Source organism: Agelaius phoeniceus, chromosome Z, assembly GCF_051311805.1.
Source record: "Agelaius phoeniceus isolate bAgePho1 chromosome Z, bAgePho1.hap1, whole genome shotgun sequence".
Lineage (NCBI taxonomy): Eukaryota > Metazoa > Chordata > Aves > Passeriformes > Icteridae > Agelaius > Agelaius phoeniceus.
Window position 1 is genome coordinate 50,873,437 of NC_135303.1, and position 144,179 is coordinate 51,017,615.

The 144,179-nt window shown below is 39.8% G+C and overlaps 3 protein-coding genes across 4 annotated transcripts in view; 2 read left to right on the top strand and 1 right to left on the bottom strand.

Moving 5' to 3' along the window:
* The first annotated feature begins 30,822 nt into the window (after positions 1-30,822).
* SLC44A1 (solute carrier family 44 member 1) lies at positions 30,823-100,061 on the top strand. Of its 2 annotated transcripts, XM_054652302.2 has the most exons (16): positions 30,823-31,051; positions 48,449-48,538; positions 50,650-50,792; positions 58,301-58,437; positions 72,373-72,466; positions 77,283-77,452; positions 79,250-79,339; positions 81,472-81,599; positions 82,631-82,817; positions 84,737-84,902; positions 89,196-89,352; positions 89,839-89,922; positions 91,557-91,694; positions 93,372-93,608; positions 95,180-95,260; positions 97,468-100,061. In XM_054652302.2, exons 1-16 carry the CDS (start codon positions 31,025-31,027, stop codon positions 97,489-97,491), a joined length of 1,953 nt encoding a protein of 650 aa, XP_054508277.1. In that variant the 5' UTR covers positions 30,823-31,024; the 3' UTR covers positions 97,492-100,061. The 2 variants fall into 2 exon arrangements, with proteins under 2 accessions (XP_054508277.1, XP_077027325.1); XM_077171210.1 differs by having other exon boundaries at positions 95,180-100,061.
* Positions 100,062-112,407: 12,346 nt separating this feature from the next.
* Positions 112,408-115,757, bottom strand: LOC143692179 (uncharacterized). Its single transcript, XM_077171799.1, has 2 exons — positions 115,542-115,757; positions 112,408-113,211 (listed from the first exon to the last, which is right to left on the bottom strand). The coding sequence occupies exons 1-2, from the start codon at positions 115,715-115,717 to the stop codon at positions 113,082-113,084; spliced, it is 306 nt and encodes a 101-aa protein (XP_077027914.1). The 5' UTR covers positions 115,718-115,757; the 3' UTR covers positions 112,408-113,081.
* Positions 115,758-139,944: 24,187 nt separating this feature from the next.
* The window catches only part of SLC27A6 (solute carrier family 27 member 6), a 40,895-nt gene continuing 36,660 nt past the window's right edge, over positions 139,945-144,179 (top strand). The window contains exon 1 of the mRNA XM_054652394.2: positions 139,945-141,071. Within this exon, the coding sequence (XP_054508369.2) occupies positions 140,558-141,071 (514 nt within the window). The 5' untranslated portion in view covers positions 139,945-140,557. The remainder of the gene's footprint in view (positions 141,072-144,179) is intronic.

The window sequence follows — 144,179 nt, forward strand, 5'->3', positions numbered from 1 at the left end:
TCTGAATTCCACCATGAAGGGGCTTGATATGGCAAAGAAGCATCCACACAAAAGGAACTTTGTTCCTTCAGATGTAGCTATGTGGGCCTGATAACTAAAAACTGCATCCAGGCAACCTTGACATACCTCTTTTCCTCTGGTCTGCATTTGGCCTGTGAGATTATTGTGCCCTTGACCAACTTTCAGGTCTAGCAAGGCTTCCACACAATTTATTATCTGAAAATATAACAATGTTTCAGGCCAGAAAAGATGCTTATTTTGCTCCTCCTGTTGCCAGATTTTTTATCAAGACTTACCTACAGTTCAAGTTTTTCCATCTTGTTTTCCTAGTATGTGGTATCCAAAGAAGCAAAGAATTTATAGCTTTGGATGTTACTGGTGGAGTAAAATAGAGCTATGCCAATTTTTCTTTACTAAATCCTACTTTACTTCTCTTCACTGGTTTTGTCTATATGCAAGCTGTACCCCTTGCATATAGACAAAATCTATATCTAATCTGCTTCAGGGATCACTCACCCCACTGCCTATGAAGCAATTAGGTGAATGGAGCTTGCAGACTTACCCAGTACAGTTCTCTTCCCATTTGGCCATCATTTCTGGCATCACTAATCTCTCTTTCTAAAGTGTTTTTGTTAAATAACTTGATAAACTAGAACAATTTTTAAAAAAGCACATGATCCTCCAGCATAATAGTCTACCTACTTATGTAATTACATGCAGATTTGATATCTGCAAAAAATACTTTCTCTGAAAGTAGATGAAAACATATTTAAAACTATCTGCAGGGAGGCACTTTCTGAATGGCTGTTAGTTCAAGACTTGTGGCATTCTCAAAATATTTTTGACAGAGTTTTAGGAGCATTAAGAAAACTTGTAGGACCTATGACCTAGAGCCACAATCTGCTTTTGTACTTTCCTGCACAATTAAGCAAAAGCTAAAAGCTCCCAGGCCTAACTCAGAGCTGGTATGTTTCCTCCAGCCAGAAAGGATGGTTTGTTTCAGAACAAAACCAAGAAAAAAAGGTTTTCAGCATTTCAAATCGTCTCTTTGGCATTACTCTAGAGATTTTCCTCTCTCTCTGAGCCATATGAACTGTGTGTATCTTCCACACCTAACTGTTGCCATACAACTTTGTGTGTTGGGCTCTTGAGCAGAGCTAGTTGGACACCAGCCCCATTATACAGCTTGGCTCTAGATGAACACAAGAGAGCTCACTGAAGAGCTGGGAGGTGGAGTAATGCATGGGAGACTTTCTTTGCTTGGCTACAAATCAGCAGCAAGTTTCAAACAAGACCTGCCAGGGGGTGAGGGAAAGAGGGACATGGGCAGAGTTAATGCCAAGTACCTTCAAGCAAACTTGCAGAAGAGCTAGGCAGCTCCTGGGAGTCAAGCTAAGGACTTAGTTGAGTGAACATCCACTAAATCTGAGCTTGAAGGCAATCTAAAGTTCAGACCACAAGTACAAGTGCACTGGACCTGAAACATGCCAATATCATTGGGAGAAGAGTGGTATCATTTCAGTACTTGTTGTCATGTATGGATGACTTGACATTCTAAGAGTATCCAAGTATTCCAGCGTGAAATGTCTTTTCAAGAGTCTCAGAACTACATGTCCCAGGCTCAAGCAGCACACCTTCAGACACCCAATTTTAATTTTCAATAACCAAGCCATGCCTCTTGACTGAGACCACAGCAACAACCCACAGAGCAACAGCCATAAATCTGTACTAGTACAATGCTGATTTACCTGCAGGGTGACAAGAAGAGAAATTTAAACATTTCTGCCTTTTCTGTCTTATTGTGTGTGAAGACCATGAGCACATCTGGAAGCTGCAGCTCCCAGGAAAGGAGCTGCCCAGCAAGCTTCCAGATAACAGCTAGAGCTGCAAAGAGGGGAGCTGCAACTTAGCAAAAGAACAGACTGTCTTCAGCCGCTTTTGGAGGTTACAACATCTTGCTGTATCTACAAATACAGGAGGAAAACCTTCAACAGCTGTAAATTTGTATGGCAACAATAACTACAAAGGATCGGTGCAAGTTTCTATAAAAGGGACAGTAATTTCAGTTTTGACAGACACCCAGAAAGGTCGTACAGCAGTAAAGATCACCTTGTCCTCTCTTTGCATGAATCTAACCACAGTGGTACTGGGACCCACATGTGCCGCCTATGCTGCTAGGACAACCACTAGTAACAGTAGTAACTAAGAGTTCTCAGAAAACTTCTAGCTTTACTACTCCATTTGCACTGTAAGACCTACCCCATGTCTTACAGAGCAAGGAGTACTGGCAAAACTATTAATACTTAGCCACAAGGTGCTATCTTTGTATAGTTATTTAGATTTTATTTGCTATTAGATTTCTTCTGCTTTACATGCAAAGATGACTATGGCTTAGATGGCCTCAATCAAGATTTATGCTCTCTGGAAACCTGAGATAATTTAGAAAATGAAGAAAGATAAACCAGAGTGTCTTTTACATGTTTATAATATAGCATGTGTTCATGATCTCTTGAAATATGTGTATGTATATGTGATTTTCATACCTTTTTTCCTCAAAAAAACCCAGTCCAGATCTCTGATCTATGTAAGATCTGGTATCTTCCCAGAGAAGGGGAAAGAATCATACAATACAGAAGTCAAAATGTTTTGGGCTTTTTTTCTGGCACTGATCTAGTAGCATTTGTGATATCCTAAGCCTAAATCTCAGCATACAAGACTCTACACCATTAAAAGCACTCAAAATGCAGAAATGCTTTGCCATGTACGGCAACTTCTGATTTTTAGAACTTTTTTCTTCCCAAATAACAAAAGTATAAGTTATTTTCTTAAAAAAAAAAATCTGAAAAAAATCCTTTCTGGAATTACATGTATCTGACTAGTTTGCAGTGATCTGTTTTATCTCTGTTGTCTGGCATTACATGTTGCAGCATGGCATGGCATACCACATCAAACAGTATTTAGAGTCATAGAACCATAGACTCATAAAATGGTTTGCATTGAAAGGCACCTTACAAATCACCCACTTCTAACCCCCCCGCCATGGGGTCACCTTCCATTAGACCAGGTTGCTCTGTGCCCCATTCAACCTGGCCCTGAACACTTCCAGGGATGAGGCATCCACAGCTTCTCTGGGCACCTGTTCCAGTGCTTCACCACCTTCACAGTAGGGGATTACTTCCTCATATCCAATTCAAACGTACCATCTTGCAGTTTAAATCCATTCCTCCTTATCTTATCATAACATGCCCTTGTAAAAAGTGCCTCTCCAGTTGTCATGTAGACCAATCTAGGTATGAAAGGCTGGTCTAAAGTCTCCCTGGAGTCTTCTCCAGGCTAAACAGCCCCAACTCCCTCAGCCTGCCTTCATAGGAGAGGTACTTCAGCCCTCTAACCATCTTAGGGGCCTCCTAAGTCATGCTGTTGACCCCAGAGCTGGATGCAGTATTCAAGCAGAGTACAAGGAGAGAATCACTTCCTTAACCTTTTGGCCATGCTGCTCTGTATGCAGCACCATTGCCAGCTCATGTTGACCTTATTCTACAATATTCATAAGTCCTTCCCTCCAGGGCTGATCTCAATCTCTGCCAATCTGTACTGGGGCTTCAGATTGCCCTGACCCACGTGCAGGACCTTGCACTTGGCCTTGCTGAACTTCATGAGGTTTAAACAGGCCCATCCCTCAAGCCTGTCCAGGTCCCTCAGGAAGTCATCCCTTCCTTTCAGCTTGACTGCCCTACACAGCCTGCTGGCACTAGTGAACTTAGTGAGGATGCCCTCAATCCCACTGGCCATGTCAGCAACAAAGATATTCTAGAGTATCAGCCCCAATATTGACTCCTAAGGGACACCACTAATCACTGGTCTCCATTGGCTCATTGACTGCTGACCACAGATTTTTGGGTGTGACTATTCAGCCAATTCCTTATCCATTGAGTGGTCCATCTGTCAAATCTGCGTCTCTTCAGTTTAAAGAGTAGGGGTGTTGTGTAGGACAGTGTCAAATACTTTGCACTGTTTCAGGTAGAATAATGTCAGCTATCCACCACCTCTGTAATGCCATCATAGAAGGCCACCAAATTTCTCAGGCACGATTTGCTCTTAGTGAAGCCATGCTGGTTGTCACAAATCAGTTCTGTTTTCCATGTGCCTCAGCATAGTTTCTTGCAGAATCTGCTCCATAATCTTGCAAGGCACAGAGGTGAGATTGACCACTCTGTAGTTCCCTGTAGTTCCCCTTTTTCCCCTTTTTAAAAATGGGGGTCATGTTTCTCCTTTTCCAGTCAGTGAAACCTTCACCAGGCTGTCACAACTTCTCAAGTGAGATCTTCATCCTCCCAGTCTCTTAGTACTCACAGCTGCAACTCATCAGGTTCCCTGGACTTATGCACCTTTCCTGACATGGTCTCAAACCTGACTTTTTTCCTACAGGTGGTTCTTCATTCTTACAGTCCCTGCCTATGCCTTCTATGACTTGGGTGGTCTGTCTGGAGCACTTGCCAGTGAAGACCAAGGCAAAAAAAGTTGTTGAATATTTCAGCCTTTTCCATATCCCAGGTCTCTTGTCTCTTTCCAGAGAAGGCCCACATTTTTCATAGTTTTCCTTTTATCAGCAACATACCTATAGAAGATTTTCTTCCAGCCCTCTGACATCCCTTGCCAGATTTGGTTCTGTAAGGACTTTAGATCTCCTAACCTGATCTTTGGCTGCTTATATGGCAATTCCTCACAGTTTCCCTGTCTTTGTTTCCGTCCTCTGTAAGTCATAAAATTAAATGAAAGGTTCTTCCATCACCTAACCCCCCAAACATTTCATGTCTTTCTCCCAGTAGCATTGGTTAAATGTTTCTGGGTTTGTTGAATTGAAACAAAATTGCCAAAAAAATTCTGCTAAGAAATTTTTATTCTGCTTTGCCTTCTACTTTTACTAGCAATTCTCAATGTGTAAAGAGATGACAAGTAGGTTTGATATGCTCTCAAACTGGAATGGAAGCCTTTTATGCCCTGTTCACCCAGGTGTGAAGGACAATACAAGGTACAAGTGGAAGGACTAGTAAGCTAGGCCTTCAGTGATCTAATGTGCTTGGAAGGGACCAGGATGCAGCACAGTCCTGCTGCTAGAGTTGCTACTAATCGGCTGAAAGCTGAAATGGCACAGTGCTAGGAAATGCAAATTAGAAACCTACTCAGTTATTGGGTTTTGACTGTCTGATTGTAAGTCTGATTTAGTAAATGTTGAATGGTTTTATTATATCTGGTTAAGTTGACCATATGTTGTTAAGATAGGTATAGGAAATTATGATGCTCTGACTCTTTCTGGCTCATTTTTTAGCTAGTATTAATTCTTGTTAGCTTTTGGTATCCAAGGGCAGATTTGGGCCTAGTTCTCTTAGAAGTATTGTCAGTATTGTGGACTGGACCCATAAAAAGAAGTGAGTTCATTTTGTCATAGATTAAGCTTGCAGTATTACAGAAGACAAACTGATTAAGCAGCAGGCTTGACCTGGGATACCTTCTATGCATCCCGCTTTCCAAAACAAATGAGCAGTCCAGCCTGCAGAACTAATAATGTTCAGCTTTAATTGCATAGTGTTATAGCTTTTGCCTTATCATACACAAACATCCTCACATATTTTAGCCTTGAATTAGTTCAAGGTTTTCTCATCTGTTGATAATTCAAAGGCTTTGTTACTATAGTCACTTTCTTTCTCTTTCTCTTTCATCACCTGTCACTTCTACTCCCACTCTGTCAGTCTTTGCCCTATCTCCTAACTGCAGGAAAAAAAGCCAACAACCTTCCCCATACTAGGGAAGAACCCATTTTGAATGACCTACATATTTCCAACTTATCTTGCAATATCTGTTTCTAAGGGGACTGTAATGAATACACATACAAATCAAGCAACCTCATTTTTTTCAACCTCATTTTTTCACTTTACTTTTCTGTTTTCTGGATGTGATGAATTTTAATGCCTATGCATCCAAGAGCCCCACAATCATGTCAGGACACAGCACAGGATCAACAGAGATGAACACTACCTCAGCTGTTTTACTTATTGCAGTCCTTGTGTATCAGAAGCTGAGTCTCAGAGAATGGGAGCAGCGCTCTTTGGTATTCAGTGTCTGACTAGGATTTGGGTGTTCCCACATTCTTAAAGGTTTCAGTCCCAAACTTTTACACTAGTTTCCTCTGTTTTTATGGGAAATCACCAAATCTGTCTATGGCATTGTAATGGGATGTACCAATTCTTGCTGTCCATTGCAGGATCTTTGTGATGGCAGTTTTTATTACTAGTCTCTACAATGCCAAACAGAACAGAACACTTATAAAGATCTGCCAGAATTACTGTATTACAAACACTGTGAATAATTTGGAATAGCCAGTAATACTGTTTTGTGTCATGGCTCATCTCAAGTAGTTTCTGTTTTTTGTCACAATGAAGAATCAGGTTGGGGTTAGATGTCCAAAGCTGCAAGAACAGAGAGAAAGTAGCTTCACCTAAATTCCCAGTGAAGCTTTTCTTTTCTGAAAACTTTAAGGAGAAACAAGAGACCTGGGATATGCTAGAGAATGAGTTTATGGTTCTTCCTATGCTCTGCTGTGTTGGCATGCAGAAGACATATCTACACAATGGAAATGAAACCAGACAAGACTGGGACTCTTGAGTTACCAGACTAGTAGTTCTACTGAGGCCAGCTGTGTAAAAAACCTAAGATACTACTCTGCTACCCTTATTGAGTAAGCAGGTGAGACTTAAACAGTCACGTAGTGTGAACACTGGCTATGTAGTACAAACTGTTGAGAGAGAGAGGAAATTCCTCATTTAATCTCTTGAAGAAGCCATCTCTTCATTAACCAGCAGCTATTTACATATTTTAGCAGCTGCCTTTCATTCAGAAGTGACTAAACCACTCAATAAATTTTCACCAACAGTAGCTGCTAGAAATAGAGTCCTTTAAAAACAAATAAAAAAAAAGCCACGAAGAAAGCAGTCTAAAAGACAAAAATAGATATTTAGTACATTGCAGTTACAGTAGCAGATTATGAAAGTGCTAGTTGCATTCATAAACTGACAGCGGCCTCCTCCCACCAATGCTGCATCCCATGCAGCTAAATCTACCATCCAGATCTCTGAAAGTCCAGCAGACTTGAAAGAGCAGATGACTCATCTCGAGGAAGTCTAAGGCAGACTGCATAAGGAAGCACTTTGAATAATTCACCATTCACCATCTTCCTTCTAGGTCTGTATTATACAGGCACCATGTAGTTTGCCTCTTCCAGTGAAGCAGTGGCCTAAAACTGAGCTCAGTTTATCTATCAAATATCCAGAAACAAATGATTTGACAATCACACAATGAAGCTGATACTAAACTAACTGAATCCTTCCTCTTCCTAACTATAGTGGGGTGCTCCTACGAGATGCTCTTCCCTTTTAAAAGGCTGACAGTTTTTCTTGTTTCAGAAAGCTGTACAGGTTTTCTTGTTTCCTTACTCAAAGGATGATGATTAGCAAGAAGCCACACCCATGCTGTCAGACCTAGACTGAGCTAGACTGACCTGGCACCCTGACTGCCAAGTCTAAATATCATCAACTGTTATGCCTCAGTACAGAACAGATGCCCCTTAAAACAGTCACAGCTGGTTTTATACACAACAGACTGTCTGTTCATGCAACACAGATGGCTAAGAACAGAGCAACTCAGGGCTTTGCTCTTTTCCCTGGCTTCAGGTCAAAATAAAATGAGGGGTTTGATCTTCATATTATCAGAGACATTCTGGACTTCTCACACATGCCATCCTTATGGATGTTGCTTTATTCTTTCATGAAAAAAATGAGTGGAATGTCAAACAGGCAAAGACAGCAAAATCAAAATTATAAATCAAAACCCAGTGCTACTGAAGCCCAAAACTGCTTACTCTTTTGCCATGGAGCTTGACTAGATTTGCCCCATATAATCAAGGTCAGGGTCCAGATAAACAGGAGAATGACTAGGAAAGGAATCAGCACCAGCAAAATGAGAAGAAAAGAAAAATCATACCTGTGAATTGTAACCCAACTTTCAAGTAACACTATATAGTTGTTTTCTGTACATAGATGAAGTACAAAACACTCTTTTGTGAAATTCTCTGATCTAATGAAATTGTAATTGTAACAGTATGTTGAAAACATGGAGAAGAGTAAATGAGATCTTCAGCTGCTTTGATCTTTGCTTTGGGCCTTGAACTGCTCCTTTAAGGCAAGAACTTCTAGAACTATGATGTCATACTGTACCAGCCAGCATTACATATATTAATCTTTTCAGGTAAATCTTGTACCCGAATAGTATAAGAAATACCCGAACAGATAAACAGCTGGCTTTCAATGGCATTCTTCACTGTAGTCTAAGAATTTATTTTATGGAGAATTCCCATAATCAGGAATTGCTCTTTTTTAAAAATAAAATTGAAAGTAGGTCTAGGATGCTTTGTTTTACAAATATGGTCTGAAAAGGTTTTCCTTTGCTGTCATGTTGAGTTAACATATATTGTTTTGACTTTGGAAAATGAGTAGAGACCCTTAACATGGTACTATTAGGAAATATTATGGTTCTATGAGAAAAAGAGAAGAATGAGACGAGACTGTCAACTGAATCTCCAACTTGAGACTAAACTTTTTTTGTTCTATGGAATATTAATCCCAATATTTCTGGGTGGGACGTGCCTGGCCCCGTCTGACCCTTTCTGCTGGGCCAAAGGCAGCAGCTGTGGTGTTTCACCTCAGAGATACCTTTGGCTGGCTGGGTGCTACAGCTGGGCACCCAGAGCAAATCCAGGCATAGTAGGAACTCAGTTTACGTCTGGTGGAAAAGGTTCAGGCGACGGTGAAGAGAAAGGAGAGGATTATATCATAGAGTCTTAATCCAGAGTTTTATTTCAGGATGGTAGACCTCTGAAACAGCTTCCAATAGAACCCTGGGCCGCATGGTCTCGTCTCCTTTTAAGCCCCGGGGACAGGGGGAGGGGAAGGGACAGGTGAGGGCCAACCAAGTGTGAGGAGGGAAAGGCTCAAGGGATACAGACGTTTGGACAGGCCAATGAGCCCGGACCTGAGGGGCATCTTTTGAACTTCTGCCAACCACACGATGCCCTTGCTGGAATGTTAAGATTGATGGACAGCTCTTAGCAGGAGGGCAAAAGGGGAAAGGAGAGGTTGGCACACCTGAGGGGTTAGGATAGGTGAAACAGGAAATGGCATCACACTGAACAGTTCTATCTCAGACTAATGACCTAAACAAAAGCAATGAGATGTAATGACCCAATGCCTTTCTATTCTTCAAAGAAGAGACAGTTCCCACTGCTCATTCTCTGCTAGACCAACCTGTATGTTTGCTAGAGGAAGAGATGACAGTTGTTCCATCTGTTATGATCTTACTGTCTTATTTTTGGGTACTCTAGTCCTGAACATAGAATTAATTATATTGGGTACTCTAGTCCTGAACATAGAATTAATTTCTACTCTGTGAGTGTGTTTCTCAAAGGCTAATTCTTCCACAATTTCAGAGTACTTAATGTACTGCATTATTTGCTGTAGCTGAATCTTTAATGAAATTCCAAGGCTTTGAATAGGAAGAAAAGTTCCCATTCATTTCTAGTAAGGTGGGAAAAGAGAAAAACACTAATACATAGCATGCACAAAGTAACATTTGATTGATTTGACTGACAAGTCATCTAGGCAGAAACCCACAGACATGAACCTGGGAGGGAGGATGCAAAATTCAGGTGAACACTCACACTGCTGTGACTGGGATTGGGAAAAAATACCGGACAAACTGTAAGGCATTCAGTGGCAGATACATTTTTGCATAATAAACTGGCAACCCTCACTAAAAAGATACATTGCTTAGTTAATTTGCATAGGAACCTTCTGAGAATGACCTTCTGCTTTGCCTGCTTTCCAGTCTATAGCTGGAAAGCCAAACCTTTTTTCCCCAAATACTGCTACCATAAGTGGGATTCAGAGCAACCAACAATTCAGCTATGAATCCCACCTCAAAATACTGCAAAAGAGAAGCTATTTCCTGCAGGAGCATGTTGACTCAGTGGGCAGGTGGACAAAACTGCCACTGGCAGAAGCTTGCAAGTGTTCATCAGAGTTAGTTATGAAGTAGAGTTTTATGTCTACAGCCAGGACTGGGCATAAATTAAAGTGTAATTGTCATTTTCAGGTTTTTGAAGAGGTTAAAGTGTAGTGCTATTACATGAAAATGTATGTGTTTGGGCACCATAAGTTAAAATGATATTCATTCTTTTTCAGGTTTAAGGCCTTTTCTATATCCATTATTATATTCATGGATATTCATACTGAATTCATAATGACATACTTGGTACTGTGAAAGACTGTAGTAGAAACAGGTAGAAACAAATATGTATAGATGGAAAACAGAAACACGGACACAGCCATCCTAGGGATGAAGATCCTCTTGCGCCGTTCAGCCAGTAACTATCTCCATCAAGTAATTGGTCAGACAAGCATATGTCACTTTGGGAAAGCAACTGGAGGTGGATGATTTTAAAAATGAAATGCCTAGATGGATGCTCTAATCCACTGTAAACTACTAAAGCACTAGTAGCCGCATTCTAGATACCCATTATCTAATGTAAAACTTACTCTGGTTTCTTCACTTTCATGAAGGCACTAGGCAGAACACAGAAGGTCTTCAGCTATGTTATGCCACATTAATCTATGAAGAGATTTATGAACAAGAAGACTAAAGCCGTCAGTCATGACCCAAAGAAAAATCACTTTTATTTTTGTGGTTCTTTTCTTTCTGCTGTCCGAATTTACAAAGCTGATCAAGAGCTCTGAAGCAATTACATTTTCTCTACTGTGTGCATCTGCAATTAGCCAGTCAAATCTACCTTGCTCCCCATATTCCATCCCTTGACTTAAGTATAATAAGGGGCATAAGCAATTAATTCGCTACCTCCTCATTGCAGATGAAAAGCCAGAATTATACACCCAAAAGTAAGCCTGACTTTAGCTTTATACTACAATCCCAAGACAAGGAAAATGTCTCTTTTACCTGTCTGTGAATAGTTCACAGCTCTTCTTCTGCAGTGCAGTTCTTTCTCTATATATTCTCTTGCTTATTTCCTTCTTCAGCTCTCCACTGCCAATTTCATGTCAGATTTTCCAGTCCAAGGTTATGAATGCTTTACTGGCCTTCCTCTCTCATTGTTTTTGAAACTGTGGAGTGAACAGGACATGCTTCACTTACTATTAAGTGAATGTTCAGTCTTTGTCTAAATGACAGCAAAGTGAACAAGGGAAGAGAACAATAAGCCAAAACACCCAGAGACAATAAAGTTAAAAGTAGGCTGTCACATTCAAGTCTTTGTTGCATTCTCCTCTTCATCAAGACCTTTGACTCGGGCATCTATGGCATGGTTAGATTGAGTCTACCATTATTTTCATAGCACTGATGAATGAACTCATTCTAGGGGAAAGTAAATATTATGATGCTTGGCACTTGATCCCTACAGCTTTGATGTTATTTGAAGTTTCCTGCTGCTTCAAAGCAGAAAGAGTGGTGACTTGTGCTATTGAGATTACAAAGGCCTGCAAACAAGGCTGCAGCTCATGTACTGGTCTGTTAAGGTCCTGAGTGGCACTGTCATCTGGCACCCAACATTCCGCTTCATTCTTCCTCATGGTTAATGAAGCACTGTTGACACTTTCGGGATCTTGCTCATCCAGAGCCTGCAAAGCATTCTGCCAAAGAAAAAGGCACTCAATGTAAACAATAATCTTACTAAATTCTCAACAGTTTCACTGTTGTGGGTAATAGATCATTTTACATTGTTATTATATGCTGACAACTATCTACCATAGACTAGCTCTAAAAATACCGTCTTCCAAGAAATTACAGAGTTGGTCACAGAATAGCTATCATGACAATTAGCAGAGACATTGATATTTTGTTCTCACTCTATGGAGCTTTCCCTTGCCTATTGTGAAATGGCTTCTCCTCAGTATTTTGTTAGCTTCTTAGTTTATCAGAAAACAATGAAAACAGTTTATCAAGCCACTGTTAAAGAAGCACTTGATTTGATCTGAAATGCATTTATCCAGCTAAAGACATTGTTTGGTACTGAGCAAACCTTTCTGGAATGACACAGATTTAATTTTAGGTGAATATTATGCAAACAGTATTTCAGTGACAGGCAGGAGAGCTGTTAAGATCTTTGTCCACATTGTAGAGATGAGTTTGGATACATATAGCTGTGAAAACAGAGGAAAAAAAGCTGGACTATTTGATGACAATGATGATGATGATAATAACAGCAACGTTAACATTAATAACAATGCCAAAACCAGTGCTTCTCCATCCGAATCAAACATTTTGAGCAAATGAAACAAAATCAAACATCAAAACATTTGAATCAAACATCAAAAATATTGAGCAAAGCTCTCAATGAAGATTGTTTAGAGAAAGAGAAAACATTTACCATTAACTGAAATAACACACATGTAATTGGAAGGACAACAGTTAAATGCTAAAATCTTTCCAAACTCTACACAGTCACCTTTTGAATGAGTCAAACTGATTGATGACTCTTTGAAATCAGTGTAATAACAACAAAGTCAAACTTGACCTTGAGTTTAATCTTAGCTCTCAACTTTAATCAGTGGAGACAAGAGATTCATGCATGCAAAAAAAATCTCAATGTCAGAACCACTGACATATGTATCTTACTGCTATAACTGCCTCTGGAGACCTTGTCTGACACCTTCAGTGCCAAGCATTATGTAAAAACATTTTCTTTGATGTGGAGTTAACAGTCAAAATGGAGGAATAAATAATGAAGAGAGAGAAAAACATTTTTCAAGTCCCAATCTTCTTCACAGCCACTATGCAGTATTGTCTTCTTTGTGGATTGTTTGTGGTTAGAATCAGATTTATTGGGAGATAAAAAAATCTGGTAACAGATCATCTTCAGTCTGAACAGCAGTATATGAAAAACCAGAATGTTGGCTGAAAGAAGAATCATATACCCAGTCCTCAGCTTCCGCTGATGATATAATCTCTGACACAGCTTGCCAGAAATAACTGCATCTAATAAACTGAGAGAAAGCACAATTGAATTTATTACAATTGGGTCATCTTAGGCAATTTCAGTTGTATCATTCTATGCAAATTATCCCTGCATTCTGATCCACAAAACAAATCCCCCAAATAAGAAAAAACTAAATGCAGTGTTGTGCTGGATAAATTCCTTAGCGATGAGAAAGACCTATCACATGCTGACAGGTTGTAGGTAGGCCTCTGAGAAGCTGCAAGACTCTTCAGTTTGCAGCCAGTATTTAATCAAGAAGATGAGGAATCCTTTCCCTCTTTTGGAATCCTTCCAACACTACTTCAGAGCTGGGAGCTACCACCAAGTGCTCTCTGGCATAGGAGCTGTATCAGCTGAATACACCAGGAAAGGCCTGCACTACTGATGGACCAGTGAAAAGAGGCAGGAGAGGAATTCCCCCAAGCCTCTGTCTCAGTGACCTCAGTGACCTGTGGCCATAGTCTAACAGGAATATACAAGTGGGCATTTCTACTCTGCACAGAAGCAGTGACACTCTGAGAGGAGCATCCCGCCCACAGCATTTCCTGCAGAAGGAAATAACAAAAAGTCAAGGTATATTGGGGTTCCCCTTTTTCACGCAGTCTGTCCTCAATACCTCTGACCATTTCTGGAAGAGGTAAATATTACATGTATTGTGAAACAGTAGACTTTGGTCTAAAAAATATCTGCAAGCTCTCTACACAAATATGCCCTGACATCAGTGGAGATAGCTTATTTCCAGAGAGGCTTTGTCCCCAGTTCAAAAGCAAAACCAAGGAGAGTTTGTTGTGAATTAAGAATGTATTTCTTTATCACTCTGTTGTCTGTTGGCAATAATTTAGCCAATTTTTTATGGGTAGGATCTCATCTGTTATCGTAAAATAATTTAAGAGTATGTGTGTATAAATGGAAGAATTTAGCAAACTTATCCTTGAAAGGTTGATTTGCCTTTGAAATATGACCTTTCTTTTACATTTCACCAGCTCTTATTGCTTGAATATTATTCAGGCTTTTTCAATGTGTAAAAATTTGCTTTCAAATGGAACAACTTCCACACCAAATTATGCTTTGAGATAGAAAGACAGAGCTTACTAAAGGAAATGGGTTGCAAGTTTCAAAGTAAAGAGGTTACTCTTTCTCTATTATATTCAAAGAAACTTATTTACATCATTTATCATATAATGGGAAGCCTTCACAAATACTCAGTATTTCCAATTTCAAATAGTGAAAAATTATTTAGCTTAAAATATTATGACACTTTAAAAATGTTGGTTCTACTTGTCTGCCTTGTAGTTTTAAGTTTTTAGGTGTTTTATTTTTCTCCAATCGGGGTCAGTACTTTTACTTTCAAAACAAAGGTATTTGTTCCAGAAGGTCCTTTCTCAGCACCTACAGGGACCACATACCAGTTTGAAGAAATGTATGTGGGGGGTGTGTGTGTGTGTGTCTGTGTGTGTGTTCAATCCCAAGAGCAGTAGTCTCCTGTCTTTCCTATGACTATCTGATAGTCATAACTTCATCTTTTTCTCCTCCCTGGGAGGATGAAACAAAAACTGTAAGCTGACTCTGTCTAGCAACAGAAATAACTCAGGCCATGGAGAAAACACAGAATGGTTAAAGATCTGTAGGAGAAAAATCCCAATGGCCACATCAAGTTCTCATACCAGAATCTGGGGGAGTATTTAAAGATGCTATTATATCCTTGTTTGTTTCTAAACTTCTCCCTAAACACTGTGTTTTGGCTTATGTTGAAAGCATAAACCTAGGGTCTGACCAAATATGTCCCTTCTTCTGCTCTTACAGAATAGGGCAGGGAGGAGAGAAATGCTTTGGAAAAGGACAGATCCGTCATGGGTTTAAAATACCCACTTCTTCACTCACTTGCACACTTTAGTGTATTCATACAGTGGTATGGAGTGCTGCTTTCTCCTACTATAATGCCTTGCATGCATGTCTCCTTTCTTTAGCACTCTGTGCAAAACAGTTTACATGCTTTGTCCTGTAGCTCAGCAATGCCACCACTGCAGATAAGAAGAGTGCTTGGACAGGAGAAGATTCTCTTCATTACGAACCTCATGCAAGCTTGCCCATCAAGCATGGCTCACTTAACACATGCAAAGACTTTCTATGTGCTGACTTGTAAAAGCATTGCAAAACACAGGAAAGAAAGGAAAGGCAATGCCATTTTGCTGACTGGACAGAAGACAGAGCCATCAGTCCCATGTCTGAGAGCTACACCAATATGCATTGCTACTGAATATTTGCAGAGCAGTAAAACCACACGTACCAAACTGCTCTGAAAGTCCTGTCATTATTTTCAGATAAAATAATGGCAACTAGCAGGAAGCAGCAGTTCTGACAAAGAGTTCAGTGGTACTGCAATAGGGAACTTTCAAAGACAAATTCCCTCCTCAGAGAAGAGAGGCTTGAGTCATCTTTTTCATTGATACTCAAAATGTCCCAAAAGACATCAACACTACTTATGTATTCTGAGATTATCTATTTGGTAGGATGTTCCAAAAAAAAAACCACTGGGCTCAGAAGTCTGAAGTGAGACCTCAGGCCTTTTGGCTGTTCCTTGAAACACCAGGTTTACAGTGCACCAAGCAGAGAGTTAACATTTCACATGTGCTTGAGGTTTATCATCATTCAGCCCTGCATTCAAGCACATGGCTAAAATTAACTACCTGTGTAAAGTGCTTTGCTAGATCACAGCCTTCCATCCATCAAGGTCTGAGACTGAGTTATCCTACTAAGACAGGTCAGCAGCAATGTATAGTGGGAAGACCTTCTCCTATAGTTATTTAATTGCTTACTGAACGTAAAGATAAAATCACAACTTGTGGAGAGCAAGAAACCCAAAAAACTTGTGGGCAGTGATTTTTTACAACAACCACCTCTGAGAAGTCATCAAAAGTTCTGAAACATGGTCTTCAAAACCCATCAATCAAACAAAGTTGTGTGTCACTCTATTCTAAGCTGAAAAACCTCCTGTTCTGCAAGAACAGACATAATATTGGGATATTAAAACTTCGCCATGAAAGCTATTTTTAATAAAGTAGTTAGCAACATTTCTGCTGACATCCAAATGCTGGATACTAAAAATACTTTCTGTCTATTTCAGAGCAGAATTTTGTATGCATAAAGAAATAGCTGCTGTCTTCTTCAAACACAGAACAGGTCTGACTTCTAAGGCTAAACAGTGGAAAAAAGCAAAGTCCCAGGGCTGTGAGCTAACTCTTTTATACTAAATTAGATACGTTGTTCCTGCAGTCGTGTGGCAAATCAGGTCTTTGAATATACAAAATGGCAAGACAGCCATGCTACTGCAAATTCCAAATGAGAGTAAATAATATTTTTACAACCTATGTATATACATTGATCACAATGCTGTAAGGTACTTTTCCATCTTACTGAGAAAAAAAATCATAAAATTTGAATACTGAAATGAGACTCAAAGTATTTTCTCATATTAAGCAACAATGTTTATAAAATGCACTTATTCCCCTAGCCAGCAGAAACTGAACAACTGACCTCCTCCAGTATTTCAGTCAAATTCTCTCCAGCAGCTTCCATAATATGTCACAGCCTAAAATAAACCTTTTTCCCATCTCAGATGTAGAGGAAGATGATGTTCCTGATTCCTAATGTCAGGAACAATCACAGTGTGACTTCCTTCCTTCCTTCCTTCCTTCCTTCCTTCCTTCCTTCCTTCCTTCCTTCCTTCCTTCCTTCCTTCCTTCCTTCCTTCCTTCCTTCCTTCCTTCCTTCCTTCCTTCCTTCCTTCCTTCCTTCCTTCCTTCCTTCCTTCCTTCCTTCCTTCCTGCCTTCTCCTTCCCTCCCCTCCCCTCCCCTCCCCTCCCCTCCCCTCCCCTCCCCTCCCCTCCCCTCTCCCTCTCCCTCTCTCCCATCCTTCCCTTCCCTTCCTTCCCTTCATCCCTCCCCTCTCTTCAATAACCTAAGTGATGGCTAGGAACATAACACAGAACCTTTGCCTTGGGCTCCTTGATTAGAACAAGTGGAAGTCTGACTGTAGGGACACAATGCAAGCATCAGTCCATTGAAGCCAAGAAAAGCTGGTGTCTGATGTGACTAGAGTTTGGATTTCATCTTTTGCTATGCATGTTTTGAATTTGGGGGATGGAAAATGCCAAGTATTCATGTGAATTTTCTTGATATATATCAAAGATGACACTTCCATGAATGTTAGAAGCATTTAACTTGAAAAATTAAGTGCATGATCAGGAAGTGCTTAAGATCATGAAGTCTAACCATAAACCTAACACTTAGCACTGCTAAGTCCACCACTAAACCATATCTCTAAGAACCCCATTTGAAATGTATTTTTTAATATCTCCAGGGATGAAGACACAAGTACTTCCTGGGCAGTCTGTTCAAATGCTTCACAACAATTTCTGTAAACAAAATTTTCCTAATACCAGATCTAAACATCAGTTGATGCAACTTGATGTGATCTCCTCTCATCATATTCCTTGTCACCTGTGACTGGCTCCCAACTGGATTTACCTCCATTCACCACCATGGCTTGGCCATCCAGGCCAGAAGACAGCGCACCTGTCCAAGCCATGAGCAGACCAGGAGAATTTAGACAGTGTCAAAGGCTTTGCTAACACCAAGTAAAAAACATCCACACTCCCTTATCCACAAAATGAGTCACTCTGTTGCAGAAGATGATCAGGTGGGTCGAGCAGGACCTGACTTTCTTAAACCTCTGCTGGCTGGGCCTCATCACCTACTTGTTTTGTACATGTCACATGATGGCACAGAAGTTGATTGCCACCTTAAGATGAGTGCTGTCACTGCTCAATAATCAATGCTGGCACTGAGGTCAGACTTACAGGCCAGAAGTTCCCTAGATAGTCCTTCCTGTCCTTCTTGTAGATGAGCATGACACTGGGTAGCCTCCAGTCACCTTGGGACCTCCCAGGTTAGCCAGAACTGCTGTTAAATGATTGTAAGTGACTCGGTGAGCACTCTCCCAAGAACAAGTAATCTTACTATTAAAGACTGCAGCAATGAAGGCATTAAATACTTCAGTAATATACTTTCACATACAAGAAATGCCCTTTCTTCTTGCTATGACAAATTAGAAAAACTCAGAGAAGAATGGTAACAATACATTTGAATACAAAGACCCAAAGGAAGCAGGAAGCAAATACAAAATCACTTGTATCACTACAGCCAATCATTTTTCTTTGGGGCCTTCAATACTCTTAGCTAGGAGGAATACAGCTGATGAAGGCTAAGAGCATTGAGTTGTGCATGCAGAATTATTTTCTGTGTGCTCAAGACACTGAGTTAGAATCAAGTGTCAAGTCTGAAGACACTGAGATCTGGGAACATGGAGCAGAAAATTACGAAGACTATGTAATAAAAATTAAAAATGGTGCTAGGTAATACCGTAACTTTTTGTTGCAGTTGATTTCCCATCCAGAATTCAAAGAATTTGTTTCAAAGTCTTGAAATCTCACTCACCTTTGTGAACACTTGAAAAGAGTTTTTATACCAGAAAGCTCTGCTCAAATGCTGCTACTAATGTGACGTCTGCATATTTGGAAAAAAAATTGCAAGGGGAAACAGTCCTTCATAGATCCATATACTGGAATATTATATAGATCCAAGTATTGGAATGTTACACTTCCTTGTGGACAAGCAGAAACTTCAGTGAACAGGTGTTTCATTCCAATTGGAGAATTATGCAAGACTCTGTCTCCAAAGTATGTAGGACAACAAAATATGCCAATTACAGGATTAAAGAAAGAGGCAGGAGTGTGTTTCTCTCTATGCTGCACGAAAGCACAAAGAAGTTATTTACCCTGTCCTTCAGACATTTCAGTATTTCCAGATCTACCAAGACAAGAAACAGCAGTCTTATTCCAGAGATCTTGTTCTCACTAATTGCTCCTTCTTCTGACCAACCTGTGCTATGATCAAGTGCAGAAGATACAGCAACTTGAACATTAATTTATCAGACTAGAAACTGATTTGATCTGGAGCTGCTTCAAATTCTGCAGTTTTCTAAGTTTAAATTTTCTCTGTAAAATCACAGTCTTGTTAACGTATTCCCTGGACATTCTTCATTTATCAGAAGGGTGCTTGGAATAAGAAACATTATTCAAATATTCTTTTTCTTTGTAACCTAAAGATTCAAACCAACCTAAAGCACATTGACAGAAAGAGGTTACAGTTTTAAAAGTTCACCAAACCTGAATTTTCCAAATGTTTTGGCTTAGCTCAAAAAATATGATCCCTTGTGATGTAGTCTGAGCTTTAATTTCTACTAATGTTAACCAAAAACCCTAAAAGACATGTCTCAGAGGCAGATTCCTATTGGTAAAAAGAGTAAATATTACCCAGCAAATACAAAACCCCCCTGGAATCACGCTTGAACCTCCTTTGAGACTGGCAAATCAAAGCCCTGAAAGACTGCATTAACAGGAGAATGTGTCAAATTTGCTCATGTCTTGATTCCAGCATAAGTGCAAGTGATCCATTAGCTGCAGGGCATCATATCCCTGAGAGGGTGTCCTGCTTGTTCTTTCACACAGCTCCCTCTGTCAGGACTTATATACTGATTTACAGGAACAAAACTTAAAAAGTTTGCAAGCATTAAAAAAAACCCCAAAAAACAAAAACAAAAAACCCCAACCAAACCGAAAAACAACAAACCCGCATGGTTTGACAACGCAAATTCTGCCACCTACTGACGATGAAACCTGCAGTTACGAACAGGCTGAGAAAGGCCTGGCTCACACAGCTGCTGGTGGGTGGGCACTGCCTCAACTCCACTGGCACTCGTGGTTCACCCAGGCACTCTGCATGCTCAGAGCATCAAAGAGGATGAGTGTGTACAGCGCAGCAGTGCATGAGAAGGATGACCAAGCCAGTATGTACAAACCCAGTTCATTCATCATGCTGGAACTGCTGCTGCCTCTGGATTTCATCTTCAGAGAGCTCAATGAGCATATTTAGCTATTGGCTGCACAGAAATATGTTATGGGAAGAGGGAAAGGCAGCAGACACTGATGTTCTTTCACAGTCCTTTGGCTTACTGGAGAACAATCAGCACTCTCCATCTTTAAAGTGTGTCAGCCACATAGTGATTTAATGAGATTTTGCAATTTCCTAAAATGTCAGATGGCTCTGAACTGAGCCATACACAAAAAGGACATCATCTGAATCAGTGAAAATCATCATCCAGGGAAAATGTATGTATGCTTCTCTGCCCAAAATCTTCTCATCTTATTTTCATTGTCCTGTGTCTTGTGCACAGGTTCTAGGAAGAGACAAAGCATTTAGGGTAAAGGTTGCCTGCTGTTACAAAGGGAAACAGCAAATTGTGTGGCATTTAGAAACATGATTTCAAAGCAAAATCATATGGGTTAAAACATTAGCTTCTACATGCCCTGGAAGCATTCCTAAGCTACATAGGTATAAATTCCTGCAACATTGTTAGCTACCACATTTCTTGGTCCTTACCTACAGTGAAATTGCTCTTCAAGCTTTTGTAAAGGGGTGGAAAATGCACAGAAAACCACAGCTGAACTAACAAACAAGAAAAATCTACGCTGCTTTAAAAGATGTGTTACTAAGTAATAAAGTCTGCAATTAATCATTAAAATCTTAGCAAGGACAGACTGCAACAGAATCCAGGCTTGCCATCTTCATCCTCCTTGTTCTAATGACTTGAAAACCCTTTGTCCCTAACACAGACAATTAACTTGACCATTTGATGGCTTAACACATCAGTACCACAGTTAAAACATTTGTTGTCCCTCAAATGGCCTGAGTCACTCGGCCACAACTCAGGACTGGGTACAACTTTTCTACTCCAGAGGAGGCACACTAGAACAGACAGATACAGACATGGTAACAATAAAAAACAACCATAACCCTAATGAAATAGTGCTAATGATTGCTAGTTCATGCCCATCTAGAAACTGACAGGGAGGAATAAATGCTGCAAGAGATATTTGGTGAGATAAAAGAAAGGTAAACACAAAAACAGCAGAAGCCAGTACCTTCTCTGCTTACAGTGAGAGTAGGTCATCTGCCTCATCTTTACTGATGCGTTACACACTTTTTGCAACTTGCTTAATGACTTCCAGGATGACTTATAGATCAAATCCTCCTCACAACAGAATGGATCTGCACTATAAACAAAGCATGGTTCCTTCTGCAAGCTCAGCTCACTAGCTGAGATGGAGATTATCTATTTCTCCAAGAAATTTCACAGGAAAATCCAGTACCACAGAAGACTAGCTCTAAAAAGGATGAAATGCAGTCAGCTCTCCTAATTCTTTCATAAGTTAGCCTACGCCCCTGATAAAGGTAGATACACTCATTAGAGAGGTGGAAGAATTCCCCTCTTCCCTGTACCCTGCCACCACTTCTAAGCAGCAGGATATGTACTTTGGAGACTTTGTGGAATTGTCTCTGATGTCTCTGATGAAATAAAACTTTACAGTAGGAAGATGTTTATTTTAGGAAAATCTCTGAGGTTGAGTTGTTTGGTAAATGTGATGGGATAACCCATGAAAACAAGACAGGTCTCTCAATCTTACCTGAAGCTATTAGTTTACCATCACTTTTACTGCAGTTCAGTTCTCTTGTTGCTTTAAGAAATATTTTGATTAAGCAGTTCCTCACTGAAAAATGCAAGTTCTTTGAAACTGAAACTTCTTAGCAATGCAGAAATCTTTCCCTAAATCTGTCTGAAATTAATTTTGATATCTGAAGGACAATATCTGATCTATACCAGAGTCTCTGCCCAAGAGACTGTCCAAACAGAACTAACTGTTCCAAGAGTGAGGCATTAATTTGAAAAGCAAGTGAACAGCTGTGCACTACTTCCAACAGAATTTGCATTATCTCAGTAATTAGATGATTAACCAAAAAAGCATGGGGGTCTATTTTTTTAGAAGAAAAAATATGAAATATATTCTTTTCCTACTGCAGAACAAACAGCTACTGAAATCTGTCTTTATGGCATGGCACTGTTTATTACTGTTGAGATTTTGTTATGCAAAGTACAATTTCTAATGTAAATTTTCTGAGAACCTGTGTTTTCTCTATCTACTCATAAATCTTTCTGCCTTTCACTGTTTCCTTCATTTGCTGAAGGAAACAGCGTTTCTGTTGTGCAAGCACAGACTGGCCATACCCTCCAGCTGTCTCAAATGCACAGCACATTAGGAAGCAGTAAGGGAGGGGGGCTTGTAGCCAGGAGCCTTATTATGGCTCCTGTGAGTGAGGACTTCACTAAAAGGAGCTGAGATGCAGAAAGGCAAGTCTTAGTCAGGATCAGGGACAGAAACAGTGATCAGGTTGGACAGAGCATCTCCCAAGGGAGACAAGGGGCAGGGCCCTCACCTCTGGCCTTCTCTACAGCAGTGTTTACTAGGGAAGTAGCTGACCTTGGGCTCAGACAGCTAAGCTTAACTCACACAACTAAACTTCCAGAATGCGGATGCGTGATGGACCCTACCTACCAAGGATCTGACTCAAGAAGGGAGAGGTTTCCCCATCTACCTCTAAAATAAGAGGGTTTCTGGTAATGAGCTATTGCAAGGACCCATGTCAACAGACTTGGTTGGACTCTAAAATGTACAGTGTTCCCACAGCACTGCCAAAAAACAGTTTTCCACATTTAATTTTTTTCTGTCTTTCAGCTTGAAAACTGTCTCATGAAATCTTCTGAATTTCAAAGTGACACACTTCTCTCTCTTCCACAATCCCTCCTACCAGAAATAGCTACAAAAGTGTTGGTACCAGACACTGCATCCTGCCCCAGAATTTTTCCAGTGCCATGAAAATTGATAAAACTGCTCTTTTGTACCCAGGATCTGTCAGGGATTCTATGGTCTATGCCTAGCTAGCTGACTTGGTCAGGTTTCTGGAACCTGGTCAGTGAGATAACAGGGACAGTGACAGGAAAAATAACAAAATCCTATTCAGTCAGTTATTAGCACTCTTTCCACATTCCTCCACCTCCTGAGCCTGTTGCCTGTGTCCCTTCACCGCAATGTCTCAGTTCTGTGTCATTAATCACACGCTCATTAGTACCGCAGCCGAAATTACACTTCTGCTTGTCTGCCACGACTGAGAAGAAGCCACAGCAAAAGAGCTATTTCTCAGTGTCACCTGCTCAAGAGTGATATATCTTCAAGTGAAACAACAACATGTTTGGCTTGCCAGACTAATACCTACAAGCAGACTATTGCTGCTTTTATTTTGGAAGTATTATCCCACTCAGGAACTTACACCGTCAACAAAAGCATTAATAACAGGAAAAACAGGTGCAGGTGACAAGAGGCTGGAGTTAGAATCATGTCACATAGAAGCAAAGAGCAATAAGAACATTCTGGAATACTGTTGAATAAATATTTTTGGGAAAGGCAGGGAAATAGAATTCCTGCAGACAAATCCTACACATCACAAAACAACTTGTTACAGTATTTAGAGGGATATTTTGTCAAAGGAAAGAGATATAGCCAAAATGAAACTAAATAAACCTAAAAATAACATTGGCTGATTGTGTTCCTATAAAATACTTTCTGAGTTTGAATGAACAATCAGAAGCAACTGTACCTGTCCAGGTGAGCTATAACCTCTAGATAATCAAAGACCTGCTAATCAAAGATAAAGTGCTGACCGGAAAAAATGCTCAAAGTTATTAGAACTTGCTCTTCTCAAGAATATTGTCAGCCAATGTATTTTCTTTGGTGTTTATACTACAGTGGTTATTGCAGATGGGGAAGGATTTTTTCTCCCATCCAATTTTTTTGTGGCCTAAGACCCCAGAGCTAGTGGTATGAGACTGCACCAACTAACACATGCCTGGTTCAAAGGACATGGGCAGCCTGACAGCTGATACTGCTCAGCAGACAGAACCTTTATTCACTGGAGAAAATACATCATTCACAGTACCATACTGGTCTCCAGGACCAACAAGGATGGAAACCCTCCAACTAGGCCCACAAGGTCACACAAGCTCTACCACCTGCAGTTATTTTCTTAAACAAAAAATGCACCTTTTTTTTTTTTCCAGAAGAAACTCAATATTAACAGGACCTGATGAATATGTAGAACTTCTGAAAGTCCCCATATTTTCTGTAAGCCAGAAAAATTAACATAACACCATTTTCCAAACATTCTTTTCATCACTTACAGGTTTTCACTAAGCAAAGTACTTGTTATGAAGTTAAAGATAAGCATGTCTATATAGGGAGGAAACATGCAAGCTAACATTGTCAATTTCAAATAAATCTCAATTCCTGTTTATACACATATAATTATTTTTTGTAACTGAAGTGGTGGGGCCATTGTATTAAAAGAAACTGCTTTTCAAATTTTTATTACCCTAATTTTAAAGGTAAATATGAGTTACTGAAGAACAACCAAGCATTGAGGCTGGGACCTTTACAAGCCACCTCAGAAGGAAAAAAATATAGTGAAATTCAACATGAAGGCCCCATTATCTTCTTTTGTCAGCTGTCACTGCCAGCTGTATTGGCTGTATATATACTGTAAGCTGCAGTACGGAGCTGAATTACGCAGTCCCCTGAGAGTCCCATATCTCTATCCACATTTCTGGTTTAACTGAGCCTGAAAGTCTCAAAAGACTTCTTTCAAGGACTCACACACAGGACACACAAGAGTATTTTGAGCTCTATCAGTGTCTACTCACCTACACTGAGTATATGAATGAATGAGTGTTTGTGTCTACAGTAAAGCACTCCTTGGTCTTCAGCCTGCACCTGAGTTGAATACAACTTCTGAGCCCACTGCAAATGTTCAGCACAACCAATAGTCCAGACCTGTGCCAATCTCGCAATCATTAGCCTGGAAATTACATATAACTAAGATCATATAACTAAGATAAAAAATTCAGCCTCTGGAGAGGGATTTCTACTCCCCCTCTCATATAAAATGCAGAAAGCCAAAGTATTACACTTTGAATATATTCTCTTCTCTTTCTCCCAGAAACAGCTGAACCTTCCTTGATGAGTGATTCCTAGCACAACATTAAAGAGTGTAGAATGGAACAGTACCTCTTCTGTAGACCCTCTTCCCATCTTCCCTAAGAAAACAAATGGCAAGTCCCTTTAGCATAGTTTTTTCTAGGCAATGACTCTTCTCCAAGAGATTTACAGCAGCAGCCTTGTAAGAGATTTGTTGCAGGCAGTCCTCCATCTGTAGTCTTACATCCTCACTATGGGAGCCGTAACTCTTCTGGAGTGAAATGACAGGAGATTGTAATAGCTCATCATGTATTATGATGGTACAGTCTCTACAGGAAGGATTGTACTTGGCTTTGTATGTCTCCCTTGGGTAACACAAAACTTTCTCAATAGGCTGAAATAAATTCTACAATTTTGATTGCTACCATGCCATCATTGCACACCTGATCCACACAACACCACCATCACAGGTATTTTAAAGAACATTTTTTGAGAATTTTTGGATTTGGATTTTTGGATATTTTGGGGGCTTGGATACTGGATATGGAACATTTCAGCTGCAAATTGCTAGAATGATTCTGGCTCAGGCTGGTAATGATGTAAATGTGTGACAGGTGTCTTGCTTGCATGAAATGGTCTATTCATACTGTTCTTCATGCACAGGTGATCTGACATCAGAATGAAGTCCAACAGGTATTAAATAGGGCAAAACCTCCATGCTTTAATATAAAAAGAATATCCATTTTACTTTCATTACAGCATGAATGTACTACCACAGATACAAAGCAGTACTTAAACTAAATGTTTAAAAAGACATTTTCCTAACACATTAAAATGATAATCTTCTAATGAGTCCTGAATATTTTTGATGGCCTCCTACAGACAGGATCTCCACTGTACACCTCTATCCTCTCACCAGAAAGTTACATCTCTAAGAGTATAACGGACCAAATGTTTCAGGACTGGAGAAAGAAAATTTCACTTTCCTGATTCATTCAAAATGCCCTATGCTCTTTCTCTCTCCTTGGAGTTTCCAGTTTTAAATTGAAACAAACCTGATATGACTCATTTATGGGGCTCCAATTAGAAGTAGAATCACAATAGGTTTTCTGATTTTTTTAGAGAGTTTACTGAATTGACCTCTTCTTCTGTGGTCACACATGCAGCAAGAAGAAAATCTTAGCCTTAACTGGTAAGAACTCAGACTTACTGAGCATTGTTCGTATTTTCTTAGTCAGCAATCAAAAAGACTGCAAGAATCCTACTATTCTAATTCAAAGAAGAATGCCTTGAATGTTTTTATTTTGACTGACAAAAATTCGCAACTGACAGGATTTTCAGTATAGAAGCTGGAGTTTATAACATACAGCTTCAGTTCTCTGTTTTGTTACTGGTGTCCTGTGTGATTTGACAGAAGCCTCAATGCTGTAGTTCCACAACCCTTAAAAATGTGCAATGGCATGGTTTAACTTTTCAGAAAGATGATCAGTTTCACGTGAGTTCTGAGATATGTAGGACCACAGGAGTCTGAATAAGTCAGTGGGCTTTATCCCCTGCTCATAGAGACAGGCTGACAGCCTACTTGCCATGTGTTTGTTGCAATTCCTTCTCATGATGCACTTCCATTACAATTCTGCTGAAATCAGCAGAATCACCCCTAATCCTGCATCGATTCATGTGTATGACAGCTAAGTCCATTCACTAGGCACATTATGGAGAGAATACATGTGGTTCTGTATTTAAATACATTTTGAAAACCATAAAACCAAAACAACCAAAAAGGCCAAAATCAAATAAGAACAACCTCAGGAATATGAAAGCTAAGCACACTGGATGGGATTTTTAAAAATTCAGAGTGGTTGCCAAGCACATATAGATGCAGGTTTATTAGTAGGTGGAAGAAGTCAGCAGAATGATAATAAGCAGAGTTTGTCAATTAGAAGAAGGATGCAAACACACGGACTGCAACAACACCTTGCTGGTGCAATATTCAGTTTTTAGTCTGCACAATGCATTGCTCCCCATTTCATTAATGGCAAGGCCAAGTTTTGCCTATGTCTTGATTGAGCATTTTGTTCAAAACTGAGCCTGTTCAAAAATTCCTTCCCAAAATTCATACTTAAGAACATATCAATGTGGATAGAATTTTATCTAATACAATTTTAAAGGTATTTCTCTAATTAATATGGAACAAAAGATATAGATTATATTGTACTTTGTAAAATCCTTAGGTTTTTAAATACGGCTGAGCAAGGTCGGGATTCTGCACCTGGTGAGAAATGAAAAGGTAAATATTACCATATAATTAGTGCTTCCTTCTCAGAATAGAAGCAATTGGGACATAACTTACAATCTAGCAATGAAATGAAAATACAGGTAAAGCTCTTGGCGAGAGCAGAAAGGCAGACTCAAATCTGTTATGGAAAAATAGGTAGATTCTCATTAGCAGTAAATTGAGGCAGTCAGATTTGCTCTTTAGCAGCTTGTGATGTAACCATGCCTTAGAGCCTATTACCTTCAGATTCAGAAGGTATCAAAAAAGCCCAATTAAAAAAATGCACTTAGACATATGCTTGAAGTTCAACTTCTGTATTACTGAACTAAGATTCAGCAAGCCTCAGTTCAGTTCCTTCATGAAATGCTAATCCAAATAAATATAAAAGCTCATATAATTATGAATAAACCAGAATCTTTTAACTTTTCCTCCCCTTTGTGTGACTGACCAGACAAAGTACAGTAAAACTAGTGACAGTCAGGCAACTCCTGCTGCTGCTATTACTGCATCCCTACCAAAAACATAATTAATCTCCTTAGTCCAGAGGCAGAGATTCTGAGATTATTTCTAACACTCATATCTGTTCAAATAATTTCTACAGTTGTCATATATCTGCACTAAACCCCAGTTACCTACGCTACAGCTGGTATGTCTTTACAAGCTTTTTCATAAAGGCACCTCTAGCCAATGAAGGACTGGCATTTTTTAATCACTATAAAGTTATTATTGCTCTCTGCAGCTGCACAAAGCTCTTCATTATTGGCTAGAATGTAGGGTTTTAAGAGTCCACAAATTTAGGGGGCAGACATTTTTAGTGTCATGTGTTTTTAATGCATTACTCTCTTCTGATAATCATGCTGAATATGTTTAGTCTACATGCAAAAAAGTAGGAGGCAGAATTTAATTTCCATGACAACCTTTTGAGGTCCTAAATGAAACTATTGAAGCAAAAGTCCTAAATGAGTAGACTATTTAAAAAAAATTAATTTGGGCTGTTTAAGAGACTGACTAAATAACATCTATGGCACAGACATAATTCTTCTGATACCCAAACAAACAGAAAAGAGAAACACTGAGACAAAAGTCAATTTTATAAAAGACAAAATGGAGGAACAGAGATTCTGATGGCTCCAAAGTTACACAAGAATTGGCTACGAATTTCTTGTTATCAATTATTGTGTCAGTCGCAAAATAATCATTCCTGCTAGAGAGTGTTCCTGCAAAACATTTCTTTCATGGCCACATCTTTGAACACCAGATAAGTATCTGGATAGAATGAGGTGGAACAATGAAAATAATAGCAATATACATGCAAAAAGGTAAAGCACTATTTTAACCAGATACTACAAAATCAGAAAATTGTGATGCTACTGATGAGTCACCAAACTTGGAGGTATTTAAAGGATATGAAGATGTGGCATTAAGGGACATGGTTTAGCAGTGGACTTGGTAGTGCCAGGTTGTGGTTGGACTCAATGATCTTAGAGGTCTTTTCCAACCAATATGATGCCATGATTCTACTTGCCATTAAACTGACAAGAGCTAAAAAAACCCCAGTGTGATTCACAACTCACCCACATGTCAGTTTCTCAGTTTTCTTGCAAGCCTAACAAAACTCCTTTTCTAGTCACAAGGTCTCTTTTGCCTCATTCTGCCTGTAAAAGGATCAGTTTATATTTAAGTCATTGCAACACTATTTCTAATCATGGATATTCTACTATATTGATAGAATAGTAGATAACTCTGCTACTGAGTTAAGATTCAGAAAAAAACCCCAAACTTTATACAGAGTATTGCTTCATATGTTTAGGTTGTGCTCAAACACAACTGCTGGACCAGTAAACATACCTTAAAAGGGACTGAGGTTAGCCAATGTGACACTCAACTACAAGAAGGACAGGATGGAGGATCTGGGAAACTATAGGTCATGTCAGCCTGACCTCAGTGCCCAGGAAGATTGTGGAACAGACCACGAGTTCTGGACATTCTTGGTCACAGAATGTGCAGGACAATCAGGCCCAGCCAGCATGGGGTTAGGAAAGTCAGATACTCATTGAGCAATATGATCTCCTTCTACGACAAAGTGATCTCCTTAGTGCACAAGGGAAAGGCTGTGGGTGTTGTCTATCTGGACCACAGCAAAGCCTTTGACTCTCTCTCTCATAGTATTCTCCTAGGGAACCTGGCTGCTCATGGCTTGGATGTGTGTGTTGTTTGCTGGATAAAAAATTGTCTGGAAGGCTGAGCCCAAAGAGTGGTGGTGAATGATGCCACATTCAGCTGGCAACAGGTCACTGGCCCCCCTGGCCTCAGTACTGGGGCCTATGTAATATATTATATATCAATATACATGGACGAGGGGATCAAGTGCCCCTTTAGTCACTCTGCAGATGATACCAAATTGTGTGGGAATACTGACACACTGAGGGTAGGCTGGTTCTGCAGAAGGATCTGGACATGCTGCATTGGTGGTCCAAGGCCAGTGGTAAGAGCCTCAACAAGGTGCCAGGTCCTGCCCTTGATCACAATAATCCCAGGCAGTGCCACTGGCTGGGGTAAAAGTGGCTGAAAGCTGCATGGTGGAAGACAGCCGAGGGATGTTGAACACGAACAGAGCCTGAACAGAGCAGCATACCCAGGTGGGCATGAAGGCCAACGGCGTCCTGGCCTGTACCAGCAATGGTGTGGCCAGCAGAATCCTCATACTTGGCACTGGTGAGGCTACACCTCAAGTTCTATGTCCAACTCCAGGCCCTGCAGGACACTGAGGTGCTGGAGTGTGTCCAGAGAAGGGCAATGGAGCAGGTGAAGGGTCTGGAGCACAAGTCCTATGAGGAGTGACTGAGGAAGCTGGGATAGTTTAGCCTGGAGAAAATGAAGCTCAGGAGTGACCTTATCACTCTCTACAACTCCCTGACAGGAGGTTGCACCGTGGTGGGGGTTGGCCCCTCCTCTCAGGTAGGAAAAGCTGGCCTCAGGCTGCACCCAGGGAGGTTTATATCGGATACTACAAAAGATTCTTCCACCATAAGGCCGGTGAGGCATTGGAACAGGCTGCCCAGAAAAGTGGTTGAATCGCTATCCCTCGAAGCATTAAAAGAAGTGTAGAAATGGTGCTTTATTCTACTACAGATTCTCGTCTGCAAATGCTTATGTACTACCAGGCCATACGATCAGGTATTTTCTTCCTCTCAGCGGGCGAGCTCTCAGACTCTTGGGCAGCCCCGCTGATCAGAGCTTGGTTTCCACACGCAGCTGTCCCCACCGCGGCGCGCACCTTGCAGCGGGGCGAGTGGTGAGCGAAGGACGAGCCCTGAGCTCGACCAGTTCCTGCCGCCATCACCACACCGGAAACGGCCGCGGCGCGGGGGCGGGGCCGCCGGCCGGGCAGGTACCCCCCGCGCCGCAGTGTTCTGGCCCCGCCCCCGACAAGCCCCGCCCCCTCCAGGCTCCGCCCTCCCCCGCGCGTCTGCTCGGGGGGAGGAGGATGAGGGGGCGCCGTGCCGGCGTTTGTGGTGCAGCCGCGCTCGTCTGACCGGGCCCCGCGGTCCCCGCCGCTTCCTCCGTGCCGCCCTCCGTACGCCCCGCGCCGCGCCGCCGCCCGGGGCGGGGGAGTCGCGGAGAGTGGATGCCTAGCAGGCACCCACGGGGCAGAGACCAGCGGACGCCATGGGCTGCTGCAGCTCTGCCGCGCAGGTGAGTGGCCTGTGTCCCCCTCCCTTCTCTGACCCCGCAGCCCTCCGCTGCAGGGCCCTGCCACAACTCGCCCTGGCCACGCTGCCCGCCCCGCGGCTGTGCCTCCCCCTGGCCCCGGGTCTGCCCACGTCGCTGTCCTGTGGCCGCGCAGACGCTTGTCCCCTCCGCAGCCGCGCTCTCTGGCGGCCGTGCATCCCCTTGTGCCCCTCTCAGCACCGCTTGCCTCATGCTAAGCACCCCTTAGCTGCCTCCACGGAGCCCCGCTTTCCTGTGGCAGTGCATCCCCCTCGCTACACCTGTAGCGCCGTTCTCCCGTGGCTGCGCACTCTCCTGCGTCCCAGTCTGTAACCACACTCTTTCGTGGCTGGGAACCCATTGCTTTCCCTCCTCACTTCACGCTCCTCCACCAACAGCTCTGCCCTCCCGTGACTGCGACCACCTTGCTTTCCCCTCCCGTAGCCTTGCTGTTTCGTGGCTGGGTACCACCCCATACATCTACTCACCCAAAGCCTTCATGCACATGAACTGTGCACCTTTTTGCTCCCTCTGTAGCTGTGCTTTTCCCGCTCATGGCTGTTCACCCCCCACCATAGCCTTGCTCCTTACCATGCTATGCACTTCCACCCTCTGCGTACTGTTCTGTGTGCTGCTTCTCCTGTGGATCACTTTCACCTTGCCCCTTCTTCCGCAGCCCTTCTTTGGCCTTGCAATCTGTGGCATTCCCTGCTCCACTTCCCTGCCATGGCTGCAGCTGCACACCTCCCAGTTCTCACCTGCCATCCTTGTAGTGCCTTGCACCACTTTCCAGTGATCTCCACCCCAGCTCCCCCCGATCTCAGTACCTCTCCCTAGATAGCCCTGCATGCCCTGCCCTTCCCTGCAGCAGGTTCTTTGAGGTCCCTACTACCTCACCCGACAGAGAGAAGCTATTCCATGGGAGAAAAGTCATCAGGCCCAGGGCAGCCCTCAAGTCCACTGCCTCTGAAAAGGGAGACAGTCCTAATCCCAGCCTCCTTCCTCACTCTATGGCCGGCCAAGGCTTCAGGTGCCTCCCTACATCCATTTCCCTGTGTTTGATTGGTCCCGTGCACATCTCTTGTTTCCGAGGTCGGCTTTTCTTTCTTCCCCCTCCCCCTTCGCTCTGTTTTGCCCGTACTGACTCCTTTTTTTCCCCCAGAGTGGTGCTGCCAGGCAAGGCACAATCGGGAGCTCCACCCAATGCTCCAGTTTGCGGCTCTGCTTCCCATTTTAACTTTGCCTTTGAACAACACAGCCAAAGCTATGCTGGTTTTTTGCGTGGCTCTTTTCTGAAGGCTGTAGTACAAACGATCACGACTGATGCCTTGGCTGTGCTTTGCTCGCTTGTAAATGTTAGTTTCCTTTGGCTTTATCACTTGCAGTGGCTGAATTGTGCTTCCAGCAGACTGCTTATGTGGGAAAGTCCGTTTCTGCTGTCCCAGATGACTCATCACAGAGATGAGTTTTTGTAGCTCATCCGTTCAGGCATACTTTTATTTTTATATAAGAGCTCTGTCCTTCCAATGCAGAACACTGCGGAGAGCTGTCCAGTTGCAATAGGAAACATCCTTTCTGTATAGCAAATGTGCTGCAAAGAGGAAGGCAATCAGCCTTATGGTGCATGAACAAATGGTTTGAATTAAGAGAGTAAGATATATTCTAAATGTTTGGGGCAGATTTTGAAATTGTTCAGTCACTGCAGTAGACTGCCAGAGGATATTGTGAAGTCTGTATTGCTTGAGGTTTGCTAAAAAAAAAACCAAAGCATGTTAGATAAACATCTGTCAGGAGTGGCATATGGAAAGCTGATACAGACTTGGAGCATTGAGAGTGAAGTTGATGTTTTGAAGTAATGTTTTCAAGTCTTTTCCAACCTTATTTTCTGTGATTTCTATCCAAATTGCTTTTTTTTGGAGTGTTTTCTAGGCCCTTTCTAGCTCTTCTGTATGAATTTGAATTGCAGTTCACTGTTCTTATCTTATAGGAAAATGCAGCCTTATTTGTGGGTAATGTTAGAGGTGAATTGGTTTGCATATCTAGCCTGTTCATGGGTTTCAGCTGACTGATTTTAGGTTTTAGTTAAATTTGTGATCTGCTGCTAGGCTGTATGATGTTCAGAGTACACTTTTCATTTGCCTTCCTTATGTATGGCAAGATACAGTACAACAATTGAGCTTTGTACCCCATATACATATGACTGAAGTATAAAGAATGACAGTTTATTTAATTTCCTAACTGTAAGCAAAGGTGTGTCTCCTCAGGAAATCCAAATCAAAGGCTAGTTGCTGAATATTTTATCAGCAGTTTTGTCTGGTATATGGATTGCAGAAACCTTGCTGTATATCATACAGCACTACATTAGGTCCTAATGTCTGTCCTATCAACCCTTTTATCATGAAAAAAATGCTGTGTTCCTCATCTACCATGATCTTTGCATTTCCTTCTCTTACATTTTTCCTGGGCAGGGGTCCATCAGACATTCCTTCACATTTCCTCACCTACTTTTTGCTTCTCCCTTTGTAGTTTCATATTGGTCTTTGACATAATCTCTCCTCTTATCATGAACGCCCTCATTCCTTATGACTTTGTTTTTCAAGTAGATTTCTCATTAAGTTTATTTTTCAGCGCTCTAGCCTTTTTGATTTTCATCTGCTAATCCCCGTTTCTGTTTCTGACAGAAATTATCACTTCTGTGATAATTTTATCACAACCATCTTATCTGATTACTGCATCTCCAAGTCCCTTTCTCAAGACTACCACCTTCTCCTCTCATTTCTGATAATTCATTTACCTGTGACTGACTGTTGAACTGGATAGATTTCTTTGTTGTTTTCTTCATAGCTTTTATTTCATACTCAATTAGCCATTTTCCACCCTATATATGTTTCCCAGTTCCTTTGCTTTGCTGGCTCTCTAAAGGCCTCTATCTTAGGCCTTTTTCTATGTCTCTTCCCCGGCAGAATCTAAAGGTTTCCAGAGAAAAACTGATTAGAATTGACATGTTTACCTTTATTCAGCACTATTGATTGCTGCTTACAGAGATGTAGTCTCATGTTTGTTTTCTGCTTTTTCTGCCTTTTTAACTACCCAAAGCCCCATTCATTCAGTTTTTCTGTTTTAATTTCAAATTTCAGGTTTTTACATCCTGCTGCCATCTTATTCCCTTCCTAATTTTATTCTGAGTTGCCATTCTCCATTCTTAAAAATAACACCACTCTAGTCTATTTCCCTTCTTTTCCAAATTCCTGAACAGAGCAATGTATGTTTGTTGTCACGCACTCTTTCCTCTTCATATTAAATCAATTCCAGTCCAGATTCCGTGTTATGCTGGAATTGTCTTCAGTTTATATCTCTACAGGCTTCTTGTGCCCGAGGTGCAAGGATTCCGCATCTTTCTCAACTTCCTTGGTCTCTGTTGCTTTCAATAGCATATGTAATCCTCTACCACATGATGTGTTATTCTCCCTGGATGTCTGTAGTGCCACAGAATTTTCTGAGTTGGAAGGAACCCACAACACATGGAATCCAACTCCTAAGTGAGCGTTCCCTACAGGGATAGCACTGCCTTCTACTCTCTGATTATTGTTTATTTGCCACTACTTCTGTCTGTGGTTATCCCTCCAGCCTTTTTCCGCTTTTTCTTCTTATTTTACCAAATTTATCAGCTTTATCTATTGAGTCATGTTGAATTAAACTTAATGCGACCATACCAGACTTTATTCCAGTTGGGCTAATTCTTTCTGTTGCCCCACTGCTGTTTTGCCTGCTGAGGCAATTAGAACTGGAGTACTTCTTTGTCAGTTTCTTTCTAATTTTCATTTTGGTATTCCGTTGTTGCACAAAGTTCTTTCACTTCCCTGGGTGTAGCATCTTCTATGATCTCCGCTAATTCTTTATCTTCCCAACTAGAATTCTTGTTTACTTCTTGTTCCTTTTCAGTGTTACCGGTTGTTTCTCCTTGGTGTTAGTAGGGTTTTATCATCTTTTTTTCTTTAGGGGCTTGTGCAATCCTGTACTTATTTAGGATCACTAAGCTGTCACTTATTTGAGCTTGCTGTCTCTTTACTACCACCATCTTGAACCTTGAGCTTATAGAGGAAAGCTTGTGCAATGTCGGCTGTGTCTTAGTTTTCTTAAAGCAGTCTTGTTTACCTATTGTCAGTTATCATGACCAGATCTTCCTAAGATTTCTTTGAATTGTTGTTTAGCCAAAGTGTACTATCCTATATGAGATTAAAACCTGTAAAGGAAGGGATGAATACTGAGGTGGGATTTCTGTCTCCTGTCTGGTCTTGCTGTTACTTGTCAGTACCTTCATCTTGTTTCAGCCCACTGTGCTCTTTTGGCCATATCTTTATGGCCATCGTGAGGTGGGTGTTTTCACAAGAAGGGTGCTTCTGTCCGGATGTATCTCTTTTGTCATGGATGTGCTATGCAACAAAGCTTTAGTTTCCTCTTAACTTTTGATGGAGGTAACTCTAGTTTGAGTTTGTGGGTTTTTTTTTGTATGTTTGTGCTATTTTGGAAATGATCTTCTCTACCTAAATGTAGGGATCTTTTTAGCAAATAGTGCAGAAGTTCTGAGTTGTTAAAATAATTGCATTTCTTTCAAATCTTTAGTTTTACTGAGGAAGAAAAATGGAGTTGAGTGCTGGTATTCTCTTCCCTGGCTTTTCATTCTTCTCCTTTTCCAATGATATTTTCTTTTATGTCACAGCATCAATCCATTTTAAAACTGGATTTTAAGGAAGCAACTGTTGGAGTTCATCACTCTTCTGTTGCCACAACTGTTAGGCTGTGCTGTAAATCTGTTTGAACTAATCCATACAGGGGTTTTTTTTGTTTCTTTTTAAGCAAGAAAACTTATTTTATAGTATAACTCAAATTGCTCCACTGATGTAATTGATAGCACAGTTCTGTAAAGTTTGCCTTGTTTTATCTAAGGGGACAGAAATTCATAGATGGTGAAAGGGAATGAGGTGTGGGGAGAGACAGACCTTAAACTGCCATCTCATGGAAAAGTTGTAAGACAAAATCTCTTCTTCCCTTCCTGCTGTTCTACAGTGGTAGTAGCTGATAGTAGTTATAAGGTGTTTGCCTCGGCAACATGTTATAGGAAACAAGGCAATTTATTGAAGTCTTAGTATTTGTATTGCAATTAGAAAATACTGTGTGTGTTAAAAATAAACTTACAGCTTTTTACATTAGTGACTTAATCTACTATATGTGTGAGAGAAGCTTGAAATATTGCTGGAAACTGGAGGCATGACTGGGAAAAACAAAGCACATGTTATTCTAGGTGGTTTTTGTGGTGACCTTGGTTTTTGAAAGACTGTAAGAACTTCCCGTTTTAAGAGGAGATGAAGACAGATTATCCCTTAACTTTCCCTTGAGCATTTGCTATCAAAACAACATTTAATAAATCTGGAGTTCCTAATTTTTTGCAAAATGGAGCCGTTCTGATGAAATACCTCTTTTGACCATTATGGGCAATACAGATTACTAATTGTACATCAGCCATCAGTTGTCAGAGGTTCTTGCAGTCAAATGAGTTTAAGGGGCATCAAAACATACCTGTTTCATTCTGGACATGGATATTGTCATGGAAGAAGACCAGACAAATAATTGTGTTATGAAGGGAAGCAGAATGAATTATGAATTTTCCTTCCAGGAGATAGAAAGCTTGATTTCCCTTTCAATATATTGACAGTAGATGAGGCTTATGTTCTAGTATCTGGTAAGCAGATATGGTAAGAAGGATGAAGTGTACACGCAGGATCCAAGAACATGCTAATGATAAGGCATCTCATGGAATTGCTTCTTTATTTCTCGTCTGTAAGCTCTGTTACTTTCCTGTGAAGCATGAGATGTCCTTTTATATATGCTGTCACAAGCAACTGCACAACCTGTGCAAGTAATTCCTTTTGATCTTAACATAGAAATATTTCACCTACATAGATGCTTGTGAGTACTCTATAAAATTCATTGAGTTTTTCCTACTGAGGACTACCCTTAAGTTGTATCACTTAAAGTTTGTAGGTAGTGAGTTGTTTACTTTACTTTGTCAGGTAATTACAAAATAGACATTTTAAGAACTTCAGGAAGTGATAGTGTAATAAACAGGGTAGGAGACTTTTTCTCCTTTTAATGCCTTTATTAAAAGTGATCAGCTCAAGGTTGGGAAGCTGGACGGATCTGCAGTCTCGGTTGTTTCTCCCAGGGTGACTCAGAGGAGGAGGAATGTGCAGCTTTGCCCAGTAGGAGCAGAGCTGGGGGTCCTGTCCTCACAAGAGCAGGGGGCGTAATTCCGTCTTTTTCAGTTTTTGGGTAGCTCCATCCAGGGTCTTGGCCTCAGCTGAAGTCTTTGGTTAGGGTGAGGGGCAACAAAGGTTTTCAGCATCTCTGCAGGCTCGGTGCTCTGTTCCTCACAGACATCACTCTGATCTCTTAATTTTGTATTAATCTGTCTGTCCAGACATCACTCTGATCTCTTAATTTTGTATTGGCTCGTTGTTTTGGGGGTCTTTTCGGTAAGTTTGGTGGAGTAGCCTCCCATGGCATGCTGGTCCTGACGTTAATTTTGCATTCTCTCTGATGCCCCCCACCATGTCCCTTCCCCTCACAGTCTGGGAAGAAGGGCCATTAACTTAGCCCCAGGCACAAAAGGAGCAATTAGCTACAAGGACTGGTGATAATGATAACAAACAGGTAGAACACCACCTTGGCAACAACTGGTCCAACTGGTTTTGCAGCTCTTTTTCTTCCCAAAAAAAATTTGGCAGATTTTTTTTATTTATAACAATAGTTTGTACTGGGAACAAGCATGGGACATAGCAAAAATTACAAAATTTACAAAATTTTTGCAAAAGTTTTTTTTGATGAAGTGAGAACAGTTTTGGAGAAGACTGATTATCTTGCATTGTTAATAGTGAGTGCTAAATTCAAAACTTGTTATTGTAATCTATTTGGTATCAAGACTGCTGTCAGCCACCAGAATTTTAGGTTAATAATTGTGAGGGTAGGTTAAGTATCACCCAAGTGATGGCTTTTATTTGTCATTTTTAAAAAATAAGAGTGTTTGTTAAGTAGTGAAGTTGTCAACTTCTTTATGCTGCTTACTTTGAAGGCAAGCTTTGGCAGTAACTGCATGTCTTTTCCGTATTTGGGCTGACTAGAATTTTAGTTCTTATGAACTTCGCACTGTGATTTCTTTTGTGAAAAGTAGAACTTACAAACCAGTTTAAGAGAAACTGTGTCTGATATTTTGTATCTTTCCCCCTCTGAAGCAGCCTTTAGAAAATTGTGTAAATTCTATGCTTATCTTCTAAAAATGGTTATGCAGTGTTGTCAGGCTACTTCTACCTGTTGACTAAACTGATTACTAATTTTTACCTTTGTTTTATGAAACTGTACTGAGAGCTTGGTTATAATTTTTAGAGAAAGAGTTCGTGTTGATGGTTAAGGTTCTAATAAGGTTCTTTTAGGTCATTCTACCACTTTGACATTTCCCAGACTTATGCAGTAAATAAATGTCATTGTATTCATTGGCCTGCTTTGCTAGGTCCCTTCTTTTTTTTTTTCCTATTTTTTTTTTGTGTGTGGGGGGTTTTTTTTTGTTTGTTTGTCTGTTTTGGCTTTTTTTGTTCTGCTCTTTTAAATCTTGAAGGTAAGCAATTTTCTAATGTGCAATAGAAGTCTATAATTGTATGACAACAGCCTCAAGAGCATCTGTGTGTATATTTAAGAAGAGAGAAGCGTCAACTTCATTTTGAAGTTCAGCTTTACAGTCCAAAAATTTAGTTTTCTCTGCTTTAATATTTCAACACCCAGTATACAATGCATTATAAGAATAGGAGATGATTGCTGGTATATTGGAAAGCCGATGCCATACTGCATTTTTATATGCTAGTTTTTAGCAGCTGCTATTTTTATCAGTAGTGTTGCTAGACTATGGTGGAGAGCATGATGAGCAGAACATGGTGACTTGTATCTGATAATATATATTGTGCCTGCTCTTAATTAATGTAGTTAAAGCAGCTGTCTACAGCAGCAATGATCACTGGCCTGTTTTGGTTTGATTTTGTTTTAAATTGAAACCACTCTTGCTGCTCTCCAGATATATTATTTGACTGAGGAAGAGACCTCTGAATGTTGCATGCAGATCTACTGAAACAAAACAGGAAAACCATTTAAGTACTTTGTTCAAGGTCATGGTAACTATGTCCTGCGAATGCTTTGTCAGACTTCCCATAGTTTGCAGTGAAAAACTGCAAAATTATTGCCTAGTTATAAGGAAGTATGCTTATGCAATAAGCTAAGGGCTTGACATATTATTTCCTTTTCCATTCTCCTCCCACTTTTTCTTACATAAATCAGATAGAGCTTTCTTAGTATTAGTTCCTGTTAATCTAATATACTTTCAGTGTCCTCAAGCGCTGCCCTCTTATTATATAATCCTGAGTGTTTTTCTTTCTTGTTATGCCAGAATTTTGAACCTGTAATTCAGGAGGTGTTTAAGGTGCTTTAAATTTCACTTGGCAAATACATTTGAATATAGGATGCATTTTGGAGGAATGTGTATCAAACTGCTATGAATGTCCCTGTAAGTGGCAACACTGTTAGCTCTCACAGCAGTGTCCTGCAGGCCATGAGCTCCTAATGAGCTGTGATTTACATGAAGTCAGTGCAAAGAACAGGGGCAGTGTTTTCCATGGAATGTCCTCCACATCTCATGTGGAGACCAGTAACTGGAGAGTTCTGCCCTGGAATTCCTGGTGGGTTTTTTGGATGCATCTCAATGTCCTTCAATAAAGCTAACATTTGAAAGTAAAGTATGTTTTTAATTGCATGTTTTACTAGCCATAAGTTAGAAAATATTTTGTAATTTAGGATTTGCAGTCTGTAGAAGTCAAAAAATTTGAAATTCTGTGAAACAGGTTGATAACCAAGTAGAAAATTCAAATGTAGTGCAGTAACTTGGTATGTGCAAAATGTCTTCAGAAGTGAAGAAATGTTTTGATTTTTTGGTTTTGTGGTTTTGGTAGGGTGGGGTTGTAGGGTTTTTAGGGGTGGTTTTGTGGTTTGTTTTGGTTTTGCTGCTTTAGGTTTTTATTATTGTTATTGGTTTGGTTTTGTTTGCATGAATGATTTTTTTATTAATGATTAAGAACTGTGGAAGTACTAAAATTGCATTGAAATGGATATTTTAAGCCCCTGAAAAATATTACTGTGATATTTGTAAAATATCCTTATTTATTGCTTATTTGAAATGTATACTTAATTTATAATGAAGAAACCACAGCTAAATACTTCTGAGGCTTAAAAACAAGGCTTTGTCTGCAAATGGCCTGATCTCTAAACTTCAAAACTGCAGCAGGTGTGCTGATCATGTCAGCTTTGTTTAATCAGCTGTGTTATGTTTCAAGATAAATATTTAAATTGTTGATTGAGGTGGAGGTATGTAATCAAGGAATTTTGAAGCAATGTTTAGTATGAATTGACTAAAGATGAATGGAAGATGATCTACAACACAACATATGCTTACATTCAAGATTGAAGTCCCCATGTATGAGTTTTCAGGGTAAACATCCTTATATTACACCATTAGTAACACTGTAAGTGACACTTTGTGCTCTCAATTTTGTTTACCTTATGTTAAAAACTTATAAATACTATTGGTGCTATTAGCAAAATAGGAGATATAGAAGACATACTGAATTAATGGTATTCTTAGTATCTCATAAGAAACAAAGGATAAATTCATTACCTTTTGGTGGATAAAGCAGTAGTACACCATCAGAAAGCTTATCCTAGTATTATTTTTGTGTTCATACTTACAATGGGCAGGTGCATCTTTTCAGTGGACAGGGCATTGGAGAACAGATGGTGAATTGTGAAGCTGTTAGGAAAATAAGAATGTGGGTGCCTAGATGTAAAATACAATAAAATACAATAAAAATACAATAAAATAAAATATGGCTCTAGGTCCAAAGTGTGACTAGTGTCTGCTTTGTAGTAAATTGAAAAATACACTGGTTTGTTGCTGTGGTGCTGGATTTCTTCAGCCTGACCAGCTCCCGACACCAACAGCGAAAGGGGGCTGCCCCCAGAAAGCTGTCGAATCTGAGGTGCAGCTGTAGGTCACAGCTGCTGTAACACACAGGTGGACTGCATTGGGGATAGGACTGCACCAAGGGCAGGGACAAGGAACGGGGAGAGGTCCTCTGTGTGTTTTCCAAAGGAGATTATTCCCTGCAGGGTCTGGGACAGAAAGACACTGACTCAAAGGCATACATCAATTTATAAGTGAGGGGAGGTCCCAGGGGAGGATACAATCTTTAACCAACCGGGAGAAACTAGGGGTGGAACATAAGGCGGGGAACACAATGTTTAAATGAATAGGGGACTACAGGGGAGGAGAACTTAAAAAAAAACAGTGGGGTTTCGAATGATGTAAAATTGATGGGGAAGTTTCTAGAGAAAGGGGCAAGCTTGGGGAGGGATTGACATTCAGTGGGAGGAGGATCAGGGTACAAAAGGGCAGGTCTTTGGGGAGATGGACAACTAGGGCAAAAACCAAAACACAAGGGGGAAAGGAACAATCCATTAGTAATAAAATATGCTATAACAGTACAAAATAGGAAGGATTATAAAACTGACTGCTAGAACCGCATTACAATCAGAAACACACACTGCAACAGTTTGTAGTGAGATTGAAGCAGAAATTCCCCAAAAATGGAACGTTGGACTTCAGTGAGAGTTGCATGTGCTGTTATGGAGTCCCTTTTGGAATTACCCCAGGGTGTTTTGGCTTCTTTCTAGAGATGACTTGGACATGCTGCAGTAGTGTTACAGTGACAAGCTCTTTTGTCCTTTAAGTAGGAGACATTGCTTCAGTTGTCGAAGTCTCTGGCAACTCAAGATTCTGCCTCCCATGAGAATGCAACCATTAGCAAGCTCTTTGTGGTTGGAGTAGTAGTCCTCTTCCCCAGAGGTAGATCCAGACCCAGTCTATGCTAATAATTATTTATGTGTGTTTATGCAGGTATTCTAATTGATACAATGTAGTTCATTTTCCAGGGAGCTGGTATAGTTTAGTAGAGTAACAGTTTGCACTTGCTGGTGTGTATTCCTGTTCTAGTAGTAGTGGAGGTCTACCAATAATATGCTGTACAATAAACAAGTTTTATTGTGAACCTGAGAGATTGTCTGAACTCATGATAGAATGCTCTAAGCTGCTGTTTAGTGCTGTGTCTGAACACCTTATAGGTCAGCTACAGGAAGTCTGTAGGGAATGGTGGACATTTTAACTAAGTCAGCTGTGTAGAGTGTTCTTAGACTTCCTGGTGGAGTAAGCTAAGGGTCTTCTATAAGAATATAACATGGTTGGTAATGTCATGAACTGAAAATAGGCTTCATTCTTCAAGACTTTGTTCTGCACACTTAAATAGTAGACTCGCCACATGAAAGTTTTATAGAGAGAAGTAGTTTAATTTTTATTTTTGTTCTTGGAAGTGTACTTTGTGTGGATTTGAGTGTATGCTTGGGGTCAGGACTCGTGGTTTCTTTCTCTTTAGGCTCTAGGATTGAGGTCTGTTCAGAAGTGGAAGAAGTTTTATTAGCATAATATGCAGCTGCTGCTAATTCTTCTTTTAAACAGTTGCATAGTGTAGAAAAGTCTACCATGTCTTGGACAGAAAAATGCCATATCTATTAGACCTTTTGCATTGGAAACAGTTTGGTAAACTAGTAAATTATGGCTCATCTTATTTTAAGGCGGAATGCTTCACAGTAAAGGTCAACATGTGATTAGATTAGTACTGTTCTTTAGCGTGTAAAGATGTAAAATGGGTAAAATACCATCTCCTTAAATGGCTGTTAGGAAACACTGATAAATGTTTCAAGAACTCTCTTTTTCTTCTGTGTGGGTGTGTTTCAAAAGCATTTGAAGGTGCAGGGTTAAACTTGGCTTGCAGGACAGCTTCTGAACTGCATGACTTCTTGGTCATCACCTTTTTAATCTGGTTTGTCCATTTCCCAAGGAGCCACGTCCTTAAATGCCATTTGGTGGTATGCACCAGTATTGCAAACGGACTCTCCAGTTTCGAAGAGTTGAACTTGAATCATAGGTGTAAAAATGTATGTATTCTATACTCACAATGCTGCTGGAACAAACCAAGTGCTAATTATATGATCAGTTGAATCACTGGTACTTTATCAGAACCAGTCTGCCTTCTAGGAAAGGTGCATGTTGCAGGACTTTCGCAGTTTCCACAAAAGATGCCAATTGGGATGAGAATCCTTTTTTGCCTCTAAACGCCATTTATTAATGCTGTGTGCACACTGTGGCAGTTTGTCTTCTATGAAGACAGTTAGCTACACAATAATTTCTGAACTCTAATTTAAATAAACAAGGAGCAGTTATGTCTGTTTGCACTTCTGTATTGAATTACCATTGTATGTATTCTGAGTCAGGATGTTACATCAAGGTGATGAAACAACAGAGAATTTAAAGGAGATGTAGTTAGATTAATATGGTTCCTGGGATAGGGTTTTGTAAGAAATTATCTTACAAAAGATAATCAGTATAACTATCTAAATGAAGTTGTGACTTTATTCTTACAACTTTTGTGTTCATATACAAGTTGGAAGAGCCCTGTACTCTCCAGCTGCTAACTTATACTCACTAGCTAAAGTGGAGCTTAGGGTCTGACCTGCAACTCCTTTTCATCCACTGGTTGTAACTCATGTCAGTTATTCACTAGGTTGTCCTTAATTCAGCCCACCTGCCTTACTAGCACCTGAATTTTCTTCTTCTTGAAGTGTGTCATCTGACCACCACAAGACTTTTTCTTTCTGCTTCCTGTACCATCATGATGTTGCAGCATCATCAGTTGTTAGCAGATTCCATCTTTATCCTTATCTTATTCACATCTTTGCTACTTACCCACAGCTTGATTATCTCTATATGTAGTGCTGCAGATGTTCTCTAATAGGCCTCTTGCTTTAGTCTCATCACTCCCAAATTTTACATTGCATGAGATATGTTGTGTTCAAAATAAATTCTCTGTAGCTCCCTGCATCTGTAGTCTCCTGTTAAAATGCAGTGTTTTTTCATCTTTTTATGCTCTTATGTGGGTTTCACTCTGGTTATGGAATATGAGTGCTTGTATGACAGCGTCCAGTACTGCTATTACAGTTAACAGTGAAAGTGGTTTTGACTATGCTGGTTCTGGCAATTCCTGTACAGAAGTATATTGCAGTGTGGAGAGGAGAACTACTCTTTGGTGCTGGAAAGGTATATTTTGTAAGTGGAGGCAAGAAAGAAATCTGGAAGAGGGGTTTCTGATTTTGTTTTGGAGTGATTGGGTGCAATGAATACCAAGAAAATAGCCTCTTTTTATTTTGTATTTGCATGCAAGTACTTTTAGTCCTGAGAATGTGTAGCTCTGAATTCAGCTAGGAAAAACCAGTAGTTAATGTCCTGACATTCTTCCCACTTCCTCTTCTGCAAGAGAAGTCTTAATTGTAGACATCCAATTTTATAGCTATGTAGTACTAAAACATGATTGTAAGATTGTGGCACCTGAGGGTTTTGATTTGGTTTTGAGTTTGCTAAGTCGTGTGCAAAATGGACAGATGTAAACTGCTGAACACAATTATTTGTGTTCTTGAGTAAAGAATTGATAAAATCAGCACAGAAAAGCTGTTATGAGCAGGAAATGTTCCCAACCTGGAAGCTTGTCTTGGACAGAAAGACTGATATCCCAGCCTTCCACTTCTGACTGATAGCGCTCCAGATTCTCTGTGCTTTCATGACACTACATGCTTTGTTAATGGCGAGAATATCCTTAGAGAGCATAGTGTAAATTATGAAAGCTCTGTTTTAAGGGAAATCTTGAAATGAATCAAAGAATTTCCAATTTTTCTTTCTCTAGCTTCCTTGCATAAGCAAATATTGCAGGCTCCTAATCTGGAAGAAAAGCTAAGAGTATAAGTGCTGATTTAGGATTTCAGGCAGAGCATGTCTACTAAAATGTTATGGCGTTTCAGTCACAATGGATACAAAGCATAGTTTACGTGTTGCATAACAAACAACATTTGTTAGACCTTATATTGACCATAGATTAACAATTTATGTTGCCAAAGCGTGAAAATCTGTCTGAGTAAATGCCTAAGGGTGTAGAGTAGACAGGGAGCAGTCACTGGAGAGACGAAGACACCAACATCAAAGATAAGGATAAAGGACTGTGAAGCTATGAAACAGGATTCATTGGGAATCCAGAATACAAGAAAGCAACTGGGAGGAAAATAGCACACAGATAATGGTAGCTAGCTTGGGTTTTAGTGACATCTGAGGACAAGAAAGATTACATGGGCTACAGAAATGAGGTGTTGCTTTAAACATAGAAAATTTCATACCTTGTTACCACGCTAGGTAGTTAAATTTTTAGCTAGTGAGTATCTAGTACCTGTTGAGTTTCCTCCTAGGATACTTTTTGTTTAGAATACCTTCCTTTTTTAAATTTTTTTTTGGTGGTTTTTTTTTGGGGGGGGTGATTTTTTTGGGTTTTTTTTTTTTTGTTTTTTTTTTTTAATTTTGTTTTGTTAATGCTTTCTTTTTTAAGTTGTTTTTGGTTTTTTTCAGCAGAGTAAGAACCATAGGCAGAGAATTCATTTATCTGTATAACTTTCTGACTGTGTTGTACGTTATGACATTTCAAGTTTCTTTTTGACATATAAATTGCAGTCCACTTAGTAAGTAAAATGGATTACTTATGGTAACTGTGACTAGTCAGACAACCGAAATCCTTGCCAGAGCTATTCTAGAGGCTTTTAAAAATCCTATTAAAAGATTTTGTATGCAGATGGTAAGAGAGGATAAAAAAAACCCGAACCAACAAAACAAATCAAAGCACACTCTGCAGTGCATTTTGCTGCTCCCTTTTTTGCCAAGGGGAATTTGCTCTTAAGACAGCAGCTGTAGCTGAAATTTACTTCTGCTGTTTGTAAATAAATTTCTAAAGAATCTAGAGTTCTCGGAGTGAAATTGCGAACAGGAAGCATGAAGCCTTGCATATTTATGCAATTATGATTATGCTAATTATAACAACATATAAATGTCACAATCTTGTTGTAAATGTTAAGTTCCAAGACTGTGTTAGTTAGAAGTGTGAACTCCCAGGATCAGAAGATTTAGTTTTGCTGAATGTGGTTTGTAGAGTGCACAATGTGACCTTTTAGCACCTCTAGTGTCTGGTTATTAACTAGAATCTAAAGAAGTTTTACTGTTCAGGACCTACAGTGAATTTGCAGTTTGAATTAAAATAGTATTTATCACATCTGTAAAATTATATTCATCACATCTGTAAGTGTAACTTCCTTAATAAAAGATTGCAAAATGAGCTTGGAATTCCCTAATGTAAAGTTGGACTATTTAGAAAACTCCATTTTTTTTGAAGTATGATGCATGCAGGATTTAATTTGTTTACCCAGATTTTGGGTTTCTAGTGGTAGTATATGAAAAGGCTGCTTTGTGCTTGTGAATTCAAAAAAGCCAAAGTCACGAACAGCAAAAAAATCACCTTGCTAATATCATGTAAGTTACATGCTATTACTTTTCTTTTTTTTAATTAAAAATATGCAGAATACACACTGGAGGTAAAAGTTGTTGACATTTCATTCAGCCGTTTTGTTTTAATTCAGTACTGACATTTGCTACCTTGTCGGCAAAATCTTGAAGATTATTCAGTATTGTGGTCTGTGGTGGTGGTGGATGCAGCCTTCCCTGAGAGTGTCTTGTGCCAGCGGGTAGGAGCCACAGGAGCCCCAGCACAGACAGACACACAGACACACACACAGAGCAACTCAACAGTGAGGACGCGGGAGGGTCCAGGCATGGACTTCCAATGTGCTTTATTCAGGCCATGCTGAAGCCAGCCAGGGGCCAAAGACAGGGAACAAAGGAGGGTCTAGGATATAAACACAGGGAAAGAGGGGGCAGAGGAGAGCATCAGGGATCCCAAGGTGGGATCCAATGAACTGAGGGCTCAGGAGTGGTACACCAGGGAAGGGACCAATAGGAAATGCCAGGGTGGATAGGCAGAGGCATAAACTAAAGGGAAGTCAGGGAAGGGAGAACTAACGAGAACATGAACATAAAAGGGTAAGAGGGGTAGGGAAGGCCAATGGGGAGGACAGGACTGGGACAAATTAACATAGTGCTGCAGAGCACCATGGGGAAACTTCTTTCCTCACCCTGAGCTGTGAAGAGTGCCCAGAGCCTAAGGTGCATCTCTCCAGGAAATTGCTGTTGCATTCTCCCCAGTCAGCTCACAGGCCTCCATGCTTCAGAGTCTTAAGAGAAAAAAGTAAATTCATAATTTCAACAGTTAATGACATTTGCTCTGTCTCTGCAGGGGACATTTGTGTATGTAGTCTCTTTATATCAATCTCCTTTTCTTCCTCAAGGATTAAAACAGTGTCTGCAGTTCTTGGGTCTCAGTCAATATATCTGAAGATTCAGTGTTTGGGAGCCTGTTGAGAAAGCTTGTCTGTGTAACTGTGTTACTATTTTTAAAAGTAGATGTAATCAGTATTTTTGTTATAACAAATTCTGATTTGCTGGTTAGTTTTGTATTCCAGCTAATGCTTATTCTTTTCCTGAAACCTTTTTGCCTAAATGACTGTTTATAAGACTCTTAATTATCTTTGCAATGTATATATACTTGAGAATTTTTACCTCATGAGCAGCAAACTATGTGAATTGCTTACAACTACTTCCATAATTGACTCTTCCAACCTTTAATTATACAAATTTTCTTTCTGGCACCATAGCAATACAGATGAAGGATTTCTTCACTGAAGTGTTAAGCTCAGCTGCCTTTTGGCAGGTAGAAAACTGTTCCTTAAACAGCAATTTATTGCCTCCTTTCTACATGCATAGTTCTTGTTCAGCCTGCCAATAGTATTTGAAAAAGTTTAATCCTTCCTGGAAATCAGATTACTGAAAGGTAGCTGTGGAAGACTGCAATAGGAGATATTTTCCATTTCATGCCATTGATTCTGTTTTCTGTTAAAAAAAGATAGATGAAAATAACCTGTTTTGTGGATAAATATTTGTAAATTTCTGGATAAATTAACTATTTTCTGGGTAAATAATTATTTGGTGATCTAGCTCCTGAGGAGGCACTTCTTTTGGAATCTTACAAGAGCTTTACTCTTCAAGTCTTTCAATTTCTTCTTTCAAGCTTCTTCAACTATCTTGGCATTTAAAGATGGCTCCTACTGTAGGTAAATTACCTGTAGAATAATTTTCTGCCTTTTTCTATTATGAGCAGACAAAATGTTGTTAACTTCATCTCTCTCTTCTCACACAAGAGTTCCAAGCGAGAGTGGAAGCCTTTGGAAGACCACAGCTGTACAGATGTACCATGGCTGCTCTTATTCATCCTCTTCTGCATAGGAATGGTGAGTAAAACTCAGAGGATTTCGTAAATGTTATATGGCTAAAGAGTTTGCATTCATAAGAAAGGAATTTTAAAACCTGTCATAACTTAATGACTGGCAAAGATCAGGATATGTTTGCATGGGAACCATCAACTGTAGAACAGAAATGGGTAGCATGTACCTATCAAAGGCCTTTGGTAGGGATCCATAATTTATTGTTGGTGCCAATTCTTACTCCAGCTTCTTTTCCCCTGAAACTGCAGTCTCAGTGGTAAGTAATTTTTCAGCAAGATGAATTATCACTTGATTCATGTTCCTTATGCATCTCCCAGAAATGATAGCTAGGTGTCTGGTAAGCAATTCTGTGAATCACGGTGAACTTTTTTGTGAGAAACAAAAATTCTGACTGTCAAAGAGTGAGCTGAGATTTTGTTTATTTGTTTATTTATTTATTTTTATTGTATATTTAGTAGAAGCAGCTATTGTCAAAAACCATATTACTAATGATAAGATCTTTCTTTCAAAGTTCTAACAGTTCTGTACTCTGTGATGAAGCCATCTACTTTTTCAAGTCAGTCTCACAAAACTCTACACTTTTTATTAAAAGACTAAACCTCCAAAACCTGCAGATTAATGTAGAAGTACACTTCTTTCCATCTTGTTTTGTTTCAAGGACCTATGTTTGCTACTCTTCTTAAATAGAGAATATCCATTGCTATCTTGTACTACTGTGTTGCAAGCAGGTGTCCTTAGGGGGGTGTGGGACTTAATGTACTCTCAGCTTTCTTCTCTGCTCTCCCTTGGTCTCTGGTGTTAGGAATAATTCCACTGAAAAATTTCTTCTACTTTCCCCAGGGTGTTTTTTAATGGTTGGGCTTCAAATGTAAAAATTACAATGATTATTTAAAATCATATCAATTATGTTGCCAGTGTAATGTGAATATCTTAAAATTGCAAAAAGCACAGCGCTTCCTGAAACATGTAGCTCTCTTTTGCAATTGGTTTTTTTTTTCTGTTTCTTTTTCACGTTCCCCGATTATTCGGGGAACTGAATGTGAACTGTTCCTCCAACTATAAATTAGTTTTCTGTGCACGAGTGTCCCAAATTTTCCTTTCTAAGTAATGTAGTATACAGAGCAATCATCCGACTGGTTCACATAGTTACCATTCTAGAAGACTTCACTTGCAGGGTGAACCACCCACATTTTCACTGTTCCATGCCAACGTCATTACCTGTTGTCATCATTTCATCTGATCCTGCCACTGCCATCTGTTGCTCTATGCTCTTATCTCAGCTGTTTATCCACTTCTCAAATCTTAGCCTGTCTCACACGTAAAATCAGTTCATTGGTGGTAGTGGAGTGAGCTGATGGTTCATTTCTCCCTATCAGTGGTTTGCTAATGAAGCTTTTGAGCTAGTCTCTTGTTTGCACAATCATTGCCTTGGTTTTGCTTGTGAAATATCTCTGAAAGTTCACAGCAAGACCTGCCTACATAGGATATTTTCCACACTACTTGGGTGGTCTGAACCATCTTGCTTTGCATCTGTTTCTTTCCTGCATTTAAAACCAGTGTCTGGAACCATCATGGCCTTGACCTGGTCACTTGCTTTAAGAGGATTTCCCTAAAAGAAACTTGTGTTAGATAGGCCTCATCATTTTAGCTCATCTTTGAAAGTACTTAATTTAAAGGAAAGAAAAAAAATCTGGAAAGCAAGAAAATCTGGATTGTGTGGAATTGTCCAAGATGCTTAGCAATCTGTCACAACTCCATCTCTGCTTGTAGCTCTCCTTCACTGCCAGCCCTTGCACACTTGCTGACTTCTCCCTTCTGCTTCATGCCCCTTGCTGACAGTATGACTTTCAAATAAACAACATACAGGAGTCTTAACTCTGCTGGTATAATATCCAGTATTAGATGTCTGAATCCCCTTTTAACTTGCATTCAGTTTTATTATTGCACAAAAGTTCTCTCTGATAGTCCTTGTCTTTCCCTTTCCAGTCTGAAAGAATTTTTAGAAATTCTAAGAAATTTTTAGAAATATCTCTGCTTGGAAATAAATGAATAAAACTGACTTTTCCCATCTTTCAAACAGAGTATTGCTAAACTGTGGGGTTTTTGTATTCTTCCAGGGTTTTATCTGTGGCTTTTCAATAGCTACAGGAGCAGCTGCAAGACTGCTTTCAGGATATGACAGTTATGGAAATATTTGTGGACAGAAAAATGTCAAGGTGGAGGGAATAGTCAACAGTGGTCTGGACCTCACACACAAGAAGTAAGTATGTGATAGGTTTTGCCTTTCCTGGTTTAGAGAATGCAAAAACTGTTTCTTTCTTTGAAAGTGATTTTAAATAAGGTGGGAAAAGTGATATGTTATGATATGACTCATTTCTACTTGTCCTTTGACACTTTTCTCACTTAGAGGACAGCAATCTTTTGTAACAACTAGCAACATTAGACTGTATGTTGGCAGATATGCAGTATGAATACAGCTAAGACATTGAGAAATTACTTTTTCTCAGTATCCATTTCATGTAGGGTGTTGTACCAGGCTGATGAAAAGTCTTGTTTGTTAGGGTTTTAAATATGACAAGTAGTCTCAGATTTGGGAGCAGGCTTTGATATCAATGTTTACTTTTGATGTTGTATGTTTGATTTCTGCCATGACATGTAAGGGGAGATGAGATACATCTGGTGCATTAGAATAAGACTTAGAAATTTGAACTGTAGGCATAATGTATATATGTGACTTGTGGAGAAAATGCACAAAACTTGAGAGGTGTGCGCAGCTTTGATTAAGCAGTGTCCTGTTAAAACTCATACTCAAAGTTCAGGTACTTCCTATCTGTTGTCCAGGAAGACATCACACTGCAGTAGTAGTACTGGAGCAGTGGCGAGAATTCTTCACTGACAGGTTGAATACCTGTGAATGTCTGTTGAGGTCTGTCTTGTTAGTCAGATAAGCTCAGGGTCCTTCTGTACAACTTGGGAAACTTAAGGAAGCAAACTGTTTAGCTTAGTACAGTGATATTCACTTACGTAAAAAAAAGTGGTTTTTTTCACCACCAATTACTTTAAGGAGCTAAAAAGTTACTGATTTTTGAGTATGATAGCCTTTTGCTACACACTTTCAGACTAACAGAATATTGATAATTTTCCTAAATTGTTTTGGAAGCATGCTTCCCTGAGATCTTCTTATTTTGAGTTACTATTCTAAAGATTTCTAAGTATCTCATTTAAGATTTAATGTAGATAGATAATTCAGAAAGAATTATCTGGTTTTCAGAAAGATTTGAGATAAATAAAATGTCTGGAACTTTTTACTGATATATTTTGTCAGAAAAATAATTTCTTACTCTAATCTGATCTTTCAAGAAGGTTGAAAGGCTTAAAGTTTGTGCAGCAAAATTTTCCTATTTTTTACAGAAACATTTTAGCCTTTTCTAAACCCATGCATATACAGTATAAAATTGTGATTCTGGTGTTCTGAGAAAAAATGCAAATTTTAAGAGAATAATTTTAAGTTTACCCTTAGAAGGAAATGGTATCTGAGTTCATGTGAAGGTAGAGAATTTCAGACACCTTATTGAAATGTAATAGTTAATATTGTGATAGTCTTCTACATGTGGCATAGGTCAGACCATCATGTAGGAAAACATCTACCACAAAGTAAATTCCTCTTGTAAATGCAAGCTCAAAAGGCAGTAGATAAAAAGAGAGACTGTTTTAAACACAGCTAATTGACAGAGCCTGTTGTTTGTCAAGACATCTTAATGAGGTTCAAAAGAATTATGCTTTTCTAACAAGGATGTTGTGGCTTGAGGCATGAACTAAACAAATTAATAGATACACACTTATGAGTTATAGTCCTCTCTATTTGGTTAAGAGAAAACCCTCTAAGGCAGATAACTCTTTAACTGTTCACATGAAGTGCCTGGTATAGTCCAAGGTATCCAGTTTTGGAAGCGATTGGTTCTTATATAAGTGAGTGATCCTTCCTTCCCTCACACCTCATGGTTTCTTCTGAAAAATTGCCAAGCAAATTAGAAAAGCTATCTGCTTTGCATCTGTCTCTAGCAGATGGAGTTCCTACAGTGTCTGAGGTGGAGTTCATGGGAGTATTTAATGTTATTTTTATAGGAGCACTTTGCAGACAGACGGTAAAAATAAACTCTTCTTCCTGCCTGTACATTTCAGTTTGTGTAGGGAAAGAAAAGACTTTAAAGCTCCACAAATGGGCTCTGGAAACATGAAGTTACTCTCATTTCATTTTGCTTGCAGGGTAATTCCATTTTCATTTCCTAGTCCAAGGGCTGAAAAGCTAAATCATCTGTAAAAGTAACATTTTCTTCCTTATATATGGCAGCAACCCATAGGCACTGTCATGGAAGTGAAATTGAAGTGGTCTGTGTGGATATGGAAATCTGGGTGGTAAGGGTAAAGAGCAGAGTTCTCACAGGGATGTGATTTGGTCTGTGTACATCAGATATGCTGAAACCAGTGAGATGAAGTATTGGGAAGGAGGATTTTACAGCCTGGTCTTGTGAACAAAGAGTGGATCAGGCTTCCTTTTATTTTTATAAAGTAACCACAACACACTTTAATAGTCTGTCTTCTACAGTCAGACATAAGACAATATTCCAGAACTGGCAGTGAATTCTAATTAAACCTATTTGCTTCAAGTAAGCTCCTTGCTTTACAAGTTCTGGTAGCTATAAAGGGTTAAAAAATGACTTTTTATTTGCAAATAAATGATAATCACAGCAGCCAAATGCAAGTCTCTGAAATGCTAGTTCAGTCTGGTTTTTGATCACCAGTATGTTGTTATTTGGACAGAATTCAGTTTGTGCTGTCTACTCAAGTACTAAGAGATGTGCATATGATGCTGTGAAGAATAGTTAGGGTGGCATTCTGCCTGAGCACATGCATTTGACCCCAGGAAATGCTTGAACTTTAAGTAATGGGAAAACCCAGGTTTTCAGGATGGTTTGCAGCATGTACACAGAGAATTTGATTGACTGAAACTTATATGCCCTACTGATGAAGAAATTTTTGACACTGGACTCTTATCTCCATTAGATGACACAGATCAATTATGACATCTGGTAGCTCAGTCTGTGTGCCTTGAAAAAAGAGAGCCTGAACAAAGAAATACCTGGGGAATTATTAATATGAGCACTCCACAGGGCCTGGAGTGGTCTTGCTTTTCATTGGTTTGCTGTTGTGTTACCACGTGGTTTCCATGTAGTCATCTTCATATCCTCTTTGGCTGTTTTTCTGGGGGGTTTTGCTTGGTTCTGTACTCCATGTTGCAGTATGTTCATTACAGTTCCTATAACATGCTCCAGGCTGTACACTCTAGTTGTTAATTTTTAGGTAATATTTAAGATGCTAGCTTTGTCTAAGTGTTACTAATGCTCAGATTACTAGCTCTCAGTTTCACCTTATTGCTCTACAGCTACCTGAAAGGATGGAGGAATCAATCATCTCCCCTCCCAGGTAACAAGTGACAGGATGAGAGGAAATGGTCTCACACTGTGCAAGGGGAGGTTTAGATTGGACATTATGACAAATTTTTTTTGCCAGAAAGGTTATCAAGCCTGGGTACGTGGTTAAGTCACCATTCCTGGAGGTATTTAGAAGATGTGTAGATTTGGCGCTTAGGGGCGTCATTTAGTGGTGGACTTGGCAGTGCATTTACTGTTAGAGTAGAGGATGTGAAGGGTCTTTCTCAGCAAAAATTATTCTATCATTCTAATTCTGCCTTGTTTTACTCTAAAGCCACTCCCCCTTGTCCTTTCGCTATTTGCTTGTGTGAAAAGTCAATTTGTCTTTTACAGAAGCCCCCTATAAGTACTGGAAAGCTGCCAAAAGTTGTCTCCACAGTCATCTCTGTTCCCAGATGAACAGCTCCAACTCTCTTAGCACATCTTCGTATGCTCCAGCCCTCTCATCATTTTCATGGGTCTCCTCTGCACTGTTCATGTCTTTCCTGTACTTTCTTCTGGGCATCCCAGAGCTGGGTGCAGCTGGGGGCCCCCTGAGGGCAGAGTAAAACTTGCCTTGCCAGTCATGCTTCTTTTTATGAAGCCCTGGATACAGTTAGCTTTCTGGGTTGCAGGTCGTGTCCAATTTTTCATGCACCGCTACTTCCAAGTCCTCTACAGGGCTGATACTTCATAAAGATGCATAAACATACCTTTGTTGTAAGTCTACTATATTGATTTTCAAATAGCAAACATATTTTCATTTGCAGTGTTGAAGCATCTCTAACAATATGATTACTTTGTTTACATCTGCCTTTGTATTGCTGATGTGTTATTTCCTTATTAGAAAACCAGTGTATTGCTCATTGTAAATAACTGAAATTGCAGCACAAAGCATGTAATGACATTCTTCTAGAGGGAAACAAAACCTGTCCTGTGGTGACACAGTATGAAATTTTCTGCAGTAAAATCACTTATCTTCTACGTGTAAGCTTTATAAACAAAAAAAATTAACTTTTCTTCTGTAATGTTGGTTCCTCAAATTTTGGTTCTTGTTTTGCTGAAGTAAAACTAATCTTTCTTATCTTACTTGTGTTTTCCAAGACTGCAGATTTGATAGCCTGGAGTTTTCTGTGCAGCTCTTTTCTGTGCACCATACAATGCAGTGTTTGAATTTCATGTGCTGTTTAAGGCTATGCCCACATAGGATGTATAGGATGCTGTAATTGCATTGTATTTCTAAACTTTCAAGTTTGAGTTAGAATTGTAGCATTTATTTTACAAAATATTCTGGGGATTAAAATGATAGCTTGACACTTGAATTGAAATCACAGTAGAGGTGGGATGAGTTCTATCTTGCTAATAGTGACATTCCTGATTTGGTTTCCTTGGGGAAATTCAGAGGACCCTCTTGTCCAGGAATTGGAGTCCAGTTCTACAGCTTCCAGAGCCCAGAGTCTCTGGCTGAGATCAGAGGCTGAGGGATGTGGATGGAAAGTAACATATGGGACATTGACATAGCTGGTTACACAGACTGGCAGTGACAAGGTGCTTCCTTCAACAGTGGTACTCATAAGCAGGGCCAATCATGTCCCCTCCTCCTCCTAGTGATGAAAGAAGGAAGACTGACAGCAGCAGAATGTCACTAGGCATCCACATGGCACTTTCCAGGTTCACAAGCTCAGATACCTTGCAGATTCTCCAAGTACTAGCAGAGCGCCTTACCCACCTTATGGGTTCCCCCTTCTCAGCAGCTGATCCAGTTTGGTGCTAAGTACCTAACACTCACACACTCACTCACACAAGCACCCCAGACCCACAGTTTCCCCCAAATAACACCACAGACCCTCTGCCCACCCAACACTTCTCACCTAGAGCTCCCTACTCACCATCTCATACGGCTTGGAGTTTGCTAGTGAGTTATACCAGAAGCTGGACTCAGTGATCCTTGTGGGTCCCTTCCAACTCAGGATTTTCTATGCTTCTATAATTTGAATAAATCATTCTGGAGAAGGTACAGATGCTCAGCCCCATCCACAAGGGCAGTGACCACCTATGCCGAGTCTATCACCTCTGTAGCTGCTTTTTTGTAGGCACACATTGTTCCCACCCCAGCAGCTCATTGCCAAGACCCCTCCCTGCCACTGGCACTGAGACCCCACTCACTTTGGTAGCTAAAACCACATTGCTATGGCACCCAAACACCTGGTCTGATTCCTGCAGCTGGGACCAAAGCCCTCACACCCATGTCAGTCCCCCCAGTAGCTGTCGCTTAATCCCTGCAGCACTTGCAGCATTCATGCACATTGTATAGAGTCTGGAATTATGCAGAGAGAAGGTTGAAAGCTTTAGTAATAGGGCAAGATAGACTGCAGTAATCAGGTTAGATAATGTACTGACCAACATCAACTTTCATGTAGCTGTTCCCTTTTACACCCCTGTGTCTGCTACCCTGTCCTGTGCATGTTCCCTTTGCTGCTAGCAGGGTCCCACTGACCCTTCCTACATTTTGTACTTATGAGTTTGCATCCCTATCAATCGCAAAGTCCCTGTCTGCAGTTTCTTGATAGCCCATCAATCACTGTCATTGTCAGGGTTTCTTTCTGATTATTGTTTTTACTAACATTAAGTGGATAAGTTTTCTGTCTGATTGTCTCCCTCCTTTTCCTTTTCTCAATTTGGCCAAGTCCTTAGCCAGATAGTCAACTGAAAAATTACCATTTTCATAATCCACATGTCCTTACCACTTAGTGAGACTGACCAGATTTGTTCCCATCCTAGCCTCCCTTGCCATATCAGTCAAGTTTAACTCTGGTAGGTTCTGCTTTGTAGCTCCTTTGACCAAATACCCCCAAAGAAGCAGACACTCTCCTGCCACATACCCTTATTGTATGGGATAACAACAGGAGGAACTTCAATTAAAACAGCTATTTTATGTCCTGGTATCAACTTAAGAGTATTTTCCTTGAAGTTAAGGGAAAACTGTGACTTATTGCTTGCATGCAGTTACTTTTACTGTGTTTGCATGACAGAATTTTCATGTTTACACTTGTTTCTCTGACTTCAGTGGTCTGTATTTGAAGTCCCAAGATGTGTACTGTGTAATAAGTAGAAAAGAAATAGGGATGGAGGATTTCACCAAGATATTGACAAAAAATACTTCCATGTTTTAAGAATGCAAGTAATCTATTACTATGTTACAGTTGATTTAGACAACATGAGTTTTGATGGACTTCTAAGGAAGATTGTACTACGTAGTAATCATTCTTGTACACTGACACTGGGTAATAGAACAGTAGACAGCAATTAGCATATAGACTGAAGGTGTTCAGGGAGGACCTAAATGCTTTCTAGGAGCAAAAGGGATTTTTACTGGCTGCAGAATGAATTCCCATCATGAGGACTACAAAAGTAGAAATGGCATTTTATATGGCAGATTTCAGGTGTTTTCATATGATATTAGGTAATATGAAGGGAATATTTCAATGCATAGTCCATCACCAGAATTGTAGGGATTTAAGATTTGTTCAACTTTCAAAGCATCTCTACTATACCATCACTGGAAATTCTGTAGGGTTAATGTTTGTCATAAAAGATACATAGCCAGGAGATGTTCGTTAAGAATCTATAACATGTACTTCATGCATTGGATTTTTAAATTACATTCATTGTGAAAAGTTAGCAAGTAGAATATCTTTAAAATACTGCACTTAAGCATTAGATACTTCTACTTAAAATATCTGAAGACGGTTTATTTCTAAGTAAATATCAAAGTAATTAATTCAGTCATGACATGGAAAAATCAATCTATACTAAAAAGTTGTTCTTAATTACTGGTATTATGTGTATTCATTAATATAGCCATGGACCTTTTCTTTTTGCAGAATAAGAGTGACTTTATTTAGTTTGTTGAGTCTTTTTGGAAAAAATTTGGAATTCTCTAAGTCAAGTTTAAGGTTGGAGTAAAGGGTTATGAATGTTTGGACTCATATCTGTGAAGAGGCATGGTAGGAGTACTACTGTTTTTGTGAGTAGCACCATTTGAATGGACTTGAATCAGGTAGAGTTAAATATCCTTTTTCTGTGATCCAGAGGTACATAAATACCAATACATTTGTTGTGCATATGTTGAGTACATAAATTCTTTTGATCCACACAGTTACAATAATATCAAATTTCCTATATTTCTGGGTAGAGTACTGAATCACTCAGTCTTGACTGAATCCCCTAGTTTGAAATTTTGTTCAGTGTAATTGTTAATTGAAATAGAAGTAATTTACCTTTTTTCCTTCCATAGGTATGTATTCTTCTTGGATCCATGCAACATTGATCTAGTACATCAGAAGATTAAATCTATTGCCTTGTGTGTATCAGCTTGCCCAAGGAAAGAATTGAAAACTCTGGCTGATATACAGAAGTTTGCAGAAATTAATGGTATGACAAAAAATCTATTGTTTTTGCTCATGTTTTTGCAGGATCTGAAAAAAGACTCATGCATTAGCTGAGCTAAAAATGAATTATGTATTGAGAAATACAAATGGAAATAATTTGCTCTTTTCATTAAGCTAAAACATTACTGTATCTTTTAGTATGATAGTGTCTTGGGCAGTTTGGAAAGCTTGTTTTTAAAATAGAAGTACAAAATGTAACAAACATTTGAGGCAATGTCTGACTATATAAGTTTTCAGCTTCTAAGGAAATATTCTGACATTGCTGCTTAACAGTAGTGCTGTTTAAATGTTCTCATGTACAGGGGGTTAGTGAGAGCCGTGCTGTTGTTTAGTGGCACTTGTGGCACAGAGTATGGCTGTGTGTGTGAAAATATTCCTGCTTTTATTCAGTGCTACAGTGCTGTTCTTGTTGTTTTTTTTTTTTGTTTCATTTTCTTATGCTTTTCTTTAAAAAGGAAGTGTAAAGGAAACGAATTGCATTAACAAAGGAAATATTATACCTTGTCTTCCTTAAGAGCTGTACTTTTTTTCTGTGGTAGTAATACTAACATTACTAGCTCAGTTCCTATTTAGGAGTCCGTGGAATAAAATGCATGAGAAATAATCAACCTTTGGACATACAAAATAAAGATATAAAATTAATTTGAGGAAATTTTAGCAGTTTCTAGCTACTCAAGTGGGAACATTTTCCTAATGTGTGGGATCAGTCCTAAAGTTATCTTTTAAAATGATGCAGTAATAGTTCTTTGCAAGGCACTCGACTAAAAATGAGACAGCCTGGATGACCTAGTTCAAAGCAGTGGAACTGATTATTTTTCATAAAAGAAATGGAAATGTTTATTTCTGTAATAGCACAGGTTATGTGTGTTGTCCATATATTGCAAGAGTTCCATTATCAGTACATTACAAAGTTCCATATTGCTAGAGTTTCATACTCCTTGATGTTTCTTGTAGGCAGCTCCTCTAGGCACTGACTCTTCCTTATCCTCACAGTAGCCAACTGACTCCAGTTCCCCTCAACCAACCAATCCACTCTTTTATAACACTCTTCTGATTGGCTACAGGTGTGGCCTGTTAAATCAGGCCTGCTCCTCTTCCTTAATAATTGGCACAGCTGCAACTCTTTAGGGGATAAGATTACATTCTATACCATCTTCATTTACCCATACTGTATCCCCCTACGTATGTGAGTACTCTTGTTTGAAAGCAGAGTGAGTTGAAATGGCCCTGGGGCCACTGTTAGTGCCCTTGGTCTCCCACTGCACTGTATCTGCATGCCTGGGTTCTGACAGCTGAATCAGGAAGCTGAACTACTGTAAGGCATCACAGTTTTTGCAGAGCTGCACAAACAGCTTCCTCCTGTGATCTGTGCACCGTTATCAATTACAAGTGAAAATAGTAATATATCTACACTTGCGTTCTTTACTCCTTCTCCAAGCATGCTGTGTTTTTCTTAACTAATACAGGCCAGTTCTTTGTTAGTATGAAATGAAGGTCATTTGTGGTGGAGTTTAAGTATCTCTTAAACTCAATTGAAGCAATGGAATTCAGACATGTCTTTTTTTATGACCAACATTGTTTCTATAAGTCAAATTTCTTATTAATTGTGCCTGACGTATGTTCAGTATAATTATCTTTTAAAGTACAACAAAAACCACTCCTCCCAAATCATGCTATGCTGTGTCTTGTCCTCATGAGTCTTTGTTCTAATTCTGTTTTCCTTAGGGCCTTAGATTTTAAAACCTAAAGATAATTTTAAAAAAATTAATATGACAGGCAATTTTTCAGTTTCCAGGAGTTTGGTCAAAAGTATGAAAACTGGTGCTGGAGCAGAACAAAATCACTAATGAGTTCAATTCCCAATTTTCATTTTATATTTGGCTTGTCAAAGACAGGTATTTGACCAAAATGAGCTTTCCTTTTATAGAGGAAGTCTGTGCATGACTAAAATTGCACCATTCAGAGAAATATTTTTATCCTCATGGTTATATTTCTGCTTAAATTTTCACCAACCTATGGAAATTACAAAAAATGATGTTTTCTGCATTAAATGAATAGCTTAATTGTTGATTATTTTAACAGTTGCATTTATATAGTAATAAAGTTCAAGTGTGATTCAGCCTTTTAGCAGAGTAAGAACAGTGAATTAATACCAAAACTGCTCAGTAAGCAGAATAATTTTTCTGAGATCTACTTTGTAGCTATGATGGTAGATTTCAATTAATTAATGCTAGGATTAGGTTTGGCAGTCCATTTTAAGTGACCATTAACTCCACTGTAAAAATAGTAATAGTAATAATGAAATCTGAGGACCTTGAACATGACTGCAAAGAGCTTAATTTCAATTTCTGTGTTTGTGATGATGTATAGTTAGAAAATAGAGTTCCACTGTCAATTTCTGAAGAAGGAGGGCAAATTTGGTTTTGTGATAATTGGTACTGAATTTTCTCAGGCTCACAACTTCTAACATTAAAAAAAAAAACAAACCACCTCGTAATGTTTTAAATGTATAGGTAAAGAATGCAGTCAGCTCTTAATTTTGCTCTGTTGAGCCTTTCTGAAAGCTTTAACCCTTCCTCCATCCTGAAAATAGCAATTATCTGGTGACAGATCGTGTAGGTTGCGGCATGTGCTTTTGTAGAGTTGGCCATTTTCACCTGGCTCGAATGCCATCCCTGAAATCACCTTACTTGTCCATGCACCTTGAAATTCTTAAAGGAATTACGGCTTAAGAACCCTTCCTCAACCCAAGGAAATCACTTATTGTGCCTCAGTTGCCCATCAAGCAGTGGTGTGGTAAGTTCAACTAAATGTGGTTTTTAATCTAAACATCTTTATCAAGAGCTGTAACATGTAAAGCATACTAAAACATCTTTGTATTGACTAGTGATTTTATCAATACCACATATGAATTTGCAGCTAGCTTAGCATTTACAGTATTTTTACTAAAGTGAGGCATGCACTTGATTGCCTCAACACAAAAGAACAGGACTACCAATCCCAAAGATTCAGAACACGTATGGCAGAGCTCATACGTTTGTTGTGCAGTTCTGCAAGTGAGATTATAAATAAGCATTTAGGGCAGGGAAAATGCTTGCTTGGAGCAAGAAGACCATTTCATGATAAAGCAGCCTTTTAGCTTTCTGAATCAGTAATGATGCTCTTGTTCTTCTGCTGTAATTTGGGAAAAGGAGCTGATTTGGTGAATAACACAGCACTATTTCAGGGCAATAACTTCACCCCTACCTCACTTGGCCTCTCACAGTCAGGTTCTGAATTTGCAGTAACTTCCCATCAAGAAAGAGAAAAAGCCCATCCCTTGCAAAGCCAAGCTGATTTTAAGAAAACAAGAAAGCATGTACCTTTAATCTCTTCACAATAATTCACACCCAGAAAAGTGGAACCAGCTGGGACCTTTTACAAGAGGAGGACAAAGGGAAAGAGAAAGCTGGGCACTTGTCCACTCAGATCTTGACTTGTACAGAGATACAAGCTGTAAAATACAGAAATATTCTGGAGCAACTCCTGAAAGTGGCACAGGAAGATGCAGTGTTACCTGAGAAATGTTGCAATGCTGTCCTCAAACAGCCTTGCTAGTACTTGAGTTTGTAGAGCTAACAGTTGGACACAACTGAGAATGTTATATGTTGTGAACTGACTGCTGTTGCTCTCCCCAGGATTTTCTCACCCAGTAGAACACCTCAGTCACAGAGTACTTGTGGTTCAATGTTCTTGTTGGTCTTTGCCCTTAAAAAATTATGTATTTTGAGTAGTGTGACTGAAAGCTGTCTTTCCCAGAAACCAAATTGATGCTTCAAAAATTGCCGTCCATGAAATACTGCATTGATGTTTTCAAGGACTTGCTAAAGCATTTTGAAATGTCCTTGAAGATATAATTAATGTATGACTGTGCCAAATGAATAATGAAGTGTCATTATTAAAGAGAAACACTAGACAGGTGGCTATAATTTCCATTGTGTTTAATTCAGTGATAACTATAGTGTCTACTCAATGTGGGAACTACTATTCCTATTTGTTGTTTAAATAACTGGATGCATATTTAAGAACCTAAAATGAAATTCTTATTTTGTGGCATTGTGGCAGGCATCTCTGTTGTCAGAATTCTGTAGCTAGACCAGGCTAGTGGTCTGTGTGCACACAGAGCCAGAGGAATGCTTCATTAAATTTGCTATAGAGACTGACCTGAAATAGATCAATAAAGGAAATCAGTCTGCTAAATCAGAGCAGGTGATATCTCTGAGCTATTAGAAGGAACCACAGAGGAAACAAAAACGATTTTTCTTTTGTCTGAAGATAATGACATATTCATGTGTTTCTGTTGGCACTTGGTTTAGAAATAGCTGTTACGTGGGTCATTGTGAGCTTCTGACATTTTTTGTCTGCTCTTGTTCTCCCTTTGTTTTCAGTGAAAGTGTGCTGTTTAAAACTTAATCCTTTTCTTGTGATTTTCCCGAAGTACGATGTACTGTGTTAGTTACAGATACCTTATGCTTAAAGCAATTCTGCACCCACAGGTCTTTGGAAACCTGGGTATGTTAATTTTGACTGTCATTTTTTTTATTGACTAGAGTAAAAGTACATTATGAGCAGTTTTGAGATACAGAGTCATCTACTGGTACTCTATCTTGTTACCTGAACTGTTCATCAGGTTTGTGTTGTACTGGAAATGTATCCTCTAGTTAGAATTAAATTGTTTCCTCAACAGAGTGTGACAGCATGTGGAGTCTTCCAATAATGCCGTGTTGTGTTATTGATCACATTAATAAACCATTTGGAAAGGGGAAGAAACAATGAGGTTATAAATCTTGTTGTGACTACTGAATGTAGTCATGTCTGTTGTACCACTGACATTTACAATTATATGGAAAAACCTGCTGCTATCAATTGCATGGAATAAAATGTCAAATCAAAAGGAATGTCCCCAGAATGAAGGGGTGGGAACCTATTGTTATGCATGTAGTGTTTTAATTTAAAGTGGTTATTGATACTTGGGGAAAAGATTGTGAAACTACTGAGGATCACAAGAGGATTAAGTTGGAGGCGCAGCATTGTCTGAAAGTGTAATGTTTATGAATTGTGAAGAGGGACTGCATTTTTTGTAAACTCCTGCTATGTTGGCATCATAAAGGCTGTGTTCTAGTCCTTTTTTTACAATTTTTTTTTAAACTTGTACACAAACATAAATATGTATATTCTCAGCATGTATTCACCTACTGTATATACATATATATTTATATATATAATATATATATATATTTTAATATATATATGTATACATACATACTGACAAGGGAAACAAGGATTATCATTATAAAAGGACCAGTGATTTCCTCTGTCTGTAGAAGAGAAAACTATCAGGAAGAGTAAAGTCATTAAAAGCAGGAATATCTTCGAGAAGGTTGAAAAATTATTGTTCCTTCATCTCATAACCTAAGTAATGTGAAACTAGAGACAAAATGAAATCACTAAGCATCAAAGAGACAGATTTTTTGCACACAAGTTGGGGTTAATTGCCATGAGGATATTTTAAAAACAAAAAAGATGAACTCTTAGAATAATTCTCTTAGAATAGAAAATATTCTATTTGGGTATTTAGTTAGCACTAAAGAATATCCTTAAGTTTTAAGTTGTGCAGAGCTAAAGGTATGGTAGGAGAAACATCTGCTACTTGACTAGATGGATTCTTAATTTGATTCTAGAGTAACTGGTTTTATTTAGCACTGGAAGAAATACGAGTGGAGGAATAGGTAAATGAATATTTTTCAACTCTCTGTACTGTTAAGAATAGGAAAAAGTGAAGAGTATTGTCTTATTTTTTTAATTACAACTCAAATATATGTATAGATACATGAATTCTGAATCTAGGATTTTCTTTTTTCCACACTCTTATTTGTAACAGCATGTTTTAAGATCTATCACAGTAGCTCTCTTTGTGGTCTTCAATTCTAGAGACTTTTGAAGACCTAACTAATGAGGTTTTGTGATGGATTTTTCTTGGAATATTTTTGCAGGCATTGGAGAATGCTTACCTTCACTTCAGTCCCATATTTATTTATAAAAGCATCTGTAATTTCTCCTGCCCTTTGGTGCTCATTGTTTTAAAGAAGTGGTGATACGTCTCTCTGCAAGAACTAGAGCTAAAGATACATATAAACCTTACTTTTCTTTCTTTAAAACACCTACTGTGCTTCTGGAAGGCAGCAGTGGGTAGAAGAGAATGAAGCTTTTCTTTTTTAAGAACAATTCTGTCATATTAATCTGAGAAGTCCTGACTGCAAAGTAGTCTGTCCTTGCCTTTTTACTTATCTCAAGGCATCACTATTTTGCTAGGGCCCAGAAATCAGATTTAGTTGTCAAGGTTCAGTTCTGCCCTTATTTGGTCTTCTGTCTCTATTCCTGCTCAATTTGCAAAAGCCATAGCAGCAATGTTTAGGTATGTTTGTGCAATCCTCTGGAGCTTCTACTTCATCTGATACTTTAGACCCCATTAAAATCTCTGGCTAAGAAGTGGAGTTTGTCTTTTCTCAGTCATTATGTGTCTGCTCTTGGAATATTTTTGTTCTAAAATAGGTAAATAGGAAATTAATACAATCCTAAACTTCTGCGCTTAGCGCTTGTGTTCTGAGTAGAATTACTTCCTATAGTTGTAGATTGGTTAAAATTGCTGTTGTCAGGCCTAGCAGTCAAAGAATAAAGAAAGTCTGGTCAACATGATGTGGTTTGTTTCATGGTGATCTGAACCCTTTTCCATTTGACAGGAGTCCATGAAGAGAGTATCATATAATTACTTGCCATAAGCATACTTTTTCTGGGGTCGTGCAGCATTGTTTTCTTACTGACAAAACTCAACAAAGAATAATAAATACCACCTTCTGTGGAAGTAGTATTTGGCATCTTACCAGTTCTGTGGTTTTTGGCTCTGGAATTTGCAGCGGCCATATACATGAGACAGTATTTTAAGCTGCCACTTTTCTATGCTGCATTTCTAGTCCATAATAAGCTATGGTAATATCCAATTATTGGTACCGTACCAACTTGTCTCATTGCATGAAGCTTTGAATGGTTAGTATGTTTTAGATTAACAGTTTAGAGCTGATAAAGTTTGACAGATAGATTTCAGGCAAGTTCTGGGGTGAGAAATGTAGAAAAGTGTTAAGAATTTTATCCTTGTGAGAGTCTGGGAGCTTTGTCCTTCCTGAACTCCACCTCTATCAGTATCAATATCATACTTTAGCCTTTATTGCATGGGTTGGTTGGTCAAGCATAGTCATCTGTGAGTCATGTATTCACAATGTTAACTAAGTTTTAATTGGTGAACTTAGTCATAAAACACCCAGAACTCAAGAGTAGAGCTGGGCTGAAAGTCCAGAGTTGAGGAGTTGTGATTTTAACAGTCTCATTGCTGCTAACATTTCTGCACATTTCTGTGTCTATGAGTTTTATTTCTGTGTCAGAGTACTTAATGAACGAATAGGATGTTACTTGTAAAGGAGGCAATGAAATAAAATACTAAGTTTTTGAGCTATAAGCTCTGCTTATCATATGGCTTTTTAGAAGTCAGTTATCATTCACTATAGAATATGCTGAGTTGGGAAGATCCATAAGGGACCATGAAGTCCACCTTCTGGCCCTGCACAAGATACCCCAAGAATCATACCCATGTACATGACATTATTGTCTGAACACTACTTGAACTCTGTCAACCTGGTGCTGTGACCACTTCCCTGGGGAGCCTGTTCCAGTGCCCAGCCACCCTCTGGGTGAACCTGACCTAAACCTTCCCTGACGCAATTTCAGGCCATTCCCTCAGGTCTTGTCACTGGTCATTGCAGAGAAGAGATCAGTCCCTGCTCCTCCTTTTCCCTTCACAAGGAAGTTACAAACTGTGATAAAGTCTCCTCTCAGTCTCCTCCAGGCTGAACCAACCAAGTGACCTCAGCCACTTCTCACACAGCTTCTCCTCAAGTCCCTTCATCATCTCAGTTGCCCTCCTTTGGCCACTCTTCCAGCACTTAGTATCTTTTTTATATTGTGGCATCCAAACCTGCCCCCAGCCCTCAAGATGAGGCTGCCCTCAGTGCAGAGTAGAACAGGACAATCCTCTCTCTTGCCCAGCTGTGATGGTGTGCCTGATGCACCCCAGGACAGAGCTGGCCTTCCTGGCTGCCAGGGCACTGCTGACTTATGTCCAACTTGCCCTTGACAGTGACCTCCAGGTCACTGTCTGCAGCACTGTTCTCCAGGGTCTTATTCCTCAGTCTGTCCATACATCCAGGTTTTTCCTGTCCTAGGTGCAGAATCCAGTATTTGTCTTTCTTAAACTTCATACAGTTGGTAATTTCCCAGCCCTGTCATTTTTTGACTCCTCTCTACAAGGCCTCTGCTTTTAAGGGAGTGAATGTCTCCTCCCAGTTTTGTATCATCAGCCAACTTATTTGAGCCTTTGAGTCTTGTGTCCAAGTTGTTTATTAAGATGTTCAAGAGTAGAGGATGAGATGAGGATAACACCTAAGGATGGAGCCCTGTGGAACCCCACTAACGACAGGTCACACCAGTCTGATGTCACCCCATTCACTAATGGGGTATGTAACCCTTTGTGCCTGACCCATGAGCCAGCTGCTTACCCATCACATGATGTGTTTATCCAGCTGTGGGCTTGATATTTTCTGCAGAAGGGTCCTCTGAGAGACAGTATCAAAAACTTTACTGTAATCCAAAAAGATCACATCAACTGGCTTCCCATGATCAACTAGTCTGTCCTTGAAGGTAGTCATGTTGGACATGCAGGACTTTGCTCTCGTGAAGCTGTGCTGGCTGTGATGATGGTTGTGATGTGATTCAGGTGTTTTTCAGAACTCCCAGAATAATCTCCATCATTTTACCAGGCACTGAAGTGAGACTGATAGGCCTGTAGTTTCCAGGGTCATCCTTCTTGCCCTTTTTGAACATTGAGACAATCTTAGCCAGCTTCCAGTCAGCTGGGAGCTCCCCAGATACGCAAGACTGTTCAAAAATAATTGAGAGAGGCCTTGCAATGACATCAAACAGCTCTTTGAGTATTCTTTGATGAATGCCATCATAAAGCCAGATAGATACATGAGGATCCAGCTGGAGCAGCAGATCCCACACAAATTTGGGATCAACTGGAAGTTTATCATTCTCCCTGCCATGGTCCTCCAGCCCTGGGCACTGGGGCCTTCTGGGCTCATCACCAGTGTGAAAGATACATGCAAAGAAATCATTAAACATATCACATGTGTCATGCCATGTAAGTGCACAATACATACACAATATCAGACTCAGAATGGAAGCTCATATAAATTACTTTATCAAAACAGTGGTTTGTAGTCTCTCGGGCTGTGCTTTGCCACATGTATGTGAGAAGGGATATGTGGAGCTGCTTGGAGCTCTTTGTAATTTAAAAGAACATACTCCTAAACTCCTAAGGTGACTGTGCTGCTTCTGGTACTGAAGCTATCCCTGTTGTCTCTGCATAGTTTTGTATTTTTCTGCTTAAGTCCTTGACTCTGAATATGAGTCCATGTTTCGAGATATTGAAGTCCTTGTTTTAGTTGCTGTTAATAAGTGTTGATAGATGGGTAGACACTGCTGAACTCCCAGAATGGAATCCAAAACCCCTTGTATGCTTTCCACTACTATAAGTCAGGGAATATAAATGTCATTGGTGTCCTCTGTGCAATCTTGCCATTTCTCAAGCTGTAAACTCTTGAATAGTAATGCTGCTCTAGCAGGGGTTTGTTTGTTGGTTCACAGGAAAGCAAATGCAGGAAGGAAAGCTATACTGGACCTCTGATCTCTAACTTTTGGTTAGTTTGGACCTTCCTGTTTACTGTATTGCTGTGGAAAGCAGAGTGTTATATCTTCTGTGCACTGTGTCTTCTGAGCACAGAAGACCTTCAAAAATTTGCCTCTTCATTTAGAAAGAATCTTTGAAGTAAAAGTCCTGGCTTTCTACAGCATCTTTATATATAAACTTGGGGTAAATATAGCTGTTTTCTTTGAGTGCCAGAGATAGTGGCTGTTTAGCTCCTTACTAATCCAAGCCTCAGCAAAACAGAAAGGAGACTTCAAAAGTTAGTTTCTGTTCTACAGCTAGGTTGGAAGTTTGTCTTTTGAGGTACTTTGCTCCAGTTGTGGCTCCAGTATATTCTACTGGCTGGAGCAATTCTATTCATTGAAAAGAAACCATGGAACAGAAATGTTTGTGTGTCTCCATGATATCACTTTGTGTGTAAAACCACTAAATACAGGATTGTGGGGCCAAAGTGTGCACACAGGTCGGGCACACTACTGTGTGCTCACCAATAGCCCAAACACTGATGCCCTGCGTAGTTTAGAAGTATTTTTCTTAATGTTACAACATGTTGGGATCTGAAATCCAATGCTTGTAGGACAGTTTGATGTCATTTGCCTAAGGGTTTCTCTAGAAGAAATATGTGCATTGTTGTAGGAAGCAAAGGGTGTGATCTTTTAGTTTGTTCTCTGTATCCTGCTCATACTGGTTTTGAAACATTTGAATGATACTAATTTAGGAATAAAAGTAGTATCTTTGGTAAACTAATTATCTCAGCAAGGTGACTCAAATGTTTCCTTCAACTTTTTCTGGTCTTACCAATTTGAACAGCAACACAAAGATTGGCTATGTTAGTCTCTGCTAACCCAGAGTAACTAATATAGAGTGGAAGGTTTGACAAGGCTGTTCATTCTTCTCTTTTGCCCTAGAAAATGTAAATTTTTATTCAGTGATGCACACAGACTCTTTTGTGAAGAAATCAGTTTTCTAAGTGTAAAGTGACATAATTCAAGCACACATTTGAGTTCTAAAGCTCTCTTACACAGTATTAGAGAAGGTTTTTAGAGTATAAATAAATAAATATTTACTGGAATAGTTAGAGTTTCTAATAGTTTGGGACAAAAGGACAGATAATTTCATGGGCATTATTTCAGCTGTGGGACTGGTAGTTTCTTTAAAGGCAGGATAGTTAAGATCCTTTATTTGACAAGCTACATGAAAATATTTTTCTGCTTGACTGTGACTAAAGATATGTGCTGTGAGTTAGGCATCTAAAGGGAAAAGATCCAGAGTAGCCCAAAAGCAGTTCCCAGGCAAGACATGGTAATGGCAGCCTAAGTTGTCAGGCATGGCAGGTCCTGCCATGCCTGTTTGCTTCCAGAGGGACTTATCAAGGTGTTTCCATTTTGCTCTACAGCCAGGAGTGTATTGGGTTACCTTACAGGTCTTACTTGAATGGCTTGTGACCTGTGTGCACATCAGGGTCTGGCATTTGATTTTGCTTCATTTACGCCTGTGATCCGAACAGGTCTTCAGATGCACGTTTGTACAAAAAGTTTCCTTTCCTCCCCATATTAAATCCTGCCCTTTTTCTCTCATGCCTGAACTGCTAGAAGTCAAAAGGAGCATGGGCATCCACAGACCAGCCCTGTCCCTTAGGCTTATTTAGATATGTGGACCTTTTCATAAGATACTTAAAACTGTAATTCCACTGGTCACTTGGCAGAATGGCCAAGCTGGCCCCAGACACTGTGTCATGAATCTATATACACTTGTCCACATAACACATATCCCTCTTCTTCCTATAGAGCTCTTTATTCTCACCTTAGAATCATAACCAGAGAGTCGTAAGGCTGGAAAACACCCTTAAGATCATCAAGTCCACCACTAAACTATTTACCTAAGCTCCATGTCTCCACATCTTTTAAGTACCTCCATGATGGGGGATCAACTGCTTCCCTGGGCAGCCTGTTCCAATGCTTGACCAACCTTTTGGTGAAAAAATTACTCTTAATACCCAGTCTAAATTTTCCCTGGCACAGCTTGATGCCATTTCCTCTTGCCTTGTGTTTTGTTACTTGGGAAAAGAGGCCAATCCCCACCTGGCTACAGCCTCCTTTCAGAGAGTTGTAGAGAGTGATGAGGTCACCCCTGAGCCTCTTTTTTCTCCAGGCTAAACACCCCCAGCTTCCTCAGTCACTCCTCATAGAACTTGTGCTCCAGACCCTTCACCTACTCCATTGCCCTTCTCTGGACACACTCCAGCACCTCAGTGTCTTTCTTGCAGAGAGGCATCCAGACCTGGACAGAGGATAGGAGGGGTGGCCTCACCAGTTCCAAGTACAGAGGGGTGATCACTGCCCTCCTCCTGCTGGCCACACTATTGCTGATACAGGCCAGGATGCCATTGGCCTTCTTGGCTGCCTGGGCACAGCTGGCTCAGCTGGCTGTCAACCACATTAACTACTTATCTTTTGACCTATATTCAAAGCAAAATAAAAGTAAATTTTCTTTCTGTTTTTAAGAAAAACCTGTAGATTTAGATGCATTTTAGATACTTCATTTACAACTAAGATCCAAGGAATATTTTTTGTGATATCTGTTTATGTTTATATCATGCCATGTTTTCCACATTAGCAAGCAGAGGCATAAGGATTCATATTGACAGTATAATTGAAAATGCATTTCAGATGTTTCATCTCCTATCTTCTCTTTATAGGAGGTCTACCTTTCTTCAATAGTGCATTTGGTGGTTTGGACTGGCTTCCAAAAAACTACTTTGTACAAGTGGTACTTAAATAGTGTTCCAGAGGCTCCATTAGATAGAGAGCAGCTGAAGCTGCTCTCTGCTCTTTCAGTCTGTGAATAGAAGAGGTCTCTTCATGGAGGTAGAAATGTAGCAATGATAGATAAAATTTCTGCAATTTAAAAATAATATTCTACAAATAATAGTTCTGTTCAGTGTAATGCAGGCCAAGATAAAGCTGTTTGTCAAAATTCTTGGTTTATTTTGGGTAATAGTGTATATGTATTATCCAGATCCAGCTTGCAGGACTCTATTATACAAAGTATTCCTGAAGAGGGGACTTTAATAATGGAAGAAATTGAATATTTTTATTGATGATTAAGATTCAGATAAGTCCTTATTAAGATAAGTCCTTAGCGTACTGCATAGGGGAAAAGGACACTAAAAACTATGTATTAAAAGCCCTTGCACTTGGAAGTAAGCAATCTATTAGGAAAGAAGCTTGGAAGGAAATTAATCTTTTGACAGGCAGCTTATATCATTGGAGGCTTCCTTACCTCTGAATTGCTGATATACCAGGGCTCCAATCTGATTTGGAAGTTTCTGATTTCCTAGAAGCATTGGGTCAGATGTTCAGTGTCTTCATTATAGATAAATTGAAAGAAATCTCACCTAGGTAAGGCACTTCCATTAAGCAAGTGTCAGGTACAAAGGAGAACTTAATTTATGTTTGAATTTTGTTATGGGCAACTTGATCTTTACTGTGCCATACCAATTTGTTTATGGAGAGAGTTCAGCTTTTAAGAAACTTTGGATATGTAATGCAGAGCTGTTATTTCTCAGCCAACTTCCCAACTTTTTCAGTTCAGGTTATTTTTGTTTCTGTCCGTGAAATCTATAGACAAGTTGTATTTTGAATACACACAGACAAAAAACTCCTGCAAACACAGGAATATTTTCTTTCTATCATAAATGTTATGTTATGCAATGTTCATGCATTAAAAATGATCAAGAAAAACATGGTGGAATAGTAGGGGGAGGGGGGCTTCACAGTATTTTGTGTCCTCTTTTACACTACATTGTGAATTAGTGTTCTCCGTTCAAATACTCAAACTTTGGAAAACCCAAAGCTAGATGGAGAGCGTCATTGTATTTTACTGACAGCTGTGTTGGGCTTGATTTACCGCATTACAGGAGGAACTATAGCAAAGCTTTGTGGTAATGACATGAGGAGGTGCAGAATTAGCACCTGTATCAGTTTTAATGCTGTTTGCAAAGAATATTAGTGTTTTTTTAAATTTGTTTTCTGTACCAATATTTTTTTTACTTTTCTACAGGATCCAGTCTGTGTAGCTATGAACTACAGCCATCAGAATATACAACAGACCCAAGGGCTGCCAAGTTATGTCCTAAATATCCTGTTCCAGAGAGGTAATATGATCAAGTTGTCTGATTTGGGGTGGAGGGAGCAGAGATTTGTTTTGATCATGAAAGTTCTTTAGAAAATACCAACACATGTTCACTCTTACCAGATAGATGTTTTAGTGTATTATTGTATATATTTCTAAAATTCAATTTTTAAAAGGTAGTGAAAATAATAGTCAAAGAAAAACCAAAATTATCTGTGTATGTGTTACTGAAACTAATTATCTTCGAATTCTCTTGTCTCATGTGACTGACACTCTTCTAAGTATCAGCTGTTGTACTGCCTTTCACCCTATCTATAGCCAACTGCCTATCAGCAATGCAATTTGAGACAATCATGGAACATTTTTAATCTTTGGGAGAAAAAAATATGTAGGGATGCACAGCTCTCTGCAGCATTCACTTCTTATACCTTACCTCAGTCAGATGTAAATTGCTTCAGTTTTTACTCTTTCAGTCTGCAAATAACCAATATAAGGATAGTTCAATACCAAAAAGAGGGCTGTATTTTATTAATAGATCATTTTGAGGTTTATTTTTTTAAGTGTTACATTAGACTGCTGTTTGTGAAATAGGATTGGAAAGTTCATAGCTTCATGAACTCTTGTAGCTGTGCTGCCTAGACCTGCGGAGATGAGCATTGCTGAGGAAAGAAGTGATGTGTTAGTGTTGTTTGCAGCCTTATGTCAGTAATTGCACTAACTCAAGAAGAACCATGTTGTGTTTTCTCAAAATTTAGCTTCTCACATATACTCAGTAGTGAGTGATAACTGCAGAGTCTTTCCTTATGCATAGTTTTCTGTTACATTTTTTGTACTAACAAACTTGTTCTATATTTGTTCTAACAAACTTGTTCTACAAACAAGTTCTACAAACTCTGATTTCAAGTCTTTCTTGTATACGTGGTAGCCTCTCCACTGAATCATTTTTTTTTTAATATTATAGTGACAAATAGTGGCAGCTGGAATATTAGCTTTTTTAAAAAATTTCCCAATATAGATTTATATTCCAGCTAGCCAGCTGTTACTGCCATAATACAAAAACAAATGAAAAGTTCAGTGCCAGCTTGCATACTGAAAAGGCTTGTTAGTTCTAATTTTTGCCAGAATTATATTGACTTCTCATAGTGTGTTCTAACATCATTCAGTCTCAATAAATATAGCTTAGTAAGAAAACAGGATAGAATAATGTATCAGAGCTCTAATGATGTTATGTAAATTCCTCATAAAAATGACCTCATGTTATTTTAAATAAACTATTGTGTAGGTGTAGTATTTTCCCTTTTTGATATGGATACATTTGAGCATTTTTGAGCTTGAAAAGTATGAACTTAATGCCCTAAGGCAAAAAAGGCCAACATTGTATCTGTAAACAACTGGTTTTCAGGTTTTTATAGTTAAATTATTTGAGTAAGTGTAATTTGAAGGAGAAGTCTAATCCTGTTGAGACAATCAAATGAAAACCCAACATCTTATAGACTGAGGTATTCAGGAAGAACTTACCTAACAGTCACATTTGATCTGTGTCATGGTTTAACGCCATCCAGCAACCCAGACCCCCATAGACACTTGCTCATTTCCCCATGAGCAGGACTGGGGAGAGAGAACTGGAAGGGTAAAAGGTAAAAAGCTTGTGGGTTGATATAAAGATGGTTTAATAAGGGAAGGAAAGCTGCACACACAAGCAAAGCAAAACAATGAATTAATTAATCACTTCCCATGGGCAGGCAGGTGTTCAGCCATTCCAGGAGAGCAGGGCCCCATCACATGCAACGGTTATTTGGGAAGACAAACCATCATTTCAAAACTTCCTCTTCTTTCCCCCTGTTTATATTCTACAGATGATGCCATGTTTGGATGTTTGGAATATCCCTTTGGTCAGTTTGGGTCACCTGTCCTGGCTGTGTCTCCTCCCAGCCTCCCATACACTCACAATGTCCTTGCTAGCATCACAGTGAAAAAGCACAAAAGGCCTTGGCTGTGTGTAAGCCCTGCTCAGCAATAACAAAAATATCTCTCCATTATCAACCCTGTGTTCAACACAAATCCAAAACAAGCTCCATACCAGCCACTGTGAAGGAAACTAACCCTACCCCAGCTGAAACCAGTGCAATCTGTCAAGGCTTATGAACCCTCTGATTCCCATTAGTTCCATGGGATGGAGGTAGCATATGGTGATGGGTAGCATATGAAGATTGTCCCTTGATGTTTTCTGTTTGATGACCAGGCTTCTTCACAGCCTTCAGCTGAGGCTGTCAATGGACTCTTACCATCCATCTTCAAGGTATTATGTCCAACTTTGACAGAGTAGTACAGTCTAGCAGTGCAGTCAGCAATATGTATTTCTTCCACACCCAGCCTAGATCAGCTTCTGTAGACATGACTGCAGAATGAGGACCCTGGAGGAAAACTTGTCCAGTTCCCTGCAGCATTTATCTATAAATCAGCTGTGCTGAGCTGTGCCAAGGGATTGCCCTGTAGAGGTTATAAAGAGCAGCTAGCAGTGTTATTCCAATTGGAATCCCCCTCCTCTCGCACAGGTTGCTGTACTACCCCTGTACATACACAGGGGTAATAGCAAGAGGAAAAAATTCTTTGCAATCTAATACTTGCAATCTAATCTCCTGACTTCATTTGAATGCTTTAAAAGTACAGCTGCTGAGACCATCATCTACTGGCTTCAACTCTGTTCGTTCTTGTTTATGATTAAGCATCATGTTGTTATTCTTAGAAATATTTCCTTTTCAGTAGGTAATATACCAAGATATAATCAAGAGTTCATATAAAATAGCACAGGTCATAGAGAATAGATCTATTATTGTGTTTTTTACTGGGGCACTTTACCTCACCTACTCATTCAGTCAGAACCACTGGAGCAGAAGCAGAACTCAAAAGTGGATTCTCAGGAGTCCCATTTACTCAAGAAAGCTTGTAAGAACTACTAACCTATTTTTTTAATTAATTAAAACAAACTTAGCAATTAATTACTGCACGTGAAAATAGTTAACTTAAAATAGTGAAATTGCTTTAGGTTAAGAGATATTAGATGACTAATATAAACTCTGATGCAAAAAGCATGTTTTCTTTCATTGGGATATATTTTGGAAGAATACTTTAATCCCATTAGTTCCCTTTTCAAAGTGAATATTTTTGTATTTGGATGCACAAATAACATTATTTTGCCTACTCCCACCTCAAAATTTGGGCTTTGTTGCTGGTAGCGACAACTTACAAATGCTCTAAGTTTTCTGAAAAGTTGTTGCAGTTAACAATTAAATAAACCTCTCAAATGTCAGTCTTTTTCACTACTATGGCATATAATAAACAGCCATATTCCAAAATAGGTTATGTTTTAAGAAGCTAAGAGGATACATGGGCTGCCTTTTAAGTAGGGCAGCCATCATTATGGGTTTGTTTTTTAATAACTGTGACTAATGCACAATTACTTTGCTGTGCTTAACTGCTGTATTCATTCCTACCCAAAAGAAGACCATCAATATGAGCATCTCCAAATGTGTTTACCTACTCAGCACAGTAATCCTATAAAATTTGCAATCATCAGTGACTTTAAACAAAAACCTAGGATTAACTAATTAATTACCTAGAAATGGCAGGTGATCATAATTTCTCCCAATTTCCTTACAGAATAGTTACACTTTAATGATTTTCAGTGTGTCATCCTTTTTCCCCAGAAAAACAATGGATGGGAAATATGTGCCTAAGGCAGCTGGTTTATTCACTATGTGTTTAAAATGGTGGCTAGAATTTTGGAAAGACATAGCTTTAAAAATAGTTCTTGAGGACAGAAAATGGTTGATTTAAAGGTCATTGCTGAAATGGAGAAACTGCAGAAGATTATATTCATTGCTGGTATAGTCCCAAAATTTTTCAAGTAAGGAAGATTGGGCAGGTAAAACAATAGAAAAGATTTTTTTTTCATTGGATCCAATTACAGGAAGGAACATGTAATTCATGTCTGAAATGTAATTGGGAATTGATCAAATGATGTAATAGGCTACTTTGAGATCTGACATAGTTTATGACCAAGGCAGATGGCTACTAAATGGGAGACATTTAGAAAACAAAATTACCCACTTTTAAAGGAAAGTTTTTGCTCTCTTGTGTCTTTCTCTTGATAGCAGGTTTTTCATAGCATTCTGCAAAGTTTAGTGCATAGTCTTAATAGTTTTTTGTGAGGGCCTTTCCAAAACAGTTCAAAACAATAGAGGCATCCTGGCATGTTTTGCATAGTTCTAACAAAGTTAATGAATATAAACACTGTGATTGTAATATTCAGTACAAGAACTAGCTTAGTATGGGGAAAGACTAAGAATAAATGCATTCATTTTGCTTGGCAGCAGTTGTGAATGCTGATGTCCTTTACTACAAAATATATACTCTCAAGAAGAGTATTGTTATTCTGCAATTTCTTTTGCTGCAAGTATGGACCAGTATTCCATTTTAAAATGAGTGAAAGGCATTGTTTCAGCTGCTGGTTCACCAGCTGACACTTGAAAGAAAGACATTTAAGTGGAAGTAGGAACATATACTTTCTGCGCCTTGTCATTTAAGGGTGGGAGGGTAATAATATCCTATTGAAATGTACATTCCAGTCTCATAGGGTTGTTTGTAAGAACTGCATCACTTTTCATTATGATCATCCTCATTTCAGCAGCACTTGTGCATTCAACACATGGTTTCTGGTTATGATGTTATAAGGGTAGAATGATTGCATCTATTCACCTTTCATTTGTGTGTTGATGTGGCATTTATATTAAGTAGGAGTAATTTTTTTTTCTGATTTTTTTTTCTTGTGTCACCAGTGCACCTATTCCATTCTTCCATCGCTGTGCTCCTGTGAACATTTCCTGCTATGCCAAGTTTGCAGAGGCCCTGATCACCTTTGTCAGTGACAGTAGTGTCTTACACAGGCTGATTAGTGGAGTTATGACCAGCAAAGAGATTATAATGGGACTTTGCTTGTTATCACTAGGTAATTGTTTTTCTCATTACTAGCTATTTCTTAGTGTACTCCATTAGGAGGTTGCTAACACACTCTAACCACATTATGAGCAAAAACCCTGTATAATAGCAACAATCCCTTAGAAAATTATTCAGAATGCTTTTTAAAAATTTTATTTGGGAGCTGGGTAACTTATTCATAAGTAATATACTGGTTTTGTTTCTCTTGTTTCTATGAGATAGAGGATGCGTGGCTGTTAATTAGCCAACATTAATTTTGATATAGTTAAGAGAACATCCGTCTTTTCTTAATTTTTTTATAGTATTCCCCTTTCCCATTTGTAGTAGTCATCTTCTACCAACTCAAGTCCAAATAAACCCTTTCCAAATCAAAAGGACAGGTTGAGAAATGCAAAGTAGTACACTCTGGTTGGATGTAGGGGATTTAATTTGTTTCATTTAACATACTTGCACAAAGATATGAGAACTTTAAGAGTGAAAACAAGAAAATCAGGTGCCCATTTGTTGCACTGTATGTTACCTCCTTCTTCCCCTTCCTTCAAAATTAAAAGCTTCAGGTCTTTGAAAATCTCAGCCTTTTCTGAAGAGCTGGAAATTCCCAACAGTACAGAGGTGCTGAATTTTTTCTATAGCTGCGAGATGCCTCTAGCCTATCAAGGGACACTTTGCGCTGCACTGAAGAGCTGCTTTAACAAAGTCATCTTGTTTGAGGTGGAATGTTGCCCACCGACATAAATTGCTTTCCTAGCGAGTCTATTTTACTCATACAAAGTATAAAATCTGAAATCCTAAAATGGGAGTATCATGATATTAGCTATGCATATGAGGGTGTATTACTTAGAAAGAAACACTGCAAAGCTGTATCAGATATAGGGATCCTTTGTTTTCAGTTTCCTTTTGTGGTTAAAAAAAAGGGTGGGGGAGAAGGAAGGGAAAAGGAAAGGAAAAAGAAGAGGATGCTAGATACGATTAACTCCCTCTACATACACACAAAAGACCACTGTGTATTTTTTTCAACTGTAGCTTGAAAGCTGTTTATTTTTACATCTTGACAACTTCAGTATTTGGTAATAATGGTAGAAAACTATTCGAAATCTGAAAGCTAGTGGCTGATTCACAGTCCTACTGTTCAGTTAGAGTCAGAAGTTAGTACAGAATTTACATATAGTTAATTTAAAAATAGTTTTTTTAATTTTGTAGTTAAACAGAAATTTTTTGTTTTAAAACAGTGGGTTAGACTGTGATTCAAAAAGCCAGATTCCAGTGACTTGCATGTAACTGCTGAACACAAACATGTGTATGTTAAAATACAAATATGTACTTGTACACACTACTCACTTAGCCTTAGCTGCTGTATAGTTTTTTACTTATGACTGGCATGACATTTCAGAATACACAGATATCATATTAACTGCACTGGTTTGACATGTGTATTTGAGTACAGACTCTGCCCTGGTCCTCAGGAGGTGTGCTCATGTTACCAGACTCAAAGTACTGTCATGCCTTGCTATCTGTTTGGTCATTGTCCAAGTACATCTCTGTCTGTATGCATGCATTATGTCTTGTGTTTGATGTACCGTGTAAATGTATTTATGCTCTCTTTGTTTTAATCAACATTATCAAAGCAGAAGTTGTAGAGGTGCCTAATTTTCTTAACTATCTATTCGGTGAGTTTGTAAGCCTCAAAAAAGAAATCTGCTGTAAAAATTCTATTGGAAGACAGTTCCCTTAGTACAGTGGGAAAATTAGGAAGGCTATATATACTCGAAGTAAATAGTCTGCTTATTTTATTTGTCTTCTTTTGCAGTGTTGTCCATGATTTTGATGGTTATAATAAGGTACATTTCAAGAGTACTTGTCTGGATTTTAACAATTCTTGTCATTCTGGGATCGCTTGGTAAGTCTTGTTTGTTTCCCACTTTGAGGGCCCAGTTCTAATCCTTGTGCTCCATTTCCTCAGCCCGGCTACAATCCACACACATCTTGGATCATGCCTTTCCCTTCAGCCTTTTTTTTGGGTCCCTTTCCAGATGCACATTCAAAATGCCACCTTAGTAATTGCAGATCTCTCTAAGAGAGTACATTGCTCCTTGGATATTTGCACACCCTGCTTGGCAGTCAGTCTTCATGTCAGCCTAGCTCACTAGAGCCCACAGGTGACAGTGCAGGAGATTCCTCACAGCACTTGTAGCGCAACCCTAAATGTTGCCTACTTCTTTACCTGCCTTCCAAACAGGTCAGCAAGGCAGCTAAGCCTGGGTGTGTCTGGTGGTACTCCCATGCCTCAGCTGGTGCATGAAGAAATCAAAGGGCAACTCTTGCTCATGCAGCTGAATATATTTACAACTCTGACATGTTCATCAGCCCTTCAGTTCTTTGAGTAGCTCTTTAAGATCTGTTCTTGAAGAGAGGAAGTAAAGGTGCTTCTCCAGCAATTCTAATTAAATTATTGTATTTCTATATGACTCAGGAACACCTGCATGACCCAGATCATATGTGAAATGCCACCAGTCAAGCTATCTTGGAAATGAACAAAGGTTGTCTCTTCCAAAATGATGTAACTTGTGTGAAAATAGCCTTATTTTGTCACACTAGCTTTTAAACTCATAAAACAAAAGTTTTCTACACTTATTACTGAGTAGCTAAGCCAAAATGTCTGGGCAGATGACTGCATAGAAAGAAAAAAATAGAATAATCACATTAGGAAGCACTAATGATTTAATTCTCGTAATTCAAGACTGCAATGGATGGAAAAAATCAGCAGACCATCTATATTTTTTCAGGATCACTTTGGTTTTCTGATTAATGGCCTCACAATCTATGACCAGGGAAAAGGAAAAATATGGAGGTTTTTTTTCATTTATATTCTCTTTAGTAGCTGAGCAACCATGTTGAGTGAAACAGTTGAATAACTTATCTTACTGGCATCTCTTACTAGGTTCTAAAAAGTTTCATCCATTATAATAATGGATTGAATAAAACCCCATCTTTTATGACACATACTGCTTCTTCTGTCTTGACTTTTTGTTTAGTAGGTGTCAAAAGAGCATTCTTCATTTTAGACCTAAACAAAGTATGACCAGCAAAAGCATGGCAATCACAGAATCACAGAATGGGTGAGGTTGGAAGGGACCACAGAGGCTCATCTGGTCCAACCTCCCTACTCAGCTTTATGCATTTGATTCAGAAATACCAGCAGAACAGAGAAGGACAATTATAAGAGAAAAGAAATGTACCAGAGAGGAGAGGTTATCTCCCTGAGGGGCTGGAGATCTGTGTTCAAGCAAAGTTCTACCTTGGAAAGGCAGCTAGAATAGGAGAATTTTTTTCTGGCCATAAGGCTAGGATTAACATAACAGGGGTGAGAAGATAATACCTCACATTGTATTTGCCTCCTGTGCCTTTTACTAATGTTTTTTTCTAGTGTCCAAGACATTGTCTGAGGCATGTTTAGCTACATATCATTAAGGTGCTGTTTCCAGCATCAGGCTGATGCTTGTTGTTTATAGTCTTCCCAGGAACAGTAGACTCCTTGTTTTGTTGTTATTTCACATCCTAATCGAAAGGTCTGTCTCTGTTTTTCCTCCTAAATTCTTACTCCCTGCATTATTGCACACACCCATACATTCATACATACAGCCTACCACAGAACTATTTATTCTTCCTTTTGTTCTTTTATTACCTGTCTAGTTGGAGCTGTGCTGTTCACTGTTAGGGCTTTCCATGAAGTAGTTCTTCAATGCAATTTACCCTAAAACACAGAGTCAAGGTTCTGCAAGTCTCTTAGGTGGTCATAGTATGGTGAGACTGTGAAAAGAATATATTCACTTGAGAAGAAGGCAACAGGGGAGAACTAGGTACTTCTCCCTCCTCTCAAGTTCCTGTTGGGTTGAGCATCAGTGCTTCTGAGTATTCAGTACCAGACTAGACTTAAAAGGAAAGAACTGCTTTATTTCTCTGGGACTAGGTGGTATATATCACACAGAGGATTAATTTATTTATCCTTCTTGTTTTCTCACTAAAACATAGGTGGTACTGGAGTCCTGTGGTGGCTCTATGCTAAACAACGAATGTCTGCTGGTGCTCTTGAGACCCAAATAGCCAAAGACAATCTTCAGGCTCTCTTGATCTATGCCATTGCAGCTACAGTCTTCACGGTATGCTTTGCTAATGATGGTATTATTTTCTGCTCTTGTCTTCCTGTTAATCTCTATTTTTTATTCAGGTGAAAGCATTGTATTGCACACATTTTGGAACAGTTTATTTCTGCCACAATTTCTGTTGAAGTGATTTTCTTTCATTGTGTTATTTTTTTAACTTTTAGGAATTGTTCTCTAACACCTGATTATGAGTCAGGGGAGACTTTCTAGGAGCTGTTCTCTATTATCTGATTTTAAGTCAGGAGAGACTTTCTAAGCCTGCAGCTACTTTCATCTACTGTAAAATATCCACAGGGACTTCCAAGAATAGGTATGATACTGGACTGCCAATCCAAAGAGATTTTTCTTAGGTTCTCAGTTCAGAGGTACTTAGTCATTTCAGTGTATTTAAAAGTCCTTAGCCTACTTCTGAAAGAAGTTGTTCTTAAATCATTATGAATTGAAATACTAACACCATTTTAACCAATTTATCTTCTTTGGCCTTGCTGTTAATTTCAGTCACTGAATTTACTATCAGAAACTGACAATGTTTGACTAACTTCACAGGAATTGTAGACTCCCTCTTCTGTTCTTGTTTCTTCACATCCTAATCCAAAAGTTCCTCTCTGTTCCCTCTCCTAGATTCTCACTCCTATATTATACACATATATACGTACATCCTATAAGACCACCACGCCATGGTCAGATATAAATTTTGAATTACCTTTCTTAAAGGTAATTAAAAGTTAAAACTGGCTGATTTCACTGCTTTGTAAAACATAATTGAGGATAGAACCTGGTCTTGTCTCATCAGCCTAAAGCTATGATGATTCCAAATACATACTTATGAGAATGGAATTCACCAAAAGTATAATTTGGAAAATAATTTATTACCAGAAGAAGCTGATAGAGGTTTTACATTTTGATCTTGTGATTTTATAGATAGAGTATGTGTTAATTTAGTGTGTTTGAATATCCTAGCTGTGTGAAAGAGTATCTTGATTCTGTTTCAGTACTCTAAAATGTGATTTGGAAACTTCCCCCTCCAGGTTATCTTGTTCTTGATCATGTTAATTATGCGCAAAAGAGTAGCTCTCACCATTGCCTTGTTCCACGTGGCTGGCAAGGTCTTCATTCACCTGCCACTGTTAGTCTTCCAGCCATTTTGGACATTCTTTGTGCTTATCCTCTTCTGGACATACTGGATCACTGTCTTGCTTTTTCTTGGTACTACAGGTAAGCAGTCACTTACTTTAAATAATTTTCATTTCATTGTTGTATGATTTGTAGCAGAGTTGACGAAAAAGCCTGTGGGAATCTCAAAGAAAAAAGCCCACTTGTTGTGCTTCTATTCCTGTCTGCTTCACTGCCTTCAGGTTATTGTGCATTTGAGTCTTAATTCCCAGCATGGTACTTTGTGTGTTTGGCTGGCTTTTTGATTTGATGCAAGTTGGCTTGCTGCAAACCATGAGACGCTAATAATAAAACTGCTGTAGCAATTTTTCAAATAATTCCCTCTAATTTTCTAAGTTAAAGACAGCATAAACTTGGAGTCGCTAAGTATTGTACTCACACAGATGAATACACAGTAAGAGAAGGGCCATTGCACACAATACTGTCTCCCACAATGTAAATATTGTGATTTTAGTTTTCAGTTGTTTGTAACTTAGGTGTCCAGTATTATTCCAGAATCAATAGGGAGATTTTTCTGCTGCTTGTGTATTGTATTCTGAGAGCAGCCAATGTACTGCTAATTCTTGCCTGCTCTTCAGTATGTAGAAGGTGAAATCTTTGTTTGTATTCAGGGTCTGACAAGAGCTTCTAGAATTAATCAACCCCATAGGTCCAAATCTTAGTTACTTCAGCAAAAAAAACCACCACAGCAGATGCTTTTTAAACAGTCTGTTATTTTGCTGTACATTGTAGGCAACAGACTGTCATTCATTATTAAATGTCTTAAAATTTTGAAACATGTTGTTTGCTACTGACCCAAAAGTAGCAGTGTTTCAAGTCACAAGGCTATTTCATAGTAATACAAGATAAATATTTTCCATATCATGAGTTCTTAGCAAAGGTGTGAGGCAATAGAATTCATATGTTCCTGTTCTCATTACTGATGGAATTTTTAGTTTTCATTGCATGCTGTGCTATGTGCAGAAAATGGTCACCACTGAAAGTCTCAGCCCTGTGCTTCCTTTTCTGAGGCAGACCACTGCACAGGCACTTAATTTGTAGGAGAATGTAGTTTGATATTATAGTTAACTGACAGAGCCCTTCAAACTGCCTTGATTTTGCAAAAACTATTTTATCTTTTTTGCTTATATCAGTATCATCACTATTATCAGTTAAATAAACTGTTTCTGCAAATAAGGCCAAATCCTTGTTCACCAAAATCAGAATTATTTCCATAGTTAACTTATTGACAAGAAAACATTCATTTTATATGTAAGTATAAAAACATAACTAAGAATGTGGGTAAGGTGCTGTCAGTGCTAAGTCATAACAATGCTTTTCAAGGTAAGCACTTTATACACACTTCCTTGCAGTGTTTTTCTGAATCTCATCAGCTGTTCATGTAGATGTTGTGTAAGGGGAAACATCGCACTGTGCATTAACACATTGAAATAAAGCTTATCTTAGCTCTGACATGCTGTCAGTTTCTGTACATTATATTGATATTTATATTAGACAAAGAGTTGATGCATTTTTGAATGTATGAAATGACTTATTTAGAATTTCTAAGGCTGCTCCATATGTCTGCTACTAGCTTTAAAGCTACAAGAGCTTACCATAGGGAAAACAAAAGTGATTGTTAATGTTGACATCTAGATGTAAGGAGCTGATACTGATTCCTGCTGTATGAAAAATATTGATAAGGCAGCAAACTCAAATTAGAAATGACTGAAGTAGACTTCCATTATGTTTAACTATGTGATTTTTTGCTATGAGATGGTGGTTAGTTGTGGAATTTTTTAGTGTATTTTTTTCAAATACCATTATACTTATTGTAAATGTGGTAATTGTAAATTTAAAACTATGAGTAGAAACTAGAGAGGTTTCTGCTGAAACTGGTTATGAGCTGCTAATACCATATGCTTCCTTCATTATGAGTTTATGTAAGCATCATTTTGCTTTTTACCCTCATTCATTTCTAGGTAGTCCTGTCCCAAATGAGGAAGGATTTGTTGAATTTCGGATGGCAGGTCCTTTAAAATACATGTGGTGGTACCACGTAGTGGGACTCATCTGGATCAGTGAGTTTATCCTGGCCTGTCAACAGATGACAGTAGCAGGGGCTGTTGTAACATACTATTTTACAAGGTAAGGTTAACCTAGATAGCTCTATCATGAGTAGCCTACACATTGACTTAGCAGAAATAATGAGCAGCAGGGTTTCTGGGGAGAATATTTGTGTCCTTTGAGCAAGCGGGGGAACAGTTAAATTGCCTTGACCCTTTTTAAATAATGTAAAGTCCTGAACTATCTGTTTTGCCATTTATAGATGGTATTCTTGACATATAAGACTTGAAGTATTATTTGCCTTATAACTTGTGCACATTCTACAGGTATGGGTGGTTGTTTACAAAGTAGGATGAGTCTGGAAGGTCATCTGTTTTGCTAAATAATTAATGCTGGGTAAGATCTATAGTAGAGGTTAAAAAATAATGAAAGCAATTGATTATTATTTTAATTGCAAAACAGTGCCCTTAAAATTATTTACAGTGCTTCACAAATCTTCATTAATCTTTCCTTCACAGGATTACTTAAGATCTTATTAGATTAATCATTTATATATAGATCCTGACAAGATCATATAGAAATTAATGTAAAATGTTAAAGCTCCATATTTTATTGCTGTACTTGTGAGCTAAATTGTGTATCAGTTTTTTGAATAATGTATGCAGGTATTTTTCAAGTGCATGATTCAGATCACAAATGTTTAATTGCTTTGTCTTTTTCATTGAGGCCGTTATCTGAACTACATTTGACTTCTTTTCTGCCCTACTCTTTAAAATAATATCAAAAGCAAGGAATCAATTTATTGTGCTGTCAAAAGTTTTGTTATTTTATTAATGATTTAGTTCTCCACTATACCAATCAAATACATCTATGAGGTTATTACAAGATGTTACAGGGCTGTAATCTTGTGAATAATTAAACTAGATTGAGTACGGAATGAGGAAAATACAGAGGAAGGAGAATAACTCTGCACTGAAATAGATTGCTTAGCAATGTGTATGCTTCATCTGTAAGTTTATGTATTTCCTATGACCTGAGGGTGAATGATTTTTATTTCATTCATACCCTATAATTCCATAACAGCAATTTTATTTTAAGTTAGTAAATACTCATTTCTCTCTGTTATCTTCTTTTTGCATTTTAAGGTACAACCGTAATTTGAAAAGTGACTTGTAAAAACAGAAAAGGCATTAATTTGCACTTACCCATTATTTTGCATATAAACAGCTTTCCAAATCAAATGAGATGAGGTTATCCATGGAGAAATGTTTTATACGTGTTCACTGCTCATTCACTTTACCCGGATGGATTCCTTTCAACTCAGGCAATAACAGGCCTCAAAGTGTTTTGCATTACAGACTTTGCCCTGAAAATGAGGAAGTGTTTGGTTTGCCTGGGCATAAGACTCAAGCAATTCATGTGATTGTGCCTAACACGGAGTAAAATTTGTCTTCCCCTAAAAGCTGATTGGAATAAAATACAGGGTAAACCTACTTTAATCATTAACATCTGAGGATTACATTATGCAGATATTAGTTTCATGGAATGAAGAATCTACTTTTGTTTTCTTTTCTGAGTGAAATTCTCATCTCTTCCAAGCTGGGGAGATCCTTTATTTTTTGAATGTTATCACATGTTTCTTAATATGCTTATTATCATGCTTTTATTTCAAATAAAGAAGAAGAGACATTCTTTAAATGTTTAATTAGTGCTATCCTTTGAGAGAGATGTATAAATGAGTTTCTTGTTAGAAAAGAATAATGGCTTGAAACTGTGAACGTGAGTATTTTTCTGATAAATTAAAAATATTATAACTACAGTGCATAAAATAACTTGTTTTAAGGCTCAACCCTTGGTACCTTGAGGATATAACAGCTAAATCAGAAATTAAATAAATCTGAGCAAAGAGTTTACCTGATCAATTAGTAATATCCACTCCAAAGTCTATACAAAGATTTCCAAAAGAACAAGAGAGGAGAAGGCAAGTTTATCAGTAGTCTGACTAAAAAAGTACTAGCACAGTTTCCTACTGTTTTGGAAGGTTTTGAATTGCACACCATCTGATGCAACTTTAAGGGAATTCCCAGTTCTTAATAGTGGTAATGCAGCCAACTGCTAGTAAGGCTGCCTGAAAACAATGAGTGTTTCCAGTTGCTTGGAGAATCACTGGCCAAGGTATTGGCAAAAGCTGGTTAATATAGAAGTTAATGTGTGACAGAGTTCATTGACAAGATTCACTCTACTACTTAGTAGATGATTAAAGCACACTTTAAAAAGGAAAAGTAGGACTAAAATCAGTTAATCTAAGACTAAACCTAAAATTATATGGAAGCTGGGGATGATAAAAGCTAAGGATGAGAAAGGATAAGGATAAAAAGAAATGAGGGAGACCCTCTTATTGAATCACAAAGTTAAGAGTAGGCCATCTTGCCACTCTTAGCCCCAGACTTCACCAACAGTTTAGGCCTAAACAGTTAAACAGCACCTAAACTTAGTATCACTTAATCAATAGTGTAATTTAATGAATTTAGTGAAAGAGTGTATAGAATTTACTATGAGCACAGCAGTGACTCAGTTACTTAGACCTGATTTACTTACCCATGTAACATTCACAGTACTTTCTGTGTAACATTCACATTTGCTGTAGCACATTCACACTCACATGTGTAGGTACAAGGTATAGACCCGTAAAAATTCCTCTCAAGTTCAGTGAAGCACTCAGGTCAGATGCCTCTACACCTTCTCAAAAGGTGAAGGGTTGAGGCTTGAGAAGTGGGATGTCAGCCCAGGCTCTGTCAGCAGCATTTGATATTGGTCCTCTGAATATCACAAATTTAAGTGTTGGCTCAGTGGCTCAGAGAGGTCCCACTCAGAAGGAGGTGCTGGTCATAGCCCACTGTGGTCCAGGAGTTTACGGGGTTGCAAGAGAATTGGCTTTAGTCAGTAATTTTCCATCCTGTCCACAATTCAGGTCTGTAACTTTCTTTGAAAGGTCAGTAACAGAAATGGCTGTTCTACCTAGGTTGATATTTGGGCACAAAAAATAAGTTTACAAGGCTGTTCATTTAAAAACAGGAGCTTGATAGACAGGACAAGTTCCTGGGAGCAGACTGTGTTTCTGATAAGTTTGTGGAGCTGAGCCTAGGTGCTGTTTGTCAAGACAGGAGCCTAACAAGAATTTCTTAGATTGTAACGCAGCCCAAGATGGGAAGGGAAAAAGGGGATGCATCACCACACTACTCATATGTGTTACAAATCAATTTAAACAGAGAACAGCAAAGAAAACTAAGTCTTTGTGAATAAAATGGATTGAACACAGAAAGGTTCAAAATATACTCCAAAACTTGATTAAAACCAAAGGAGGTTAGATGTTGGTGCCAAAAAAACCAAAAAAAGTTTATATATTTTATTTAATAGTAAAAGAGACAAAGGGAAAGAAAGAGAAAAGAAAGGAATATGTAGAAAAAGAGCAGGGAGGGGAACAGGGAGAGGGACAGGGGTTAGGTAGAACCATACCATCCTTCCAAGGGTCTCCCGCACCCCAAAAAGTACAGAATCCAATGGATCCATGTATATTTGGGCCGGGTAGGAATGCTTAGAGGGCAAGTTTGACACTGTCCCTTGCAACACTGGGGATCTGTTACATCATGTTGCAGTGCTCCAGTGCAACATCTGGGGGCCCCTTGTCCCCACAGCTTTTGATGGGCCATGACAATCCGTCTGCTGTCGTTCGCGTGGACATCCTGTAGATGTGGCTTTCCCAGGTGAAGAGGTGACTGCCCCTGGGCAGGTCTGCCCTACAGAGTATGGGCATTCACTGCCTCTTACCAGTGGCTTTTTCACCACACACCCAAAACCTGTCCTTCCCACCCCCACCCTTTAGTGTGAGGGCCTATGCAAGTCTGGCAGCTGATAGCCCTGGGGCTGTGGTCTCCACCCCAAAGGTGTGAGGCTCAACTGTCCTGTGAGTGTTTTTATTTTTTTTTCCCAGCCCAGAATTGAGTCACTTTCTCTGATCTCCATCAACTTGCAGTCCAGAGCTTCTGTCAGGAGACTCATTCAGCGTGTGATGGTCTTCCATGCAGCTTTTGTTATAAAGTTTTGCTATAATAGGCAGAAGTTCTTCATAAAAATGCTTAAGCCATAAACAATAACATTGCAGTCCCCAACAGTATGACATACCAATTCCTAATCCTTGTCCTGCATTAGAGACAAATTTGTAAAGTTACACAGATTGTCAGGGTGGAGTGAGCAATATATCCTGAAAGCTAGTATGAGGATAATATATTCCTTTTGTACATTATTTTATTGAGAATTTGTAGCACTTCTTAAATACTGATCATTCTACTTAATTTTTTTTTCTCTTTTCAACAGGGAGAAAAGAAATCTACCATTTACTCCTATTCTGGCATCTGTTAATCGCCTTGTTTGTTACCACCTAGGAACAGTAGCAAAGGGGTCTTTCATTATCACACTAGTGAAGATACCACGAATGATTCTTATGTATATTCATACACAACTCAAAGGAAAGGTAAGAGAAATAGGTTCCATTTTCTTATAAAAACTCAAGGCCTGATATGTTTACCTGTTTATTTAGTCAGTGTGGGAGGGTGGAAGTCTTGTTTTGGAAGAGATCGGGGTAACAAGAAATTCTTCACTGTGAGGAAATGGAATAGGAAGACAGCGTAGGTCAGCCCTGTGGGAAAGGGTGCAATAACCTAGAACAGGTTACCCAGAGAAGTTGTGGATATCCCATCCCTGGAAGTGTTCTGGATAATGCTGGATGAGGTTTTGAGCACCTTGGTCTAGTGGAAGGTGTCCTTGCCTGTGGTGTTGGGAGTATCTTCCAACCCAAGCCATCCTATTGTTCTCTGAATATTTAGACTTTACAGGACCATGGGACTGATACAGATTGCTTAAGTTAGCAGGCTGAATATCAGTTACTGAAGCACAAGGGAATATTAGTTTCCATAAAAAACTCTTTATCTGTGTTTTCCCACATTCTGTGCTTTTCTAGGAAAATGCTTGTGCTCGCTGTATGCTTAAAGCCTGCATTTGCTGCCTTTGGTGTCTAGAAAAGTGCCTGACATATTTAAATCAGGTAAGATTTTCCATATTTACATTTTATGTAAGGGCCGATATTAGTATATATATATTCCCAGAGTGCAATCTGATGCCAACACATAGTGTATTGTACTTTGGAACTGAATTTGAATGACAGAACTTCAGTCTTGTCTCCATTACTGAAATTACACTGCAAATCACTGATCTTTGGAATATATTCCACTGATCTTTGGAATATAAATAAGAACTAAAAAATAGCCCATATTCATCTTTGTGAACATGGTTTCTCAACTTTATAACAATTTGTTTAGTGGTTTAGTGGAGGCATTCCCCCTTAGGTCTACTCAGTCAAACTACATCTGAGTTTAATAAAGCCTCTTATTTGGCCTTATCATAAAGCAGAGCACTAGGGCTCAGGAGCTCAGTCCCTGGGTAGGGACCGGGTGCCCGAAGCTAGCTCGCTCATGCCAAGGCCGCAGGGCTACCATCCAGCAAGCATGGTGATTATCAGCTCTATAGTGATTGCAAGCTCTCAGGATTTCAGCTCTGCTTGCTAGGTAGTGGTGCCCTGGGCTTGAGGCTGCAGCAGATGGAGAGAGAGGAGAAGGAGAAGGTGCAGGCTGTTCCACAGAGATGGCTTTATTTGGGGAGGTCCGTGAAGGGTCTCTGCTCTTCTTCTTTCTCCTCTAAGGGGGTACAGTATGCTTCTTTTATAGGGTTGGAAAGGATCCAAGCTTGACCAATGGGTAAGGGGTTAACATGACATTGCCTTATAGGGTTACAGAGGTAGGTTAGGGGGTGGAGGACAGAAAAACAGGAATTTTCTTTTGCTGTTTCAGCATTCCTATTGTTCATATCCTCCATGGTGCTTTTCCTAAATCTATGGGGTTTACTACATGAGTTTCAAAATATTTTTGCTATGAAAAGAGAATTAAGCTTTTCTATGCATAATATTTAAGATTCTCACAGTGTAAAAATGATATAAAACATCAAATTGTCATCATCATCTACAAAGGACAAAAAGAGTTGCAAATTGCAACACACTGGCTGGTCCTTGTAAAAGACCCATTGTAAAAGTGGGTTTATGGGCCATAAATATCACATAAATAAATATCAGATACATAAATATCTTGTACATAATATCTCTTTCACTGTTGTCAATTTTTTTTAACTGGTGGAAATGTAGAGAATAAAATTGTAAGAAAGCATTTTAAACATCCCAATGTAATCCTTGAAAATTGTCCCTCGCTAACCTTGAATGCAGTCTAGTTAAGTGTTTAGAAATAATCTTGGTTGACTTGTATGACACTCAGACTCTTTTATATTTCCAGATTGGTTTTTTTGGAACTATTTAATTTCTGTAGCTATGCTACTGTTCACCTCCTCCTGCAGAGGAATTGCAAATTCTGTTTAATGAGTTTTTTCGAACAAACTTGTTAATGCATAAATTATGAGCAAGAGAGGAGAAGAATAGTAATTCCTTACCTCATATAATCTTCTGTCAGCTGGTTCATATTGCTTGATTCAACAACTCTCAAGGGAATTTTTGTTCATTAAAATCATGTGATGAATGTGTCTTACTCATAGCTGTATCTTCCCCCTCACCTTCCCCATCCTCCATCTGAAATGCCTGATCATTCTATGCATAAATCTTCAATCTCCTTTTTTCAGAATGCGTATACAGCCACAGCTATCAACAGCACCAATTTCTGCACCTCAGCAAAGGATGCCTTTGTTATCCTAGTGGAAAATGCTTTGCGAGTGGCTGCCATAAACACAGTTGGGGATTTTATGCTGTTTCTAGGAAAGGTATGTCTGCTGCATACAGCTGTTACAGATCTATGTAGGAGCAATCTCTCTTTAGCAATGGCTTGAACTCTAATTCAAAATACTTTAAAAACCTGTTTCTTAGTATGCACTTTATCACATCTAGCTGCATCATGTTAGGAGGGTACCATCCACTATAGGGAGCAGAAACAGATGGTCCACTTAAATTTAGTAAAAGTGACTAGAGAGGAATAGCTGAAGTTTATGACACTTTTTGCATTTTTTAGGGAATCAAGAGAAAAGTTATTAGAAAGTCTAAGGTTTTGATTTTGTAGTTAAGACAAAGAATTTTTAGGAAAGGAAGTTGTTCTTTGAAATTCTGTGTAGTATGGAGTCTCTAGGTTTATGTTGAAAATTTGTTACAGTAGTGATCACCTTTTATGACAAAATCAGACTGGAAGAGTACAGAAGCCTGCAATGAGGAACTGCCAGTTTAAGCAACTAAGTTAGTTCTACTCTGAGAATTAAAAGGAGACCAGAATAATTTCTGTGATCAGTCAGCCTTTTGTATTTCCAGCTAATGGAGATATACTTTAATCCAGTGAATTATTTCTGTCCTTTGAAGTGCCATAATTTACTGAAACAATTAATACCAGATTACTTATCTGGACACTGGTTGGACAGATCTGTATTCTTCATTGCATTCCTCTACTTCTGTTAAATCAGAAGTTCAGCAGGCTGGACCTTGTATCCAGTAATTAAATGAGTAAGCTGTGAGAAGAAATAAATGCATAGGGGAGATACAGGTGCTTTGGAGAACCTGAAATTACATCACAAATTTTACTGAGGAATCTGAAAAGTGTTAGGAAACACCCCCTGAAAAGACATCTCAGATTATTAGAAAAATGTTCAGGTGACAGACATGTTCAAATGAACAGTGCACATAAAAATCAGTATCAGCTTAAATAATGCTACACTATCAGCATCTCCTCTAGAAGTTCAATGTGATGTTTTTGTAAAAGCTGACCTATTTTATGATTATGTTTAGTTGCTATTCATAAAAATACACTCAGAAATATTCAAAAAGTTAATTGGCACCACCAATGTAGTCTTTTTGGTTTTGTCAAAACCAGACTGATACCCAGTGGAATATCTGTTACGGGCTCACACATAGTATAGTTCTGTAGAGACTGTTACATGAAGTGCCTCATGTGAACTCTGATCTACTTTCTCCTGTATGGAGAAGAAATAGATATTAAACAAGCTTGGAAATTGTTTCCACTAGCAAAATGAAAATTATACCATTCTCCTAATACCTAACTTCTGCCTCTATCCCAAGTGAAAAAACCAACTGCGTGTTAGTCGATGCATGGCATCTGGTTGTGGGGTTTATATAATTGACAGGACAAAGTTCTTTTTTACAAAAGTATTGTATAACACTAGAATGATGAGAGCAGAATATAAACGTAATTTTCTCCGAAAAATACTCTTTGTGATGAAGAATGTGTAACAATTGACTTGAACCTGTTGAAAAATGAATTAAATGTCTTTTACCCTCAGGGAAATGGGGAATCCAGGAGGTAAAGCTCTTGTTACCATCTGTTACCTCTAGTTCTAACCCTGGCAGACCAAGAAGCATACTGCCTTGACACAAACAAACCAAACAAAAAATTTCAAAGGGCTTCTGCCATTAGAGTTGTCTACCATTTTCTTCTTCAGGTCCTGATTGTCTGCAGCACAGGTTTGGCTGGCATTATGTTGCTGAATTACCAACGAGATTACACCATCTGGGTGCTGCCACTCATCATTGTCTGCCTCTTTGCATTCCTGGTTGCTCACTGCTTCCTTTCCATTTATGAAATGGTTGTTGATGTCCTTTTCTTATGTTTTGCCATCGATACAAAATACAATGATGGGAGCCCTGGCAGGGAATTCTACATGGATAAAGTTCTCATGGTAAGTTTTCCCTTACTCTCAAAGTTTAAGGATCTGGTTCCATAAAATAGGTATTTTGACAATGGAATGAATGCACTAGCTGAGTTCAATATGCGGGTTTTTGGTTGTTTTTTTTACCTTGCCATCTTGTTCGTGGCTTGATCAAGAATCAGTGTAATCTGATAAGCATCAAGTAAGTAATGATGCTTCCTTCCCATGGTATTGGCTTCTATTTGCTAGCTATTGGATGAGTAGTGATCTTACAGATTCATACTTTTGGATATCATGTCTTGTAAATTACACAGTGCAGAATAGAAGGAAATAAAACAAAGGAAGAAAGCTTGTTTTTTTTTTTTACTTTCCCAAGAAGGACTTCTCTTTGGATATGAGAGAGGAAAAATATCAGAGTATTCTACCTCATGCATAGATAGTGATCACAGTGGAGTTTTGATATAGGCATCGACCAGAATTGGCTCTGTCACACACAGAAATACCAGGCTTTATGGCCTATCCTGGAGCCTACGTGCTTTGTCAAGGCCTTTTGCAAGGCCGATTCATTTTGTCCATTTTTGTCCATGTTATTCTCTGTTCAGTATAACTAGAAACCAAGATAAAAAAATCTGCTTGTCAAGCCTCTCACTTTTTTAGTTGCATAGGAAATTTCTTGTCAGTGTTTTTAAGTGGCAGGTGTAGAATATGTCTCTGTAAAATGTACAATGTACCTTTGTGTAGGCTAGAGGAGGATTCTCATGACTTCTTACTTTTTTTTTTTTTTTGTGGGAAAATCATGCCAAGAATTTAGTGCTAAATTTTTTGTAAACCTCTATGGAATCTAGAGTATATAATAAATAAATCAGCTGCTGATTAGTTGCTTTTTAACAGAGTAAGAGTAAAATGCAGCAAGTTCTCTCAGAAGAAAGCATTGATAGATTGTAAAAGCATTGTGGGTTTCTTTAGTCAACAGTCAATATCACAAAACCCCAGCAGCTAGTTTACTGACATTTTCTGCAGAATTCTTGCCTTTAAGAGAAAAATATTACTTAACATTTTATAGCACATTTTCTAATCTGCATGAAAAGGAGATTGTGATTTTGTGAAAAATGTAAGAGGTTGAATTGAGGACAGTTAGGGAAATCAGCCAAATCTTTCAAGTAATTATCTCCAAGTCCTTTTGTTTAATGTAGTTCTAACATTAGGCACAGGATACAAGGCAATAAATGGGATTCTGGTTTGTTTGGGGTATTTGTTGTGGATTTTTTTTTTTTTGTTTGGTTTTGACTTTTTTTTTTTTTTTTTGAAAATCAGCCTTTTACCTTCTTTCCCCATAAAGGAGAGCATTGCATGGTAAATATGAAAGTTGTAAGAGCACACAAGGCAGACATCTGTCTGGCTTCCAGAATTAAATAAGGGAGACCTTTGTGGTTATTTGGAAGGCTTTTTTTGGTACCTTGTGGTCCAGTCTAAGCAAAAGAAGTGGGAGATGCAAATTAGCTAGATATTTTGAGTAGTTACATCTTGAAGTTTCTGTCTTGAGATTTAATGTTTGTAGTCTGCTCTGTGAAAGCACTTGTCATTTCATTACTGTTTTTCAGGAGTTTGTGGAGAATAGTAAGAAATCTATGAAAGAAGCTGGCCGGGGAGGTGGAGCTGAGGGCAGAGAGCTAAAACCAATGGTAGGTGCAGATGAGGAGGTGGCGATCCTCCAAGAGTTTCACTTTTACTTCTTCTCCCTCTTTGTCTTTACTGACTGCACTTCTTCAGGAGAAGTTTTTGTTCTCTGTATCACTCAAGATGTTCTGCTTTTTCTGTTTGTGAGCTTGCCTATCACCTGGATGGCAGAGTTTTTGTCACAGCTGAGACCATCTCCTGTAAAAGTAAGATGAAAGGAACTGTCTCATATGAAACAAATGCAGTGTCATTTCATTAGGATTAGTGGTGCATGCCATGTGGTATATGCAGACAGCCCCAGATGCTGAACAGTCTAAAAATAAGATGGTTCTGAGATTTTATGGGCTCTTCTCAGCCCTGAGATGAACAATTTTTGCTCATCTTACTTTCACTGCAAAAGCCTGAAATGAAGAACACTTACTGCCTGCATCCATTGTTGCAAAGTAAGACCAGGTATTCAAAGCCCTCACCAAATTATCTTACGCAGTGCCAAGGAATTGGATACAGTGATTCCTTTCAACCTGCTCAAATGACATTTCTCCCAGTTGTTTGTTTTATTGCCAACTACTTATGTTGCTTGTCTCTTGTGTGCTCTTTCCATCTCACACTGTCAGATGCACAGACAGTGAACAATGCATCATTTATGCTTCTGCAGCCTGTTTTACTTATGGTGTGCCTGTTAGGAAGGCATTGCATGTCTGAGTAGCCTGGAATAAGAACACTATACATGGTACAGATAACAGATAGGAGGATAAGTTTGGAAGGTGGAGAACAGAGGGCGTATAACAGAGAGCCAGGCTGGGCAAGGTATGATTTGTCATCGTACATTATGACTTTGTGAAACAAAGTATTTTTCCATTATCACTTTCTCAGAGTGTTTGGGGTCTTTTTCATTTCCGTTCCATGGGGATCATTTTTTAACCAAATGGAATCTAAATAAGTGTATGCTAACTGAAGAATTTCTTTTTCCAACAATGTATGTGAAGCCATGTTGCATGAGCATTTTTTGACTAAGCTGGAATGAGTTCCTGCTATAGACTGGATAGATGTGTAGCTTTGCGTGTTTTGCTATTTCATTATGGCATACCAGTTTCTAGATTTGCTTATGCCTAAATGCTGCTCTGTTTATGCATATAAAAAACTAATTCTATGCTCATTTACTGTTTTCTTCTGGGAGTAATTCTAGCTGGTCAAGCAGACACTAATGTTGGGATTTTCAGAGCGAGCTAATTGCTGTAAATGCAAATGTTCCATGAAAATTATTGAGATTTGGGTGTGCAAACTCTCTAGTAATATGCACAAAAAATTCAGTTCAAAATTTTATGTTAAACTCTGTTTCAAAGAATTGGTTTACCTTAAGTGGTTTTCCACTTACACTGTTGTCAGAGCTGACACTGACTGCTACTTACAGTTTTGTACTTGACTGCCTGAAACTTGGAGGTTAAAAAACTTTATTCAGCCCCACCCCTTGTAGAATTGCAAACCAAGTACTTGCAAACCAAGGGTGGTTTTATTCTTAGAGGAAATTTTTAATGGACTCTTAGCCTGGTACTGGCTGAAAGTCCTCTTAGGATAGCTGGAGAAGATGCTGAGCACTTGAGGCTCAGAGTGGAAGTCTCCTGCTGAATTACTCCCAATTCTGCTGCTCATGTGAATGTCTTGTTTGGAACTGTTTGGGCTTTGTGGTTTTCCATTTTTGGGCATTCAGCTCCAGTTGATTTGATTATGAAATACTAGGATCTCGCTTCCTGATCACAATGGGACACAGCAGTTAAATATCTGAGACCTTTCCCCAAAGTAGAGGGCCTCAGTTATAGCTAGAGTAGGATCATTCATAAGTCAATTGTGTAACAGTAGTGCCCATAGTCCCAAAATTGCATGTCTGAAAAATAGATCAACACTACTTTTTTCTCTTTTTTTTACAAACAGAGTCTTTACTGCTTTGCTTCAGTTTCCTTGAAATGCAGATATTTCTTAGATATGACAATTATTTCTTCAAGTGAAATGCCCTAAGTGCAGTTGTATTTAAAATAGATATTAGTAGCAGAGATGAGAAAACTCTTTAGGAAGTTCTGTTCTTGTATCAAGGCACAACAAAAAACCCCACCTTTTCACGCTTTTTTCTTTATGGCTTCCAGTGACCCCTTTGACTCAATTTCTGCTTGTCCTTTGGCATCTGTCTAAGACTGTACTGTATGACTTTGTTTTCTAGGCCTCTGGAGCAAGTTCATCTTGAAACTAGCCAGCCATATTGGAACCCATTGACATTCCAAAACAGTATATATATACATATATACATACATACATATATATATATATATATATATAAATAAACAGCCAAAATCAGAGAAAAGGAACAGGGATTTAAAACTTTTTTTAACAATTATTTTTGTGAAACATGTACTCTTTTCATACGGGTGGCTTTTACAAGCAGCTTTATCATTGTTCCATTTCTTAAGTTATTTGTTGTGGTCATGGAAATGTTGATTCTTATCTGCTTGATATTTTAAAATCTGGAGGAAGTATCATTGTAAAGATAATCTGAAATCATGACTGGGTTTAGAGACAGATTTCCCATGACACTGCTAATCTGCTGAGAGTTTTACTTGTTTAATTTCTTTAAAATTTTCATTAAATTCAGGACAGTGACATGTACAGAAAACCTTAAAATCAAGAAAAATTTCGAATTTATTTTTTCAAGAGGTTGTTTCAGCAAAAATTTGTTCAGTTGAAATGTGTTTGTAAGCAGTTATTTTACTTTATAGCCCTGGCAGGGCACAGTTCTGTTTACCAGTATCAGATATCACAATAACCAACTCCTCAGGTATTTAGGTGTGTGGGAGCCCTTGCATCTCCTATTGAACAGAACCTACAAAATGGGGACAGATAATTTTTATATGCAATTAACTTCCTGCTTATCCTACTTTTATCCCTCATACCCATTGCCCTCTATCCTCCCCCTGAGTTCAGTAGCCTCCTTCACACTTCAGCAGTGTTCCTTTGAAGGGTATGGATTCTCCATACAGACAAGTGAAATAACAGATTGTTAAAGCTCAGTCTTAGCCATATTCATGATTAATTCATGACTAGATACAAAGATGCTGAGGTTGGGAAGAGAAATGAATTATACTGCTGTACATAAAAAAGTACTGTATGCTTCATTTCATCTAATGAGAGAGCTCTGGGAGGTAGAAAGGATCATTCCTTGCCTGTTGCTTGATCCATATTTGTACATACTGTAGTGGGTGGCTAAAGCCAGAAAGGGCAGAGAAACATTCCTTTGGAAGTGTAGCTCCCAGGATAGTTATCTGAAATTATTAAATAATGACAAGAGAACATGCTTTTTTATTATTATTATATACATAAATATCTCTTTAGTCTGGAAGTTCACCAGATATGAATGCTAATATTCAATTATTTAGCATAGTGAATTGGTAAATGCATAACTGTATTTGCTAAGAATTTATGATCTGTCTATGCTATATATTCCTTTTGTTAACATTTTTTAAGAAAACTATTTTTGTTATTGTAAAATTAATATTTCAGAGCAGAATTTTTAAACTTATTGCACTAAATACAAGCTGTCTTCAAATAATGATGCCTCAATGGTTCAATCACTCATTCCAGAAAATCTTTTGAAAGAGTAAGAGCCTTTCTACAGAAGCTTTATGATAAAGTAGAGAGGTATGCCTAGGTAAAGACATGCACAACTTGTGTAATCAAGGTTTAGTAAGTAAGCAGTTAACTGTGCTTCCTTTCAGACTATACCAGACTTCTAAATTGCTGCTGAAGGTTTAAATAATTATGTAGTGTCATTTAGCTAACTAGTGCTCTTATCTTTTTGGCAATAGTAAAACGTTTCACTTTTGCTTCCAGAAGTCATTTGATAACTTGAATTTGTTACTTTTTTTTCCTGTAAGCCAGTTAAAACAATTTACACTTTTCATATCACAGAACCTAAACTATTTGAATGGTACAAAAATAAAGATACATTCAGAAAGGATAGCTGTTGGGGAGGCAAAGAGACTTACCCAGTCCTGGAAGCACTTACTCATTTAAGTGAACCATATCTATAACTACTAGCATCAGGAGGGCTCTCTAAGTATGGAAATAGTAACATACACATCTGTGTAAGTGCTGACTGGACTAGAGCTTCAGCCTAGGGATCCAAACTGGAGCACAGGTGAGGCCTCTCTGTGCAAATTAGAGGTCAGACTTGCCCAGAAGAAGCACTGGAGCAGCCTTACTTTTGTGGAGAGGAGACATTCCTGCAGTACCAGTGTCTAAGATAGCAGTGGTACTCAACACCACTATTTGTGTAGATCAGAGGGATTTAGCAACACAAATTTAAAAACTAGCTTAGATGAATTTTAGAAACTGGTTTTCAAGACTAAAAGACTTAACAAGTACCCAGTTGCTTCCAGAGAATCTAGTTTTCATCTTGTTTGGAGGTTATTGGAAGTACTTAATCAAAGAAGCCCTGTATTCTTCTCATTTTGATAAGAAAATTCTGCCATGACTGGTTCCACAAGTTTGTGTTCTCCACTCACTGGATGTCCTGAGTGGGAACTGTACTCTGTAATTGCAACTAGGACTGCAATTGGTAACAAATTTTGTATTTTTGTATGACTTGACTGTGCACCATTTTTATAGCAGTTTATCCTGTCTTAAAAATAAATTTGTTTATTTACATGGTGTTTAAAAGATACAGGCAACACTTTTCTATCGGTAGTTGTAATGTTTAAGTGAGAAACCTATATCATTACAAAGTTCTTAATAAAAACGTGTGCACCATTCTTGAGTGTATATCCAGCATGCAGAGCTTTTCAGTCTTGACAAAAAGGCATTCCATCCACACACATGCTTTCCAGTGGCCCCTTAAAGCTTTTGAATGCCCATTGAAGTTCATTTGCAACCAAACTACAAGCTGCCCTCTTCCAGCTCTGTCTTGTGCACAGAGATAAGCAGAAGACAGAATTCTGAAAAGATAACATTTCATGACAAATTTAGGCTGCTTTCCTTTCCTAGTGGGGATAGTGGAGTGGGAGGACATTTTGGCATGTAAATCCCATACATAAATTTTGGCAGTAGGGGTGCTGGGGTCTGCCAGCTGTGAGGGATTAAATACTTCTTTTGACTGTTGGTTATTAAAGCCAGTGTATGGTCTGCTTTGTGGGAAGCAGTCTAGACTGAGTAGAGAGTGATGCTGCACTGAGAATAACAATGCAGGAGGAGCAGATGAGACAGCTAAAACAGAGGAATCATCTCCTCAAAAAGTCCATTGAATTGAGTATTGCTAAAAGACTGGAGATTTAGGCTGGACAATTTGGGTTTAGAAACAATCATTGGGATTACTGCTTCCCAGCATTTGGTTTCTGCATCATAGCCTCTGACCAGCTTTCAAACAGAAAAAACATACCAATCCTTAAATTGTTAATTTTTTTCCCACATTATTTTTTCTGTTTGGAAGTTGAACAGTACATGTCATCTTTACTGCTTCTTCCAGCCTTAGAGAATGTTTTTCATTGTTGTTCTTTTGGGTCTTATTTCTATATTGCTCTCTGAGTAAAAGAGTGGCAAGTGGCAGAGTGTCAGCTCCCCTTTGTCCCTTGATCTTACCACATTCCCTTTTACCTTCCTGAAGCAATGATTCAGGATATTACCTGTAGTGAATGAGAGGGAGAGTATGTGCTAAGCCAAAGTTCTGAGGTAGAATTATTTTCTTTTTTCATCTGGTATTACTCCATCACTGCAGTTAGAAGTGCAACCAATCACTCCTAGAGTTTCACTGCTGCTCCAGAGCTAGATTTAACACATAGAATGGCCAGCTTAGATTTGCATCTTCAGCTTTCCATGAGCTCCCAGTGCCAGAACCAGGATGGGCTTCTAAATGTGGCCTTACATTGGCATAGTAAGTGAAGGACTTTTTGCATTTGGAAAGTGTTTTCTATAAGGGAGACCTAACAGTGGAAAATGCAGTTAAATGTTGTGGTGGGTTCACCATGGCTGTCACATACACTGCTACTCTGTTGCTTGCTCGGGATGAGAGAGAGCAGTGAAAGGACAAAATTACTGATCTAAGTGCAGTTATAAGCAAATAAGGAAAAAAACAAAACAAAACAAAAACAAAGGCAATCATTTACCAGCAGACCAATGCCCAGCCAATCTCCAAGCAGCAACTGCTTGTGAACTACACCCACCCCAGTCTGATGGCTGAGTGTTACATTACATGGTGTGGAATATTTCTTCAGTCTGTTCAGGTCAGCTGTCCTGGCTGTGTGCCCTCTCATCCTTTTGCCTAACCCCAAACGACTGCGAGGGTCATAGAGTGGAAAATAGAGCAGGCCTTGACCCTGTGTAAGCAGTGCTTAGTAGCAGGTAAAGTTTTGTGTTAGCAGCACTGTTGCAGATCTAAAACACAGCATTTGCAGGTTGCTGACCGTCCAGTCTAACCCAGTACACAGGCCCACCTACCCAGTAATTAATCCAAGACTTGCTCCCTGCATTTCTATACAGCATCTTCTCAGGGTGGTTACTTCTTTCTGAAAGGGCTTTTTTTGCAGCAGGCAATTAGCCTGCTCCACAGTGCTCCCTTTCATGGAGGGAGCAGGGGATGTTAGCTCTTACTCTTTCAGCACATAATGGGGATATAAAGCAAAAATGAGCCCTTTCTGTATCAGTGTTCTGGCAATTGAGCAGCCAGTGTTGGAAACAATATACTTAATGTGCCCTCAGGGCATGCACTTTAGTGGTTTGCTCTGAGTGGTTATGATGTATTCTATGAATGTATGTTATGGAGTCAGAATAAAATGCATGTAGCAGACATATACTCATCACCATCTAGTGAGCATTTAGTTCAGAGTGCATATTACATGCTATGTTGAATATGGCACAGTCGTTTTAAGAAACAGTTTTAAGATTTATTAAGTAGATACCTTACAGCATTCCTGTTTTTTAAATCATGGCTTGGCCTGTGCAGATACCGTTTACTAAATCTAACTATCACTAGCCCATTGTTTCTTGAACAGCTTGTGTCACATTATCAACACAGAAATTCTATTTCATCTTTGTGAAAAAACCAAAAAGACAACAAAACAGCCCTTGTGTTTCCCAACACAAAACCCAACAGGCTTATTTGAAGCATTTCTTGCCCTCAGCTTCTTTGTTGGGATGATGAAAGTTTACTTTAAATATTTCATTTTCAAATGCTCTTCCAACTATTTAGTCTCTGCTGTTATTTCCACCATGTAACAAGATTATGGAGACTAGTAAATCTGTATTTCTTGGTGTTCTGTAGCAAATACTGTTTTCAAGGTATTTTTTTCTTTTATATTTAAAGAGATGAGAGAAAAGATGAAACTCATCTCCTGTGATGTGGGTTATGTAAAAAAGGCAAAATTTCTGGTCTGGGATGGAGCTGTGATGAGTCTTGCAATCTGATACAATCAAGCCGAAGCTCCTCAGAGACCAGGATTATGAAAACATTTCTAAGGAGAACTGGTAGCATGAGTTGATCTGATAATACCCATTTGGGGGTTAAACTATCTGGCATTCATTGGAGAGACATCTGTTAAAATGAAACTAGCAGAAAACCAGCAAATGCCGATCAGATTCTACTCCCCTGTCTTACTGAGGTCAAGTCATCATATTTGAATATGATGACCAGAATTGGTGTTATAAGCATTTGGTACTTCTCTACAGAAACTCCCCTTAGAACCAAAGTTCCAAGAATTCAGAGTAAAAGTACCAGCTGACTTTAACAGAACTAGCCTAATTTCAGTTATGTTAAAGACAACTATGGCCTCTCTAAGTATGTGATTTATAAGCAGATACCTAACAGCATTCCTGTTTTATTCTGGCAGCATAGGTGGATACCATAGGTGTACCACCTCTCCTCTCTGGGTTAGTGGGAATTAGAGGCGGTTTGTTTCAAAAAACTATGGTGAAACTAGGAAACTGACTAGTTATGAAACCCAGCAGAAGTTGTGCACTGACTGGAGTTCCTGCTATAAACATGTTTTTTAACTCAAATACCATGTGTCCTCCATGTTAGTATTAGCTGGGTCCCTCCCTGCTGCTCAGACTGAAACAGGAGGGTATCTCTCATTTGAAAAACAGCGCCACCAACAATCTTGTAATGTCTCCCAGGGGAGTCAGGGAAGAAAAAACAGAAAGGTGGTTTTATTTCTAATGTAGGACAGAAAAGCTGCTAGAAGTTAGGTGGAGCCATGGAGAGCAGATAAAAAATATTCCACAGGATCTTCACAGTAGTTAAGAAAATTCACATTCCAATTCAGATATTTCACAGCAACATCTCCTGTGTCCCACTTTAATTTTACTCTGGAGCTCTTCAGAGCAAAATGAAAGTGGAATACTATACCTATAGAAAATAATTATTTCTATGTAATGAATTGTGTTGCTGATTACAGAAACTACTCTAAGGAAAAAGGAAAATCTTCTGAACAGGTTTTAAAGGCTTGACAGTACTTGCATTGTTATAGTCCATCAAAGCTTCATCTGGAAACGAATTTTTCATCCTCCTTTACTCATACTTCTAACAGGGCAATCAAACCCCTGGACTGGCTTAGTGATTTACATTGAATCAAGATCAACTAACAAGTGCTCCTTTTTCCAGTGGAATGCCACCTCCTTTGAGAATGGGAAAAGTAAATGTGACATTGTTCATTGTTGTCTTGAGAACTTAAACTATTTTATACTGCAAGCTGTGAATGCAGGAAGAGAAAATAAATTAACAGTGCTGATCTAATCTTAGATTTTCTGTGTAAACTGACATTGTGCCAGGATACTGATGCAAAACTGTATTTTAGTCAAAGAAATGTATAGATTTTTTAATGTATCAAAATAAAGTTTTCCTTTTAAGTAAGAAAGAAATTTCTGTATCATCCATGTGGTGTGTATAAGCCATGGTCTTACTCAATACAATACAATCTCATGTTCCTGAGAAGCAAGTCAAATTTTTGCTGAAGCTTTACTTTGTTCTGTGCCTGCTCTTTAGCTGAGTAGCTGCAGTAATACTGGACATACTGTCCTGGTGCCAAGAAAAGCATTCTGATGGTAATGTTTTCTGAGATGAGCGTGTTAATGGGGTTTGGTAGAGGAAAGGCAGGATATTCTTGCTGTCTTTCTTCTCATTAATCCTCTCACATCTCTGCTCTTTGGCTTCTCTCCAGAGTCTTGGAAACTGCCCCTTTAGGCTAATGGTTACACCCATCTCCACATTCCTCAGCCTCTCTGATAGGCTACAGGGTGTGCTGAAGTCGTCACATACAGAAGCAGTTGGAAAGTTCTTCACTGTGAAAGGGGAGGTTGTGGTCACACATGCAGAAGAGTCCTTGCTCATACCCAGGAGGCAGGACTCTCAGGGCTCATAAGGCTATCTGGAGCATGCTGGCTCATAAGATGCTTTGCCCTACCAGGACCACTGTGGGGCAGTGAACAGTAGGGAGGCATGAAGGAGATCTTGCTATGCGTTATGAGCCTTGCAAGCTGCATAACCCAGCACAGCACCTGTTGTGGCACCATCACCTTGTTCCTCAAGGACCTGTACACACTCCCCACTCTGCACAGCTGTTCTAACAGGTTGGATGTCTAAAGATAGATGGTGAGTAGACTCAATAACAGAGGCACATACAGTCACAAAGATTTCTTCCCCTCTCCTCTCTGTCCCATAGCACAGCATATTTCTGCTTCTTGCTGACAGGTTTTTTTTTACACTAATACACTGATGCACTAGTAGCCAAGCTGAACCATGTCTTCTGCTTCTATTGTTCTTTGCTGCAAACCACTTCAGCACTGTATTTGCCTGAGATAGTTTACTTAATCTGGAAACTCCTGCTGCTTCTGAAATGGAGATTGATGCTGTTGTGCTCATCAGTCATCATCATCAGTCCATCAGGAGGAAAAGGACCAGACAGTCCATCAAGCAGGACCTCTGCACACAGGCAGGGTCCATGCTGTGGACCCAGAGTGTTCTGCTGCATGTCAGTGTTCTGCAGTTCCACTGAAGGTATGTGCCCTTGGCTCAGAGTGTCTATTTCACGGTTTATTAACAGTGAAGCTGCATGGCTAGATGGGTTTAGCTGCACGGAAAAAAAGAGGCTCCAGAGATATCCTTCATCAGCAGAGGTGTTAGGGGCAGGAGGCATGAAACATGAAGGTTGTATAAACCCTGTCTGGTTTCCACTATATTTTGCCTATGTCAGAGCTGCAGAACAGGAGCTCTTTAGCTTTATTTACCCTCTCTAGCAGTGAGGGATTGAAGCACTGTTTGCAGAGATCAGTGCTCTGAAACAAGAGTTTCATGACTTCTAGGAGAAAAAAAAAAACAAAACCGGCACCTAAAGGTGGGCTGCAGAAGGCTAGTGAGAGAAGCATATGCAGGGAGAACAGAATGGGACATGGGACTTCCAAGGAAAATTTCAGGGTACTGTGGTGGATTGTGGAAGAAAACCCTGCTCTCCTGCTGTTAGCAGGGACCTGGAGACAGAGGACTGGAGCTGCAGAAGCAGGATTTTTCCTTCAACCACACAGCAGTTCACACTGGCAAGACATTCTTCATGCAGTGGGCATGTATCTCTGACCACTTACCCCTGGGACTCAGCCCCTGGCATTGGCAATTGCAGAACAGCACAGGCAGCTGCCTTCTGAGATCCCTGCTCCCTGAAAAGCCCTGCTGTCCCACTGGAGATGAAGGACTAGTCTCCTTGCTAGCAACACAGCACATGTCCTTGGCTGCTGAAGGAGCTCTCCTGCCATGTATAGAGGATGTGACCCTCTGTATGCAGCATTTAGTGTGCAGCAAATGGACTCATTCTCCAAGCCAGGGAGCTCAGATCCTGTGCTGCTGGGGTCTGGAATTGCTCCTTCCCTCCACTCTGGGCCATTGACCCAGTTTTAGTCAGTGGTATTTAGATGTTAGTTTAATGAAGATTAGCTAGTGCCCAGGGAGCAATTATTTAGAATTTCTAATTACTATTAAATTATGAATGTGTGAAATGGATGGAGCTTGCACTCCCACACAGAGAAAACCTAAAAAGGCTGGTTTTCTGACAGCTACTGCCATCATCTTCATCTAGTGCTTATTCTTGTTTACCTTAAATATGCTAAAAATAAAATGAAAGAAAATCCAACACCAGAGCAGATTTTCTGAGACCCTTACCAAGGCAGTCAAAGCTAGAAATAAAGCCTATGAGAGAAGCTATTGAATTGCTGTATCTCACTACCTCACCTGACAGTAATCAAGTGGGAGACCAATGGGCTGTGCAGGTATTTCACACTGGAGTCCTCTGAAGAAGAAATTACAGACCTGAACCCTGTGCCCTAGGAAAAAAAAAAGTCTGCCACAATCCCAGAAATAGTGATGTCTCCTGTTTTTAATTGCTTTTCTGATAGCTCTTACTTGTATTCTAGTTTTAAATATTAAGTCCTGAATACAAACCTAGGACAAAAAATATTTGCTAGGCATTGGCAATGCCAGATGGGGCACAGTGGTCTGGCCACTTCTCCATGTCCCCCCATCTTTGCTCAGGTAGGAGAGGTTTGGCTTAAAGATTTGGACACCTGCCTGTGGCCAACACACTGCTTGTCCACCAAAGACCTCCTCCTCTGTCACCTGGGACATCTCACTTTCTGTCTCTGTGTCTCCCTTTCCTCAAAGATGACGATGCAATGAAGGCTGAGTACATTAAAGATCAGTCAGTACTCACATACTGCAGGAGGACAGATAAATGAAATAGGAACAGGTAAGGCTGTGTGTGAAACTGGGATCTAAAAGTGCCTCTGTAGCTGCAAGAGGCAATTAATTGGGTGGAATTTGCATCCTATGCAAGGGAAATGATACAGACATGAACAGACTCATTGCTCAGACTCAGATTCATTGCTCTTCTGATAGTTAAAATATCTGAAAACTTAATTCTGCATTAGAAAATCCCCTCCAGTCTTTTGGTGGGTCTTGGTACTTCTGTGCCTGCTTTTTGCCAGAAGAAAAATCCACTTGTTGGAAGGCGTGCTGAGTGTCTTTCAAATCTCTTAAAATTGCACTGTCCCTAGTAACAACAACAAACCTAACTTTAGTACCTAATGTTGAACATTGCTGAATGAAGTAAAGGAATTTCAAAGCATGAGTTTGCTGCCTGTTCTGAAAGGTTGGGTAGGAGGTCTGCAGAGTGCTTCCTTCTTATGGGCACAGAAGCCCTGCTGCCTCCAGGCAAGGAGCATGTCGGCTTGCTTTTGAAAGCTGTGGTGTTGTATCTGTACATTATGGGACAACACAAGGACAAGAAAACCTTAAAATGGTCTGTATTTCATTGCAGCAGGAGACCAGCCTGTCAGAAGAGCATGTGAGGTTCATGCTGTTTATGATGAAGATGAAGCTTGACAGCTTTATAAAAATGTAATTTGCTCCCCAAAAACGCCAGGATAAGCACTTGCAGGTCTGAATTTCCCAGAAGATGAACACTTGAAAAGCTATTAAGCTTCTTAAAGAAATAATAAGGAATCAAAGCTTGAATGAAGAGTGTAGGAAAATTATACACAAGCCTGAATTTCTGTTCACTTCATTGTGTTCATGGGCCAGGGCCCCCTACCTTTCCATAATCACCATCTGAATTTACTTTAAGAATAGCACATAACAAGGCAAGTAAAAAGCACACATTAAGATTTTGAGCCATGAGGGGAAAGAAACTCTTGTTTGAATTAAGCTAAACATTTATATATGTGGCCACAAGCTGGGGTTGGGCTCCAGAAGGGTTGCAGCCATGACACAGTGAAGGAAGTGGGAGGAAAGAGGGAATGAACTTACGACCTGCCAAGCCAGAGGCATGACATCAATTGGGGTAAGTCCCAGCAATGGCAAAAACTTGCTTGTTGTCCGGGCTGCTGTGGAGCAGCTTTGTATTTGCACCTTGTAGTTCTATGCACCCCCACTGTGGCCCTGCAGATGTTTTCCAGCTAACCTTTCTGGAGGGATGAGACTAGAAAAGCCAGATCTCAGAGACCCTTCTCAGAGGTGGGCCGCTGGAAAGCTCAGAGGGGATCCAAGAGCATTATCTGTGCCATGTTTACTGGAGTGGGGGACAGTAGAGTGTTTCTTTGCAGGATATTTGTGCTTGCCTTTACCAATTACAATGGCTGGAAATTAAAAAAATAAAGTTGCTTTGGCTAGCATTAAGCATTTACATGGGGGTGTTTTGAAAAGTCCTATGAAGACAAATGAGCCCTTACCATCTGAGCATCATTGACTTTGCAGCAGAAGAAGCTTTTGGAGAGACCATGTCTTGAGTGTCTTACTTTTTTGCAAGGGGGAGAAACTGTCCTTGCTACCTGTTCTGGTATTTAAAACGTTAAGAAGGTCTGGTAAGAAATGATGCAGTGCTGCAGGCCAGGACACAGAGCACCTTGGTGTGATAGTAGTAACACATCAGGCATGGGGTACTGAGTATGCCACATATGTCCAGATATGCCTATGATGTGCTCGTGCAGGTGAAAGCTATTAAAGATGATTAGCACTTCATACTGAAGTAGTCTACTCTTTGGAAGAGAAAGAGCAGCTACTCCTGAGTCAAAGGGTTAAATTTTTTTTGTATCACAAAACCTAGACAAATACAAAATCTTTGTTTTCACTCTTCCAGATAAATCCTGCCAACTTGTTCAGCCTAAGGGCACAGCTCAGTACAAGGCATAGGCAGCATTAAAAGCCTAAACAGCAACAGCTTCATCTGCTATTCTGTTCCTTCCTTTGCAGTCATAAGAATGAAATCCAGGGGGAATTAAAAGTATCCTGGCTGCAGAGCCCATCAGCCAGCCATTGTAATGTGGTTGTGAAATACAGAGCCACAGACTAGCAAGCACAATTAGCTAATAAGATCAGTGCTCCATCATACCCCATTTTAAACAGGCTGCTGATAGAGTAATTTTGACACCAAAATAGCATCACAGGAAATACATATTTACTGCAACTCATCGTGCCTTTTATTAAGCAACAGTATAACACTACAAAAAAGCCAGATTTTCACTGGAGGCTGTCAGCAGGAGCAATTTCTCTGCTCAGGCCCGTGCCGATGAGAAAATTTTCCATGTCCCCTTCCCCCAAGCAGAGCCAGAAGGGCATGGTTACACATGCCAGCTGTGAAGGTTTTAGGCTGCCCACAGCTTCCCTCACAGACTTCAGCTGGAAGAAACACCATGGCTGTTCAGCAGAACACTGGCTCTGCCACATCGTCCATATATAACCCAGCTCAGCTCAGCTCAACTCAGTGTGTGTTGAGCCATATTTATTCTTGTGAGGCACTGGGTCTGTTCTTCCCCCTATCCATGAAGATCAGGAGACCAAATGAGCCATGCTAGACTGAGTGAGCTCCTAGAAAATTAAGGTAGCTTGGGCTGCTGGATCTCACTAGAAGCTCATAGCTCATTAGGGAATGTAATTTAATGCCCTTTAATGCCCTGACAATGTACAACTGCTTCCCACAGCATGCATGGATGGATGCACAGCACTCTCTGGGTTTGGAAGCTTCCCAGCAATGGTGCTCTCTCTCATGGTCCCAACTGGAGACTGAGTGCAGCTCTCTGAAAGGAAAAGGTAGCATTTTTTCTCCTCTAGTTTTTCTTATAAGAACAAACTGTTTTCTTTTCTATCTAGTCTAGGGTTTTAACAAACCAGCAAAGGGCAGCTCATTTCCTTAGAGCCCACAACATGAAATCTTTCACCACGAAAATAATCCCATTGCAATGAAGTCTCCAGTCTTCAAAGGCACCTCTTGGGCCAGCTCCAGTTCTGGAAAGCCTTGTTCTGAGATGGGATGTGGTGCTGCAGCTGGGTGGTGTGGTTTCCAGTGACCTGTTCTCTCAGTGGCCCCTCAGCCCCTCTGAGCCTGTCCCGAGGGTGGGCTCACAATGAGCCAGCATTGCTGTGAGCTTTGCAAGCCTTCTGCCTTAAAGGACTATTGCCAGCTTGATAACCTTCTGACAGATGTCAACCCTTTGTGCCCCTCCTCCCTCCTCTTCCGAGGCAGGGCTGACTTGTGTCAGCATTTGTCCTCCCCACAGCCCGTGGTGCACATGCCTCACATGATTTCTGTACTGGACACAGCCAGCCTATGAGTGCTGCCAGAAGCATGAACAGATGAGAAGCTCACCTCCTGACTGGCCCAGCCCGGAGTCAGGAGATGGTTCACAAAGCATTGGCATTGAAAGTACCTGACTTCCCCCAGCGCTTGTCCTTGCCTCCTCATGCTGGCTTATCAGACTGCAACCCAAGGTGATGCACCAGAGGTTATTGCTCTCCAGGAGGTAGCAGAAAATAGGTGTCTGGGGCAAAGGTGATCTGCTGCCTCTGAGTTTCACTTACCAAAAGAGTAGGACAGGATTAGAACACCCTTTTATACTCCTCTGCTTCTTGTGCTTAAGGAGGGTTATGGCTCATCAAGCCCAAAAAGTGCTGTGGGGGTTTTTTTGTGGTTTTTTTTTTTTTCCTGCTGTGAACCTTCTTTTGCTGTGCAGCCAGAATTCACTGCAAGATCTGAGAAGTTAAAGGGTCAGATCTTCATCCCTCACTGCTCCCTAAAATAGTCACACAAATATATGCAACATTACCTTCAGAGAAGTGCAGAAATGTGGCTTTCAACCCTTTTATAAATCTCTTTTTTTCCTTGAGGATTACATCCTTGAACCACCTTTTTTACCTCACCTCAATCACTGCAGTCCTAGTTTTTTCTATTCTTTGAAAAGGCAGTTGATCTTCATGCCACACAAAAAACTCACCCTGTGCTTCTGCTGTCCACATGTTCAGCCACTTTCCTTCTATCTGTTTACCTCAAACCCCTTCTCTTCACTCACCCAAACATTTCCCAGTCATGCTTCCATTCAGTCTCTGTGATTTTCCAAAACCAAGCCCTTGCCCCCAGCCTCAAGTTTCATGCATAATCTACACCTCTCCCCCACCCAGACCTTGCCTCCATGATACTTCTCTTCCAGCTCTCCTCGGACTTGAGGTGTCCCACAGTCAGGCTTGTGCTCTGACTCTTGCTTCTGCCTGGGAAAAAGTTACCCATCTTTCCCCCTCTCTGTGTTTTTTTCAAGGTAGACATCAAATTTGAGTGTCTCACAGTTTAAACATCCTCAAGGATGGAAAATAGAAGCTGTGTGCATTCTGCAGCTCTGGCTTGCCCCAGTAACTTCAGTGAAGGTAGGCAAGTGGACAACAGCTTCCAATCTCTGTCCTGCCTTTTATAGGATCAATCAATGGCAATGTAGCTCTGCTGCTATTTTAAACTATGATCCCCTTGCTTTGTCCTTAATGCTGGCAACAAGACACAGATGTGTTGCTACCTGCTTGCATCTGCATCCTACGATTCCTCTGTCTGTGTACGTGTAGTGCTTGGTAAAGCTGGGGGTTGACTCCAATACAAAATGTTGTGGTGGAATTTCAACTGTGTAACTGCACCCCCACTTATTTGCACTACAAGCAGAGTGGAGAGGAGATATGCACAATCAAGTATTTTTGATCATGTCACCCTAAAATGAGTTGAATAGGGACCCAAAGGACTTAATGCATGATGTGTTTTAGTTGATTCTTCAAGAAGCATTTAAATGGAATTGCTAGTTGCAGGGTTCCTCATCGGCACAAGCAACAAACCCATAAATGGAATCTGTCTACATTGCAAACAGAGATAGAATAGATAGATAGATTCGGATGTAAAAAAACTAAAGCTTTGCTTTAGAATATGCTTTATCTTGGGTCCACTTATAATTGAAACACTGTGATTTATTTGACGTTCTTACTTTGAGAAGACATGAGGAGTTAGGCACTCCACACTGGCTCAAGTAACACGGAGAGACTGACACTGGTTTCTGCAGGATTTCATTACACTGTTCAAGGGAAAACCAAGAGCATCCTAAAGTGACTACTGCTTTCAGTACATGACATTTTTAAATTAAAATTTCCTTCAGTTAGTGACATTAGCAGAGCATAGTGCCATGTGTTGTTACTCATTTGTCCTCCAAGAGGCAGCTGGTACAGCCTCACGAGCCTGGTCACACAGACCAGCATACATGCAGGCTCTTCTAATGGCAGGTGTGCCCCTGCCACCATCCTATGGTCCCCTCTTCTGCACGGACCCTCAGCATCCGCAGGTAGGTGAGGGCTGTGGAGCTCAGGGCCAGAGAGGTGCCTGCAGGGGCAGGTACTGAGGGACACTGGGGCATGGTGGGGACAGGAAGTGCAGCAAATGCACTGGTACCCAGGTCTGAAGGTGTTTGTGGGGATATGGCAGAAGCCCTGAGACAACACAGGTCACAGCAAAACCAGCAAAAATGCTTGCAAATTTGCCTCCTTCATCACTCTGCCTTGAATCTTTTACAAATTACTTCTAATGTCCCCAATGACTTAAGTAAAACTCTATTCGCCTGAGCAAAACTGCAACTACTTCAAAAGAAGACATGCCCACAGGAGGGTTCAGTAAAAAATGCTACTAGTTATAAATGCTTGTCAGTGGTCAGAAAGCCACCCATTTGACCAGCTGGCCAGCAAAGGGCAGGCTTTTCAAGCCAGGCATGTCCAAATCACAGTAGCTGTAGTCACCTGTTCCTGTGAAGGAAGGTGTACACAGTGCTTAGATGCTTTCTTGAGCACTGTGACAGTCTGATTTGCATGGTAGGTCTCTGGCAACAGCTACACTTTTTAGAGGAGCATGCTGTGGAGCTTCTTCTCTGATCAGGGTGGCCACCATGGCTATGGGAAATCTCCAGTGAGGTGCAACACAGTTCATTCTCCCCCAAGAAAGCAGGCAAATGCCATGGAGAAGTGGCTCAGGAATGGCTGCATCTCCTTTCCGAGAATGTGCTGATGGTGTTCTGCTGTAGTCGTAGAGAAGAGAGCGTGGGACTGCTCCTCAGGCTTTCATACCACCCACATCTCCCAAAAGGAGAGCCAGGATTGCTGTTGAAAGGAATAAGATGAATGTGTCTTTACACACATTCTGTGTGAATCTACTTGTCGACAAGGCCAGGGATTTTTAGATAAGGAAGTAACAGGAGAAACTACGAGTTTCAGAAAATTGACAAATAGACATGGACTGCTCTTCAGCCAATGTCATGCTAAATTCCTAAACTCAGAGAAGAAGAAGACTTAATATAATATGAATATCATTTAATGTACAAAAAGGGGTTGCCTGCACATTAAGGGAGACATATAGTAGGCAAGTCTGGAAGTCTGTACCTTGCATGTACCTCAGCCAATGGGAAAAGGAAGAGGGTGATGTAGCCAGGAAATTAGGAAAAAAAAGGAGGCTGCATCTTCCAACAATTTGAGAGACCCCAGGGGGAAATGCCCCATGAATAAAGTTACAGGACTCCTCTGTTTCCTTTCTGGACATAAACCTCTGGTGACTTGAATTTTTCCGTACACTGTCTATGCCACAGCCTCCAGCTCGGCTGTGCCCAGCCTCTCTGCATGCACAAGAGCGTCCTTCTCTGCCAAGTTTTCAGATGCCAGCACCCCTGTTCACTGTTAACTAGAGGGTAAAACGGCAGGTCATGGACTGTGTTTGGCGCTACAGCAGTCCTTTCAGGCACTGACCACAGGCAGGTAACCCACCTCTCCCCCCAGACAGGCAGACTGATGAAGACACAGTGCCATCAGCTGGGCATTTGCAGCCTCCTGCCCAGAGTCCGGGCCCCCTCCCTGCCACAAGGCAGGGGTTTCACAAAACCACACCTTCGGGTGACTACGAGCTTTTTGTGGCAGACAGCAGCGCATGCAGGGTGAATGCTTGTCATAGGTGAGGAGAGCAAGCCAGTCTGCAGTGCAAAAGCAGGATTAGAAGGTGTTGAGTCCATTAAGAGGGCAGCAGCTAATTCCTTCTCAGAAGCAGCTCTAGGGAGCCTTTTGTCCTCCATTCTGCACCTTGCCATCCACCAGGACTTACTTGCTAGGTGAAGACAGAGGCATGGCAGTAGCAGTGCCCCTGGCACCAGCAGTGTGCCATGGGGACAATAGATTTTGCCTGAAATTTGATTTGGGAACCTTTTATAATGAAAGGGGAGGCACAGGCAGCAAGCTGGATGAACAATATTCCTTACACTTTAACAGCTGGGGGACTGCAACTGACTGTACAACCCAGTAAAGTGCATACAGCTCTGGAAACCTCATTAATTATGCTCTTTCTCTTCCACACTGTAACTGGTCTTTCCAGTGGAGTATGCCAGCACATCTCTCCCTAGAGGTGAGAGCTCATATTTCCTCCTTCCTACTTAACTCCTGCCCCCGACTGCCCACTAAAAAAATACAGGCAGCAGCAGCAGAGCCTTTTCACAGGTGTGTTTGCTTTTATGCCATGTGAAAAACCTCCCCTTTTCTGCTCTTTCTGTTGCTGCTGCCTCCCAGCAGCACTCTGCCTGTCTTCTTTCTGGTCCTGGCTGGCTGAAGGGCTTCTCAAAATCTGGTTTTAAAATATGAAGTGACTTTTGGACTGTGTGGCTCTGGGCCACATAGTTTTCATAGGCAGTGGCCGAGAAAATATATTTATTCTCTGCTTTTTGACATGGTCAAAGGTTATTCCAGTAGACACTTTGGCATGAAAGGAGCAACTTCAGAAACTGACAAAATTATGTGGTTCGAAGAACTGAGCCTTCATCTTCATAGGCGGATGACTCCTGAGCAATATACTTTTTTCCCCACATAATAGATCTTCAATTTCTTTCCAGCAGCTCTCATGAACTCCCTTGACTGTTTTATTTGAGTGGTTTATAGGGGTTTATCCTACCTATACCGATACATCCTGGGCACTGAAGAATTCCCTCTGTCAGTGAGAGGGAAGGAGCAGGAGTTGCATTAGTGAGGCAGAGAATTAAATTCACAATAGTTAAGTGAAATTAAAGGCCAAATTCTAATCAGCTGGGTCCATTTGAAACTTACCCAACAGAAACAGTATCAGGAGAACAAAATTCACAGCAGGGCAGCGTCCCAAAGATGGTGATGCATTTTAATAGCAGCACTGTGCTCAAAGCTGCTGTAACACCATAGAGCTGCACTCCAGCCCAGTGCTGTTCTGTGGCTGTGTCAAACGCCATCATTATGAAATTACAGTTTCCTTTCAACACTGCAGTGCTGGAAATTTTTTTTTAAAGTTTTCATACTTTCTTTTTAGAACTTGGATTAGTGAACTCTGTGATTAAGCAAAGTAAACACGTATACACAACACTTAGAGACAGAATGCCTGGGGTTGGAAGGGACCTCAAAGAAGCCACGGCAGGGCAGTCGAGCCTCACATGTGGCTGCTGCTGCTGCGATCCCACGTGGCACCCGGGGCGTGGGCACAGGCTCCGCGCTGCGGGTCACCCCGAACTCCAACCAGCGGCCCAAGAGCAGCATCCCGGCGCCGCTCCGGCTGCGCGCTCCCCGCGGGCATCCCAGCGGGCGAGGCAGGGCTGGAGCCCGCCTGCATCGCCGCGCCGCGCCGCGCCGGGGGCGGACCTGCCTCCTCTCCATGCACAACGTGGAATGTATCCAGACTGCCTTAACTCAGGATGTGTTTTGGTGTAAGATCTTCGGACACTTTCAAGGCTAATCGGCAAGGAAGGAGACCTGATCAGTGGAACTGGGAGCGGCTAGCATCGCCTAGTTCAGGACATCCGGGAACTGAGCGTGACGAGATTTGAGGATGTTGATGTGTTTGTTGTATACATTGATATAGGTCAAGGTTTATGTGTCCTATAGCTTAACTATGTGCATTATAGTACTTAAATTCACGCCTTTGTGTAGAGCAAAAAAGCCCGGACCAGGTGAGGACCCTCCTCTTGAGCATGCGTAGAAGTTATCTGTGGTAGGTAGCGTATGGAAATTTCCGAGCAAACCGTGTTAGCGGGGCTGTACTTGGGAAGTCCCTGACTCCGAGATTGTGCGTGTAAATAAGGTAGGGGAAAGTCCGGCAGGGCGCGCTCCGTCTCTGGAATACCACCAGGCTTGCGCAGCTCTGGAATAAACATCCAATACCTCTCTGGAGTGTGTAGTTACTGGCCTGTGGAGAGGAACCCGGTTCTGTGGAAATCGCTCTCGCGGCTGGGGAGTGAGAAGGGGAAGAGCGTTCTCAGATTTTAGAAGCAAGCGTAGGGAAAACCATAAACACGTTCCCATCCGCTCCAGGATTGTTTTGTTTCCCCAGGTTGCCATGAAAAGCATAGTTATTGAAAGCTCCTGGCGTTTACTTTTTTTCCTGTTAAAATGGTAGGAAGATAGAGAAATGTATTCATAACAACTGGCTTGTTTTGCTTCTGCTCTGAGCAGGTGACTGTGTTAAACCGTGACCTTGTGAATTTTGCCGGCCACCCTGCCTGTCCCGTTCACGCCTCCCTCCACAGCAGGCATCTAAGAAGGATGTTTTTTCCAGGGCTCGATTCAGATTGGTGGATTGCACTCTCTTGCAACCATGACTTAAACCAGGAACTTATCAATGCCAGCCACAAGGTTAGTCTGGTTCTTGGCTTTGTAGGCAAATTATGGAAAACCCAGCCATACGGGACAAGTGGTGAGAGGACAACCCATGCTGGATGTCCTAACCAGTGCAAGGCTTTCCCCCCCAAATTTATTGCTGAAAATTTCCCCACAAAGAAAAAGTCTGGGGTGCTTGTAATCATCTCCTCCAAAATGCCACTGACCCCAATATCACACCATAGCCTTCTGCTTAGAAAGGAGATGTTATGCTGGCCCTGTCAATGCCACCACTGGGTATACAGTGTGCTTGGGACCCCAGGCACATGATCAGTATCTTATCTTAATCCTTGAGATTTACTGGGTTTTTTCCCCCTGATTTTCCTTGCTCTCCCACCAGGGTGGTGGGAGGGTGGAGTGAATGAGCAGCTGTGTGGTGCTCAGCTGCTGACTATGGTTGAACCACCATGCCTTGTTATTTTGTGTTCTTGGTATGCAGGCCTGTATCCTTCTAAACATGCAGATGGAACAACCATTGACATAGCAAAACTGCAAAGAGAACTCCCTCTGAGTTTAATGTTCTCCTACTGCTAGACAGGACCAAGGGGACACTTTACTGGGCCCTGCAAATGCAAAATGTCCTTGTGTCCATCTTCCCAGTCTAGTGTGGCTGTAGAGAGGAAAACCCCTGGTTTTAAAAACAAACAGGCAAAACGTTGGTGCAGAGACTGGCCTGAAATGACTGGATGCATTTGGATTTTACTAGTGAGGTAAACAAGAAGCATTATGAATGGCAAATGTGGGCTCACCTCACAAAATTTTAAAGGGCAGACCATTGTGGCTGACTTACAGGGCACCTGCCACTATTTGCAGTCAGACTTTAAACTAACAAATAATACAGTTCAAAAATAAAAGATAAATATTTGAAATAATGTCTCTAAATGGTTCTGAAATCCAGAGGCAAGAACAGTGATGGGACAACCCATCCTACACAGACATGAATCCTGGGATTCCCAGGGTAATTAAAAGGTTGTCATTAACCACCTAGTTGATGAAGGGAAACCAGTTGATGTGATCTTTTTGGATTACAGCAAAGCTTTCAATACTGTCTCTCTCAGGACCCTTCTGGAGAAAATGTCCAGCCCACATCTGGATAAACACATCATGTGGTGGGTGAGCAGCTGGCTCATGGGTCAGGCACAAAGGGCTGCAGTGAATGGGGTGACATCAGACTGGTGTGACCTGTCACTAGTGGGGTTCCACAGGGCTTCATCCTTAGCCCTGTGCTCTTCAACATCTTCATAAATGACCTGGACTTTTGAAGAGATACTAAAATGGAAGGAGCCATTGACTCCCTGGAAGGCAGAGAGGTCCTGCAGGGAGACCTTGCCAATTTAGAGGTCTGGGCAATCACCAACTGTGTGAAGTTTAACAAGGGAAAGTCCTGGATTTTGCACCTGGGATGGGACAACCCTGGGTATGTTTATAGACTGGGAAATGAGCTGCTGGAGAGCAGTGCTGTGGAAAGGGACCAGAGAGTCCTTGTTGAAGGCAAGTTGAATGTGAGTCAGCAGTGCCTGGCAGCCAGGAGGGCCAGCTGTGTCCTGGGGTGCATCAGGGATAGCATCAGCAGCCAGGCAAGAGAGGGGATTGTCCTGCTCTGCTCTGCACTGGGGCAGCCTCACCTCGAGTGCTGGGGGCAGTTTTGGGTTACACAATGTGAAAAAAGATATAAAGCTGTTGAAGAGTGTCCAAAGGAGACCTATGAAGATGAAGGGTCTAGAGGGGAAGAACTTCAGAGCAGCTGAGGTTACTTGCTTGTGTCAGCCAAGAGAAGAGGACACAGCAGAATGCAACTTCCTCATGAGAAGAGGGGGAGCAGGGACTGAGCTCTTCTCTGTGATGACCAGGGACAGGACCCAAGGGAATGGCCTGAAGGTGAGTCAGGAGAGGTTTAGGTTGTATACCAGGAAAAGGTTCTTCACCCAGAGGGTGGCTGGGCACTGGAGCAGGCTCCCCAGGGAAGTGATCACCGCACCAGCCTGACAGAACTCAAGAAGCATTTGGGCAACACTCTCAAGGCACAGGGTGTAATTCTTGGGGTGTCTGGTGCAGGGCCAGGAGCTGGACTGGATCACTGTGGTCCCCTTCCAACTCAGGATACCCTAGGATTCTTTTAGAACTTTAAGAGTCATAAAAGTCCCATATGTCTAATCTAACCTTGCCTTCTGTCAGTGTGAAGCCATTCCCTGTGTTCTGTCCCTACAGGCCCATGTAAAAAATTCCTCTCCACCTTTCTTGTAGGAAAAGGTACCCTTTAGGTACTGAAAAGCTGCTCTAAGGTCTCCCTGGAGCCTTCTCTTCTCCATGCTGAAGAATCTCAGTTATTTCATTATTTCTTCATAGGAGAGCTATTTTATCCCTCTCACCAGTTTTGTGGCACTCCTCTGGACTTGTTGTGGAAGAAGTCTGTGTCAATGTGTGTGATGCTTACTGCTGGCACTGAGTTTGTGGGGTTTGTGTTCAGATGATGGAGAGGTACCTGGTAACTGCAGAAATAGCCTGGTTAGCCAATGTGGCTTCTATTGAGGATGGATTCAGATCCCTGGTTCTCTGAGAGGTCCGCTGAGGGACCAGGGAGGGACTGTTCTACAATATGGAATTTTGACTTTAGATGGGAAAGAAACTTTCAAAATCAGAAATGTGTCTCATTCAAAGTAGTTGCAAAGCATCTTCAGAAGTGATGCACTTGGCAGTGGAGGTTATCTGTGACAAGACTTTTCACTGCCTTTAAAAAAATATGAACAAGCCTGTCTCCTTCCAAGACCCAAGGGCAGCACATGTTCCAAGAATTGATGACATCACTGCTCTTTATTTCTCACTTCCAATTACTTGTTTCCCAGCAGTCCAGTGGCATCTCTCCTGGGCAGTGCAGCTGGCCAGACATGCCTTCTGATGGAGTAATATAACAAAAGCCTCAGTCAGGGTATGACTGTATATTTTGGAGACAGAGAATGGTATCAATCAACAGCTCTGCATGTTCAATTAATGCAAAAGATAAATCAAAGACCTTAAGGTTAAGTGTTTTTAATGGATGTATATAAATATGTGCATACTTTTTTCATACAAAAGGATTCACCAAGATTTTTTCCTTTTAAAATTTTTGTTATTTTTGGTTTTAGAGTTTGACATCCGACTTCCCATTGCATTGTGTAGGCAAGTTAGACTGGCAGTGATGGCACAAGGACTGTAAATGTTGCAGTGGATCTGTAAGTGTAGATTCTGGTTAACATACAAACTGGTCCAGCAGCCTCACATAGTTATTTCTTAGCTTTAGCCTAGGTTTGTGGTCATGATGCTAAACCTTTCTTTTGGGAGTATCTTCCCCAACTCACTTTTTGACTGAAATCTGAATCTCTTCAAAACAGACAGTAAAAAAAAAAAATCACAACATAAAAAAAATCTATCCCGTGGGAAGAGTAAAATGACATGTCATCTTATGACTGGCTCATCACAAACACCATCCCCTGCTCACATAATAAAGAATTACATAAATAAATGTAGTTTATATTTATATATAAATACACATAGTAGATAAAGTGTGTAAGCAGACATAGCAAACAACGTCAATCTTTGCAATAAAAACCCAAGAAATATATGCATACAATTGATCTGTACAACTCATAAGAAGTTGAATCTATAAACTCCCTGTCATCTCTGCATACCCTGCCAAGGAAGACAAGGCTAAACCTTGAAAAAGTAAGGACCAATTAAAAAAAAAAAAAACAAAAAAAAACCACCCACCTACCAAAGGACTGCAGTCCCTAAACAAAACACAGGATTGCTGAGTCCTACACTACCTTCCTCTTCCCGTGCCCTGAGCACACCACCGCAGTGCCGGCGCTGGGGCCCGGCCGTCCCGCCCGCCCGGGGCTGCTGTCCCCGAGGCGCTCCGGCGGGGCTGCCCTCTGCTCCTTCCCTGCAGGATGTCTGGGCTGCCGCGGGGCTGCCAGACAGGGGTGCCCACAGCCGAGCGCACAGCCCTCGCTCCTCGGGAGGGCTGACGAGCATCACCCGGCTCCGTCACTGCGGCACAGCACCCCCGGCTCCCTAAAACAGCGCTGGGGGAAGCGCTGCCCGACCCCGACCGTGCTGACTGACCCATCCCCGCGCCCGGGAGGCACAGAGCCCCTCACCACCGAAATCCTTTAAAGACACACAGCAAGCTGAGGCCGGTTGTGCCCACAGTTGTTTGAGCAGACCGTAGGGCTGTTTTCTTCCCCTTCTCCTGGCTAATTTCAACTGTTTTCAGTAAAAAATCCCTCATATATCTCCAAGGAAAGGCAATTCACATAGTTTTAAGAGTAATGGTGGAAGAAGGTAGCTCTTTGCAGGAGGACAAGTGGAGATTTCAGGGCAGCCTTTGTTGGCCCTTCATACTTGATTAATTCATATTTACACTGCTTTGCTTCATTTAAATGGGGCTTGTTGTGGTTTATTTCTCATATATTTTCAGAAGTGTAGCCCTGGCCTGCCCACACGGAAAGGAATTAGACAGGCTGTGGTTCCCTTACAAGTCCTTGTTTACTATTGTTTGTAGTAAACAGCTGGTTACATTATGATGCTTAACAAATGCCCTTTCTGCTCGGTGTGTGCTGGTATGAAAGCAGAGCTTCCCCGCTGGGGGTCTCGACTAACACCCTCCGTGCAGGTAGTTCGGTGTGCAAGGCGCTAGCCGCAGGCTGTGCCCTGGAAAGTAGGAATCCAGCTGGGAATGCGGGAGGACTCTACGTCTAAGGAAGACGTGGGGATGAAGGGGAAATCATCCCGATACTCTGCAGGAGCCAGTGCCCACACAAAGAGGCCCCAGACTAAACACCGGCATTGGAATTTGTGCAACAGCTGGAGCCGTCCTCGTGTCGCTGCAGCATGATTCAAAACGCTCCAAAAGAGGAGAGGTCTGGGAATGTGCTGTGGAAAACTCGCGGCCGAGCCGGGGAGAGCAACTGGTCTGACCGGGGGAGTGTGAGGTGTGCAGGGAGCCGAGCGGGACACCCTCCGGGTCACCGGAGCTGCCACAGGCCCCGGCTCCGCCTGGGATCTTCGAAGCAGGGAGGAGCCGAAGCGCGCGTGTTGAAATTTCCCGAGTAGATCCAGTATCAGGCCTAAGGGTGGATCCAAGCCCCTCCGCTGGGGCAGCACTTGTTCAGATTTAGTGGCGTTGCTGCGGGGTAGTCTTTGTGTGTGTTTCTGTGTGTGTGTCTGTGTGTGTCTGTGTTAGTGTGTGTGTGGCTCTGTCTGTATGTGTCTGTGTGTGTACGTGTTAGTGTGTCTGTGGCTCTGCCTGTGTCCGTGTCTGTGTGTGTGTGTGTATGTACTAGTCCGTGTCTGTGTGTCTGTGTATGTGGCTGAAGCCCTCGGAAGGCGCAGGTGGGAGCGGGCAGTGTTTTCTGTGCGGTGCCTCCGCGTTATGCCGCAGGGGCCGCATTCCCCCTCCCGCATTCCCGGAGGATCGGCTGCTCTCCCTGGCGCTTGGCGGAGCGATGCCACCACGGGAACCGCCGGTCACACCGATTCCCCTTCCTGCGGCACTGAGTGCGGGCGATTCCCGTCTCCCAGGGTTTATCGATGCGCCCCAAAGCCAGCGCCGGGACACAGCTGAAGGGAGCTTGCTACCATACATTCTGTTAGTGCTAATCAATGAATATTTGCACGTGTGTAAATTCCTCTTAAAGGAGGTAAAATCAATTTTAAAAATCAAAATAAAACTTCAAAATAAAAACCCCTAAAACTTAAAAAACACCCGTTCCTTTTTGGGGTGGGGGGTGGTTGGTGGAAAGATGTCTTGAGAAAAAATTCAGCCTAATCAAAAGAGACAAACAAACATAAGAAATTCCCATGCAAAAGCGGATATAAGATAAAATTGGTCTTTAAGGTTTCCAGCAGATCTTATGTAGGCTCTCTCTAATATGACTTCCAGCCGTGGTTAATTTGGTTTGTGAAAAACAGATACACTGAAAGTCATTTTTCTTAACCTCTGACTTGACTCAAGAAGAAATGCAGAGGCTCAGCAACAATGACACAAAGAACTGGCCTTCCCTGTGGCTCAAAGACAGTATTTTTCACTTGATTTTGCCTAACTTAATTTCTTGTTTGCAGAAAGATATTAGGAAGAGGTTTCTAAGTGTATGCAGGGAGCTATTTAAGTTTTGCATTACTTGCATTTTGTTATGTTGAGGAGTTCTTGTATTTGGTTTAGGTATTTTGGTTTGGTTTGGTTTTCCCCCAGACTTGCATTTCTGCATAGAAAAGCCTGACTTTATTAAAGTACCATCAAGGAATCATTTAAATGGAAAATCTTGGGGGCCTGTATTCATGATACATTTAAAATAACTTATAGCTTTTTACTAAATTTTTAATATTATTATTGCACGTTTTTAGGTAGTTACCAAGAAAAATTGGTGCTAGCTGTTCAATTGGAAGCAGTCTTGCTTGGTAGCGGTGGAACGCTATTGCCACCTGGCAGCTGCTCAGTGTCTGTGTGAAATGACTGGGTCGTCCAAGTGTGCTTTGTATCACAAGTGTTGCCAAATGAGAGTATGAACTGGCAAACTTAATAGCAGACTGACTGAGCTCGGGAGCCAAAACCTAAATGATCTGGGAGTTGGGGAAATGGGAGTAGCAGTGTGAAGCTAAACCATGGCTAGTTTCAGTTTGAGAATAAAATACAGTGTTTGCTATGTTGAAAACATTGTAAAAGTGGTAACAATGCCTGAGAACATTCTGTTTTGAACTTTTCCCTTAAGGTAAGCCACATTTTAAATGAGATTATTTTATATCCACTTCTGCTCCGGGACACTGACTATTGAGTGCAGACCAACTTGCTCATGAACTGGCACTTGAAAAACTGCTTTGCAGCAATTGCTTGCACAGCATTATTTTACATTTATCTCTGATAGGAATTACTTTTGTCTAGGCCACCAGTATCTTAAGTTAGTTGAATATTTTACTCCTTTAGCTCATAAGACTGATTCTGCTTTTAAAGTGCATAAATTATTAGATTTATAATGTCCTAAGCATTAATAAAATACAACACATGCAGTCAGAAATATAAACAAAATACTGCACAAGCACTGCATATAGACTACAGTTCAATGTTTGTTAAGTATATGATGTAATATTTAATTACAATATTTTATGTAATGCTCAGTATCAGATTTTTTGTGGAAAATAAACATTCAATGTCAAAATACAGCTGAATACATTTAGTAATCATTCTTTCCACAACTTACACCAGAATTAACACAGATAAAACTGTTTGCAAAAACTCATCAATTCTGGCACAAAATTTCTTCCTTTACTTATCAGTTGCAATATTGCTGAAATAGAGTCTTCATGAAAACTGGCCTGAAATGACTGTAGGTTCCAGCTTTTTCTGGAATTGGACACCTACGCCTTGTTAAAGGTGCTATGACATCTTGCAGGAAGAAGCCAACCAGAGAATATAACATTAGCACACCTGCTGGATGTGCTTTCCTTCATTGCACATATCTGCATTTAAAAATTAAAAACCCCACACTGACATGAGGGAAAACCAGTCTGCTGCTTATTCTACTGTGTATTTCCCTGAATTTGCATGATCTTTTGTCCAGATGGATAAAATAGGTATTGAATAACCTAGTTCTTGCCCCATTTGGAGCCATTTTGCAGAGGTGTTTGGTTAGCTATTTCCCAAGGATGACTCTTACATAATAATAATAACAAAATAACAACAACAACAACTAATACTACCTTTACCTAGGGTAGATTGACATCTCCCGTGGGATATGAGGTTTCTGAATTTGGAGTGAGGTTATAAAAGAGCAATACTTGTTACATAATCCATATAAATTTACTAATTTTCAGAATCATTGAGTCCAACTCCCTGTTCCTTGCAGGTCTATCTAAACCATATGAGTAAGAGGATAATGTTAAACTAAAACAACCCAATCTACTGAACGAAATTACTTCGATAGTGTGCAGGAACAAGAAAAGCACTTTGAAATCTTGTTTCAGAAGGTGTGTGGACACCACGTGTACTCAGGGACCCTGCAGGTAAGGAGATGAGCATCAGAGCTCTGTCAGTATGTTCAGCCATTCCAGCACCACAAGGTGGTAGCATTTCTGAACATTACTCATACTGGCTGCCTTCTCTAGTACTTCCACGCAGAGATTTCTATAAAACACCAGTAGCCTGATTTCTAATCACAGAAGGGTTGAGGTTGGAAGGCTCTGGATGTCTTCTGGTCCAGTCCCTCAAGTCCAGCAGAAATACCTAGAGCCAGCTACCCAGATGTGTTTTGAATCTCCTCTCCAAAGAGGAAGATTCAACACCAGTCTGAGAAATTTGCACAAGTGTTTGGTCACCATCAGATAAAAAACTCAAACATTTTCCTGATGTTGTTATTGTTAATATTAACATCTTAGTGTTCAGAGGAACCTCCTGTGATTCAGTATGTGCTCATTGCCTCTTGTTCTGTCACTGGGCACTGCTGATAATATCACAGCTCCACCTTCTGTACACACTGCATTCAGGTATTTGTACACAGTGAGGTGATTCCCCTTGGGCTTTTGCTTCTCCAGACTAAACAGCCCCAGCTTGTTCAGCTTTTCTTCTTAGGAAATAAAGATCCATAAAGATCTTCATGCTGGCCTGAATTCTCCTCGGTAACCAAAATACTCCCCATGTGCTCACAACACAGCATTACAGGTGTGGCATTAACAATGCTGAGAGGAAAGGGGAAGCAGAACCTCCCTTGGCCTGCTGGCAAGACTTCCCCTAATGCAGCCCAGAACACAATTATTTTCTAATAAAAAGGATAATATTAGAGACCTCCAGGAAGCCCAGAGAAGAGTCTGGTCACTGATCTGGCTTTATTCTCACTATGAACATATATTACAGTACCCTGTCTGCCCATTACTTGCCGCCATTCTTTCTCACCCTTTTCCTCCATATTCAAATCTTTATCAACATTTAATCTTCAGAAAACGTTAAAGAAGAGCACAAGACAACAATTCTGCTCCTGGCTTCACAATTAAAAGCCAGTGGTTTATTCATCTGCATATGTGAAGAACAAATTACCTCTCACTTCTCTCCACCTGGAAGTGTTTATCCTTAATGTTTTCAAAATGCCTTAGAAAAGAAATTACATCTCTTTTGTTTACAGTTCAGTTCAAAATTGTATTCTAATTTCTGGTTTAAGGAACAAAAGATATGCTAATAAATTCCTCTCTATCAGTGATGGAGCTACCCACTATGTTTTTTAAGACACCAGTACTTTTTTTGCTACTAGTGCAAATGTCTTGATAAACTAGGGAAGCAGTAAGATGCAAAACATGTAAGGAACTAAATGCAATAAGGAAGGAATTGTATCTACACAAAAGGAAAATAATTAATCAGCAACTTTGTGACTAGAAAGCTGCACTGGGTAGAGTGATAATGACTTCCAAAGTCAGCACATACAAACCAAGGCTGTTTATTCTCCAGGAGGCTGCATAAAGCAAGCTCCCACTGAGGTTACCCTGGATCTGAAGCACAATGACCAAGATGATTTGACCTTGTACAAAACCTGGTCCTTTTGCAAGTCTAAGAGCTTCTAGAATAGTGTAGAGCACAGAGAGGAATTCAGCTATGTTTACATCTCTCCATGAAGGTACAACCAAAAATACTGACAGGTAATTTTAATTACCTCTAGCAGCAACAGTGCATACCACCCACATAATTAAGTATAGCAGCTGGCTCTGGAAGTGCCAATCTCTTCCTGCTAATGATAAAGCATTCAAACCTGAATGCTTTGAGTTGCATCTTTATCAGACGTACAGACAACAGTGAAGTAAGAGTCCCCAAAAAAGACTTCATTTGCATGTGGGTCTCACTTCACTGTCCCCTGGGCTTGCAAAGGCAGAGAATGAACTTTTGTGAGCAACAGAGCCTGCTTCAGCATAGAAATATCTCTAGGTGAAGAGCTCCCAATGCCCAAACAGTGAAACAAACTATACTTTCAAGGTCAGGAGAGCTGGGCATTGTGAAACATTTTCATACACTAATAGGAACTCTTAAACGGCTGAGGAGACTGTGAAATAAATATTGTTCAAAGTTGTTTCAAAAAAAATTATCTCAGATGTGCCCTAAGCTTCTAGCCACTCTATAGTTTGTATGCAGTTACTTGAGAACATTTTACTGTGCTTCAAAGGAAGCAGTCATCCAGCCATGGTCAGAATTCACAGGAAACCGCATTTCACACAGCACAGGGATCAGTTGCCTATGTTGTTCTCACAAGCTGTATGTGCTGGTGAAATAAATATCAGGTATATACTTTATTTACTGTTGAATTTCTTTTAAAGTGAAGACATTCCACATGACTTCTTTTGGCCTGTTTTGTATTTTTGTTCAAAAACAGGAGGAATTTTATCTCAGGACTAAAAGTAATCTCCTCTGTATGCATCAATAAGGTCTAGATGACCTGCCAAAACACAAGATATGTAAGGTTATTGTGACAAGAATAGAAACAGATCGCAGAGTTGGGTATTTTTCCCTACACTTTCATTTGCTTCACAGTTCAAAGCCTTCAGTCACCTCGCAGTGTTGATCTTTCTTTCATGTTTTTTCTTTCTCCTTCAGTACTTTCCACAATGGTATCTGACTTCGGCATCTTGTCTGTTTTTTTTGCATTACTTCTTTCTTGTACCAGCTCAAAATAGTATCAGTAACATCTCTTCATTTGTTATTTCAAATTTGATGACTTTGCTTTTGTTTTGGAGCAAGACATGCATTCAATTTTGAAAATCATATTACTTAAACTTATTTTCATAAAGGAATTCTGTCATGGACTGTCATCAAGCCTTAAACAAATTACAATAGTTGAAACTTAGTGTTTAAACTGGAGTCAAATCACCATTATAGAAATTACTGCCAAATACTATAGTAAGAATTTTTAGTACTGAAAAGCTTTTAAATATATAATTTAGTACTCTTTCTCATAGATGGATGTGAAACAACAGTCACCTATCAAACGAGAAGACCTTGAAGAAATTGAGGGACTGAATATTTCATATGCAGACCACAATATTTCTAGCAATAGGAAAAAATAATCCTATAAAAGGCAAAAAAATCCTTTGCACATTATCAATTTCAACAATAAATAGGGAGGGCACTAATTTCTCTATTCAAAGCCTGGACACCTTTTAGATACATGGACTTTATTCTGCTAATAATGCTGAGTCTTTTTTTGAGATCTGAAGGAGGGTCATACTTACATGCTTTCACCATGCCAGAAGCACAAAAATATCACCTCTGGAAAGAAGTTTGGAAGTAATTTTGTTAATATCTGAATATATGAACTACAGGCAGTACTTACAAAAATGTCTGTACATACCACAAGTGATTCAGTCTATCAGCTTGATGCTGCCTTGTGTTAAGCTTATGCACCAGAAGGACACAAAGAGATAGCCACAATTTGAATGTAAGCAAACTATTTGGCAAAGACACATTTTGCCATTTTTCTCAAGAAACTTCTAAGATTTAAACTTCTAAGGTTTAGAGCTTGTTCTTGCCACTGGTCACTTTTACCTACCTCTGTGACACCTCAGTGCAGGTCAGGTTCTGTGGTCTGAGCCGCTCAGCAGCTGAATACATTTCCTATCCTCAGTATTTGGGCTGATGTGCAGCACCACAAATGAATTATTCTACTTTCCCTGTACGTGATTTAATTTGCACATGGACCATCACTGGCTATGAATAAATCTGTTCTTTTTTGAGTTGAAAAGCAAGTTAAATATTCAAAGTGCTCTCTGGGAGATAAACTCAAAGAAAGAATATTACATAAGGGAGGGAAGGCATTAAAAGGAAAACCGGCCCTCCCACTTATTCCTCTAGAAGATACTGAAGTAGAAGTTTCTTAATATCCAGCCACAAATATCTGTGTTGAATATTGACAGCTAAGCAGCCCAGGCACCTGAAAACCTCGCACACCCAGAAACCTGACATGGTTTTAACCTGTGGAGATATTAGGCGTTGCAGAAGGTCCAAGCCTCAAGCGGGTAAACAAGCTGCCAGCAAACAGGCTAATGTTAAAAAAGCCTGTTTCAGGCTGTTTTTGTTCCAGGGCAACTGGAGGGTTATATGGCATTCTAATCCCCATTCTACCAGCTGATTTCAAAACATTCTAATGATTTTAGGTGGCACTGCTAAGATTATCTGGCATTGCCATTGTTTCCTCAGGCCTAAAAACAATTGTTATTCTGTTTTCTTTGCTTAGACCAGATTAACTATAAAATTTTTACACATGTTAAAAAAGTTTGACTTCTTCCAAAGCTTTCTGCAAGTAAGGTTTTAATTAAAAGAACAGTTATAGAAATCAAATGAGAATTCTGTTACTGTTGGCATATTTCACAGAATGTGCTATTTTAAATTAAAATAAACACAAATACAGGTGGTTTTAAAAGCTTTAAAGAAAAATTGTATCTTAGAAGCAGCAAAATATATTTGTATTGAGAAGAAAAAACCTAAAAGGTTCCTTTGTATCTTGTTAAAAAAAATTATGCTGTTTTGAAGAGTACCAATAAGGCTCATTTTGCCATGTGCATGATGATGATTAAACTTTGTCAGTCAAAGGAAGCTGCTGGGAATATATTCATGTCCTTCACACAGCAGAGAGGAATAGGAGTGCACAGATTTCAGTCCAAGTATTCTGACCTGTTGGCACTTAAATATACTGAAATAATACAAGTAAAAGATTTAAAAGTTTTAAGATGAGGGATTTTCCCTTAGTTTGAGATAGTCTAATCCCAAACAGACATAAAGAAAAAATTTTTAAGGTGTTTGATATTTCTTTACTTTACTGAAGCCTCTATTCAAGGATCATATTTATACTATCCTTACAAGCCCGACAGATACATAAAAGTTTTGAAACTCCTCAAGTCAAAGAGAAAGGTTAATGTGAGTTTTAAACTGATCCATGTTTCTTAGTATGCAGACTTAACACTTCAAAAATTTAAAAAATATGGGGGTATTTTAAATACCGGAATGTGTTTAATGCTGGATAATGCTTACTTCAGTGTTTGTTTCAACAACTTTTTTGTTGTTTTCCTTGAGTTTCATTTTTACTTGGAGTATTTATTTGAATTTTATCAAATTCAATATAATTCACTAAAGAATTTTTTCAAAAGGCTTGAAAAATATATTTAAATTAAACCACATTGCCATTCTGTATTGTAAATAATTACATAACGACAGATACAGTTATTTTTAAGTTACATCACCCTGGAATGTGGAGAAATGAGTAAAGCAAAGTGTTTATAAAGTCATTCATAGCCTTCTAAATACCAAATATCTGATAGCAACATGGCGTCTATTATGTTTTTACTACACAGGTATATTGCCAGATTAATTTATCCTCCATGTAGGAATTAGAAAATTTCCACAAAACACTTTCTGATAGCAACACTGTCATCAAGTTTAGAAAGTCTTCCAAAATAACTGATTTTTTTCATTTTTTTCTTGGCCATTATAAAAATAGCAATTGCCATATGAAGTTTTGGGCCCATTTCATAACAGATACTGATTTTGTCTTCAATATTGTCTGCATCTTAGAGCTCACACATTTCTGCATAGGGTGACAGTTGTAGCTCTTGAAATAAAAGTGCTGAAGAAATGAAGAAATGTAGATGATGTTCTAAAACAGTCTCCAGCATAGGCTTCTTCTTCCTTTAAGGCACATAATATCCTACAGTCCTATGAAGAAATGAAGAAATGTAGATGATGTTCTAAAACAGTCTCCAGCATAGGCTGCTTCTTCCTTTAAGGCACATAATATCCTCCAGTCCTGACTAACTTATAAACAGAATTGCAAGGATTAGCAGTACAAAGCTTCCCACATTGATGAAAACTACTAAAACAGATTATGTAAAATTCTTGCTCTGTACAGAAGTTTATTTGGTATATACTTTTTACTTCCTGTTAGTTGGACAGCTGCATTGCCACATGGATATGAACAATACATATGCATTTTATGTTGATTACACTAAAGGGAATCCTGATCAAAAAACTTCAGTGCTTGTACTTCTGGACATAAAGAAAAAGAAAGCCAAAACCCTAGCATGGATCTACTTACCTGAATAAGAAAATCAGGAAAACAAGAAAATAATAATGAGAAAAAACACCAATATCAATATCTATAAACCAAGAGTCTTACCCCATTGAGCCAAAAAATTTAAATATATGGTATTGACAAGAATACAATAAAAATGAACAGTGTTAGATAATCTTAAGACAAGTACCACTTCTATTACAAAACCCCCTAATCACTTTATAGTTTGACTTGAAGCCTGAGGTATTTTTCAGAAAGAAGAGGAACAACAGTATGGCAAAGAGGCTAAAGGCTTTCAGAGACAGAGATACTTATGCAGCCTTTCTGTGGTAGGGAGGAGAAACATGGTAGGGATGATGATAAGTGGCTTATTCTGCTTCTGAGTTTTAGAGACAGTAAATTAACATTAGGAATCTGCCTGTTGGGAGGAGGAAAGGAAAATAATTTTATTTAGCAATAGGTCTGTATAATCTTCTACCAGACCTGTCAAATGGCTCTTCTACACCTTCAGCAGTATTTAGCACTTTCAACTGACAATGCCTTAAAAAATATGCTCCTTGTAGAAAAATTGTTTAAAAATAACGTTACATTTCATTGTGGAACCCTTAAAAAAGAAGCATATTAAATGGCTGATCCTTTACCTAGATTATATTTAAACATACCTCACACATAATTTTTCTGGTTTTGGAGCCATCTCAAGGAGATGATTCTGGAATTTTTACTAAAAATTACTATGGAAAGCTTCTTCAAAATACTTCACCAACGAGTAATTTATGAATACGGTATTGCAAAGCACACAAATGAAATAATTTTGTTATTAAATAAACACAAACAAAGATGGAGTAACCAAATTGTGAGCATACTCAAAACACCTTTAGAAAATTATTTTTAGCAACTTCCTTTTTCGCATTGCAAGGCAAGAGCCCAAAAGTAATAATAAGGCACTGAAACCTTTCAGAAAAACTGATGCAAAGAAATATTTTTTTCCTGAAGTATATTGGTATAGTAAAGACTTCTGAACTTTAATTTCAGGCAAACAAATAGTCAGTATGAAAGTTGGAATAATTCTCAAGCCTTATGGTGCAACTATGGCATCTTGCTTTCTTCCTTACCACCACTGCCCTTCCTTGAGTTCTCACAATGCAAAGAGCCTATACCAAATGCCTGGAAAGCAATGTAATGCTGAAGGACAGGGCGCAGGAAAGGGGAAAGGATGTGCAGCACATCACTGGCCTCTCTGGCCTTCCTACTGCACCTTTCCCCTTGTTTATCTTTGTTCTTTCTTGCCCCCATTGCTGGAAGATGTCTGAAAAAGAACAAAAAAGAAGAAAAGAAAAAAAGAAAAAAGAAAAACGAAAAGATGAAAAAAAAAAAAGAAAAAAGAAAAAAAAGGGAAGATGAAAAGAAAAAAAAAAAAAAGAAAAAAAGAAAAAAAGGAAAAAAAAAGTTAACTTCCCCTCCAGCTCTTGCTCTTGTCTTCACTGAGCTACTTACAGAAAAGAAAGCATGACAGAAAAGACTTATTGCCACTCCTGAGCCTGTGCCGTCTAGCAGAATGCTGTAGTCACTGCCATCACAAAAGTGAAACCCTTCTGCAGTTTGTGTTTTTTTCTTGCTCCAGCCAGGCAATTGTCTGCTTTGATTATCATACGAGCTAGTCAGGCAAAAACTTTCCTGCCTTGGCACAGTGTTGCAGTTGCAAAAGCAACTTGTAAGGTGATTTCCCCAGGCTGTTTGCAGTTATCATGGTTTGCAGGCAATGGAAATGTAGGAAAACATATCAACAACAAATTATTGCAGTGAGACCATTTTGGCTGGTCATTTTTGAACATCATTCCACAATCAGCTGACCTTGAGAAATCTTGCAGAATTTCTTTTGCTTTCAGTGGAAAGTGGAGCTCACTGCCTTATGTTAAAGCCATTTTCATAGCTGTTAGCACAGTGGTACCTAGGCAAACAGTATTCTAGTGGAGAGGAGACAAAATGGGATTATCTTGACATTTACTAGTATCTCACTGACCACTAACACTCATGGAGCAAGTGGTCTGTTAAAATACCATTGAGACAAGACTATGAGGGTGCACATAGCCAATAGGTCAATTGTTATTTGGCGGTTAAGGGACTGGTGTACAACACAGGCTACTAATGTAGATTTCAGCAAGTCATTTATGAAAAAATGGCCCCCGAACACAGACACATCCTTAAAAATGTCTTTTTCAACATAATTTCTTTTTCTTGGCATGAAATCATTTTGCAACAAGATCATTCATATAGATGTAAGAAGTTACTCAACTCCATCCAAATGAAGTTTTTGGCAAGAAAGTCCCTTCCAGAAATAAAAGCATAGCTATTTACTCAGATAATGCTGACTTTAAAAGTGCCTATACTTGCCTTGTGGTTACCATGTTCTTTTTTCTTTTATTACCAGACTAGTATTTGAAGATACCTACATACTTACCTCCTCATTTTTAAGATAACCACTTAATAACACAGACACACTCCAGGCAGTTGGACACTAAGAAAATGGCCAATTTGTCTGAAATGTTCATGGCTTAAATATTACAAACGCCATAAAATGATGCATAAAAAATATATTTTCTTTGCATGTAGTAGAGACTGTATCACAGAAATAAAAAGTAAAGTTAATGATAGTAAAGTATGTGATTGAGTCACTTTATTTGTTCCTCATTAACTTTCTTCCTACATTTGTTCCCCATTAGCCTTGTGAGGTCTATCAGTCAAGGTGATTGAATATGACAGATTTCATCTGCAGTTCATATGACAAGTTACATGAATGAATATAAAAGTTGTTTTTGTTTTTTTTTTTTTCAGAAACACTTCTCAGGAAACTGCTGAAGAAATGAGGCTCCACCAGCTTCTTAGAACCTGCAAGAATCAAGTAACAAGTAGTGACACAAATTTGCCCTAATGGCCCTGAGCAGCAATCACTTGGACTGCTCTCCCCTCCACCCAAAAGCTCCAAAGGGTCTAAGTTCAGGGTTGGCAGCCACACTTACCTGAACTGAGCTGTCCTGCCCTGTGGATGGACATTGTCACATTCTTGTCTCTAGTCCTACCTCTGGCCTCATCTCCTACCCTGGACCTGATCCATTACCATGTCTGGGACTGCTGGCAGCTCCTATACGGAAGCATCCCAGCCCCTGGTGTATTCAGGTGCAGCCAGACTGCCCTCTGGTCAGGGAGAATGCTTTTCTCTGTGTTAGGGGCATCTTCAGCACCTGTTTTGCTCCTCAGGCTGTTGAGTAGCTCTGCTGTTGCTGCTTGGTGACTCTGATTATGCATAATGGAGCCATAGGAATAGGAGAAGGGGGTTTTCTCTCCATCATCTCTCAAAGTAAACCGCCTTGTGAAGGAAAAAAGTGAAGCATAAAAGCATGTCAAACATTCCTTCCAACAAGGAAAATTCATATGTGCCAGAAAGAGTTATTAGCTGTGTTATTAGCACAACAATGCACCAACACAATCCAGCAAAATTTATACAAGAACATTTGATTTAAAATCACATTGAACAGGATCTTCGTAGAAGATACTTGAGGAATGAGTCTCCTGCACCACAAAATGACTGTGGTTTCAGCATTCAGTAATGGTGAAACATGCAGAGAAGTACAAGTACCTGCAACTCTTAAGTGCTTTAAATTCTTTTCTCCCTCTTCTGTTGTAAATTGCTTCTTGGGCTTTCAAGAGAGTTATTTTCCCTCTTCATTTCCACACCACAGAAAACGAACATGTGAGAAGAAAGAAAATGAGTGGAAATTTTTGCTACTGAATTTAAAAAAGTCAGTATTTTAGCATATAGCCTAGTTATACCAGATGGCAAAGTATTTCTGAAAATGTTGTTCCATATAGAAGACCTAAGCTCTTAGAACATAGAGACAATATCAGACATGGTAGTACAAGTACAGGTAAGTGCTTCTAGCAAGAAGAGGTCACAGGAATGAACTATTATACCAGCTAACATTGATAATATTATGGTCATGGTAATCAGATAAAATTTCAAAAGCAATCAGAGCACAAAACAATGAAAGCACAAATAAGGGGCAGATGTTCTCTGGCATACTGTTTAACTGTGTTGAAAACATGAAAGCTCAGAAAGCAGAGGCAAGTTGAAAACTATCTTATGTGTGCCTGGAGGCACAGAAAGCAGACACCCTGTTCTAATCCTTTGAAAGATGAGTACAGCAACCCTTTCACCTAGAAATTCAGCATGATAATGAAAACACTGAATACTTCCAACTGGTACTTTATGAAAACACCCTGATCTGAAAGATGCTTTTTTAAAAAAGAAATTCTTTTAAATTAAAATTTGTCTCCCTAGACATACCCACAAACCAGAAGCAAACAATGGATATGGTAAGCATCTAGCTCATACGTGATTTCTTAGAGACAGTTTCATATTTTTGAAGTTTTGCTCATGATTTGCATGCCTCATCTGCTCCATTCTGTTTTGACACAGGCCAACATGCCAGAAAATTTCCCTGAAAATCACTGAAAGATTTCTTCTAGACTCTTACGTCATCCTATTCCAAGCCAGCTAAGATTGTATAAAAGAATGCTTTTGTCATTTGACACGAAAAGAAAAAGGAATTGGGATACTATGCTCTGCTGTGGTAGTCCAGAAAAATTTTAAGAATAACAAAAAAATTAAGGTGTAGAACTTTCAAAAAATGTTAAGGTATTTTCAAATCACCCATAACATGAGTCAAGTTAAACTAGTGGTCAAAAAAGTATCTATTTAAAGAAAGTGAAAATGATAGCACTTCATACTGAGGAGAAGCCTGTTTCCTTCTCTATTTCATTTCATGTCCTTTTTGGTGTTTCCCCATGTTTTCAAATCTTGTTTACCTTACACCTGAGATGACACCAGAATATCCTTTATAAAGGATTTATACTCGGATTCTACTTTTTATCTGGCTCTTATTTCATCTTTCTGTATGAACCTGTATGACCTGTTCTTTAGAGCCACGTAAAGTATGCATTCCTTTGACAGGTCAGTGCCTTGTTTTATACTTGATGGGAAGGAGCTGTGGAATGAGTAAAATCAAAACCACAGGTTTGAGACTACCAGACTACAATGTGAAATCCTTCTATGTAATTATTTTGTATAAAGTGTGTAAGCTCATAGCTTGCTCAATTGACATCACTTCTGGATGACAGTGGGACTGAACCCTAACTCTGTCTTTTCAGGACCAAAAGACTCACTGTTGTGAACTCATTCCATCAGCAGTGCATGAGGTTGTTCTAGGAGCAAGAAAATGTGAAAATTTCAGTATGCTTCTTTGGAAGCTTGTGGCTAAGTTTTACTGGGGTGCTAGTGTATATAGCTCCTAGTAAAAACACATTTTATGAATTCAGGCAAAACTACAAATTTACCTGTAGAACCTATTCAAAGCTAAATAAAATTAAAAATAAAATGTGGTTTTAAAAATATCTATTAAATTAATAGTAAAGCTTTCTGTTAATAAAATTTCATCTACCAGAGAAGATATTTCTCTACATCTTTGAAAGGTTGCCACAAGTCTGTGGTGTTGACATGCTGTAGTGAATGACTTGAGACAAGGCACTTTATGTTATGTAAGTAAGTATTTCACATGAATGTCTTCATACAACTACAGAATAAACAAGCATTCCAAAATATTATAAAAATTAATTTTAATTTCCTATGGATTTGAACCCTAAATGCTTTCCTATAATGAAAAACATCCATAATGTCTGGTGTGTGCCATGACAACAACTTTAGACTTTACCTCCTCAGGTCTCTGTAATAACTGTAGTATGATTACACCATTCATTCCCCAGATTCCATGGGACACTATTAATCAAGAGCTATTTTTGTGTGGCTGTTTCAGCATTATGACTTGCTTATTGGCCACTCAGACATCAAATTCTGGTTTGCTTATTACTTGTTTAATTTTAGATTTAAGATTTTAGACTTTGCTAGACATATGTTTCACAGCTAACCTGTGGAAATTAATAGACACAATTACTTGGATACTTTGATGGTGGTGCAATTGAAGAATGAGATATGAAAATCTGAAAATTGCATTTTCAAGGTATTTTTATTTTTTAATTTAATATTCTGGATTATGTTTTAAAATTGAATATATATTTAAAATACAATATATATTTTGAAATATAAAAAAGGAAGTATTCAATAGCGGTGGACAATCTGCAAGACAATATTCAGAATATGATGCTATTTTCTTCCTCTTCCATATTACAGCATTCTGACAATCTGAAAAGCCAGGAATCTGTCTTTAAGTCATAGACTTTTTATCTTGAAGGAATTTCTATTTAATCTCTTTCTATTGTAGATTTCAAATCTTCTATTTCAGATGAAAAAAATTCACTACTTTAAAATTTAGTAAGAAACTAGAAAATAGCTGACACTTCAGAATTTATGCTATTATTTCCCCCGAGGGGACCCAAAAACTTCATACATTAAAAAAAAAAAAATCTTATTTAAAATAATTTCTCCCCTGCCTTGTAATCTTATTTAAAATAAATAAATCTTATTTAAAATAGCTTCTCCCCTCCCCCTGTAATTGATACTTATGTCACTAAAATAGCCCAAGCAAATTCCCATGGGGTACTAGCTGTGTTCAGAGTTAATAAAATGTATGTAGAGCACCATATTGTGTTATCTGGATATTAAAAGGCACAATGTGTCAAAATGGTAACATCAAAACTACAGGTTTTTTATGCTACAGAAGCATTTCTGTAATCTGTATTTTCTTGCAGCGCTGAGATTTTGGTACAGGGAAATGCTTTATCTAACCACATTAAAAAAATACTTCCACATATGAATTCCACCAGTAGAAAATTCAACTCCTTTATATTTCACTATTGGGTCATAGCATAGTCTCAGGCATCAAAATGTTGTCTGTTGAAGTGAAATTGAGCAGAATAATTACAGTGTACTAAATAATTCAGGGCTCAGTGGTTTGTCTCAGCTACTAGTTTACGTGTCCTACATAATGTCAAAAGTAAATTAGAGTCCAGCTCATGACATTTAACAAGAACCTGATGAACAGGTAATTTATTGCTGTATCTTTCGGGGTTTTATTTACTTAAGAAAAAAAAAATCACTACACTTAAAATATGAGAATTTTCTAGGGTTTTTTTTGAGTTAACCTTTGGAATAGTTTTAATATTTCTTCACAATATGGATGTACCACTTGCAAGTATGTGCTATGTTAGTAATTTTATTCTCACAATAAGATGCTTTTTTCCCCAGACAACTATTTTTTCCAACAACTTATTCAATGCATATGGCAACTCATGTTCTCTTAACTGTTCATATGTTACATTCAACAACTCATGCATGCAGATAATTGCATGCAGATAAAAAAAAACTACTTCACTGCTGATTTGAAGTAGTTAACAAGAAAAAAAAACAAATTGACCCACTAAAATTCTATGCTGTTTACTTAAAAAAAACCAAACCACCAAACAAATGTGCATGTATTTCCATTGGATTAAGAACCAAAACTATAGAGAACAAAAGTATTGAAGGTGAATTTAACTAATTCCTAACCTACCTGGTGCTGGACCAGCTACCATTTCACTTGGCAAGGAATAGAAACTGCAGATCCTTGTGTCTTAATCTGTAGTTGCTTGTGTAACCATCAAATCGAGGGACTAAGAGGGCCTTAAGGTGTAAGTTTAGGCATGTGGCTTGACTAAATAACCCGGTTTGGGGACATTGTAAGAGATTAATCCAATATCCCAAAGGAATTCTGCGCACAGGCAGGGTTTGAGTCCAATTCCAGCATGGCTTCACCTGAGTTATGTGACTTTTCCATTGCCAGTTGATATTTCTTGGCATGTCTTACCCATTTTTAAACCAGACCAGAAAATTAATGGAAAATTTATGCATTTGAGAATTTTCCTGTCTCCCTTCAGGAGGGTATAAGAAGGAAGTTATTGCTCATGTTTACAAGAAACTTGCATACTGAGTAAAGAGGATTGATATAATTTCTGTGTAGAATTAACAGAAAAAGGGACAATTCAGAGAACACAAACCTACAATTTTGCTTTGAAACTGTGTATTTCAGAATACCAGAGTCTTTATGTTAAGGTCTTGCTCATCATTTCAGTTCTTGGGGATTAGCAGCACTGATAGCATCTAAGATAAAAAATTCTTCCTCTCTGTTCATGTGACATGTGGTGAGTCGCTTTAGTAAATGTTGCCTGGCTGATTTTTAGCTCACAGCACAGTATCTTTAAAATACATCTCTCTTTCCACAGCCCATTCTGTATTTATTTTACTTTTGTGCTTGATCAATTACCTATTGATCAATTACCTATCTCATCCATACGCCAAGAGCCTTTCATTGACCTGAACTGCTTGCCTCCTGCTTTCTTTCTGCCTTCTTCAAAGCAATATTTGCAAACAAGAGTATCTATCAACCTCCATCTTCCTTCAAATCAATACGTAAGTATGCATCTTCCTTATGAGTCACGGCCTTTTCCTTTATTCATTATTTGTGCTCATTTCTGTAGCAGTTAACAACAGCCCAACTCCAGTCAGTCAAATAAGTACTGTAAGTTTTTGAATGTGAAGCACAAGTTAATGCAGCATTTAATCTGCCTATTAGTTACTTTGAAGGAATTTTAAATACTGGCCCTTTAAGTTATCTCCACTTAAGAAAAGTAAGCTGGAACTCTGTACTCTCACAGAATGTCCTTCTGGAAGAAGTGATTCTGAAATCAGCTGAAAACCTAAATATTTCTTTCTTCCTGTAAATTTACACCTAGCTGGGACAGAACATACACATCCACTGCACTTTGCAAGTAAGGAGCACTACTGTATAAGTAAAAACCTCTCAGGCTGCTGACAGTATCGCCTTTAAAGAGGCATGAAATCTACTCATAATCTAGTTTTGCACTATTTAATTTGCTTGAATTTGTTTTCAATGCATGTCCAGTCAGCGTTCATATAACAGACCTGTGTCTGTACATTCTTAATCTAATCAGACCTCGATCTTAGTGGTAAAAGAGAAAAAACCAGAGAGAGTTGGGAACACAACTCAACTCTTAAGGTGCCTGCTCCCCTCCGCTCCTGCGGGGCCAGGCCTGAGGGCGGGCCGGGCTCGGGGGACCGGCGGGTCCGCGCTCCGAGGGGCGGGGCGGGAGCGGCCGGCGGGAGCCACCTGCCCCCAGCGCCGCCCTCCGCCCTCCCCGGGACCGCTCTCGCAGCTCGCTCGGCCGCCGCCTCGGCCCGGGGCGAGGCTTCCTGCGCCGCCGCCTTACCCGGGAGCCAGTCCCGGGCTGCGGCCGCCGGCGGGGGCGAGCGGGAGATCGCGCCTTATGCAACCGGCTCAGGGAGCCGCCGCCTCGCCGGCAGCAGCAGCAGCGGCAGCAGCGGCAGCGGCAGCAGCAGCAGCCCGGTGCTGTGCGTGAGTCCAGGGGCCGAGGGGGGAGAAGGTGTCCGGCCTCAGCCGTGCGCGGGCAGTGCAGGCACTCCCGCCTCGCTCCCGCCGGGCCGTTCCGCAGGTGCGGCGAGGTTGAGGCGGGCGGGGGCTCCGGCCGTGCCGTGCCGTGCCATGCCGTGCCGTGCCGTCGGAGCTCCCTGTCTCCGTTGCTCCTGAGCAGTGTTGGGCCGGGCGTCCCGCTGTGGAGGAGGTGAGGGCGGGAAGAGCCTCAGCCCGCGCCGGCCTTCGCCTCCGCGCCCTGCCCGGCCGTGTGCCCGGCGGACTGGCTGCGGGGAGATGCGTGGCTGGGACGACCTTTACCCGCTCCCAGTGCCGCCCTCCTGGGTACCGGGGGCTGCTGTAGGCATTCTTTCCTTGCACTTCATCCAGAAACTCCTCTTCCCCTACTTCTGGGCCGACCTGAGATACCTGCTCAAAGTGGTGACCTATGGGGCGAGAATGGAGATGTACCGACTGCAAGGGAGGGTTGTCACTGTCCTGGACAAGTTTGTGAAGCTGGCGGAGAAGCAGCCCCACAAACCGTTCCTCATCTACGAAGGGACCGTTCACACGTACAGAGATGTGGACCGGAGGAGTAACAGGATAGCCCAGGTCTTCCTGCAGCACGAGGCTCTGAAGAAGGGGGACACGGTGGCCTTGCTGATGGGGAACGAGCCAGACTTCATCAACGTGTGGTTTGGACTGGCCAAGTTGGGCTGCGTGGTGGCGTTCCTCAACTTCAATGTCCGCTTCAGATCTCTCCTGCACTGTGTCAGTAGCTGTGAGCCCAAGATACTGGTTGTGGGAGCAGGTAGGGTATACTCCTCATTCCTACATCCAAAGCTTTTAATGTCACATCTCCCACATACCTGGCCCTCCAGATCATTTGTTGGAAACCTGATTTAGAAATGTTCACAGAATGAAAGAAACACAGAGCTGGAGGGGGCTTCAAGATCTTATAAAGCTTCAGCCTCTCAGGCAGAATCAATTATATCCCTACTTTGTGAACATCCATTTAACCTTTTATTAAAAAATGTGTATTACAGGAGAGTTTTCCACATCTGAGTACAGCCTGCTCCGAGTATTTAGTTGTGTCAGTAAAAGTGTCTCTGAAAGCATTAAAATTACCTATTAATTTTCCATTACTTCTCAAACAGTCAAATTTAATCTTACTTAAGTCATGTACTTTATTCTCTTGTACTACCTGCCCATCTTTCTACTCATCAAAAACACTGCAAAACTGGAAGGTCTAAACTTGGACTGTACAGCCTCTGCTGTTCAATTGTTTGCAGAGGTATGACAGTTTTACAAGAATAAAATTTTGGAAATAGAGTACATAGGAGATTGATTCATAATAGCAAACTTACTATTGGTGTTGGATTGTAGAAGAAATTGCTGTGTTTGAATAGGTAGTGTGTGTGGTGCAACTTTCTGGAGTATTACATTTTTATTAAATGCTTCAAAAGAATTTAAAATCTTGTTGTAGGCATCCTGCTCATTCTATGTTCAAATTTGGCTTAATTAGATAGATGTATAAACTGAAGACAGATCCAAAACATTAACTTGCCAAAACTCATTTATGGTGAAGTGAAAGTGAACCTACAAGGCTCAAAGACCGCACAGAAGCTTGACACTTGATTGGAAGAAACTATAACTAAATATTACATATTATTTGTCCCATATTGTCCCTTCTCTTTAAAAGTATTGTTTCAAGTCTCCTTTGCCTTTTTTCTGTTGCACACCTTCTTGCTTTACTGCTGTTACACAAGTTGTGGGGTTTTACACCCATGACACCTAAATGATAGAATTTTCTTCCATCTGATATCTACTGCTATAAAGCTGTGTTTTCAAAAATGCATTTAAGATTTTTCCCTTGCATATTTTTAAATTATAAATCTTCTCATTCTGATTCTATATAGTTTCCTAGTTTAAGATGTTTGGTAATTGAAACAGGCCAATGAAAACAAAACCAATTTAAATATAATCCACGTATGTGATAACAAGGGTTCTGAGCTGACAGCTTTTCATTTTGCTTCCTTACTTAATTAAAAAAAAATCTTGTTTAGTTTCTTCTTATGAATATGTGCTTTTGAGTGTATGGATTGAGGAAGGGAATTAATGTTCAGGAACTTTCTGCTCATTGACTGTGGAAAGGGAGAAACTTTGTATCAGAGCTTGCATCTGAGAGAAGTTTTTATTTAAGTTAGAGGTAACTAATGGGTGAGAAAAGCACTTGCAGAGCAGCTCTGGGAACTGTGTTTCTCTGCTCTTAATTTGCTACCAGCAGCTGATAGTGAGAGCAACTGTGTTGAACTAGGTTCTACTGGGATTCTGCCTCTGCTCACAAGGGAAGAGCTGTGTGCGACAGCTGATACAACACAAATACCAACAAATTAGTGGTATTTTACATTTTGGACTTCTTACTTTATTAATGGCCTTTAGTTTCTGCTGTAAGTCTTCTGGTCCCATGAGCCTTCAGGACTTAGAGGCTCTTTTTTTGTTTTTCTTTCTGTGAAAGAGGTTAAAGTTGCTATGTCCTCAGCTATTGACAATATAATACAGGAGCTTCTCCAAAGGAGACCAGGTTTGGCAATTGAAAGTTTATACACAGACCAGTGACTGTGAGGCCTAATTCATACCACTCTTGAAAGAAACATATTGAACCTAATTATTATAGATAATAATTTCCCCCTAACGTTTATAAAAATTTCAGAGCAATGTTTAACAGTGGGATTACACAGTCAGCTACATAATTCTTAGAGATCTATTAAACATCTTTTTGTTCAGTGTTATTGTGAGTATCAAGGGATTCTTCCTCATCAATAAACGTGAGTTGTTCATTTTCCTCTTGTGGCACCATTTTCACAGAACTGTGGATAGTTTGAACGTGGTGTATATTTTTTTTCAAAGCATTTACTACAACCAATCCACTTGTGGTCTAATTTTTTGTCATTGCCATAGACAGGCATCATGTCTGGCAATTGAGACTGTTTTTTTAAAATCAGAGAATAGTAGGTAATGGCAGTATTTCTGGATAATGAAATTCTTTTAAAACTATGTAGGTTTTTCACCTTCCACAAAGAAATGCAGGTTAACTTAGCAATTCTATTTCTTAGAAATAGTTAGAAACTATATCTTCAGTGTTTTGGATGACCTTTGGTCTTTTTCATGGACTGCAGCACGGGAGAAATTATCCCCTTAACAATTTGACTCCCTGTGTTCAGCAAGACCAAATTTGCTCTTGAAATTCTTGTTTGTAATAGCACATTAAAACAGGAGCCTATGTACAGTTCTGCTGTTATATCTTAGTGTATATCTAGTTAATATTAAGGTTTCATTTATGCTGATGGAAACCTTCAGCTGCTGCCTGAAACAATTCTCACTGATGATGGTTTATGGCAAAATCTTCCTTGCTCAGACTGCTGATGTAGCCTCCTTTTGTGTGATGATTGCATCTTGCAGCTTTTTTGTACCTCATTTTCAAAAATGCTTTTATTTCTTACAAATGTGATACCTCCATACAATTAGGTTTGATATTATTTATGGTTGCATCGTCTTCCATACCTTGTTCCATTTTTCATGGTGACTCTTGTAAGAGCACTCTTGTATGCCTTTTTTTACTCCTAACTTTTGTTGTGTGCCTGCATATTTGTCAGGCATTGTGGTTTGGTAAGCCCATCCAATTAGTATTATCTTGTCTTTGCTTCAGCACTTGGAATCAGACTTTCTTCTGATCTGACAATTCTCTTATACTTGTATTGCTTTTTCTAACTTTAGTTCAGAGTGTTTCAGTAGTATTTAAGTTTTGTGGATTTGATTTTGTCTTAATGTATTCTATGAACTCAGCAACTGAATGTTTTATTCTTAACATTTATAACAGATTATTTATTATTATATATAACAGATATGTTATAAAAAC

What these genes read in the sequence shown, in the direction of transcription:
- SLC44A1 (XM_077171210.1), top strand. Translation starts at nt 31,025, where the DNA reads ATGGGCTGCTGCAGCTCTGCCGCGCAG. An exon ending in TCCTCTTCTGCATAGGAATG is followed by an intron (nt 48,539 to 50,649) that starts GTGAGTAAAACT and finishes GTATTCTTCCAG; the next exon opens with GGTTTTATCTGTGGCTTTTC. An exon ending in TTATGCTGTTTCTAGGAAAG is followed by an intron (nt 91,695 to 93,371) that starts GTATGTCTGCTG and finishes TTTCTTCTTCAG; the next exon opens with GTCCTGATTGTCTGCAGCAC.
- LOC143692179 (XM_077171799.1), bottom strand. Translation starts at nt 115,717, where the DNA reads ATGCAGGCGGGCTCCAGCCCTGCCTCGCCCGCTGGGATGCCCGCGGGG. An exon ending in CGCAGCAGCAGCAGCCACAT is followed by an intron (nt 113,212 to 115,541) that starts GTGAGGCTCGAC and finishes TCCTTTCAACAG; the next exon opens with CAATCCTGGCTCTCCTTTTG.